General features: G+C 42.3%; 1 protein-coding gene across 1 annotated transcript; it reads right to left on the bottom strand.

The window, feature by feature from the left end:
• Positions 1–6210: 6210 nt before the first annotated feature.
• On the bottom strand, positions 6211–101047 carry LOC126147505 (juvenile hormone esterase-like). Its single transcript, XM_049915699.1, has 10 exons — positions 100891–101047; positions 66005–66142; positions 59766–59925; positions 53038–53223; positions 52175–52371; positions 37577–37745; positions 29518–29690; positions 24211–24364; positions 9692–9827; positions 6211–6851 (listed from the first exon to the last, which is right to left on the bottom strand). Exons 1-10 carry the CDS (start codon positions 101038–101040, stop codon positions 6623–6625), a joined length of 1692 nt encoding a protein of 563 aa, XP_049771656.1. The 5' UTR covers positions 101041–101047; the 3' UTR covers positions 6211–6622.
• Between the last annotated feature and the right edge of the window lie 43132 nt (positions 101048–144179).

The following is a 144179-nucleotide window of genomic DNA, read 5'->3' on the forward strand; positions in this document are numbered from 1 at the left end:
TCTGTAAGTTTGAAGATCCGTTCTTTTACCCTTTTGGATAGAGAAGTCATCTGAACTTTTCTTCAGTCGTTTGGGACTCTGCGCTGGATGAGAGATTGGCGATAATTACAAGCTAGATAAGGGAGCAGTGCCTTCGAGCCTTTTTGTGAAACCGAATTGGGTTTAAATCCGGACCTGGTGAATTATTTTCTTTCTGATCTTTTATTTGTTTCTCCACGCCATGGATGTCTATTAGTATGTCATCCATGTGGGAGTCTGTTCGATGGTCAAACGATGGTTTGTTTGTACGATACTCATGCATGAACGATTTCTTGAAAGTAAAATTTAAAACTTCGGCTTTCGTTTTGCTGTCTTCAACTGCCACACCAGAATGGTCAACAGGTGATTGGATGGAAGCCTTGGACCCTGCAATTTCTGAACCATGTATGTTATTTACTGGTATAGAACAATTTAGTTACACCAGCAATCCTATATGTGCGTCTTGAGCTCGGAGTATTATGTATTTTGATAAATAATGAAGACAGTTTTTATATTTGGACGCAATGTTGTTTTTTTTTGTTCTTGTTCGGAGGTCTGTAATCATACTCACACATTACAACAAGTAACAGATATTTGTGTTTTGTATGTAAAGCGATACTCTGTACTCCAAAACACCTACATATGGAGGAAATTTAGTGGTGTATATTTGTTAAAGTATTAGCGTTGTTGTTTTTTCATGTAAGATGGCACTCCCAAAATGCGTGTGTTTTGTAGTAGTACTCTTAAGCTTCAGCCCAGAAAAAACACCTTGTTAAGGAGAAATGTAACATAGTTTACTTCTTATAGTAACGTTAAAAATTTATATATTTTAAAAATATGCTGTATGTAACAAAGTTTTTATTGCCTGGAACTAGGGGCAGCATACAACTGACTTCTAAATTTAGGAATAAAGGGAAGTGACGTTACGATCTTGTGATCATTACTCCCCAACATCTTGGATCTTTGGAATATATAAGGAGGCTTGTAAACTGGAACTGATCAGTAATCTGCAGTAGCGGAAAGTGTTAGTATGTCTTGCTCCAAACTACTGAACATCCCTCGGCAATTAGGGAGGAACAAGAGACTAGCCAAAGAACATATGCGATTGCAGTCTTTTAGGGTTATCATCCGAGTGGTGGCGTCGTCTTGTCGCCACGTTTCACTGACTTTCGTACCTATCATCTTCTGGCGAAGTGTCTACATCTACATCTACATCTACATCTACATTTATACTCCGCAAGCCACCCAACGGTGTGTGGCGGAGGGCACTTTACGTGTCACTGTCATTATCTCCCTTTCCTGTTCCAGTCGCGTATGGTTCGCGGGAAGAACGACTGTCTGAAAGCCTCTGTGCGCGCTCTAATCTCTCTAATTTTACATTCGTGATCTCCTCGGGAGGTATAAGTAGGGGGAAGCAATATATTCGATACCTCATCCAGAAACGCACCCTCTCGAAACCTGGCGAGCAAGCTACACCGCGATGCAGAGCGCCTCTCTTGCAGAGTCTGCTACTTCAGTTTGTTAAACATCTCCGTAACGCTATCACGGTTACCAAATAACCCTGTGACGAAACGCGCCGCTCTTCTTTGGATCTTCTCTATCTCCTCCGTCAACCCGATCTGGTACGGATCCCACACTGATGAGCAATACTCAAGTATAGGTCGAACGAGTGTTTTGTAAGCCACCTCCTTTGTTGATGGACTACATTTTCTAAGGACTCTCCCAATGAATCTCAACCTGGTACCCGCCTTACCAACAATTAATTTTATATGATCATTCCACTTCAAATCGTTCCGCACGCATACTCCCAGATATTTTACAGAAGTAACTGCTACCAGTGTTTGTTCCGCTATCATATAATCATACAATAAAGGATCCTTCTTTCTATGTATTCTTCAAGTATCAAGTTCGTGGTGTTGGAGGAACGTCAAAAATTTTTTTTTATCGGTAAACCATTGTGTGTTCAGAGCTCGTCGGTCTTGTATACTTGGTCACGATGATAATATATCTGTCTTTGTGCGTGGTTAGGGTGTTGATATGAAATGTAAAATTGTTGGCGACATGACTGTATATAACAGTAAGTAATAAAGTATTGTACATACATTGAACCTTTGGTATAGACCTGTATCCTTTATAAAAACTCTACACATTCATATTACCAAAAGCCGAGAAGCCTTCTGCTTAGTGGTTTAGCTCTCTGGGCAGCCTGGGATGCTCTCAGTGTAGCACATCGTCAGTGGCTAAAAATAGAGCGGCAATAGAATGGTCAGATGAATACAGGTCTATAAATACAAAGTCACATAGGAGTAATGCAGGAGTGAGTTTAATAATGAATAAGAAAATAGGAATGCTAGTAAGCTAATATGAAGAGCGTACTGAACGCTTTATCGTAGCCAAGATAAAGACGAAGGACCCACCTGTCACAGTACTGAAAAATTGTATACCAAGTAGCTCCGCAGGTAATGTAGATTGAAGAAATGTATGACAACATAAAAGGAATTATTCCGATAGTAAACGTAGACGAAAATTTAATATCGATTGGGGTGGGGGTGGGGGGGGGGGACTTGTGGGGACAGGAATTCAACAGTAGGGAAAGGAGGTGAAGGAAATATAGTAGGTGAATACGGACTCGGTAAAAGGAATGAAAGAGAAAGCTGCCTGGTAGAATTTTGGACAGAGCGTAATCTAATCATCCCTAAATCTTGGTATCATCGCTAAATCTTGGTTTGAGAACCAGGAAAGAAAAGACCTGGAGAGACCGAAAGGTTTCAGAATGATTGCATAATGGTAAGGCAGAGATTTGGGAACCAGATTTTAAGTTGTAAGACATTTCAGGGTTAGATGTGGATTCTGACCATAGTTTATTGGTTATGAAGTGTAGATTAAAACTGAATAAACTGCAAAAAATGTAGGAAATTACAGAGATGGGACCTGGATAAGTTGAAAGAACTAGAAAATGAAGCAGGCTAAATGGAATACAAATGTTTGAAAAACGAGAACCGTAAGAAATGCAAAGTGGCTAAGTCGGAATGACTAGATGACAAATGTAAGGACATATATCTCACAGGGTAAAAATAGATACCGTTGCTGTTGGTAATCCTATAAAGGTATAAGGCCGTGATCAAGCCGCGATGTCATCTGACCGTGAAAGCTTTCATTCTGTCGTAAATAGATACCACCTACAGGAAAATGAAAGACACTTTTGGAGAAAAGAGAAGCAAGTGTATGAATATCAGGAGCCCGATTGGAAAACCAGTCCTAAGGAAAGAAGGGCAAGCTGAGAGGTAGAAGGAGTATATATACGGTTCATACGAGGGGGATAAATTTGAAGGTAGTGTTATAGAAGTGGAAGAGAACTTAGATGAAGATTAAATGGGACATATGCTGCGACAAGAATTCGACAGAACACTGAAAGACTTAAGTCGAAACAAGGCCCCTGGTGTAGGCAACATTCTATCACAACTACTGACAGTAAAGCCAGCCAAGACAAAACTCTTGCGTCTGGTGTGCAAGATGTATGAATAAGGCAAAATACCATCAGACTTCAAGAAAAATGTAATATTCCAATTTAAAAGAAAGCAGTTGCTGACAGGTGTGAAAATTACCGTACTACCTGTTTAATAAGTCATGGTTACGAAATACTGAAAAAAATGGTTCAAAAGGCTCTGAGCACTATGGGACTTAACATTTAAGGTCATCAGTCCCCTAGAACTTAGAACTACTTAAACCTAACTAACCTAAGGACATCACACAGATCCATGCCCGAGGAAGGATTCGAACTTGCGACCGTAGCGGTCACGCAGTTCCAGACTGAAGCGCCTAGAACCCCACGGCCACACAGGCCGGCTACGAAATACTGACATGAATTCATTGCAGAAGAGTGGAAAGACTGTTAGAAGCCGACCTCGGGGAAGATCAGTTTGGATTTCGGAGAAATATAGGAACACGCGAGGTAATACTGATCCTATGGCTTATGTTAGAAGATAGGTTAAGGAACGGAAAAGCTACGGTTATAGCAATTGTAGACTTAGAGGAAACTTTTGACAAACTTGATTGGAATATGCTCTTTGAAATTCGCAAGGGAGCAGTGATAAAATACAGGGAACGAAATGCTATTTAGAATTTATGTAGAAATCGGACGGCAGTTAGAATAGAGGGGTATGAAAGGGAAGCAGTGGTTGTGAAAGGAGTGAGAGAGGGTAGTAGCCTATCCTCGAGTTTAGTCCCCTCCCCCAAACCAACCAACCAACCAACCTATCCTCGATGTTATTCAATCTGTACACTGAGCAATCTGTAAAGAAAAACGAAGAAAAATATGGAGAAGGAATTAAAGTTCAGGGAGAAGAAACAAAAAGTTTTTGATTTACCAGTGACTTCGTAATTCTGTTAGAGACAGCATAAGCCATAGAAGAGGAACTGAACAGAATGGACAATGTCTTGAAAAGAGAACAATCAACAATACCAAGACAAGGATTACGGAATGAGTCCAATTAAATTAGGTGATGCTGAGGAAGCTAGGTTACGAAACGAGACACTTAAAGTTGCGGATGAGTATTCCTATTTTGGTATAAAAATAGCTTGATGGCCGAGCTAGAGACGATACAAAATGTATAATGGCAATGGCAAGAAAAGCGTTTCTGAAGAAGAGAAATTTATTATCATCGAATAAAAAAGTTAATTATTAGGAAGTCTTCTGAAGGTATTTTCTGGAATGTAGCCGTGTATTCAAGTGAAACATGGAAGCTAAACCATTTAGACAAGAAAAGAATAGGCACTTCCAAAATACAGCGTTACGGAAGAATGCTGAAGATTGGATGGCTAAATCAAGCGACTAATGAGGAGGTACTGAATATAATTGGGGAGATAAGAAATTTGTGGCTCAACTTGATTAGAAGAAGGCATTGGTTGAAAGGACACATACGTGTACATCAAGAAAGCACCAATTTAGTAGTTGATGGATGTTCGGGAGGGGGGGGGGAGGGGGGACGGAACTTGCAGAGAAAGGAGGGAGACAGAGAGATGAAGCAGAAGAATGTAGGTTGCCGTAGTTATTCGTAAATGATTAGGCTGGCACAGGACAGAGTAGCACGGAGAGCTGCATAAAGAAAGGTTTTGGACTGAATATTGCAACAACAACAACAACCTCCTTGTTCGGCAAATGTTTCTGCTAAGCTCTATTCTGCTGAAGACAGTCGACTGTGGATAGACCTGTCCAGTAATATCAAGTCCGTAAGGTGTATGTTGTAGATACTATGAAATGTGGAAAGTGGCCCAGATGCAGTGGCAAAACTGCAGCATTGAGGGCAGTTCGTGAGACGTACCACGAGAGATTATTGGATTAAGGGTATTGCTCGCAAAGGGCGCGTTTCTGCATACAACACAAATATCAGTACAAAGATTCTGTCCTTAACAGTGGCTAAGACACTCTTTTCTTCCAGGAATGCTAATCCAGAATGGCATGCAGGAGACCTGGTGACAAGCTGAAGAGAGGTATATCGGTCAGGATGGCAGCTGCCATGACGGTCGTGAGTCTAGCCTGAACAATTCAGTCTGTTAACGGTACCATCCATGAAATGTTCTAAGACCGCGTCCCAGGCTACGTATCACGGCAGCATACACTCAGATGAAGAGAGAAAGATTAATTCTGGGAGTAGATAAGTTACACTTATTTCTTGAAATAATGGTGGCGTTCACATTACTCCTAACTGACTTCCTAAGTACACAGCAATCTATACTTTCAACCTCGTTGTCCGAAGTCTTGGTTTCTTACCTTCTTTCCTCGCGTTTTTCCTTGTCCTTTTTTCTGTTCCTCTTTCATCTTGTCTTCTTTGTAAGTTTTGCTATTTTTTCAGGTTTTATAAAATAAATATTACACTTTAGATTGCAATTCCAGTGTAAACAGGTTACACAGTTTCATATATTTTCTTTAATTGGCACGTAAAATACCAAACTCTGCATTTTAAGCCGTAAGGTGTGAGTAGATGTAAGAGAATGTGTGAATATTTTTATGTTTACACCCCTAAGAAGCGAATAAGCAAAGAAATGGAATCCCGAAATTCTACGATTAACGCTGTGTGCATTTGTCAACGACCATCTGTAGTTTTATATGTATTATGCTAGTACTTGCTCACCATTGTACCCATAAAAGATTTCAATAGCGTAAACTCCTTTCTAAAACTGTATGTAAGTTCTTTAATGTCTCTTTTTACACAGAAAATTCTTCGTTTTTTCACCATTTTGTGAGTGAATGAGAAACAGTGAGTGAGTGCTTGTCCTAACTCTGCGACACTTGCGGAAATCGTAGCATGACACAAAATGTTAATTCTCAATCGCCTTTGTAGTGTCTGAAGAGATGCAAATTTTATGTGACTCATGTATTGGATTACCGGTATAAAGCGGGTGGGATGGATTGGAGCTTTAGAAACAGCTGAAGATTGTGCTTTTCGTTCTATTTTCTGTCATTCCACCATTAGGACAAGTTATCATGAGAATGTGCACAGGTATTATGAGCGTATAAAGTTTGTGAACTTGAGTAAACTTCGGCCACATGAAGAAAATACAGTACTACAATGGTGATACCCGCTCCAAATTATCAGGCTTACTCTTAAAATATTGTGGCTTTTTTAATTTTATTGTACAACTCTTGGTGTAAGACTGGCGATGTGGTGACTGAGGATCCGTATATTTTATCCCAGAAAAGCATCCGGTCCTTCATTAGGTCCTTCTTCACTCTCAGGCCGTCGTTGGCGATGTCCAAGTAGCTGCGGTCCTCGCTGCTGAAGGGAGGCCACGTCACGGCGAAGAGCGGATCGTGATGGTCGGGTGTGGGATTCCTGCAGAAGAATTACACAATGAGTTTGGGACTTAAGCGTTTGTCGTTACCATGCTTCAGTCTCGACGAATTTCTGGGTTACAAAGACGGTTTACATAATCCAATGTTTCTATCCACCGTAGGTTGCTAAATTCTTTATTCAACAAGACCTTTACTGCATCATGTAATATATTATATTACAGGTCATTTTCGGACCGTAGGCAATTTACAGTGTGATTGTGTCGGTAAGGTGTGAATCGTATTTACAAATTTCAAACGCCATCAGGCCGAAACTGGCTATAACTTAACGTATTGCGTGATGCACTAAAGGTCACCTTGTGTAAGGAATTTGACACCCTAAGGTGATATTTAGAATTGTTTTATCATTTAGAAATTACGTCGAGTCTCTGTACCCAACAATGATGCAACGAAATAACAACATAGCTGGTACAGAAATGTTTTTATCGAGATTTTGAAAAGAAAATATTACTTCGTAGCAACTGTGAGGTCATAATCAGCATAGCTATCGATTAAAGGAACGTGATGCAATTCATTACAAAGATACCTCACTAAAAAGCGCTGTATTTGGTAAGGATGTGACCATTTAACACTAATGACTGAATGATGTTTCCGCCGTTTGATTATGCAAACTTTTTAATTTCATGTAACTATCATGAGTTCGGCCTTGAGCCATTAAAAAATTAAACTAAACTCTGTCCGAACAGGCCTTGGAAGGCCCAACGTTACCGACCGGCCGCCGTGTCATCCTTGGGCCCCACTGTATCCGGATAATTAGATGCATGTGGTTAGCATACCGCTATCCCGACCGTATGTCAGTTTACGAGACCGGAGCCGCTACTTCTCAATCAAGTAGCTCCTCAGTTTGCATCACAAGGGCTGAGTGCACTCCCGCTTGCCAACAGCGCCCGGCAGACAGGATGGTCACCCATCCAAATGCTAGCCCAGCCAGACAGCGCTTAACTTGGGTGATCTGTGGGGAACCGGTGTCACCACTGCGGCCAGGCCGTTGGCTCTCTTGAGCGATTATCAAGTACAATAGCATTGGGTATAATTCGTCAAGAAGTGAACTCATCTTCTAGTTCTACTGAACTGCGTGCCCCAGCGTGTAGATAAGTGCAAAATCACGCGGAGACACCCGGTTAAATAGAACTGAGCGATGACTTCACTGGTCACAGAGTTATAGCCAGCATTGCTGTACCTGATAATGGCTAAATGCCTAATTCTTGATATTAATATAGAACAAAAAAGTTTGTACAGGCGGAAATGTGAAAAGATTAATTAAGAATAAATTTTTGAATCTGTGAATTGACGATTTAAATAAATTCATTGTATCAAGTTAATGCCTCAGACTGGTGGAAAGTACTGTCAGAGTGGGGCTCCACTCCTGTTGTCCAGGCTTTATATGATTCACTTTTAACGATTAGACTTTCAGAGAATGCTCCAGACCTGAAAAAATTTAATTGCCAGTGATATTCTAGCTCATTACTTCGTAACAAACAAACGTACGTTCTTCATCCCGAATTAGATGTGATGTAGGGCCATGGAACATGCAGCCAGTGGATATACATTAAACGAATTAAATCTTCTAGTATCGACGAGGTTTAAATCAATTACGAGTAAATGCAATGACTTTCATTTCAGTGGCTTTAATTAAATTAAGGCATATACCTATGGCAGAATAATGTGACATTCATCTCGTTATCCGCTTCTCCGGTTGTCCTGTTGTTAGAATTAGAACCTGAGGTTCGGAAGTAGTAGTAATAGGCGGAAATATCAGCGACAGTGAATGTTTGAGTCATATCTGTAGGCGTGCTCAGACAGTTAAAGGCGAAGCCACAGGAAAGACAGAAAATCTACGTGTCATAGGCTGGCCCTAACTTTCATTACATTGTCGATTCAGCATTTCCGACCCCTTTTCTCTGATATTTCTTTTACTTCATCTACGTCATTTACACGCTTCATTGAGTGTAACGCAACTGACTTTGCATGAAAGATATAGCAAAAATGAAATAAAATTTACAGTAGTAGGAAAAAAGCGACCAGTTGCTCAAGCATAGTAATGAGACAGTGATATTAAAGAAGGAAAACGCGGAATGGAAGTTTGTGCTGTCTGCATTGCAACATCCCGCAAGAGGAGGAAGTAGGGAAACACACACAGACGAAGAATTCTGCAGATGAATAATTCTTTTGGAGTCATAAATTGATTCGGAATTAGATACAAAGTCACTTAATAATACCGTTATTCATAGCAATAGGTAGTATTTAAATTATTACTACTGAAACGAAACAATTAGAAACATTTTAAATATTGCATTACCACAGTACATTAAACATTTAGTTTACAGACAGGCTTAAAACAAGAAGAACCATATTTTAGAACACTTGTCGCAAGGGAGGAGTCTGAAACGTACGCATTTGTTTCCTTGCCTCACTGTACACGGCCCTCATATCGTGTCGTGAGAGACGGCATTGGGTTCATACCATTATCTGTGTTCATCCTTCTTCCGTTCATCAATGAGTTGCTGAGACACCTCGTTTAGTACGCAAGTAGCTCTCAGCACTTAAGTTCCAGTTTTGTGGCTACATTTCAACTGTTTATATTGTTTACAGTGGATGTGAGATATAGCTCTTTTGTTAGGAAGTGGGTAGTAGCTTATTACTTACTACAGCACAGAATGATATTTGTAAATAATTACACATAAGGCTTCACATTTCTGTTCCCACAAAAAAGATGCACAAAGAGTTGTATGACTCTATTAATGAAGTGGCATCTACTGATCTTCCCGCCATCTGTTCGCGCAAGCGTTTATTAACTTGTGGTGGATATATCCGCGTACTTACCCTGTTTTAGCGAAGTTTGTCCATAATCGGGTCAGTCGTGCGATGGTCTTCGCCTCGACAGAATCTGATGGTATCTCGTCTTTCTTACCGGCCTCAGAAGTGAATAGGTACGGTAATTCATCTGCGTGGGCAACGCCTGCGTCAGACAGTGAACATGTTACATCCATAAATTAGTGAATAATACCAATAAGTAAAATTTTCAATTACAGTGTTACAAAATAGCCATTCATGCTTAAATGGAGACTGTAACTGAGAGCAAGCATCCTGTGTGCATCTGATCACTGCCTAAAGCTGCCCCGATTCTAAAATTGCACCTCTTTGTGTCTCCAGTGTTTCAGGACATAATTGTCGGAAAAGTTTTTATTTTGTATGCTCGAATTACAAATTTCGAAACAGTTTGTTGGCTTATGGTTTATTTATCACAAAATAGTCAATATCGACTTTCAGCTACTATGAGTAAATAAGCTTATTTAAATTAGTTTTGCAATCATAAGATACGGTATGTACTTACAAGGGAGTGTTGAAAAGTAATGCTGCCGAATTTTTAATGCGAAATCTCTTAAAACTGTTTAAATAAAAAAAAACAGTATTATCATTTCTGATCTTTATTCTCCATGCTTACATATTTGGAGCACTCTGCCGCTAGAGTACTCCGAATGGTAGAGTGTAACAAAGCGCTGTGCCTCTGAGTGACAAACAGCGTGCTGTAATCGAGTTTTGATTTTGGAAAGGCCGTCCACATGTGGAACACCATCTCCTTCAGCGTTACAATGCCAGACCACACACGAACGCTGTTACATCTGCAACAATCCGACGCCATCAACCACACACGTGACTTGGCCCAATGAGAACTTCATCTGTTTCCGAAACTTAAAGTACACCATCGAGGACTTCACCTTGACAGTGATGGAACGGTGCGAGCAGAGGTGAGGTTGTGACTCCATCAACAAAGTAAAACATTTTATAGTGACGCTATCAACAAACTGGTCTCTCGTTGGGAGATATGTGTTCTTCGGCAGGGTGACTATATTGAAAAATAAATATGTAGACGTGAGGAATAAAGGAGCAGAAGGGAAATACTATTTGTTTTATTTAAAGAGATCTGAGAGTTTTCATAACATAAATTCAGAGGCATTACTTTTCAGCGTGGTCTGTTTAAGACGTTAGTTCAATCAAGAAGTACACCCAAATCCCTCCTTAAACATAGTTTTTCAAGATACTCCAATTGTGTGCAACCTTTTCATTCAGGTATGTTAAGTTGAATTACCTTCAGGTAGCCGACATGCATCATCGGATATGCACCTCCTGTAAAGTTTTACACGCTTTTTAGTTTTCAGCCGAAGATGTTCTTATTGACTCTGCATACCTCTTAACATCATTTCTCGACATCTATTAGCTCGCCCCTGATTTTTCTTATCTCTTGGAATACATCAGAGGACTTCCCTGATGGACCTAACATGCAGTCAAATTGTTGAACGTCAAATCTAACGCATTTTCATTTGCATTACAACCTTAATTAACTCTATTTGCCCCCCATGAACCATGGACCTTGCCGTTGGTGGGGAGGCTTGCGTGCTTCAGCGAAACAGATAGCCGTACCGTAGGTGCAACCACAACGGAGGGGTATCTGTTGAGAGCCCAGACAAACGTGTGGTTCCTGAAGAGGGGCAGCAGCCTTTTCAGTAATTGCAGGGGCAACAGTCTGGATGACTGACTGATCAGGCCTTTTAACACTAACCAAAACGGCCTTGCTGTGCTGGTACTGCGAATGGCTGAAAGCAAGGGGAAACTACAGCCGTAATTTTTCCCGAGAGCATGCAGCTTTACTGTATGGTTAAATGATGACGGTGTCCTCTTGGGTAAAATATTCCGGACGTAAAATAGTCCCCCATTCGGATCTCCGGACTACTCAAGAGGATATCGTTATCAGGAGAAAGAAAACTGGCGTTCTACGGATCGGAGCGTGGAATGTCAGATCCCTTAATAGGGCAGGTAGGTTAGAAAATTTTAAAAGGGAAATGGACAGGTTAAAGTTAGATATAGTGGGAATTAGTGAAGTTCGGTGGCAAACTACAAACAGTGAACTACAAATAGTGAACGCATTATTGTGGCCAAGATAGATACGAAGCCCACGCCTACCACAGTAGTACAAGTTTATATGCCAACTAGCTCTGCAGATGACAAAGAAATTGAAGACATGTATGATGAAATAAAAGAAATTATTCAGATAGTGAAGGGAGCCGAAAATTTAATAGTCATGAGTGACTGGAATTCGTCAGTAGGAAAAGGGAGAGAAGGAAACGTAGTAGGTGAATATGGATTGGATGTAAGAAACGAAAGAGGAAGCCGTCTGTAGAATTTTGCACAGAGTACAACTTAATCATAGCTAACACTTGGCTCAAGAATCATCAAAGAAGACTGTATACATGGAAGAAGCCTGGAGATACTGACAGGTTTCAGATAGATTATATAATGGTAAGACAGAGATTTAGGAACCAGGTTTTAAATTGTAAGACATTTCCAGCTGCAGAAGTGGACTCTGACCACAATCTATTGGTTATGAACTGTAGATTAAAACTGAAGAAACTGCAAAACGGTGGGAATTTAAAGAGATGGGACCTGGATAAACGGACAGAACCAGAAGTTGTAGATAGTTTCAGGGAGAGCGTAAGGGAACAATTGACAAGAATGGGGGAAAGAAATACAGTAGAAGAAGAATGGGTCACTTTGAGGGATGAAGTAGTGAAGGCAGCAGAGGATCATGTAGGAAAAAAGACGAGGGCTAGTAGAAATCCTTCGGTAACAGAAGAAATAATGAATTTAATTGATGAAAGGAGAAAATATAAAAATGCAGTAAATGAAGCAGTCAAAAAGGAATACAAACGTCTCAGAAATGAGATCGACAGGAACTGCAAAATGGCTAAGCAGGGATGGCTAGAGGACAAACGTAAGTATGTAGAGGCTTATCTCACTAGGGGTCAGATAGATACTGCCTAAAGGAAAATTAAAGAGATCTTTGGAGAAAAGAGAACCACTTGTATGAATATGAAGTGATCAGATGGAAACCCAGTTCTAAGCAAAGAATGGAAAGCAGAAAGGTGGAAGGAGTGTATAGAGGGTCTACACAAATGCGTTGTACATGAGGACAATATTATGGAAATGGGAGAGAATGTAGATGAAGTTGAAATGGGAGACATAGTACTGCGTGAAGAGTTTGACAGAGCACAGAGACCTGAGCCGAAACTAAGCCCCGGGAATAGACAACATTCCATTGGAAGATGTATGAGACAGGCGAAATACCCTCAGACTTTAAGAAGAATATAATTCCGATCCCAAAGAAAGCAGGTGCTGACAGATGTGAAAATTACCGAACTATCAGTTTAATAAGTCACGGCTGCAAAATACTAACGCGAATTCTTTATAGACGAATGGAAAAACAAGTAGAAGCCGACCTCGGGGAAAATCAGTTTGGATTCCGTAGAAATATCGGAACACGTGAGGCAATACTGACCTTACGACTTATCTTAGAAGCTAGATTAAGGAAAGGCAAAGGTACGTTTCTAGCATTTGTAGACTTAGAGAAAGCTTTTGACAATGTTGACTGGAATACTCTCTTTCAAATTCTGAAGGTGGCAGGTGTAAAATACATGGAGCGTAAAGCTATTTACAATTTGTACAGAAACCAGATGTCGAGGGGCATGAAAGTGAAGCAGTGATTGGGAAGGGAGTGAGTCAGGGTTGTAGCCTATCCCCGATGTTATTCAATCCGTATATTGTGCAAGCAGTAAAGGAAACAAAAGAAAAATTCGGAGTATGTATTGAAAACCATGGAGAAGAAATACAAACTTTGAGGTTCGCCGATGACATTGTAATTCCATCAGAGACAGCAAAGGACTTGGAAGAGCAGTTGAACGGGATGGACAGTATCTGGAAAGGAGGATATAAGATGAACATCAACAAAAGCAAAACGAGGATAATGGAATGTAGTCGAATAAAGTCGGGTGATGCTGAGGGAATTAGATTAGGAAATGAGACACTTAAAGTAGTAAAGGAGTTTTGCTATTTGGGGAGCAAAATAACTGATGATGGTCGAAGTAGAGAGGATATAAAATGTAGACTCGCTATGGCAAGGAAAGCATTTCTGAAGAAGAGAAACTTGTTAACATCGAGTATAAATTTAAGTGTCAGGAAGTCATTTCTGAAATTATTTGTATGGAATGTAGCCATGTATGGAAGTGAAACACGGACGATAAATGTTTTGGACAAGGAGAGAATAGAATCTTTCGAAATGCGGTGCTACAGAAGAATGCTGAAGATTGGATGGGTAGGTCACATAACTAATGAGGAAGTGTTAAATAGGATTGGGGAGAATAGAAGTTTGTGGCTCGACTAGAAGAAGGGATCGGTTGGTAGGACATGTTCTGAGGCATCAAGGGATCACCAGTTTAGTATTGGAGGGCAGTGTGGAGGGTAAAAATCGTAGAGGGAGATCAAGAGACGAATACACTAAGAAGATTCAGAAGGATGTAGGTTGCATTAGGTACTGGGAGAGGAAGAAGCTTGCACAGGATAGAGTAGCATGGAGAGCTGCATCAAACCAGTCTCAGGACTGAAGACCACAACAACACCACAACAACAGCCTCATGTACTTCTTATCCTGTCTCCACTAGTGATTCTTTACATACATACATCCGTTCCTCAGTCAGCAGACTTCAACTTTTGAATGGTCTCACATGACGTTAACAAGTCATTGAAACGTCCCCTAGCTGGTGACCTCTGATACTAGCTCACCAGTGAAAATATTAGTCAATCCCTTAAAAGAGCACACTGGTTGCGTGGGGCGCTGTTGCTAGTGTCGAACTGGTACCAGGCTCATCTGTGACCCACAACTTCAAGTCATCTTAGTGAAGTGGCATATACAGAGTGTGGGAGTACAGGTACGGATACTATGATAACTGGTACCTTAATATGTACCCCTACTCAGTGATTTGTTTCTCAGCATCTAACAAGCTTCACCGGCCGGAGTGGCCGAGCGGTTCTAGACGTTACAGTCTGGAACCGCGCGACTGCTGCGGTCTCAGGTTCGAATCCTGCTTCGGGCATGGAAGTGTGTGATGTCCTTAGGTTAGTTAGGTTTAAGTAGTTCTAGGTTCTATGGGATTGATAACCATAGAAGGTAGGTCCCATAGTGCTCAGAGCCATTTGAACCATTTTTTTTTTCAAACAGGCTTCCTACGAAAACATCACTGCCTGAGGTTTTCTGCACTGTCTTAACTGCCTTGCAAAGTTGCAAAGTGATTGCATCTGTCAGTATAGATACGACGTTTTATGTCCATGCATCCAAACTTCAGTACCTAACCTTGTGCCCAACGGATAATAAACATTAATGGCTTGCTTAAGCTATATATATTTGGAGGCACTAATCAGCCTAGAAACAGGCTACTCATAACAGCTGTATCTACTTTTCTGTTTATGAAGTAACTACTGACGTAATGTTGTTCAGTACGCTCGCTGTCCTCGCTCATCAACAGAAACACCTCCACTTGTACCCTTAACACCCTTTATGGGTCAGTCGGTTAGGTAAGACAGGTCGACGTCTCCACATCATTAAATGAGAGAAAGGAGCTATCGTGTTTGAATGTGCCCCTGACGACACCGTCAACCATATTGCCTGATTCGATGATATATAAACGCATACTATCCAACGAATTACAGAAAATAGTTTTCATTTGCTGCTGAGTCACACTACGATATTGAAAAATATCCTAACTGACAAGGACTGCGGAAGGCTGCAACGCCTTTTCTATGACAGTCATTTAAAAATCCGGTAGGAATTGGAGCTGTCGGTGAACTCAGGCCCGTTCAAGCTACTTCTGAGTGAAAATTGCGAAATTAAATGCAGGCAATAGATATAAGGCGTCTGGTACCTCGCAAATGGGCCATTGATTGCAGCGGCATAAATAATTGCACGACTTCAGCGGGCCAAAATACAAAACTATATAGCAACTCAATGGAGGAATATAATGTGGTCCAACTATAAGCGTTGTTACCTGTTTTCAATCGATACGTAAGGCAAGTGCACCAGCGGCCTAATGAGTCGCTTAACACGCACTGTGTGCAAACTGTAGTTCAAGCCGGAGGTAACTCTGCGGTTGTAAGGGCTTGTTTTTCGTGCCGTGATTTCGATCCACTCAAATGGTTCAAATGGCTCTAAGCACTATGGGACTTAACATTTGAGGTCATCAGATCCCTAGACTTAGACCTACTTAAACCTAACTAATCTAAGGACATGACACACATCCATGCCCGAGGCAGGATTCGAACTTGCGACCGTAGGAGCCGCTTGGTCCCGGACTGAAGCGCCTAGAACCGCTCGGACACACGGCCGGCGTATCCTCTCACTCAGGCTGTCTTGAACATAAGTCGGGATGTACACTGATCAGGCGGAACATTATGACGTCCGACATACTGGTGATATAAATCCGTCCAGGTGATAGGAGCATTACCTGAAGAGGAAGGACTGTTAGTCAGACACACACGGTGCTTGCGACATCAGTGAGCATGCCAACCGTGTGCAGAAATGGGAGGGCGTGCAATCTATCTGAGTTTGACCATGGCAAATTGTGATGACCTGGAAGCTCGGGTGTTCGATAAGTGCTGGGGTGAGTGCCTTAAACACGTGGCGAAACCAAGGTGAAACCACGTCCTGACACCTTGGGATTGAATGGCTACTCCTCATTACAGATGTCGAACGTTGTAGACTGGTCAGGAGGGTAAAACAAGATCATCACCGAAATGAAGCTGAACTAATACCAGGCTTTAATGCTGGGCAAAACACACGTGTGTCTGAACACACAGTGCACCGAAAACTCCTAACGATGGCCCTCTGCAGCCGAATATATATGCATGTGCAATTGTTAACACCACGGCATCGGCAACTACGACTGAAATGGCTACGTGACTATTAACATTGGACCTTGGCACTGTGGCAGACCGTTGCGTGGTCTGATGAATTCCGAGGGAAGATCTGCTTGACAGCTGTACTACGGGACGAAGACAAGCTGGCGGCTTCTACGTTATGCCCCGAAGAACTCTGACGTAGATATCCATGGATCCAGTGGAGTTCGTGCAAGATACCATGATGGCCTAGGAGTGTCGTATACTGGTTGCAGACAACGTACCCCCCTTCATGAAGATCATGTTTCCTGACAGCAGCGGGACTTTTCAACAGGATAATGTGCCATGTTACAAGGCCAGGAGTGTGATGGAGCTCAGTTGATGTGCTCGCCCCGCAGCTCACCAGTTCTGAACCCGATAGAACACTGAACGTGACTGAACTTTCCACGGAATTTACGGAAATAGGTGACTTGTTTGATTCCAGCTCCCTCCAGCGATCAGCCAAGGTCTCATTGCTTCCATAATATGACCTAACGCCGCCATTATCCTTGGTAAAGTTGGACTCAGTGGCTGTTCGCTTCCGAGAACATTTGTTTTGAATTTTTGTGCGCAACTATAACGTTAGTAACATTTCAACAAAGCGAGCCTATCGCAGCGGCAGCTGGCAGTATAGGTACAAATTATGTCTGTGTACTATATCTGCAAACTAATTGTAAAGAAAATCATTAAATAGTATACGTTACGCAGAGTTATTCAAATAATTATTTTCAGCGTAGTAATTTCATTAATAAATCAATCATTACAGATCACTTTCTTCGAATGCGTTTTCCTTTCCAAATATTTGTACAGCTGTAAGGAGTTTACAACTACGGAGGAAATATTAGCAGCTGCGCGGGCGATTCCAAATAGGGAAGAAAGAACTGATACCTAATTTTGACTTCAGTTATGTAACTGATACCGATGAAACCAGCTGCCAGTAGCAACCGATGCAAATTAGATCTCTTGCGGAACAAGGAGCGAAAACCGTCCCTGCGCAGAAAAAGGATTTCAACAAATTTAGCTATTCGCTCACTGCATCAGGAATGATACTGCCTGACGTTCTTCCACTTAAGCAAGAACCATCAAAAAAATTTGTCTCATTGTTCAATACAGGGTTTGCCAGGTGACTAATAAATTTAAAGAATGTAACTGTCACCTGCACGAAATCAGGGAACTTTACGAAAGTGCTGTACGAAGTCTATCATTCCACCGTACGTGAGAAAAGAAAAAATTCCTCACAGCGGTGATTCGTGGGAAGGACACATACGTTAGAGTCACATCTTTGTAGACGACAGAAAATCATACACTCCCACTGTAAAAATTATCCCACCAAAATGTATTCCACATGGTCAAATCTGCGAATTTTCACGAGAAGCATTCAAAATTGCTAAGGACTAATAGAAAAACAGCTCCGAGGGAAGAGCCCACAAAAAAATACATACTTTAATTCTGCATAATTTTTTATATCCGATTTCACAGGACTGATCAAATACGCGTGGTTCGTATCGAATTTGATCTAAAATAGAACAATCTTTTTCGAATTCATGCGAACTATCTTTACCGATATCGCTTCAGAAAAATCTGTGTGTCGGCAGGCAGTAGCTCTCATTAATTGTGCGTGATGTTCTACGAATTTGTGTATCGGTTGCTTCAGCGAAAAATAGCATCGGGAATTCTGTTCTAGGAGAACAAGCTATATAAGAGATGACCACCTAGACGATTCTTTAATCTGTTCTGTAACAAACGGAATACACATATGAATAAAGTTTTCTATAATGACTGATCTTTTAGGGATATTAGAATAATTTGGATGACGTATACTATTTAGTCATATCCGTACGAAGAAACTGAATCAAGGTTCACAGGCAGGATATGAATCAGTACCGCCAGAATGGAAGCCGTGAATCTTAGCCTCTGCGCAACGATCGACTGGTCGAAACACGACTATCGTTACAGGTACAGGAGACCTCTTCAGTCCCGAAGATGAGCGAAGAATGGAAAAAAAAGTATTTCAGTCACTTTTTTTGGTGCAGTTGATCTCAAAGTAGCACAAAAAAACTAATTTTGAAATTTTATTTTTAATAATGTTTGAATAATTGAGTGTACACATATGTGTATATTAGGTCTTAACAGAGAAAAAATGAAGATCTCGTAGTACTTTCATACTTTTTTTTTGTACAACGAAAATTATTGACATTACTTGTCGTTTTTATGTACACATTACAGTTTATGAACACACTACTTCTCATGTTTATGGAATTCAGCAAAACAATGGTTTTTAATACGCACAAATAAACTTTGCACTTTTCACACATTATGAGTGAACGTGACTTGCACCCTGGTAGCCGACACTTTGAGGCAAAGATACTCTCAATATATACAGGAAGGTGGCCATCCCTGTCACATGTGCTTTCTCTAGTTAGCTTTGGCACAATTCATCTTCGTTTTGTGTGGTTTGATGCCCCTCATCATCATCAGAACAGCTGACATTCTCCTGTGTTACACTTGGAGAAATTTATTTCGATAGTTCCAGTGAGTCTACAATTTTTTAAGACTTCACCTAGTAGTGGGCCAAGTGAATTCTGAAGTTAATGAGAGGCATCCACTTTTGTTTTGGTATCCCTTCTTTTTGACAACACCTTTTGTACATAATCCATGAATTAATAGTGGCACACCAATACTTTCAGATGGAGTTGGAAGTTCATCAACAGAATCCTCGTCTTCATCTGAGAAGATACTCAAGTCGCTCGTCTCGAGTAGTTTCATAATTTCATCGTCTGTCAGAATTGAGAAGTGAAAATCAAATAAAGTGAAGGTAACTGTTGAAGTAATTGATAAAGAAATGAAAGAGAACCTAATAACAAAATTAAAAATTGTAGAGCTTTTACTGAGATTAGTACCCAGGACCTGTAGATTACATGTCCATCATGCTACCCGTAACACCCGTAACGACTTTACTCCTACTCTACCGTATTAGTAGCTAAACTTTCAGATTTTAATTTAGATTACGTTTCAAATTACGATTTCGCAGTGAGATCAGTCTTAGCGTTAGTTCCACTACATTCTGCGAGCTAAGACCTGATGTACACAAATGTATACTTCAAATTCAACAGTCAATGTTTGTAAAACTAAAAACTGTCGTTTTAATTGCATGCACATATCACTTCCTTGATGTCTTGTTTGGAGTAAGATATGATAAAAACAGGTATACAATTAAAAAACTGATATTGAAACCAAATTTACATTTCTCACGTGTCGCAGATGACACTATCCTTAAGACCGGAAGTTTCAGGATGCGTGAAAACTAGCCAAAACCGATTTGCGCGCGACACAGTCGTGCACATCAGTTGTCAATTCGGTAAAAGGACACTTGGCAGGATGACACTACAAAGACCTGATGTGCATATGTGTGTACGTCGGGACTGACATTTCTGGTGATTCCCCTGTCAGCCACCGTATGGCATCGTTACAGATACAGGAGACACTCACATGACGCTCATGAAAGCATTTCTGGTGGTTTCCTTGTCAGCCACCGTATGGCATCTCGACTAGCACGCTACATCCCCCGAAAGTAATTACCTCAGGAATTTTGTACATCTACGGGAATTCATAATAAATGAGTAGCTTCATTTGGATATGGCATACTCGAAGAAACTTTTTGACTCTATGCCTCTCAGAAATGAGGCCTTTTTTAGTGGCGCCACCTGGTAGCCTCGCAGTCAGGGGAACCTTATCATGGGTCGCGTGGGTCCCCCTGTCAGAGGTTCGTGTCCTCGCTTGGGTATTCGTGTGAGCGTTGTCGCTAGTTTAAGTTAGATTAAATAGTGTTTAAGCCTAGGGAACGATGACCTCCGCAGTTTGGTCATATGGGAACTTACCACCACCACTGTTAATGCTAGAGGCAGTATTAGACGGCACCTGTGCTATACCTTATGTATCAAATTTTTGTTCTATGCTTTTAATTACTTGAATAGCGTCCATCATAGATGCCACGAAGGATACTATGATGTCACTGCGTCCAGCTCTGACTGATCCCCAAGCTGCGGTTACTTGAAGAGCGGTCATGTCAGGATGGCTGTAATATGTTTTCTACATGTGCGTATATACTGCACCATTCGGTGCGTGTCTACGTAGTCTTCTGAAATAACATTTCTCCATTACATTAGCGGAAGCCACAGGAGATGTAAGATGGCCGCCTTTGTGAGCCTGACATTCTCTAGTTTTAGCTTGGGGTCACTGCGAGAGATGATAATGTAGCATTTTGTTCGTAAAACGGGCACGAAAGAACATGTGCCGTCCTCTCTTTGAAAAATTTTAGCTTCAATATCAAAAGTAATCGGTCAATTAAATATATTAATTTGAAACTGTCAGAGCAGCTAGCCACCCCACAATACCCTCCTCCACTGATACTATCGTCACATGAAGAGCGACGTTGATGGCACATCTACATGAGTAAACGGTAAAGTTGTGACAAGGGAGGGGGGGGGGGGTCAGTTCTGCAAAGGAATCGGCAGACGTGTAAAAAAGGGCGCCAGTTCATCACATTTGGCTAAGGAACACTCTACAGTCCCAAATGGGATTATACCTTTCTTAAAGTGGGTGACCAGCTGCAGTAAAGCAATGGGCTTTAACTTAGGTTTCTCTGTAATGTATATGTATGTGTGCGCTCATTTGTATCGGTTCAATCAAATCCAGAGCATCCTTTCCCCACAGCTATATGCTAAAGTAAATATAATGAATATGGTTCTCGTAGTCCACCGACGTATTCTTTCGTAAATTCCGTACCAAAATTCTGGTACTTGTGTTTCAATAACATTATTTACCTTACCAGTGTGTTCTGTAACGATGCTAGCGTGGAATTGCCTTATTCCTTGCAGGTTACAACCACTATAATTGAAAATGTAGAAGTCGACGCTCGCCTACAAGCTGGAAAAGAAATCTGCATAGGGATAAATTATTCAATGATATTAATTGCTTGTCAATAAATTTCACTTGCATGACAGTATCTTCACCAGTCACCTGACACATAAATCGATTCCTCCTCCTGCTACCTCCCCTGCTCTACTGCAGTGGTTTGATTCGTTGTGGTATGCTGGCTCTCGGAGTTTTGTGGGTATGGCTCTAAGTAGCTCTCAGGGTCTCAACCTGTGCTGATCATATGAACAGGAAACTCACATTTACCCGTGTGCCACAGAAGTTACACTATAGCAGAGACACTATAACAGTCTTCGCAAGGAATACACGATTTATTTACTAATAAAACTGCGAGCTTACACCTCTCAGCAGGGACATACCAGGTGAACAACAACATGCAGCCTGTTAATAAACTCATCCATAAATTAATATTTCTACGTAAGTTTACGTGGGGTACAAGACTTGTGTATGGTCTTGTGTAAGCGATGTATCGTCACAAAAGTCAAAAGTGGGAGGACTGACACATCTTCGTACAAAATTAATAGAAATTTTGACCCCAATTTAACGCGGAACCCATACCACAAAGCAATAGTCCCGCGTAGTGCGTGGAGCGTGTTTAGTAGCCCTGTTGCATTTTCTGAATGTTCTGCCAATAAATCTGTGTTTTGGTTTACAATACACACAGTATTGTCTATGAGAGCGTTCCCCTTGAAGTCATTCGTTATTATATTGCCTGAATATTTAGTTGAATTTACAGGCTTTAGATTTGTATGGATTATCGTGTAACAACAACAGGTACACGACTGGCCATTAAAATTGCTACACCACGAAGATGACGTGCTACAGACGCGAAATTTAACCGGCAGGAAGAAGATGCTGTGATATGCAAATGATTAGCTTTTCAGGGCCTTCTACAAGGTTGGCGTCGGTGGCGACACCTACAACGTGCTGACATGAGGAAAGTTTCCGACCGATTTCTCATACACAAACAGCAGTTGACCGGCGTTGCCTGCCGAAACGTTGTTGTGATGCCTCGTGTAAGGAGGAGAAATGCGTACCATGACGTTTCTAACTTTGATAAAGGTCGGATTGTAGCCTATCGCGACTGCGGTTTATCGTATGGCGACATTGCTGCTCGCGTTGGTCGAGATCCAATGACTGTTAGCAGAATATGGAATCGGTGGGTTCAGGAGGGTAACACGGAACGCCGTGCTAAACCCCGACGGCCTCGCATCACTAGCAGTTGAGATGACAGGCATCTTATCCCCATGGCTGTAACGGATAGTGCAACCACGTCTCGATCCCTGAGTCAACACATGGGGACGTTTGCAAGATAACAACCATCTGCACGAACAGTTCGACGACGTTTGCAACAGCATGGACTATCAGCTCGGAGGCCATGGCTACCGTTTCCCTTGACGCTGCATCACAGACAGGAGCGCCTGCGATGGTGTACCAAACAACGAATCTGGGTGCACGAATGGCAAAACGTCATTTTTTCGCATGAATCCAGGTTCTGTTTACAGCGTCATGATGGTCGCATCCGTGTTTGGCGACATCGCGGTGAACACATATTGGAAGCGTGTATTCGTCATCGCCATACTGGCGTATCACCCGGCGTGATGGTTGGGGTGCCATTGGTTACACGTCTCGGTCACCTCTTGTTCGCATTGACAGCACTTTGAACAGTGGAGGTTAGATTTCTGATGTGTTACGACCCGTGGTTCTACCTTTCATTCGATCCCTGCTCATCCCTACATTTCAGCAGGATAATGCACGACCGCATGTTGCAGGTTCTGTACGGGCCTTTCTGGATACAGTACATGTTCGACTGCTGCCTGATCAGCACATTCTCCAGACCTCTCACCAACTGAAAACGTCTGGTCAATGGTGGCCTGGCAACTGACTCGTCACAATACGCCAGTCACTACTCTTGATGAACTGTGGTATGGTGTTGAAGCTGCATGGGCAGCTGTACCTGTACATGCCATCCAAGCTCTGTTTGACTCAATGCCCAGCCGTATTGAGGCCATTATTATGGCCAGGGTTGGTTGTTCTGGATACTGATTTCTCAGGATATATGCACCCAAATTGCGTGAAAATGTAATTACATGTCAGTTCTAGTATAATATATTTGTCCAATGAATACCAGTTTATCATCTACATTTCTTCTTTGTGTAGCAATTTTAATGGCCAGTAGTGTAGCTGCCGACGGTAATCACTCTGGTGCCACGTCGAGGTAGTCACACGTGAAAAGCAGGATGGCTGCACGAGGCATCAAATAGGGGTGTGTCATGCAGCGGGCACCATATGTTCGTCATCAAATTCAGTGATATCTTGCGTCTTGCTTACTCTGCGCTCTACAGGTGCGGCTACAGCGCTTAGAAGGACCGCCGGTACCGCAGTCACCTGACAGAAGGGACTGCTCCATTCACCATGGCGAAAGGAGTGTTCACTCTGTTTCTCCGAAAATACTGCTACTTCAACTGCTGAGGAGCGTATATCTTTCAGTAGTTTGAAAATTTTCTGATTCTGATACTGCTGTTGTAGCGAGTGATGACCACTCTTCAATAATAAATTCTTAATGACTTGAAAATATAATGGCAGTTAGACATATTCTGTATGTTAGTTAAGATCGTTGCAAGTTTTGGGAGTGACACAGTACTTACCTGTGACGTTTTCCGCAACTACCATTTTTCTGGCTCGGTTGAGTGTTGTTACGACATCGAAGTGGTAGAAGTATACGGGCTGAGCGGCTGGTACAGACGAGTGAATTCTGGCTGCTGTCAATGCTGGGTATCCAAACATCAGATCTCCTCGAAGCTGAAGAAAAGGAAATTTCTCGTGTAGGTGTGTCGTACTGTCGTATTCCATCTGTTTTCTAGAAATAAATAAACTTTACAATACATTTGAAGGAAAGAAGATGCGCTAGAGTATAGTGTACCGTCGGCAGCAAGGGCATTATAGAAGGGGGACTAGCTTGGACAAGGACTGTTTGAAATACAGTCTGCACCTTGGGAAATGGACAGTCTTAGTATTCCATAGGAGAAATCGAAGTGAAGCAGTTGAAACGTAAGCTCAAAGGACAAATTATTAGTGCTCAAATTTCCCGGTTTGTAACGCTGTAGATGGCATGGAGACCGTAGCATGTGGCCATGTGACAGCTTACGAACATCATGTTATTGAAGTTGTGTGTATGTGCTGTTTAGTTGTATGGGATGGAGGCGTGACAGAATGGCAGAAACGAGCTATCGTGTTTGGACGCGCCCATGGTAACATTGCACAAAGTTACTTTTTGTCGGTTCATCAGCATGGATTGTATAACGAGTCTACCACTGGCAGCCAGGTAGGGGTGGCGTGACGCCAGCTGCCGTGATGAGGTTCGTAACGGATTGGGTTTGGTGACGATTACCAATTCTGCTCACTGACACTGTCTTTCAGACTGACAGCAGCTGATGATGCCAGTGATTGTAGGTCAAACTGAACCATTTTTCTAACGAACATTGTGAAAGAACTCCATGCAGTGTACGTGAATATGGCGTCTCACAAAAGGCTTACAGAGGCACACGAAGCAGCGCGTCTTCAGTGGACCAAACAAAACAGGAATTGGGCAGCCCTGACTGGTTTCTCGTTGTGTTCGGACGAGTCGCGATCAGGGCTCATCAAAGCACTCAAAGCGTCAGCTGCACTGACTGCTCCAAGAGGAGTTTGGCACGGCGCTTCTTGAAGACAATGTGAAAACGAACCTGCAACATTCTCGGTGAACAAATGTTGTTGCCTCCTCCACATCCTCATGTTCAGTGTACTGTGGAGATTCTCGTCTTCTAAGGTGACATCAGGCCGTGTTCACAGGGCTGCATGGAAATGTATTATAAAAAAATCTAGGCGCCCTATCGCACTTTTACTGTGTAAGACGGCAAGATTTTGCCACGTTACGTGAATACTTTTGATACATCGTATTTAATTTTCTTAGTATGGGATCGCATTTTAGATGGGCTTACCAAATTATTAAGCATTTATTAGTTGAAGCTGGGTGCACAAGATCGTTGAGATAGCATCTTACAAGCACAACCACCAGCACTGAGGAATGCACGAGGAATGGCTGTCGCTTGCTGCAGAGGCTGCCGCCAAGATATTCTCCCGGTGAGAGACACAGCAACGGATCTGGTTGGCTGAACTGTAGACGGAGGAGGGGCCACAGGTTGTTTGAGTATGAGCTGAAGGCGGCTGACTCAAAGCTTCGTGACTCACAGAGAGGGAGCTATTCGGTTTGTAATGAACGTGGTGATTGGCCACAAGGAGAGTTCACGCTCACTGGTTCGGCGAAAAGACTCCGGTAGGTGTCGATAGGACACACTCCGCTGGACCGCGTTTTGAGAAACTGCTGGCAAGGCGTTAGTCCACAGTCTCACTATTTGATACGAAAGTACTAGTTTCACCACTAGGAATGTCATCATTCGTTTATCTGTGAGCATAGAAATGAACCTGTGCTTCTTTGTGAAGACTGATGCATTAGAAGTGCTTCAATACCACCTCACACTTGAGTCAAGTCTCTGCTCCTAGCTTACGTGCAAGTGCGATTCTTCACTCGTGCCCGGCATTGTACGGAACCTAGGACTCTGTGGACGCTGTTAAGCATCCTCAGTGCAGTCACAATTTTCGGTTACGCAACGCGCTTCTTCTGCAAGACCACAGGCAACACCGAGCAAATCAGCTACACCGGCCGTCTGTCCAATAACAACACAACAGCAGAAACCAACTGCAGTATTTGGCACGCCACTTTTAGAGCCAGTTTTTATCATACAGCCAAAGACTAGAGACTTTTGCCGAAAGCGTGCTGAAGAAGTAAAACAGCCCATCAGAATTACATTCTCGTAGTGTTAATGCGAAGTTAAGACGGTTTCCTGAAGTGGTCAGTGGAGCACCGCCAAAGATGTGTTCAAATGACCTGAAAGTGCTATGAATAATGACAACGATAGACAACACATTCATATTTAGAATGTCATGTTCACGCAATGCACCTACACTTTGTCAGAGGAATATGTGCTGTCTGCCTTCCGGCCTTGGACTAAATACACTCCTGGAAATGGAAAAAAGAACACATTGACACCGGTGTGTCAGACCCACCATACTTGCTCCGGACACTGCGAGAGGGCTGTACAAGCAATGATCACACGCACGGCACGGCGGACGCACCAGGAACCGCGGTGTTGGCCGTCGAATGGCGCTAGCTGCGCAGCATTTGTGCACCGCCGCCGTCAGTGTCAGCCAGTTTGCCGTGGCATACGGAGCTCCATCGCAGTCTTTAACACTGGTAGCATGCCGCGACAGCGTGGACGTGAACCGTATGTGCAGTTGACGGACTTTGAGCGAGGGCGTATAGTGGGCATGCGGGAGGCCGGGTGGACGTACCGCCGAATTGCTCAACACGTGGAGCGTGAGGTCTCCACAGTACATCGATGTTGTCGCCAGTGGTCGGCGGAAGGTGCACGTGCCCGTCGACCTGGGACCGGACCGCAGCGACGCACGGATGCACGCCAAGACCGTAGGATCCTACGCAGTGCCGTAGGAGACCGCACCGCCACTTCCCAGCAAATTAGGGACACTGTTGCTCCTGGGATATCGGCGAGGACCATTCGCAACCGTCTCCATGAAGCTGGGCTACGGTCCCGCACACCGTTAGGCCGTCTTCCGCTCACGCCCCAACATCGTGCAGCCCGCCTCCAGTGGTGTCGCGACAGGCGTGAATGGAGGGACGAATGGAGACGTGTCGTCTTCAGCGATGAGAGTCACTTCTGCCTTGGTGCCAATGATGGTCGTATGCGTGTTTGGCGCCGTGCAGGTGAGCGCCACAATCAGGACTGCATACGACCGAGGCACACAGGGCCAACACCCGGCATCATGGTGTGGGGAGCGATCTCCTACACTGGCCGTACACCACTGGTGATCGTCGAGGGGACACTGAATAGTGCACGGTACATCCAAACCGTCATCGAACCCATCGTTCTACCATTCCTAGACCGGCAAGGGAACTTGCTGTTCCAACAGGACAATGCACTTCCGCATGTATCCCGTGCCACCCAACGAGCTCTAGAAGGTGTAAGTCAACTACCCTGGCCAGCAAGATCTCCGGATCTGTCCCCCATTGAGCATGTTTGGAACTGGATGAAGCGTCGCCTCACGCGCTCTGCACGTCCAGCACGAACGCTGGTCCAACTGAGGCGCCAGGTGGAAATGGCATGCAAGCCGTTCCACAGGACTACATCCAGCATCTCTACGATCGTCTCCATGGGAGAATAGCAGCCTGCATTGCTGCGAAAGGTGGATATACACTGTACTAGTGCCGACATTGTGCATGCTCTGTTGCCTGTGTCTATGTGCCTGTGGCTCTGTCAGTGTGATCATGTGATGTATCTGACCCCAGGAATGTATCAATAAAGTTTCCCCTTCCTGGGACAATGAATTCACAGTGTTCTTATTTCAATTTCCAGGAGTGTATGATTTCACTATTTATGAACATTTTTTTACGGATGCCTACCTAATACACAGTCTTCGAAACGTATCAGAGATCTCTATGGAATCCAGTGTACAGTAGAAGCGATATATTCCTATCTGGCCGCCAGATTCACATCTTCCTCGATTTCCCTCCGTCACTTCAGGAGAGTTGTAGGCGGTTCCATTGAACATGGCCATGACTGATAGCCTTCTACAGCCTTCTGTAATTGAGTAAGCGCCCCAAATTCAAAAGCTTTTCACGTCTGTGGCGTGTATAACTGAAGCGAACCGTTCTGCTTTGCCTGTTGAGTTCATGTGTGATTGCTTGAGAAAGTGGGAACAACAGATACAGGAAGTACCAGGTCGTCAATAGCTTTTGAGCTGAGTTGACAAACGTATCTAAACTGGTGTCGTGAAGACGATATCCACGATGTAGCTGCTATTGTGATTATATCTGCATCTTATCATTTACCAACAGCAGCGATTGTGAAACATCACATAGGTTTAACAACATACTTCCATTTTAAATCAAATCTATTGCGGTAGCAAAAAGAAGTATTCCTGTTTACAGACATTATTTATTTCTGCTACTTTTAAAATATGAATGACTCTGGAACAAAATGTACGGAAACTTCATTTGTTGTAGAGGTCATTTCATATCGAAGAATGTCCAGGAGTACCAGGAGTATGTGAGAAGTATAAGTATCCCGCAGCTACTATAAAATCTTTACAAATAAAGAGAGAAAACTGAAGTTATAGGTCACGTATTGGAAGATTCTGGATGATCTTAATAGCATCAAGTCGTGGTACGATAGTTCAGATATACCAGATTAATAGCTGCCTACAACGAAGACTCTCCGGAAAAGAATTCAAAAAATTATTCACCAAATACGCTCGAGATAGTACGAGTAGTTCCAAACTATACTTTCACCATTCCACATACAGAGGAAACTTGGTTGTGTTACGGGTCGCATATTTAATATATACTGGGCTTCCTATTTGTATTGAGGCACTTACTCGATGAAAATTGTATAATGTCGAATACATTTTATGTCAAAACCTTACTTACAATAATTATTAGAGAAACTGAAAGAATAAAATAACATAAAATGTTTACTTAAATGGGTACACTCAAATGTTCGGCTACCTTGCTGCTTGTAGCTGCCATGTGAACTTACCGCTAAATATACAGTTGTAGATAAGCTGGCCGCAAAGTTAACTCAAACAAGGAAAAAATGCGTTACCTAAGTGCGCAATACACAGTGATGCAAATTTCTTCATGTATTTGGTTTGAACTACGATGTTTTTACGGATTCCAGTGTTCTTGTGCATTTTTTATGACTTGGATTTTTTAAGGACGCTTTATGTTATAATAGAATATTTTAAACAAATGACTCACTAAGTATGAAATTCAGTGTATATGAAAGTGTCGGTTTTCGCTTGCACGAAACGGAGAGCGGTAACTCTACAAAAATACTTACGTCTCCGTAGAGCTCGATAGTAGATCCATCTAGCCGCTTGTCACCGAAATACAAGCGCCTGATTTCTCTAGCTGTTGTTACACGGTCGTCTTTCTTCACAGGCAGGTTGCAGGGGAGCGCTTTATGGAAATTTGTGTTGATTTCACGCATCGCAGATTCGTTGTTGCTGATTGCTGCGCAGAAAAATGGACGGATTAAAATTATTTCATTTCTAAGAAAACACAGACTCAGTTTCATATTTCTGTACTATATTTACAATTCACTTTGTTGCGACAACTACTTTCCTTGGGTGTTTTAAAGGAGAAGATGAAGTTGCCTGCTTGAGTTGCTAATACTAATTGTAAACGCTGTGCCCTCTCTGGGAGTGTGTTACACTGAGAAGGTGTTGGAGAAAAATTATGGCTCAGGCGGGAAGATGCTACACTATTTGTATCTAATATATACTGTTATATTAACGTGACCACCTTTAAAAGCCTGAAAAACCATCTTTTGCAGCCCAGACCACCGACAGACGCATAGGAAGAGAGTGAATGGAGTTCTGGAAGATATCGATAGGAATTTGTAGCCATACCGTCCTCAGCACCGTGGGTAGCTGCGGTAGGTTTCTCGGTTGAGGATCCACTGCACGAACAGCCCAGTAGAGGTGGTCTCGTAGGTTCTCGATTGGATTTATACCCAGAGAGTTTGGTGTCCAGGGGAATACGATAAACTCATCCTGGTGCTAGCTATGTGAAGCCGGTACGCGACTTGCTGGCAGATGCCGTCGTGCCAAGGATGAATAAGCTACATTTAGTGGTGGACATGGTCCACAAGGATAGGTACACACTTGTGTTGGTCCATTGTGCCTTCCAGAATAAAGAGATCACCCACGGAATGGCACCATAACATTCCTCAGACCATTGTTGCATGGTATTTTCTACCAGACTTTGCACGCCATAACGCCAAAGGCCTTGTTTCCGATGGCGCACAAAACCTGGAAAGCGCACCTATTGTCACTCAGCGGAAGTCCAGTTGTGGTATTTGCGTGTAAATTCCTGTCTTCGTCGGCGATTAACCGCAGTTAGTAAGGGTGCATGAACCACGTACCTGCCACAGAGGCCCATACACAGTAAAGTTCGCCGAACGTCGTTGAGCAGGTGCTGTTAATATTCCCTTGGCTCATCTATGGTTACTTCACGTTGACCTCGAACGTGGGAAATAGTTACATAAATGTGAATGAATCGTATCCTACAGTCTTGTGAAACACGGAGTCCACAACAGAAATTCGTTCTCCGAGCATGAGAGGCAAATCTGATTTATTTTCTGCTGAATTTCCGCTTTCAAAAATGTGATACTAGTTTGGAGGAGGTAGACGAGATAAAGGGTAATGAACTCAGTGATAAAATGAAAGTGGCGTAAATGGTATCTCAAGTAAAACAAATTTCATGAGATACGTAACGATATGGGTGAAACGTAACAAACGTGTGAATGTGCACTGTTGTATAATTTACCTCTTGCACATTTACTGCATTCACTTTTGAAGCAATGGATTGTGTCTGTTTCCTATAATAGTATTATCGATGTTAAAATGTAAACAGAATCTCACATTAATTATCTGTAGCTGTTGTTACTTAATTTTTTTGACAGCATGTGAAGTACATGTGCATAAATTTCAGCCACAAGAAACTTGTGAAAATTCACTCAATTCAATGATAGCTAACGCTGTGGATCTCACTGCCGGGATAGTCTTGTACTGTATTTCACGAATGAACTTCTCGAAAAACCGCAAAATCTAAAAGGGGTTATGCTACCCTTACAAGTGTAACCAGGAAGAATTACGTTTGCATGAAAAGCGCAGCACCTCTGTTTGAATCTGAAATTAACTACAGCAGCAGGTCACCACAAGTTCATCCAGAATTTCTGTGTCAATGGGAAGCCTGAATTTGATGTCAACAACAACAGCAGCAAAAACTTACCACAATTCAAAATCCCTGTGGTGTAACAAGACCATAAGTACAGTATTTATGCTTATTATTTTAACCACCGAAGTGTTTTCTGCATGTTATTGTTTCTTGAGTACTTATACATTTATGAAATAATGTCTAACTCAGAAGTGACGAGAGAACATCAAACTGACAAAAGTGAAGTGGGTAAACATTGTGTCGGATTTTAATGGTAAGTCTTAAGGAGATGAAAGGAACATTTTTGATCCAATTAGACTTTTAATAAATTCAGTAGATCAAACGAAGTAAAGTATTATAAAAGGAAATTCAGATATGATCTCAAGGGGGAGAATGTTGGCAAGAGAAATTAATTATAGAATGAATGATTTAGTTTAAATATCAAAGTGAATTACTTGTCACAAACAATACCTTACATAGAAAAATTGTTGAGATCCGAAACAGATACTAAGAAGGTACAGTTTTTCAAAGAAAAAGAGGAAAATGATAAAAGGTTCAAAAATGTAAATGGAAAGATATTAGCGGGGGAAAGGGAAATAAAAAACAAATTACATACTTGAATGAAGTGTTTCAAAAACAAGTAACAGCACTCAGTAACAGTACAGAGACCCAGATAGATGCAGTGTCCAGTAAAGCACAGGGTGACTATGAATAAGGCTAAACTTTCAAATCACTGTAGAAATAACACCACTGGTCAGAATGACGTCAAATTGCAACGGAATGTTATCGGAGAAGGGGGAAAACGTATGGCAGAAGAAAAATAAATAGTTACGAAATGTAGCAACAGATGGCGCTGTAAGCACCATCACGTAACAGTGGTCGACAACAAATGATAAACGACTCATACAACAATGCCTAAGATGCACCTTTGACGTTAAACAAACTGTACTACTCAGTGTGCATGGATGTATAGGTATGATACTGTTAGTTACGTAATTCCATCAACCACGGTAAGGTCATATCACATCGGATGGGAAAAATCTGTTTTTAATTGTCCTGAAGCCAAAAACCGCTTAAAAAGCATCAGTCCAAATCAACCAAATCAAATCGGAGTATTAATTTCCGAGTGACTGGCGCAAAACATGTTCAATTTGCTGTCCATAGTTTTCTGCAACAAGTTGAAATCGAGAAATAGCATGCTCCACAAATGATCGAAGTTTTTCCGGGGTCATGTTCAGAACGTGTTGCGCAATGCGTGCCTTCAATGCAGCTAAGTTTGCAATCGGAACACTGAACACAACATCTTTCAGATATACCCACAGCCAGAAGTCACACGGATTAAGATACGGTTATCGGGACGGCCAGACTGTCGGGAAATGGCGGCTGATAATTCTAGCACTTCCGAAACGGCGATTCAGCAGCTGCTTAACTCGATTTACAACGTGCGGAGTTGCACCATCTTGCATAAAAATGATCCCATACACATATCCACGCTGTTGGAGACCTGGAATGACGTGGTTGAGCAAAAGACACTCACAGCACTGACCAGTGACGGTAGAGGTAACAGGACCGGAAGCACCTGTCTCTTCAAAAAAATATGGCCCAATAATGGTGCCATAAACCCGCACTACACACTGACCTTTTCAGGATGAATTGGTAGTGGTTGATTTACATGTGGATTTTTTAATGCCCATATTCGACAATTCTGTGTATTGACATATCCTGTCAGATGGAAGTGGGCTTCGTCTGTCCAAAAATTCTTCCCCGGCCAATCATTGTCCATTTCCATGCGAGCAAGAAATTCTAAAGCAAAGGTCTCTCTTGCTGGCAGATCAACAGGAAGCAACTCATGCACATGGGTAACTTAGAATGGATAACAAAGAAGCATGTTTAGTAGGATTTTACGCACCGTGCTACCGGGTATGTCCGATGTTCGGGCAATTCTCCGTGCACTATACGTTTACACACAGCCACTCGTCTCCTCCTGCATTGCTGTGGCCACTGCTTCCACTGACGTCGAATCAATTAGTTTCCTCCCTCTACCAGGTTCCACACCACTAGAACCCAACTTTTCGGATTTCCGACTCATTTCCTCAAACCCACTGCAGTCATTGGACAAACGCCTTTTCTTCAAATCATTTAGTGTCCGGAACTTCGCAGAGCGACACGTGCAGTCATCGTTCTCGCAAAACAGCTTTACAAGCAGAGCGCGAACCTGCATTGAGACAGTCATAGCGAATGTCGCAGACACGAAAGGAGGAAAAGCCTTGTAACCGGAGTGTTTATACCAACTTAGTGGGTTGTGTGCATGACAGGTGTTTTGATTTACGTATTCTGACATATACAGAGTCATCTGTTGATCAATTTTCACACTATTTTTTTTCTTCTGCCACACGTGTTCCCCCTTCTGTGACAATATTTCGTTGCAACTAGATGTCATTTGACCAGTGGTGTTGTGTCTACAGCGTTTCCAAAGGTTAACTTGAATTATAACCACCCTGTAGGTAAGATTAACAAAACTGTTACTCATAGCAATGTCTTGCCAACTGAAGATCTTGCTGATGTTACAAAATAATTGAATATTCTGCGGTAAACTGTTGGGCCATATTACTTAAGTAGTTGTGGTGATAATAGCTTGTGGGCAAACATACTCGTACTTATAAAATATTTTTCAGGAGAGGGATAAATACCATCGTGCGGATTTCATTCAGCACTTTAGAGATAACTTTTCTCCTGGCGTATTAGATGACCAGAAAATCTAGTTCTGCAAAAGACTGATATACGTAGAATCTCTTGCACTGGGGAACCAAATTAGTTTGATGGAAATTACTCATGTTAAATCTGAAAAGCGTTTTCTTAAAAAGTTATGGTCTGAGGGCTAAGTAACCAAGGATTCGAAATGAATTCTTGGATGATCCTTGCTATAGAGGAAACAAGAGAATCGTGAAGAAAATGTGTAACAGTCTGCTGAGAAAACTGGCTCATTTATTATGACCTTTAGGTTTCCTAATCGTGTTTCTCTGCAAAGTGTTTTATGCCATTTCTTATCAGGGAGACAGTTGATATTTGCATAAAGAAATGTATAGTTGTTTGAAAGAAATTATTACTACTAAGTGATAGAATTTTACACCCAACTTTAACACGTGGGTAAAATTCTGGGGGTACTGACGTATAATCTATGTAACTTTTTATCGATTATCGAAGCAAAGTCAATCACAGCACGTTGGAAAGAACTGTTTGATCCTAAACTAACATGATATTTCTTAAATTATATTTTTGTTATATGTAATACATGTTTTTAACAACACATTATTGCTGATGTTTCTAACAACAACACGAAGTTGCAGTTTGGTTGCTGAATCTGTATATGCCAAGCAAAAATTCAGAAATTTTATTTTGAGGTCTCTAATAGTAATCCATATTTCGAATGTTGAAACCTGATAATTCCATTACCTCATATTATGCTACCATACATTGAGGGTCTATAACAAGTAAAGATCACAAAAAGATAATATTTTTTGCAGGGGAACTATTTTTTTGCAAATTAAATTGTATCAGATGGGGACAAAGAAGCGTGCTACGCTACATCAGCAGTCCAATTAAAATGTGTTTTCAAACATATAGGTCATTCAATTAACGTTATGGGATGTAAGATAATGTTTTCATCTATAATGAATCCCAACTACATCAAGTGAATCAACACTAACAAAATATTTTCACATATTTGTCTCAATATTAAATTATCCATAACATTGGAAATGTGGCAGTCACGCAAAGTCTTAAACCAGTTTTGGATCAACACACCAAATGCTTTAAAATAACGCACTGGAAACCACATTTGACAGCGGTTTAAATTTCGTAAATATTAATTAGTTTCATTTTGCTAAGATGGCATAACTATTTGTGGAAGGAATAAGTTACTCACATATTATTTACACCACATTTTGATACATTTCGACTCATTTAATATGCAAAAGAGCAGTCTTTTCTGTATTAGAAGTATTATAACTTAAGATATTGCTTGCCATGAGGCAGCCTAGTTCTATTATAAGGTAAATTGTAGACTTTTAGGAGATCCTACGGGCACTTCAAGGTGAGGTGACATTAGGGCAGGAGGAGGAGGAGGAGGAGATTAGAGTTTAATGTCCCATCGACACTGGGTCACCAGAGACGGAGCACTCGGACTAGGGGAGAATGGAAAAGGAAAGCAGTCTCGTCCTTTCGAAGGAACCATCTCAGCATTTGCCTTAAACGATTTAGGGAAATCACGGAAAACCTAAATCAGGATGGCTTGATGTGGATTTGAACCGTCATCTTCCCGAACGCGACTCCAGCGTGGTAACCACTGCGCTATCCCGATCGAAAACATTGGGGCAGGTTGTGTGATCAACAGATAGCCTATTTTTTGTGACTGTCTGCCAAAATTAAGTTGAAAACACTGAAATAACATGGCTGATATTTCTTATTGTGGCTCCTGTGATTGTGATTTCTGTTAACTGTTTCTGCGATAAACCACGTATTCTGAACTAATGTGTCTACTTGTTTATTAATACAGCTAACATAGCACATTTATCAAAGGAACTGCAATCACCTGGAATGTTCTACAGTAAAAATAACTCATCCGTTATATGGATTTCTGATAATTTAATTCATGGTGACTCAGATTTTAACTGATGTCAGACATACGATTGTAGGTAAATGTTACAAGCAGTATAATCTATTACGGAACAGAGACATCAAGTATTTTAGTGGCCATCCATAAGCTAAAAGTTTTAGGGAATAAAAACACGTACCTCTACAACTGTAACAATTTGTTCGTTAACATATTATCTGTAAATGACAGCTGATTCTCCCTTTGCCATACGATTGCTCCGCCGCCATCTGGTATAACAATTACTGATCACTCCATTGTTTCCTTGCACATCTCTGACTTTTCTTATCGTGGTCACTTTTAAGAACACTTTTTTTATCCTCCACTGGGGCGAATGGGTGTTTCCATTAGTCTCCAGACATCGAGAACTTCTCATTTATTAAAAATATATTTAATTTCCGCCGAAAGGTCTTCATTCTGGACACCCATAAAGCATTTTTTCAGAAATCACATCTGGGATTGGATGCTGGACTAATCCTTTGCTGAGAAAGTCCAGGTCTCAATTCCGCTGCATACAGCAGGCAATGACATTTCCTTGTAAAGTTTAATGCTAGTCTCTTAGAGTGCTTTTTTCAGATAATTATGAGTTGTGCTGGACATATTAAATTTGAGCCTTAACGCATTTTCACGTTGATAACTGATATCAAATTCGTGATATTTACGAAGACGGATGTGGTCATTTCTTCTGTTTTTATGTGTAACTAGTTCTTTCCCATTGACAGCCAAGATTTTCTTCTATATTCTATCAGTACGTATTTGCTTTACAATTCATGTAATATGTACATCACTTAGTCAGTCCAGTTTTATAGTTGTGGATGATCATCTCTTCAGTGAAGAATAATCGGTTATAATACGTCTTTACCTGACGGCAGTTGTTGGAGCAGCTTCTCGATCTTTTTATCAGTAGACAGGAAAAGATGTTCATCTGACTAGACTCTAGAAATTCTCGGCCCCTGTTTACTCTCATAACTGTGGTGCTGTAGGGAGTATGTTCTGCTCTGATGAGATCATGAGATTAACTGACAAACTTCAAAGCATTCGGTGGGAATTGGTGTCAACAGTTCTAATTTCTTCTTTAATCTACAAAGGTCTTTTTACTTAAATCTCTGTGTTCCTTTCTCATTTTCTCAAGATTAACGATATGGTAAGCTACAGTGTCCTTTCCCGTCATTTCCTATAAGTGCTTGTATCTCCAGAGAGGTTTCCTTTCTCTTAGAATCGCTTTCTTACCTTGCTGTATATCTTATAATTTGAATCAAGTATATTAACACAGTGGTAATTCCTGGAATGATTTCTTTTTTCTTTCCTTCTATGTTAGTTGTTGAGCCATCTGTCCAATTTTTACAGTAGATGCATGTGTGTTTGCTCCCCAGGGAGACCATCACAATTTGTTACAGAGAAATAACTTAAGGAGAAGCAAGGAAATGATTTATCCTCTCGCTATTGGTTACTCTTCTAATGGGACTTATATTTCGTTATTAGCTTTGGCACTACAGTTTACAGACCAGTAGCTGTTTCCTATACATACCTAGCAGAAACAAGATTCCCTCGCGTGAGTTGATACCAAAAATTATCGGAATTCTGTGGAACTTCCCGCTCTTGAGGAGCTCCAGTGGATCCTCAGTAAGGACAGCGCCTGGTGTACTCTCCGGCTCGATGGTGGGCAAGAACGCCAAGAGGTCCAGTTTCAGCTTGTCCTGCGATTTTAAGGAATCAGATTAATACAGCTGACATTTACAAAAAATTTCTACAAGCCATTTCACTGATTAGTTTTGTACGAAAACTAAGTTTTTGCTGCGAATGATGTACAAATAATTTAAAAGAAAATCTCTATGTTAGAGAAACTGACTTCGTCCTTCTTTCACTTTCATCACATAGTTTTGTCCACCTTTCCAAATTTGCTTTTATTCTAATTTTATATAACTACTTCAGATTTTAAAAATCACTAGGGATGCCTGATGGGAAGAACTGTCACATCCAATATATAGAGCTTCAGCTACACTAGGCGATGTATGAAAAAAATAACTTTGTAAATTTGGAGCCAAATTTTGGCACAAATGGTTTAATACCTTGTTCAGAAAGAATAAAATAGGTTGTTATTCATAAGTATTTCAGAGAATTTGATGTAGAAGGATAGGTAGCACTTTTTTCTTAAAATTTTATTGTCATCTTTCCAGCGATTTTTCTTCGGGTGTGGCTAGATTCTTTACAGTGTGTATGACATAATGGTAACAAAAGGTATGATGGTGTGCTCCAGAAATATAGCTGACTGTGCAGAAAGTCATAATGTATTAAAAATATTAATATTGTCTTTTCCTGCGCTACCGCTTATGCTACTTAACTTAATTGAAAAATCTAACAAACACATAAAGAGTGAAAAGTAATTCACTTCCATGTCAGCAGCACAAGTGGGCGCCGCGGTTGCCGGTCCAACGCTCCGATGCGTTTGTTTGAGGCCTGTGTGAACCCGGAAGGCTAACTGGACTGACTGCCATAGCTTTATGCTTCCATAATTATTTGATGGCAACTGAAGATGAAGCTGTAGCCTTCGAAACTTGTCGAGTCTTAGGAAAGAAATTTCTGGCAAGCGAAGAGAATTTTTAGTCTGTTAATATGTTCCTCAGTTCTCCAGGTCACATATTTGGTAGATAGCTGTAGATGGAATATCGTTTTAATTTATTGACTTCCGGAAGGTGCCCATATAGCTGTCTCAACACTGGAAACGTTATAATTCGTTTAAAACTACTTGATATTCAACACTTCACGGGCTGGAGCCGCTTTCCTCTAATCAGAGCGCTCATCGTCACGCCCGAACCGTTCACCATTGCCAAACTGCCAACACCATTGGTGTTCACCACGTCTCGCCCTCTTTCTTGTTGTGTTTGGATCTCGACTCCTGGATCCGGCATTTTAATTTCGTATTTCATCAGCGCATGATAACCACTAAACACACACACACACACACACGATGCTAACGATATACACACGTTTCTTCCGCAGCACTAATCAAACACTGCTCCATCCTTCCGCACTAGACGCGAGTCAGCGTCACATGCACATCTATTGTAATCAGAGAGGTCGGATTACATTAGAAAAGTTTCGCGCGACATTACGTGAAGTCAAATTTTTGAAAGCTGCAATTCTTCTTTGCTGCTTGGAATACCTGAGTCATAGTCATAAGAACCGTATGTATTGCAGTGACGTAGCGCATTAACCTCTCGTGTAGAAGATTGCAGTTTCGAAACTCGTGATGGAGAGCACAGTGCTTTTAATTTTTAAATCTTATCAAAAGACTTTCGTTATTATTGTCATTGAGTTTCAATTAATTGATTCAAATTATTTTTTTAAAATTTTTAGTTCTTTACCATGTCATTTTCACTATTGTATTGACTTTTTTATTTGCCCCTTATTTTTCTTCCTATCATTCTTTTTTCGTCGTTTTGAATCTGTCAGTATGGCCTATAATCTACAACCAGGCACCAACCGGGACTACTCAGCGGTTGACAAAGCGACAGTTCTGTGTAGCCATTGTGAGGACAGTTTCTGGTAACCAATGATAGCTCTTAGAGGTCACCTTTAATCGCTGTGAACAAAGCGATCGTGATTGAGGGGACAGTGGTTAGGTTATGGCACGAGTTTAAATTTAGGGCTACAATTAAGTCATTTTTCACTTAAAATCAGCTGTGAACAGAGCATCTCGCATACTTCTCGGCGTCCGCTCACAACACTGCTTTGCGTAGCACATTAACAGCATTTATGAAGTGACACGCCCTGTGACCTGTAACCGAGCGGTAACCTGCGTCCGATGTGGCAACACTCTAGGGGCAAGTGACAGACGTCAACTAGCAAGTAATTTTCATAGGACTGTAGGTTACAGATTACAGATTCCACTTTGTGACGTCGATAGATTGTAGACATTAGTTTAACTATTATGGTGGTCGAAGTTACGTACGCTTCACAACGGACTAATGCTGAGATAAAACAAGTTCTATAATCACAGTATATTGAAACGAGTAGATAAGACAAAACTACAACACAGGATACAAACAGGTAGTATGCTACACAATGTAAAATTGCCAAAGCTAGAAAACTGTCTCTGTTAATAATGAGAGGAGTAAGGGAATTAAAAGAAAAACGAATTACAAGATATTACAGAAATACACAAAACTACACTAACTTAACAGACTTCAAGAAGGGTAAAATGACTTAAAGGATCGGAAGGAAATTATTTTTCGGCCGTCTTATTGAGATAGAGAGAATACTGTTTCTTATACAGCTATTTCAGTTATTTTTAAATGAACACACCGCCATTTGAGTTAATTTTTGTTCATTTAATTCATACTTCGCATCGTCCGCTTCCAACTTCGCTCTGCGTTACCTGTTAACAGCATTTGTGAAGTGATCCACCGTGTGACCCATAAGCGAAAGCTAAATAACACAGAGGTAAATAAACAAAGGGAGGTGTGTTCATTCAAAAATTACTCTATGACTATTGCTCAGCAACATCAAAAATTGTTTCAGTTATTATTCTACTATAAAAAATATAAGCCGCAAAGACAACGTACAATAACTACGTGTGCGGTACTACGAAGCATTCATATATCCTGTATCCCTCTATCAAAAAAGAATTGAACAAGGTATGTGTCTTCACTTTTGTCCTGATACACACAAATTTTTCCTATCGATGAAGGCTCATACAGGGCGAAAAGTATTTAAACCGACAAACTCTGGGAGGTTATAGGGGACATGAAAACAAATTTGTTTCCCTAATGTCATTTTTCCCTATGAGGAGTATTTAAACCGGTAGAGGAAGATTTCTCTTGCGGCAAATTAATTAAACCAACAAACATTTTTCCATTTTTTTATGACCAAGACACATCACATTAACATAACCCAATTTCAGTTACAGTAGATTCTAAAAAATGCCTCCATTGACACGTAAACAAAGGTTACACCGTCGGATCATGTTCTGTATGACACGGGCAAAAACCCCAGGAGTATCCTGAATTGTTCCTGCTGCTGCTACTATTCGGGAAACCAGGTCCTCTTCTGATGCAACAAGAGTTGCGTAAACAAGGTAGCGCATCTCTCCCCACACAAAAAAGTCCAGAGGGAACATATCTGAGGATCGAGCAGGCCATGGTACAGGACCACGTCTGCCAGTCCACGTTTCTGGAAACCGTCGGTCCATAAATCGACGCACACGACGACTGAAATGTGCCGGCGCCCCGTCATATTGGATCAACATGTGTTGTCTTCTAGGGAGCGGCACGTCTTCCAGCAATTCTGGAAATGCTGTGGCGATAAAATTGTAATAGCGCCTACCATTTAATGGCCTAGGTAGCAGATACGGCCCAATTAAACAGTCCCCAACAACACCGACCCACACATTAACGAAGAACCGCACTTGATGAGCGCTAGTAACTGTGGCATGTGGGTTATCCTCACTCCAAACATACGAATTGTGCATGTTGAAGACTCCATCACGCCCGAACGTTGCGTCACCGGTAAAAAACACAGAGGATGGAAATGTAGGATGCATTCCACACTGTTCCAGGTACCACTGCGAAAATTGTGATGGCGGGCCGCGGTGGCCAAGCGGTTCTCGAAATTTCAGTTCGGAACCACGCGGCTGCTGCGGTCGCAGGTTCGAATCCTTCCTCGGGCATGGATGTGTGTGCTGTCCTTAGGTTAGTTAGATTTAAGTAGTTCTAAGCCTAGGGGACTGATGACAAGAGATGTTAAGTCCCATAGTGCTTAGGGCCATTTGAACCAAAACTGTGATCAGGGTGGATAATCAACTGGTTCCAGGTTGTGGACACGCTGTAATGAAATGGACGTAACAACTGCTCTCGAAGGACTGTTCTTAAATTCATCTGATTCATCCGCGTGTCACATGCAATTGCACGAGTGCTGATTGAAGGATCCTCCTCCACATGCTGCAAGACAGCTTCCTCAAATTGCACCGTTCTTACCGTGCGCCGGCGTCCTTGTCCAGGTAATCTGCTAAATGACTCAATCTCACGTAGACATTGGTACACAGCACAGCAGCAAAGGTCGTATGATGCGGGATTCGGCAATTAGGATATTGTTGTTGATAAACTCGCTGTGCAGCTCGTCCGTTGTGGTGCGCTACGTAGTACGCACCAACCATATCAGTGTACTCACTCCAGATGTATCGCTACATTAGTAAACTGAGGCAATGCACTACTACACTGGTGGACAGCAGTTGCCTACAACTGAAGAGCGTAATACGGCCTCCACCGATTTCAATAATCCTCATAGGAAAAAATGACATTAGAGAAAAATATTTGTTTTGATGTCCCCTGCAACCTCCCAGAGTTTGTCGGTTTAAATACTTTTCATCCTGTATAAATGGTTTACATCTTCATGAGTAAAGTCTCTTTATAACAGGTATCTAATCCTGCTGGACAAAAAGCTACCCTTGCGAAGTATAACTGTAATACTGTTTAACGCCGCTTCTGACCTTGGTAACAGCGTCAGATCGTTGAGGATCCCCGACGCCATATGCCACTCACTTCACTCATATTGATTCTCATATTTCAGTCGCTGTTCTAGCTAGTGCCAACCCCTTGCTACGTTATTAACATGGGATGGTCGAGAAGCGATAGAGTGTTCGAGTGTTCAACAATCCAGGAGTCCCGTGAACGAGGCAGTCACGGTACTATATTCATTACATAGAAAGGCAACACTTGAGTACAAAAATGATGGTATTATCGTCCTGGTTCGTGTAACTGCAATGAATGGAACCAAGTCATTGGTCAGAAAACATCACTGAACCACCTGCAGTCTCAACTACACCTTCTACAAAATGCAGGGTGAGCACTTCATTGGATCTTCAGTGCTCACGGCGTCTTGGACCATTTGGAAAGTGACTTATTCACAAATAGGCGGACTGAACTATAGCTTTATGTGCCACTGTGAGAAGTTCCCTTTTTGCGAGATAACACCCAGTTTTAGATGTCGATCCACGCAGTCTTCTTTGAAATATTTGCTCAGAAACTGGTTTTGACTGCCAGCAACAGTGTCCTTTGAGTTTGAAACCGATTACCACTGACAATCGTGATATTCAGTTCAGAATGCAGGCTGGTTAGATATTTTTACCTCTACTGTTCTTACGCCCTGTTACATGGCTGCGTGTGGTACTCCGTTCTTGCTAGACACATTACATACACTGCACTGATGCACTGATATGCCAACAAACTGCGCAAATTCGTTTACGGTGTACTCGTAGGTGCGTCCTACAGAACAGCTACATCTACATCTACATCTATGTACATCACCCGCACGCCAACGTACGGTGCATGGTGTTTGCTCTTACTTGTTCCACTCGGAAACGGAGCGGAAGAAAAACGACTATCTATATGCCTCAGGATGAGTCCTAATTTCTCGAACCCTTTCTTCGTGGTTCTTTCGCAAAATATGTGTTTGCGACTGTAGAATAGCCAGTTCTCTAAATTTTCCTCATAGTGATCGTCGTAAAGAACGTCGCCTTCCCTCCAGGGGTTCCCATTTCTGTTCCGTGATAAGTCAAGTAAAATGACTAGCCGACACACAACCAGTCCCAGCAGTAGTCACTTCAAGGCTCTAAGATAGCAAATACTGTGATCTACAAGTGCGTCAGACCGATTGTCGACAGGCCACCAGGGAATAACTTCATGCATGGGCAAGCAGGTAATGAACTGGCGGTAACCAACTTTTTTTTATTTGAGTCGTCAGTCTTCTGACTGGTTTGATGCAGCCCACCAAAAATCCCTCTACCCTGCCAACCTATTCATCTCAGTTTGCTGGGTGTATCTGTCTCTGTCTTCCTCTACAGTTTTTTCCCTTTAAAGCTCCCTTTAGTATGTCCTTTTAACCACTAAAAAAATTTTATTGAAGATATAATTGCAAACTTTCGACTTCAAAAGTCAACAAAAACACATTCCGAAGGTAGGATTTCATTCGATCGAAAATCAGGTATCTCCGATGCAGTTTCACATGTAAGTGTTGTACAATACACGGAAAGACTACAGAAGAGAAAAACATGATACATACAGATAACAAACTGTTCCAAACCTGACCAATAATAAATTATGTTATCCGCTCCTTGGGAGAGAAATATTGAAATTAAATAAGAGTAGATAATTGTAGAAAGTCATACACCTACATCAACTTACGTTGTATTCCTTTTAGAAAGTTGCAGCGTGACTCGCTAGGGTAGCCGCGAGCGCTAATGCGCTGCTCCCTGGAGTCGGGTAGGCGCGCCGGCACTGGTTCGAATCCGCTCGGCGGATTAACGACGAAGGGCCGGTATGCCGGCCAGCTTGGATGTGGTTTTTAGGCGGTTTACCACATCCCGCTAGGTATATACCGTCCCCGCGTTCTGCCTCAGTTACACAACTCGCAGACATTTGAATACGTTCGCACTATTCCATAGCTTACACTAGACGCAGACAGCTGGGGTACACTAATTCCGTCCCAGGGGGTTCGAGGTGTAGGCAGGAAGGGCATCCAGCCACCCTCTGCAGCTAACACTGCCAAATCCATAGTAACACGGCCGACCCCGCGTTGAAGCGGGACCCAGGCCCCAAGAAAGAACGAAAGAAAGTTACAGTGTGGAATTACGAAATCGCAACTGGACCATTCATGATCATGATGATGGTAACACCTAATTTCGAAAAAAACCGTATTAATTAACCTATGCAAGTCCAGTAAGACGGCTATTACGATTTGAGAATCAGATAAAAACGTCTCGGGCTGGCAGCTATAAAACTTTAACTTCAGTAAATTTGATTTTATGTACAGTAACGTGAAAAACGTGCCCATTTGGCGTGCGGGAGTTTTATGTATCTACCATTCTCAAAATGTTTTATTTGGTTCGTTCGTATTTAGACAGTGCCATCAAAAAGAATCTTTGTTATGCTTCATGACCACAATAAATTCATGAAAGGGTAGCGAACGTTTATAAGGCACCTGCTCTTCTATATTCTATCATCTTTAAGAAATGAGATGCTAATTGCAAATCTGGATGCATTTTTCTTGAAGGTCATCCACAAGAAGACAGCACAAAACTGCAACTTAAGACGGCAAAACTGAGAACATTTTAAACGACCGTTAATTAAAGGTATATGAAATATCTTAAGCTTAAGAAGATCAAGACAAATATTGAAGATAACTTAGTCTTTCTCAGCTGGATTTTTTTTCTGCCGAAGTGACAAACGGCGATTTATGCATACAACAATTCACTAACGTTTCGATTCCGGCAGTAGAGGAATGTAGCTTATGGTGTGGAATCCGTGAAATAAAAACCATGAGGCTAGTCAAAAAACAGGAAGCCGATACAAAATTGTAAACGCCACAGTAATTTTGGCGAGGGGGCAAAGAGAGTTAAAACAGAAATGTCGGACTTTCCAGAACGGTTAACGTGCAATAACCACTCACAAATGGCAGATGGCAGCACTAGCAGTGGAGGATATAGTAAGTTTGTCGGAGGAGGCTGGAAACAGTGTGGTCGCTGTCGTAATGCGGAAACGGAGAGATTTGTCTGACGTCTAAAAAGGCATGATCATGGGATTTCGGGCCAAGGGTTGGATCACTTCCGAAAAGGCAAAGTTTGTAAAATGTTCACAAGCAGCCGTGGTTGAAGTATACAAGGCAAAATGACGCTATACAAAACCGGCGCCGAGTCAGTTGTGGTGCATCGTGTGCCATGGATGACAGGGTTGGACGACGGCTGCGTAGATGAGTACGTGCGAGTGGACGTGCAACTGCTGACCAACTGATCGCCCAGATGAATCAAGGTGCTACCAACAGTATCTCTGCAACGACCGTTCAGTGAACTTTGCTGCGTATGGGCCTCTACAGAAAGCACCAGGTTCTTGCACCCACACTGAGTGCTGTGCATGGCTACCGGAGGCAGCAATTTGCACGCCAGTACGGCCACTGGACGTCCACTGAGCGGCGACAGGTGGCGTTGTCAGACGAATCACGTTTTACGCTCGGTGGCGTGAAACGTGCAAACACTGTGCAACAATCGTGGCAAGTGCATGTAAATTGAAGGAGGGTCACTGCTGTCCATTGCAGCGGGACATTAAGCGGGATTAGCGTCGACGAGCGAAAATGTGTACCGGACTGGGATTCGAACCCGAGATCTTCTGCTTACTAGCAAGTGTGGTAACCGCTGCGTCATTCGCGACAAAACGTTATCGCAGCTGCACGGACTATTTCGGTACGCCTCACGGCGGATCCACACTCCCATCGACCGCCACCTATCCGCAGTCACTGTGAGTTATACTCCAGTTCGCTACTTCGAGATTCCCACAGGAGGTCGAACCTATTTGTGTATTTGCACCTTCTGGTAAGTTTCAGCAGGCCGGAATGGGGGGGGGGGTGTAATGCTGTGGCCTGTGGAATGTTTTCGTGCCATTCCCTGTGAGACTAGCCTGGCTCTTGTTCGTGCCATCTCTTATTTAACATTCTCTTTTTACCGTACTGTCACCTCGTTATGCCAATTTCAATTACTGGTGTCACTCAGTTGCTGCCTTGCCTGTCCGTGAGCGGCAGCAGCAGCGCTCATCGATATAGGCCCTCCCGTATTATCTCTGATGCACTGCTGTTACTTCCCGGTCGTGCAATGAGTTGGAACGTGCCAGCAGTGGAGTTCGGACCTGGCAGTCGGACAGTTGTAACGTGGCAGAAGTTCGGTCGCGTTGGAACGGCGGTGAGGTTCGGACAGCTGTGACTCGCCCCACCATTGCCGGTACATATGGCTTAACTAGGGACGGATTTTGTTGATCGTTGGTGCTCGTCTTTCCGGACGACGTGTATTTGCTTGCCGATCGTTTATGGGTTGGCGGTGTGTGTCTCAACTCGTGGTTCGTCCTGGTGATTGCACAGTCACTGCTCTTAGCATTGGTCGTGTTCTTCGTCCACGTGTTTGTGAAATTGTATGTAGCCTGTGATGTCGACTGCCCAGTTGTTCTAGTGCTGTCTCCGTGCTGATCGGATGGCGCAGTCGCGTCCTAGCACCAGTGGGGCATGCAGAGCCAGGGAGGTGCGGATAGCCATCACTCGCCGATGATTACAAACACACATGATTGGAGTACGGACGACTCTGGTTGATCGTCGGTCGGTCGTCTTGTCGGACGTCGTGTATTTGGCCGGCGATCGCTTATGGGTTGCCAGAGTGTGCCGACTCGTGATTCGTCCTTGTTATTGCACAGTCACTGCAGTTATCATCGTCTAGTTCTTCGTGCAAGTGTTCCCGAAACTGTGCGCAATTTATGTGATTTGACTGACAAGTTAATCTAAATGTTGTCGGTTTACTGACTCTGAGTTGGTCGGTTGGCGTGGAGGAAGGACAGGATAACCTTCACTCGCCCGACGATTGCCGACACACACGTTTGAGTGGCCGTTCGGTCGGTCGTCTGATTAGACGACGTGTACTTGGGTCGTCCATCGCTTATGGACTGTCTGTGATCCTTTCTTGTTGTTGTTCCACGGTCTGTGCTGTTAGCATCGTTTGAGTTTTGGTGAAAGTGTGGAGCGGAACTGATTTTGATTATTGGTCTGTTGACTGTCTGTCGGTTGGGTTGCCGTCGGATTCAAAATGGTTGGGCCGACTGCCTGTCTCTCCTAACCGAGGGTTAGTGTTTGAATTCCAGGCCGACTATCGAACATCTGAGCGCCCTGGCCCTGCCTTTTGTTCTTGTTGTTTGTACATATATGGCTTCTAGCAGATTTTTAAATTAAGGTTGTTTTGCCCTTAAGGCATAATATTCTTTAGGCCTTCAGCTTAATTTAAAGAACTTTTTCACCTAAGGCCTTTGGTATTTTAAAGAAATTTAATGTTATAGAGGTTTAAGTGTTGGGCCTTCAGCCGATTTTGAATTTAAGTTGCTTGCTCTTAAAGTGTCTCATTCTTTGGGTCTTGAGCATAACTAAAGAACTGTTTTAAGATAAGGCTTGTCTTTTGTTTCTGATTATGCTTTAATTTTAATTTATTATTGGCCTTCGACCGTTTTTAAATTAAAGTGGCTTTCAGCCGGTAATTAAGTCTCAAAATTAAAACTGTGTGTTTAAAAATTTTTTGGGCTGTTCTAATGTTGATCAAATAATAAAGTTGTATGTTCGAGTGTAACTGACAGCCGCTTATTTTGGCCCCTTTCCAGAAATTAAAATTACCTGTCCTGCGGGTTTAGGAGGGCGTATCACCCTGGGTTATGTCAGTCTAGAAGGCACTGCGGATCAACGGATGCATGCATCCATCCTTGGGATCCATGTACATTCCTAAACACAGTTAGCTTTGGGTCAGCACGACGGGATCTACCAGCCGGATAATCAACGTGTCACAGCTCGCAGTGCGCATGCGTGGTTCGAAGAGCACCAGGATGAGTTTACCTTACTCCCCTGGCCACCAAATTCCCTGCATTTAAACTCAATCGAAAATCTGTGGGACCCTCGCGATCGAGTTTTCCGTGTTTTAGATCTTCAGCCGAGATACCTAGGGCAGCTAGCCACGGCACGACAGACGTCATGGTCCACATTCCAGTCTATACCTTCTAGAACCTCACTGATTCTCTTCCTGTACGTCTCCTAGCAGTCCGAGCTGTTAAAGTTGGTTATTCAGACTTCTGACAGGTGGTCACATTAATGTGATTGAACTGTGTTATTTATAGAATTTTTTTTTAAAATATGGGTGCGCATTTGCTAAATGTTAACCGAGATTAACTGCGAAAACAATATTTTGACCGTTTTAAACGGAGTTTGATTGTATCTTATGTGCTGATTTGCAGCTGGGCATGAGATGTATGTCGACCACTTCAAATAACAAACGAAGAAGTCATAAAAACAGTGAATGGGAGCTAGTGCCTCTGTATCACTAAAAAGGGAGGTCCTTGTTACGTGTTTCAGTATTTCCAACATTTGGAAAAGTAATTCTTTTCTTTGATTCCCTTGCAAATGTTGAAGCAACAACTAGAAAAAGACGTAAAAAATTAGAATCTGTTTGAAAACCAATATCTGAAATTTACTAGTGCTGATACTGTGTTTCGGTTAGCAAATATTCTTTAGTACCGTTATATAATCTTGTTAATATCTCCCCTCTAGGGAGAAAAAAAGCTCGTTTATGGGTTAAGGAGCTGTAGAAAATTTAATGTTCGGCAATAATATTTATAGTGACACTGAACCAGAGATCCCGCTTCTTATCGAGACCGCTGTTCTTGACAAGACGCATCTACCCACCAATGAAGCTACTGCTGAACCAACAGCAAACACCACGTAAGTTAGACTATGATTCTCGCTCGGGAATTTAAGGCCAGTAAGACATTAGGGAATCACTTCCATGCTGCTAAAGTTAGCTGTAAAGGGCTAAAACTGTAGAGGAAGACAGAGATTAGGATACTCCCAGAAAACTGAGATGATGCAATTCTGCTACAATTACCTGGTTGTCGGTTAATAAGACGGTATTCACGACGGTATGACGACGTAACTGATTCCCAGCAAATACTTCGCCTTTGATGCTCGAACCGTATCGTCAATGTACTAAATTAATAAGGTTTAGGATTAAGTTGTCTATTTCTGTTCGAAGTTATTAATTTGTGGTACTCCGAAATAATCGACATCTCATATTCAACATTTCTTGACGTATGGGATCACTTCTAACACAATGAAGGTGCTGCAGGAAGTCGTGTCGTAGTGGTTTCGATACTGAAATTTTGTTTGGAGAACTCAGGCTGAAATTATCGTCCGATCTTTCCCACACTTGTTTATAGTTTTCACCGGCTGATCAGTTGGGTTACAAAAATACCAATCCACATTTCCTTCTTTCTACTTCGGCCATACGAGTTTCTGCTAGAATGACGTTTCCGTCTACAGGAGGTTAAAACCTATTCCTGTTTTGGTCAAATGAACCAAACGAAAGCATTACTCCCTCGAAATTATACAAAGATTTTAGTCCGAATCTTGATAACTCAATGAAGATTTTCATTAGAACAGATGGAATTTCACTTTGACCAGCGTGTGGTTAATATATAAATACGAGAGAAGCAAGTGTGTGTTCGAGTGTGTGTGAAATCTTGTGGGACTTAAATGCTAAGGTCATGAGTCCGTAAGCTTACACACTACTTAACCTAAATTATCCTAAGGACTAACACACACACCCATGCCCGAGGGAGGACTCGAACCTCCACCGGGACCAGCCGCACAATTCAATGACTGCAGCGCCTCAGACCGCTCGGCTAATCCCGCACGGCTACGAGAGAAGCCCAATAAACATTGCAACAGACTTTTTTTCTGAAAGTATGTTGATTTTATTCCAGATTCCAATACAGCACTCTTTTGACTACAGAACCCTATTTCCCAACATAATTTCCGTTCAATTTGCCGGCATTTCACCACCTTACTGGGAGGATATGTATTCCCGGATGACACCACTGCACTGATCAGCATCAAATCCAGCGTTTTGCAGCATCAATAACCCCCATCACTTTCACGTACGGCTGCCCACGAAGTGCATCCTTTATTGGGAAAAACAAACGGAAGTGGCAGTTATGACATACACACCTTCGAGCACCCCGAGAGGACGAGGATATCAGCGCTTCCAACACAGATCTCCAGTTGTGCAGTGAGGTGTTTAATTGTGATCCATCGATCACCTCGGATGAGAGTGCCCGTACGTTCTAACATCGCAGGAGTCACAGCTTTATGCGACCGTACCGCACGTGGTAGAAAGGACACATTTGCGTGATATTGGTGTGACATACTATGCATTTCTTCACTGTCAGATGTATGTAGACATCTGCAAGCGCCCACGAATATCTGCGATGTTCTGGTTTTCCACCAAAAGAAACTAAGCGACAGTTATCCGCTTGGAACGCCCCTCCTCTATAGACCTCATTTCCAAGGCTATGTATAGCACCGCCACCTACCGTAACTTCATGAAACTAAAGGGGCTGAAGCGGGAATATTCCACGATGTCCCACAACCATTTTTTCCAACTCAACTACCCGAGAAAAAATTTTGTTGTGTGACTTATTGAATGGCCATCTTATATTTAAATTCTGAAAATAATCAAGGTAGGTGAGAAAATTACAGAGAACTGATTAATGTTTAAATATCGACTTCCTCTGAAGAAAATTTAAAAATTAAAAAAAAGCAAAGAAGTCAAATTTTTTATGAAATGATTTTCGTAAAAATAAGAGATAAAACCGACTACAGGAACATTTTATGCATCTTTGAATTATGCTGGAAATCATATACATAAATTATCCTCTAGTATTCTGTAAAATTCTAAGATTCTAAGGGAACATTGGATTTAAAATCTTCGATTGGCACACCTCCTTTGGAGTAGGTGATTTAGAGGACCATTCAGTATCAATCAAATGTGCGTCAAATATTTTCTCTAATCTATTCCATTTCTTAATTTTAGAGAATTTGTTCCACAAAACCTTTGACCATTGTTTTACAAAAAAGTTATTTATTTTGTACTTAAACATTCATTGTAATTTGTATAGCACGTGTTTTCAATATAACCTTAAAGATAATGGTCTTGTAGTGATACCCGAACTGGGAAACTTACACTTTCGTCGCTAGACGATTTGTCATATGGGTGGTATTATCAGATGCCTTCAGCTCAATTTGTCAACAACAGACAGATAAAATATTGTGCTGAATTTTTCTAACAGCCGTCAGAAATGAAAACGGGCTTTTGAAACTTAAGTACCATTTAGCTCCGAGGAAAGGTATTTCAATGCAGCAGTATCACTTTCAGTGTTACACTTTATCCTCATGTGCTGCTGTGTGGTTATTTGTGATAGGAGCTATTGGGAGCGTCGAAGAATACCTGGACACAGACTTAAAATCCCATTCCTAAAGGATACGGAAATGCAGATGTTTTCAATTAGAAACATGACAATAGCCCCAACTTTCCAACGGACGGTTCGGAGACGGTTTGTTTTTCGTGTATTCGTGGACTTGCAATGATCAACATTTTGTTCATACTGTTAAACGAGAGTAGCATGAGAATGTCACAGAAATACTTTTCTCCTTTACATTAACACACAGTAGACCGCTTCTACATTCCCATACCTCTGTCTGATTCGTCACGTTTCCTCCTTCTCCTCACCTCTTGTGTAAAAGCCTCCTCCAGGTTCTCTACAAGCTTCCTGGGTGGCTGATCCCTCATGAATGCTAGGAGATCCTCAGAACTGTCTCCAGTGAAGCCAAGGAACTTGGCGAGCCGGAAGGTCCTGTCTCTCAGCGACGAACGCACAGACTCTCGAGACGTAGCTCCGCTCTGTAGGATGGCCCTGTGGAACAGACCTGTGGAAAGGAATCCGTCATTAGTGTCGCAACTGTCACCCAAAACCGACCACTACTAAAACCTAACACTATGCTTACAGGCCCGAAGAGACACGTGTCTTGAACTGTTGAAACATTTCTCATACAATATTCGTTAAAAACCAACTCAAGGGTTCGTGACATGCTCTAATTAGTACCAAATCTCAGGGAACGCCTCAATCAGAATCTTAAAATTCTTCGGTCCGAAGTTTTCGGACGTGCAGGTGGGTCCTCGTTAATTCTGATTCCTATTGCTTGTAATATCACCCTTCTCGAGCGAAATTTTGTCTCTTCACTGTCTGGGATTCCGACTCCCATAAATCACTAGTGGAAGCTGAGATACAGCAGAGAAATAGCTTAACCAAAGCTTGAGGGTCATTTTTTTCATTATGAATTTTCGACCCGGCAGTGCAGCATGCGCTTTTATGCAACTTTCTGGCATGTGAAAGTGGGCATCGGACTCTGATTCTTATCTGTACCTTTCCCATTCGCTGATAATTAAGAGACTGTGCAATCAATGTGCAACTCAAGGCCCGTATACACAACTGCGCTGAGCTGTATATTTCACAATCACTTGAAAAGGCGGGGTCATCTTTCGTATGGTCGTAAATAATTTAGATGAGTTGATATAGGTAAACAGTTTCTTACCTTTGGTTGCTGGAGACAAGATGAGCAGGTGGCAAGAAAAAGCACCGGCACTCTCACCAAATATCGTCACATTCTCAGGATCGCCTCCGAAGTGGGATATGTGGCTCCTGACCCACTTGAGCGCCATCACTTGGTCCTTAAGGCCTGCGTTTCCGGGAATCACCTCGTCTCCAGTCGACAAGAAACCTGTGGCACAATTTATTCGTAAACATACTTATTTCAGTAAATTCTCCTCATACACGTCTAGTGTCTAGAGTTACTTGTAAGAAATGAAAAAAACAGCTTGCTCCAAATTTCCTCTATACTTAGATTGTTAAGGGACAAACAGGACGATGTATGTAAACCATCATTTTCCTATGAGTGTAAAGAATATTCATAACGCTGTTCACAGATTGTATTGCATAAGTAAGATCTTTTAATTTAGGTCTGTTCACGGCACGGAGGAATTACGTCCTTCGACACTTTCTGTCACCAGGTGCACTATTGAAATATTTTATTGCAGTTGATGAATAAAATAAATCAGAAATACTTGCAAGCCACTGAACAATTCATGGGGGAAAATTCCATTCAAGTATGGCCCTCTAACGGCCCCGTGACTCTTTCGCGTCACCTAGAGAGACATTTTACGAATAACTGTCCGTCAACTTGCTATGTCTGGTTTTTTCATGCTTTTATTTCGGAGCGAAAGCTTTATGGTCAGTGTTTTCAAACTTCACTAGAGGCTTTCCATTTTAAGCATGGTGATGCAGCCACACCGATGAATTGCAGAACTGCCACCAGCATCAAATGATAACAATTCGAGAGCGACTTTTAACGTACGTATTGCGGCATTTCGTCTCCAACAACGAAATAAACCAGCAGTAGCTGCTCATTTCTTCGAAACTGTACACACTTTCTACAGTTTTGAAAACGACTTAAAGACACTAAAAGCTAAGCTGAAAAATGTATGTCCTAGAATATTTAGAAATTATCATTCTCAGTATTACGCAACAAAATTACACACGTAGCGTAATCGAAGGATAACGAGTACACCGGAGATCTCAGTATTTTGAAAAAAATTCGCCTTAAAGTATCGCACTCATTGAAAGCTCTTGTTTCATACAATCTTCATGTCTTCCTTCAAGACTCAACTCGTCACAAAAAATTTGTACAACTACTCCGTACTTTTTATATTCTGACTTATTTCTCGTAGCAGTAAGAAAGTTATAGTCCTTAACAACAGTCTAGTTTTTTCCCAATGTATCCCATCTATAAAGTGGAACTACCTTAAGCGAATGTACTCGTATTTGCCCATACATAATTTTTATTTTCAGCGATTTTATAATAATGCTATTTGGCGGCAAATGTAATGAAAACAAAAATAACTTAAAGGAATTTCGTCATGGACAAAAAGTGAAACATATTCTCGAAATATGAAGGTATCTTATAGCGCTGTAATTTGTTTCTATTAACGATCATAATTTTTACGTTTATATAACAATGTCCCCTCAGGTACGATTGCTACACTAGTTAATGACGGAAAGCCTGATCGGAATCTTGGAAACACTGACGACAGAGCTTTCCCTTGAAAATATGGGTCGGAAATCAAAACCAGAAAACTCGAAATTCAGAAGCTAGTCTCTCTTATCTTATTTTTAGGTTTTCAGCACGAGACTTACGGTGGAGGTAGTAGATTTGTTGATGAATGTATCTCTCGAACATGGAGTGTTCAAATTGTTACAGCAGTGTTTCGCGGGATAAAACAGTTTTTCTTCCATGTTTGTTTAAGTTGCTAGTGCACCTCGGACAAATCTCTGTGTACGGAGTAGTGCCCTCGTACCACCCTAACAGCTCGTTTAATCATTCGGTATTCCCATCAGGTTCATCAGACCTGTTATTATCCCTCAAGCAGTCTGACAACCTGTTTGTTTACGTAAAGAACCTACTCCGTCTCATTTGGATCCACACGACTGTAACGCCGTTTCCCTTTAACATTTACTCTGTGTTGACAGATGTGAAAATTACCGAACTATCAGTTTAATAAGTCACAGCTGCAAAATACTAACGCGAATTATTTACAAACGAATGGAAAAACTGGTAGAAGCCGACCTCGGGGAAGATCAGTTTGGATTCCGTAGAAATGTTGGAACACGTGAGGCAATACTGACCTTACGACTTATCTTAGAAGAAAGATTAAGAAAAGGCAAACCTACGTTTCTAGCATTTGTAGACTTAGAGAAAGCTTTTGACAATGTTAACTGGAATACTCTCTTTCAAATTCTGAAGATGGCAGGGGTAAAATACAGGGAACGAAAGGCTATTTACAGTTTGTACAGAAACCAGATGGCAGTTATAAGAGTCGAGGGGCATGAAAGGGAAGCAGTGGTTGGGAAAGGAGTAAGACAGGGTTGTAGCCTCTCCCCGATGTTATTCAATCTGTATATTGAGCAAGCAGTAAAGGAAACAAAAGAAAAATTCGGAGTAGGTATTAAAATTCATGGAGAAGAAGTAAAAACTTTGAGATTCGCCGATGACATTATAATTCTGTCAGAGACAGCAAAGGACTTGGAAGAGCAGTTGAACGGAATGGACAGTGTCTTGAAAGGAGGATATAAGATGAACATCAACAAAAGCAAAACGAGGATAATGGAATGTAGTCAAATTGAGTCGGGTGATGCTGAGGAAATTAGATTAGGAAATGAGACACTTAAAGTAGTAAAGGAGTTTTGCTATTTAGGGAGTAAAATAACCGATGATGGTCGAAGTAGAGAGGATATAAAATGTAGACTGGCAATGGCAAGGAAAGCGTTTCTCAAGAAGAGGAATTTGTTAACATCGAGTATAGATTTAAGTGTCAGGAAGTCGTTTCTGAAAGTATTTGTATGGAGTGTAGCCATGTATGGAAGTGAAACATGGACGATAACTAGTTTGGACAAGAAGAGAATAGAAGCTTTCGAAATGTGGTGCTACAGAAGAATGCTGAAGATAAGGTGGGTAGATCACGTAACTAATGAGGAGGTATTGAATAGGATTGGGGAGAAGAGAAGTTTGTGGCACAACTTGACTAGAAGAAGGGATCGGTTGGTAGGACATGTTTTGAGGCATCAAGGGATCACAAATTTAGCATTGGAGGGCAGTGTGGAGGGTAAAAATCGTAGAGGGAGACCAAGAGATGAATACACTAAGCAGATTCAGAAGGATGTAGGTTGCAGTAGGTACTGGGAGATGAAGAAGCTTGCACAGGATAGAGTAGCATGGAGAGCTGCATCAAACCAGTCTCAGGACTGAAGACCACAACAACAACAACAACTGCACTACGGCTTACAGCGTTCTATGAATAAAAAGTTACTCTAATGTATTAGGTATTTAAACTACATTTTGTAGTTTTGTAGCTCGTTTGGAAACTCGTAGCATGGTACATTGTTAAATGCCTTTCAAATATCTAGGAAGTGGTATGGACCAAATCACTTCCACATCCAAGTTGGAACTTATAATCGGTAGCCTTCTATGAAAAAGCGAGCTGTGTTTCACATGGGTAGCGTTTTTTGAAACTGTTGGATCTATGAGACACTCTTAAGATCTTCAAAGAATGTCATAATGAAAGACCTTGGGGTACGCGGTACGGTCCTTGAAGAAAATGTCTGAAATTCATTTTGGAACTGTATGCAGCCGTCTATTACCATTTCTATAATCGAGAGTAATTGGCATTCTTTTCCAGTCACAGATGACTATTAAAAGATTCTCGATAAATATTTATCACAGAATGTACTAGTTCTTCAGCATTTTAAATAGAAATAGGTAATGGCAATCCTACCGTTGGTTTCGACCTATCTCATTGGGTGTTACCTACCAAAGTAGACGTGAAATATTTCATTTAAAATTTCGAGATTGTGATTACATAATCGAATATTATATAGTAATCAGACACTTTTGTATATTTACAAAGCATGGTGAGCTTTTGTTTTGCCAAATTTCTTTGTGACGTCCATGATTCACTGCTTCTTCAAAATACACACAGCGTAAGTTGTAGAACGTGGAGCCACTCCACAGTTTGTACTGACAGCAGTACTCCCTGAACGAGATGACGAATCAATAGACTTTGCTGTTATCCATTGTATTTACCCGAATACACATTTGTGATGAAATTATAGTCCACATAACCAACAAAATTTGTTTTGAGGTCTAAAACATGGGTAATAATTATGAATGACAAAGAAAATGAAATTATCTGCAGAAAACGGTGTTAAAATACTGTATGTTAGTAATATAGAAGAAAAATTAAAAAGTATTATCTAGAGACCTTATACAAACTTTCTTCTACTGTTAAAACAAAGTATAAAATATAAATTATGGTTCATATTGTCGATTCTCCAGGTGCGAGGAGCTCGGTAGAAAAATCGAGCTTGTATTACCTGAAGTAGCATACAAAATTCTGTGTTCTTGTACTACTAAAGGAAATACACTGATCAGCCAGAACATTATGACCACCAACCTAATAGCCTTTCGCAGGTATAAAAGCGGTGACGCGTCCTAGCATGGAATCAATGAGGCCTTGGTAGGTCGTTGGAGGTTTGTCAACACATAAGCACGCAGAAGTCACGTCATTCCCGTAGATTCCATGGAGTGTTGGTAGGGGGGAGGGAGGAGAGGGGGGAAGGGTGGACTATGAGCTCCGTCGCCGCTTTCAGTCACATCCCACTGTGTTCGATCGGTTCCGATCTGGCTGGTTGGGTGGCCACCACATCAATTGGAACTCACCACTGTGTTCCTCGAACCACTCCATCACACTGATCGCTCATTATCTTGTTGAAAAATGCCACTACCGTCGGGAGGACGACGGTTCAATCCTGCGCCCAGCCATCCTGATTTAGATTTTCCGTGATTTCCCTAAATCTCTCCAGGCAAATGCCGGGATGGTTCCTTTGAAAGGTGATGGCCGACTTCCTTCCCCGTCGTTTCCTAATCCGATGAGACCGATGACCTCGCTGTCTGGTCTTCTCCCCCAAACAACCCCAACCCACACCGTCGAGAAACATCATCGTCATGATACGGTGTACGTGGTCTGAAACCAGTGTACGATACTCCTTGGCCGTCGCGGACACTTCCACGAGCTCCGCTGGACTCATGGATACGTACAAGAATGTTCTCCGGAGCAAAATGGAGCCAGCTTGTCCCCGTCCCGCAATATAGGTGTCAAGGAGCTGATCCCCTGGAAGAAGACGGATTGGCGCCCTCCCACTGGCATGGTGAAGAAGGTATCGGGATTCATTACACCATGCAACGCTCTGTCACTGAGCCAACGTACAGTGATGATTGTCACGTGCCCATTTCAGTCGTAGTTGCCAATGTCGTGGTGATAATATTGGCACACCCAAAGCTCGTCGGCTGCGTAGGCCCATCGCTAGATCTGCTCCGCCTAACGTGTGTCCAGACACGCTTATAGTCTGCCCATCACTACAGTCTGATCTTCTTAGTTCCGTTAAAGTTCGTCACCTGCCCTGTTTTACCAGTCTCCGACTGCTGTGTCCAAGGCGGCCGTCCAACCCTATGACGTCTGGACGTGGTTTCACCACATGTTCAAGACGCTCACCACAGCATTCGTCGAACACCCGACAAATGGTGCAGTTTCCGAAACGCTCTTGCCGAGCCTCGGTGAAACTCAGTCTCACGCATTCCTCGTTCTACATGCGGACAGCACTCTCACTGCACCGTGCGTGTGTCTGACTGGCAGTCATTCTTCGCCAGATGACGCTGCTATCGCCTGGACGGGTTTATAGCGATAGTAGGTCGGTGATCATAATATTCCGGCTGAACAGCGTACATCATGAGTGAGTCCGTGTGTTTTTAATTCTACTGTCTATGAAATGGTACTAATCATTACATCTTGTACGAACTTACGTAGGGAAAATCCCTTGCACCATTTGTGTTGCTATATCTTGACGCAATTGTATGTGATGTATGTGTATTGTAACTTTGTATGTTTCGGAGAATGACGTTTTCTGTAACCAGGACCTTAGGCAGGTGGGGAGCCTCAGAACTTAAAACTTCGAGGTTCATCTCCCTATATCGCGTATTCGTTAAATATAAGGATTGGCTCGTTGCCCATACTAGTCATTCTCCCTTATATTGTTTAGTCATCATATTTAAAGTGCAGTCTAGATACGTCTGATTTTCTAATAATTGCCTCATTTGTCCGTTTTAGGTGCCATATTCCTTATGTTATTTCTCTGATGTATTATAATCACTAAGATGTCTCATTGTAAATGTCACGGAAGTGGAAACATAAGTTAAAGGTGACTGAAGTAAAGAAAGATAAATTAAAAAAATTGCCAGCCAGAATTGTGATTTCCTCGGTTTCTTATATAATTGCAAGCTAATGATATAACTTTTCCAAACTACCAACCATGGGCAAAACTTTACCATTATCGACATTTGTGAAATTCGTGTGCACTATTCTTGTCATTGTTAATACTGCTTGGGAGCTACATATCATTCTAACATGTAATTTTTCCACGTTTCGTTATTGTGTTTAGCTTTCGTTCGGTAAGACCTATGTTTTGTGACTTACTGAGTGTCAGTGCAACACCAACAGAAATATTTAGTTGAGAAATAAATAAAATAGATTTTATCAAAAAAGCTCCATGTTATCGTCAATGTTACTGTAAATAAATATTCCGCTAAAGTAATTTTCAGCTGAACGCATGAATCGAATGGTACGTTGTACATGTCCTCGGCACTGTACCACTTACCTAGGACACCAAGGCGGTAATTGAAAGTGACAATTACGACATCATTCTCAAGCAAGTACTCAGGTCCGTGGAGATCAGAGTTCCCACTGCCCACAGAATATCCTCCCCCGTGAATCCACACCATAACAGGAACCAGTTGTTTATCGACATTTGTAGGAATCTGAAAGAAAGCGCCAGAATATAGTACCTTTTTATATCACACACAAGAATACTGAAACTGCGAATTATTCCCAAAGAACAAGACCTATAAACGTTTCTTGTTCTAGCAGACGCTATGTATTCCAAAATCATTCCCGTGAATAATACATTAATTTAAATTTTAATGAGTGACATTGGCTGCAAATACAATTTCCTGAAAACAAGAAGATAGTTTACCACATAGACATATAAAAAAGAATATGTATACTGGCTTCTCCTCGTAGCCTCATACCGAGCATCATGGCACCGTGTTAAGTCAATGGGCCCTCAATCGGAATGACAGCTGTTTGCCAAAATGATTTACGTTTTCTGACGTTTACCTAATCGCTTAAGAGGAACTGTGTCCTTCCCTCCCGAATAAGCGTGTGTGCTCTTACTCTGAGGACATCGTTAATCTGTAACAGTCCTTTTTTTCACAACCTCAGTCCTCTGTGATATCTTAGACTGTTTGAAATTTTACGGAAGAGAAGGAAAAAGCTCGGCAGCTATACCCTCGTGACTTTAATAAAAATTTATGTGATATTATAATTAACTTCGAGTAATAATTTCCGAACGCTATTCGAAAGTTTATTTTTTCCAAACGACGCTCCGTGTTGTTAATAGTATTTAGAACATTTGGAGCCATTCTGCCCAGTTACTAGATCACTGCACTTATCTTACGAATACGAATAGGTGTTACTTTTCTCTTGCAAAATTATTTTAGTTTGTTCCTTAACGAAAAATATTCCATTTTATAGTTTTAGTTATCTCTAATGATCTATCAAGAAATATGGGTTAGTCTGCCAGATAAACTGCCATAATAATATACATACCGCTGAAGAGAGAGAGAGAGAGAGAGAAAGATGTTCTTCAGACTTTTAAAACAACAGCCAGTGGATGTCTCAGCATTGTTAAGATAAACAGAAACCACCAAGCAACAGCTACATGATTAAAATGACATTAAACAATTAAAGGACAACATAACCCCAGGTGAAGATGATCTCATAGCAGAAACGTAGAAGCCAGTGGAGATAGTTAAAGTGGTATTTCATTACTACTTTTAGAATTCAAAATCTCATGGAAAACTGTTCTGTCATAAAATTAATTCTAAATTAGATAAACAAATTGAAGTGCATAATCCTGGATTTAGTAGTATCAGATTCCCTTCGGAGTAAATCCTAAACCTTAATTATAAAATAAAAGACAGTGCTAAATATCTGTTGATTTTTAAAAAGGTTTCCGAATCGATAGACCGTCTCCATTTTTAAAACTACGAAAGAACTTTTACAGAAACAGTAGCTAAATTTCTTGGGGCAACTTCTAGTCCCATTCAGATTGTGTCAGGCGTTAGACGAGAAGACTGTCTCCGAACCCTTTCTTCAATTGAATGTCCTAAGAGAATGGAAAACATGAAGAACAATGAAAAATTAATACCAACGTAAAACTGGATGGATCGCAAGAAGGAATAAATGCTTTGGACTTCGCAACCGATCTCTTAATAATAGGTGGAAACTTACAGAGTGCAAACAAAAGGCTAGAACTCTTGATGAAGGCAGCTGAAACGGCAGGTATACAAATATCTTTTGAAAAGACTGGCCATGTGACCAATGAAAGAAACACCAAGAATTTTAAAAACGTTGTATGGTAACAACAATGAAGTATAAAACTTTAAGTATGTAGGTAAAAACATAGGTAAAAAATGAAAAAAACACTGTTAAAACCAGAAGTGAAAAAATGAAAAGAGCATAGACGAACGTGAGAAATCGTTACAATAAAAATGTTTTTCTAAATTTGTTAAATGTAACCACTGTAACATAATTGAAAAATCTGAAGTCGTCTATGGGTCGGAAGCACTACTACCATCTAGATGCAAATGGCGTTACGAGATACTAAAAAGAAAATGAACCGTGAATAAAGGTTAGGTCCAATCAAGAACGTAGAGGGCATTTGGGTTTTGACACCAAATATAGAAATGCACACATTCTGCTCCTGCTAAACTGCTGAGATCAAGAAATGGCTGTGTTAAATTCTTTGAACATCCATGGAGAAGGAAGGACGACAAATTAACAAAGAACACTTACATATGAAACTTCGTGGAAAATTAAACCTTTGTGGTGGGCGAGGAACAGTACTGTGGACGTTTGCCTTTTGTTGGCAAGTAGTCAGCCGACAGAACTAGATGGAAGTAAAGCTGTGATGAAGGGGCATGGGTCGTGCTTGAGTAGCTCACTTGGTAAAGCATTTGCCTGCGAAAGGCCAGGATCACAAGTTCGATTCCTGACCTGCACACGGGTTTTATCTGCCACCGTTTTAATCAACGAACACCCCGCGGCAGAGTGAAAATTCGTTCTAGAAAGAAACCTTTAGACTGCGGTTTACTCATGTCTCCACAGTATCCGTTCTTCCAGCAGTGCAAGTCCCGTAAGACATCTACGAAGTTTTAGAATTTAGGAGTTGATGTACGGGAAGAACTAAAAAGGCTTGAATGGATCATAAGTCGAGCTTGGGTGGTTCAATTGGAACAACTGTCCGCGAATGGTGAAGGTCCATTTTCGATTTCTGGCCTGGCACACAGATTTAAACTGCCACGAAATTTTTTATCAACTCACACTCCCAAGCAGGACAGCAGACAAAAAAGGACAAAAGAAGACTTAGAAGAAATGAAGATTGGACAGGAAAACGTACTCAATAGAGGCATATTCAGACTGCGAGCAAATAAATGTAAGGGTTTTTGGGAAGATAAAACTAACACAGAAACTGGCAGAGTCAAAAGATCAGGAGAGAGTAAGCTAGTTGTGCGAAAATGTAAGATTTTAGGAGGAGGATGAAAGAAAAGGGAAATAAATAGCTACCTTGATATGGTTCATAGTTAGCCTGAAGCAAAATAAGGATGTGGTTGATCAAAGTCTAAGAGAGAAATTAGATAAACAAACTTACTGATTTGCAGTTTCCAATGGTGAATCATCAGTTGATAAAAACTTCAAAATAATAATGTGGTCCTTGCATCTTTTCGGATGTTCGTAAATAGAAAGGACGTTATTATTTCTTTCAGCTTGACACTTGTTTGTTTTCTGCAAATCTGACGTTTTGAAAGTTTTCTACCTTGAGGGACTGAATCAATAACAGCATATAATCAGAATTTTTTATAGTTATTAACTCCGTCTATTTTCAAAATTGTATACAATATCACATGGCTAAACGACATCACGAGTGGAGTACTCTCCAGTTCTCGCGCGCATTACGGTTGTTGTGTTGGTCAAAAATGTTACATTAACTCTATGCCATAAAAAAAAGAGAAATCGTCGAACTGAACAAAGTCTGCTACTACAGGATAAGTAGGTTATCTTTGCCTCCTCAGGTACAGAAATTCTAATCGTTAGTAGCGAACAAAGGAGTTTTCAGTTCGGACACTTTTGAAGGACCCGCGGCCTTGGATGGTCGCGCTGCCACTACTCCGCAGTAACTAGATGATATTCGCTACGCCCAGCTAAATCTGCGCGACAGAGGTGAATTAACTTCTCACTACTTTTACCATTACAGACCTCTTCTCAGAAAAGTTATTTAAATCACGTTATGATAACCGATTCATAAAATTAATAACTAGAATCTTTTCTTAGGTGGTTCAAGTTCTCAGCCATGTAGCCATCAGCTGTCTAGTTAATTATTTTTTTACCTTTCTTATTCATTATATAAATGCTTAGCACTGCATTATTTCATAACTGGTGATTTCATCACATTTAGTGAACTAGCGTTTCAACCAAACGACGGGACCTACTTACATTGTTGTCTTATGTGATTTCCAGTGCCATCAGTTGGCCGTAAAACGACCATATACCTCGAAAATGATTAACAGATTGTATCACTGAAATATTTAATGTACTCGAACATTTTTAGAGTAATTTATCACTGTAAATCTGATGTTTTACGTGCCGTGTGGCACTAAGTAGTCCGTTTCACCGAGTTGTAGTTAATGAGGTCCAGTTTTTAGGGAAAGGGTTGTTCTTTCATACTGCATACGAATTTCCAATTCCGTGAGGGAGTTTCATATGATTTCAGTTGATTAACGCTAAGAAAGTGAAAACTTTTCTCACTTGTTTAATAGGAAGGCTTCTCTGATTAAATCGTTACTTGTATTTTACGTCACTTAAATAATTTTTCAATTTATATACTTCATGAAACGAAAATAGACTTCATGAGTTTGGTTTCATCAAGAAATGACCTTTTTTGACAAATGATTTTACGCTGATGTGCAGTACATGCGATGTGTGATAAAAATGTGTCCACTGATCTAAGCGGAATTTGATTTTAGCCTGGACTGTAAAAACAAAACCGTCGTTGGTACGTTTCTTTGATCTAGTAATCACTACTAAATTCAATATGTCAAGCAGTTGTTTATCACATGCTGTACTAGTGCGTGCATACTGCTTCAAAATTAAGTCACTATTTCCACAGGAAAATCCGAAAATACAGAGAATCTTCGGACTGAAAGAAGAGAATCTTTGAATCCACGGGGCTAGGTTCAAGCTAGTCCATCTCACGATCACTTGTTTCAGGCTACATCACAGCATTTGTATTCCTTCAGCATAGGAGCAAGATTAATGGTAACCAGCAAATTGCCCTCTTATTACCTGTACTGCTTATAGAACTTTCAATTGAAGCTAGATCCAAAATATTGGGACATTGTATGTGTTGTTTCTATGCAGCCAGAATCATTTATAGGGTTTACGCTTTAGGTTAAAGAATAGTAAGGTATTTCGGTAGCGATTCATGTTATTGATTTTTGTGCATTTTAGGGTGCCTTATTGATATATATTTTGATGGCTACATTTTTTCCGTCGCTTAGAAACATTCCAGTCTTAGTTACAATATTCAGTCTGAGATACAATATTCAGTCTTAGTCAGATGCAGTAGAAGATATTAGACAGATACGCTTGAAGAAGTTTAAATTTTTGTGGCATTATAAACGAAAAACACAACGGTCCACTCACCGGCATTCTACTCAGTGTCACATAACTGACACAGAGAGCAAAGAGAGAGCTTTCCAGTTTGCATAAAGATGTATTAATTTCACGCGCACATTATGGCTGTCGTGTTGCTCAAAGATTTCAAGTTAACTGTGTGCCAGTAAGACAAGAGATAGTCGAACTTAGAAAATTCTGTTACCCCAGGAACCAGTGCGTCCTTTGAATGGACAAACATTTTAACTGGAATGTGAGTGACATGAGAAAGAGTGTTTCCATACATGAAGACTTCAGCTGATACAAAATGATAGTTTTTCGAGTGTGACGCAGATCAACAGAACCACTCGAGTGTGACGCAGGTCTACCGAACCACGGACCTCAGGTATCATCAAAACCGGTACTAGATCCCTGTATCAATGGGACTTTTCCGATGTATTTGCGAGGCAAAGTTCTAAACCTCCAGTGGAACTCAAGTAGCAGTTCAGAGGTAACCGGTACATTCAGAATATAGTCAAGCAGTTAGCTTCCATCTAACAGCATATGATCGATGAAAATTCCATGGTAGCAATGCTCCACTACTGGAGGAAGAGGGAAAAGATGGAAAACGGTTTGGCGTCCTACTTACAACGCGGTCGCTACAGACGGAGCACAACTTCGAACTGCGGGAAAATGGGGAAGGGAATCGGCCGTGCCTTTACAAGAACATTTTAGCGATTTCCGTAAAAAGCGGAAACCTGAAATCTACATTGCCGGACGGGGATGTAAGCTTTGAAGAAAAGTGTGTGGCATTCTACGAGTGACTTGTGGCGTTAATTGTCTCCACCTGAAACTGAGTTAACATTTTACGAGTACGATCAGAGAATCCGAGACGACATATCAGAATACACCTGCTGGCGACTTATTCTCGGTAATAACGTCCTGATCACTTCCAGTATCTCTATTCACTATAGCGATTTGGATGCATCTATGTCCCAAATGTACTTTTAATCAACGTAGATTCTCTCATTTAAGGGAAAGGAAATTGGTAATATCACACAACGTACAGTTCTGCCTAGCATAGTCTAATTTGGAACATTGGCGTGTGAGAAACACAAGACTTACCTTTGGGGTGTACACATTTACATATAAGCAATCTTCATCTCCCGCATACTGCTTCGTGATGAAATCACGTTGCGGAGCTATGTGACCTTCTTTCATTGCATTAAGAATGCCAGACCATTGCTCTGCTGGTTCTGGAGCCTGGAAAAAAGAAAAGGACAGGCTCAATACCAATGAAAAAAATTGTACAATTGAAAAGCTGATGACTGGGTGACATACAACTCTAAGTTTCGTAGCTCCATTTTGATAAATATGTCAGGTGAGTAGTTCCTAAAAATTTCTCCGTTTGGTAGCTCCGTTTTGCAGTAAAGAGACTAGAGAAAGATACGACTGTTATTAGCACCAACAGCCTCACAACATAACATAGGGCACTCAAAAAGATGAGTTCTTGTGCCCGTATGAAAGAAAAAAATTGCTATGGAATAATGTGCATTAACGGCTGTAAGCAGTTCCAGCGACTGAAATACAGAGGAAATGGACACATAGCAGCGGAAACCGAATAACACAAAAATGTAATTATACACCGATATACGTACTCCGCGAGACACTGAGCAGTGAAGGTCGGCGAGTACTTCGTACCATTTGTGTCTTTTCCTGTTCCCCTAAGAAATGTAATAAAGATATATTAATAGAATGTATACTTTTGTATGAGCCCTAATCTTTCTTATTTTACCGTTACTGTCCTTGTGCGAGATGAAAGTAGGTGACAGTAGGCTTGTTTTGCAGTCTGTCGCAAAGACTGTTTCTCCATTCTTCCTCAACAGCGTTTCTCAAAAAGACTGTCTTCTGAACTCCACAGTTTTGTGTCTGAAGTCATGGAGCGGTTTCCTTACGTTCTCGCTCCGAAATTCGATAACATGCCTCTGAATGCCTTGGATGCCTTCTTAACCCATTCAGGCCCGACTCTGCGAATTATGGTACCAGCAATACACTAACGCATAACGTATTACCTATCATCCAGGCGCAACTAACAGCTGCGAATACGGTTTTGCTTCGCGGAGGACGACAGTCATATAGAATGTTTTGAAAGAAATTACCACCATTTCACTGAAAAAAGTTCGTTTGTTTTACACTATCACGATTTTGGCTTTATAACCAGTGTTAAGTACATTTTGAAATGATATAATGTATCTGACATGTCTGTGACAATTCACTGCCGGAAAAAAGAAGACCAGAAATGAGTCAGACTTATTTCAAACAGATATTTTTAAACATAAAAAAACTGTGAATACAATTTTGAATGACCTTTCAACAAGAGATCTTTCTGAACAAATTAGAGTCACATATTCGTGATCAATTTAATGTATAATTGTTTTATAAATACTGTCCTTATTTTAAGAGAATGGAATTTAAAAATAGAAGGGAAATACACTAAAAGAGTAGCTCAGAGCGTTTCACTACGACCGCTATCCCACCTCGAAAAGCAGGAAAGTAAACATGAAAGTAAACATGAATACGCTCGTCGCCCCACAGCGAGAGACAAAGTTTTCGGCCCAGGCGTGTACGTGTTAAATCCAATCGCTGGGAGGAGCGATAGATGTGAGAAAATCCCAGACACTCCACACGGCCGTATTCAACAATCTCATGTAGTAAAGGGTACAATATTCAGTCGCAAATAATATTTATTAGATATCTTGATTTGGGTCACTGTGTAGCCATCTTCAATGTAGTAAATGTACGTTATAACATTAAAACCATATATATGCACATATTCCCAACGTTGCTACTAGCATCAAATGTTGAACTCAGACGGAAAACTTTGGAACTAAGAAGGCAGTCTTTTTACGAAACACTTTTGAAGAAGTTTGGATGAACAGCATTTGCAACAGAGTGTAAATTCAGCATTCCACAGGAACAGCCCAGTTGGGTCTATGCGCGTGTATGTGGTTTTAATGTTTCAACTTACGGCTACTGCATTGAAGACGGTTACACAGTGACCGAAATTTAGGTAAGCAGTGAACAGTATCTGATACTGAAAGCTCTGTTCTTTACTACTTGAAATAAATACAGTTGCTGGGCACAGCTACTTCCCACTGGAATCAAACTTGATTCAATAAACAGTTACACCATCGTTTTGTTCGCTGTCTGCTCCAAAATTCAGCTGTATCTTTCCAGAAGTCTCATAGTAACCCGAGGTCGGGCAGTGTCCTTGATTAAAACAGACCTTATGCGCTCATTTCATTTTATGTTGTTTCGCATTGTTGCACCCAGCGTTTTAGTGGACGTGATTGAGTCCATACTATCAATTCTGTATTCGAACGTCACGGAAATTTCTCTCCTGCCAAACGATATTAATATACATTTAAACAAATGTCAAGTACTAGACAAGACGGTCGTTGATGAATGTTGACCCAAACGCAGACTGACTCTCTTTCTGTATTCTTTTTATGTTATACAGAATGAAATGAATAAGCTATAGAGTTTGAACGCTAGGACTGACAATTCTCGTTATACATTTCAGCTGACAGCGTGTTGGCTGCAAAAGGAACCCAGAAATCAATTCACAACTTCCTGTATTATGGTTATTCAACGTTTATTGTAGTACAAATTGTTTTCCTGTACGATGCTCACTGAGTAATCACTACATTTTTCCCCAAGTCATTCCATCTTACTAGCCACAAATAATATCAAATTTAATATTATAGCAGTAACTTCTTTAAAAGAATTGAGGTGAAAATTATACACAGACTGAAACTTGAGTTTCTTCCGGTGGTGTATAAGACGTACAAATAACTTACGGGAATGCAGGCGATATTTCGACTGGTGGACACACTGTAATTCTCGAGGCATAAATGCAACGACAGAGTGCGGTGCAATGGAACTTCAAACCTCGATACGCAATGCACAGGCTGAAAGACAATGCACACATACAGTAAACACTAGAACCACGACAGAAAAAATAAACGATCAACGTCAGCGTCACCGATAATGAGAGTTGACTGTCAACAGGTGAGGTAGCATTGGTCTGTCTTCCTGTTGTATAGTGAGGGAGAGCAGGATACCAAGCAGAATTTCATCAAAAATAACCATTTCTATCTACAGGTTCACTTACAATTTAATCTCAATCGAGCCTTTAATAATACTAATCCAACAGCAGGATGTGGATCTCCATAATCGTGATATCTGATCCGGCGTACAGTGCTCACCCGACGCAAAGTATTGAGTGGAATATTTTCAGTCTTCTGACGAAAAGCTCCTCGTCACAATACGCAATCAGGAGCCTTCATTCTTATTGTAAACGCAGATTATATGGCCGCTCGAAGGTCCACAAAGAGGGAGTACCACTTGGACTCACTATCAGTAACATTAGTGCTCCGACATACTGTGTAGCGAAACACCTCGCTACTCTGTAGAGCACAGTGATAAAGCTTTGTGTGGAGCACATTCACAACTTAGTGGATTTCTTACGCCGATTAGAGGGATTACATTTGAATGGCTGATATTTTAATGTTTTGATGTGGTCTCTGTCTTGACTGGCCTTTCTTTGTCTGATTCCTTACGGTTAATTAATGTTGGTGCTGAATTAACGTATCTGTTTCAACATGTGATCACTGCCGCTTGAGCTTTACTGAATGACCAGTTTTATGAACAGACAGATGTAGTTGCCCTGGTGTCGGCTGCATTGAAACCTGCTCGTTTTCTCGTAGATATTTCAGCTATTCGGCCTCATAATTCTCAGCTTTTCTGCCTTGGAAATTACTGGATTTGCGACGCTCGAAATACAGGCGGCTAGATTCCTATAAGTTGTTTGAATGTACACACATCAAAAAAAGTTTTGCATCACCTCGGTTCCAAGAGTTTAGGAACCTGTACAGAAAACTGAAATGAAGAATAACATAAACATCATTTCCACCCTTTTTTATTTGTTATGGAAACAACACATTGCATATTGTACTACCATACAGCGAGACCTTCAGAGGGGTTGTTGGTCTAGATTGCTGTATACACTGGTACCTTCTAATACCAAGCAGCACGTCCTCTTGCATAGATGCATGCCTGTATTCATCGTGGCATATTATCCACGAGTTGATCAAAGCACAGGTGGTCCAGATTTACCACTCCTCAACGGCGATTGGGTGTAGACCTCTCAGAGTGGTTGGCGGGCCACGTCGTCACAAACAGCCCTTTTCAATCTGCCCCAGGCATGTTCGATAGGTTTCATGTTTGGAGAACATGCTGGTCACTCTAGTCGAGCGATGTCGTTACCCTGAAGGAAGTCATTAACAAGATGTTCACGATGGGGACGCCAACTGTGGTCCATGAAGACGAATGCCTCGCCAATATGCTGCCGATATGGTTGCACTATTTGTTGGAGGATGGCATTCACGTATTTTACAGCCGTTACGGCGCCTTTTATCACTACCAGCGGCGAACGTCAGCCACGTCGTCAACAAACAGCCCTTTTCAATCTGCCCCAGGCATGTTCGATAGGTTTCATGTTTGGAGAACATGCTGGTCACTCCAGTCGAGCGATGTCGTTACCCTGAAGGAAGCCATTAACAAGATGTTCACGATGGGGACGCGAACTGTGGTCCATGAAGACGAATGCCTCGCCAATATGCTGCCGATATGGTTGCAATATCTGTTGGAGAATGGCATTCACGTATTTTACAGCCGTTACGGCGCCTTCCATCACTACCAGCGGCGAACGTCGGACCCACATAATGCCAAACCAAAACAGCAGGGAACCTCCACCTTAATGCATCCGCTGGACAGTGTGTCTAAGGTATTCAACCTGACCGGGTTTCCTCCAAACACGTCTCCGACGATTGTCTGGTTGAAGGCATATTATCGATGAAGAGAACGTGATTCCAGTCCTGAGCGATCCATTTGGAACGTTGATGGGCCCATCTGTACCGCGCTGCTTGGCGTCGTGGCGCCAAAGACGGGCCTCGCCGTGGACGTCGGGAATTAAGTTGCGCATCATGCAGCCAAGTGAGCACAGTCTGAGTCGTAACACGACGTGTTGTGGCTGCACAAAAAGCATTATTCAACATGGTGGGTTGGCTCTCAGGGTTTCTCCTAGCCGTGATCCGTAGGTAGGGTCATCCACTGCAGTACTACACTTTGGGCGGCCTGAGCGAGGCTTGTCATCGACAGTTCTTGTCTCTCTGTATCTCCTCCATGTCAGAACAACATCGCTTTGGTTCGCTCCGAGACGTCTGGACACTTCCCTTGTTGAAAGCCCTTCCTGGCAATAAGTAACAATGCGGTCGCGATCGAACAGCGGTATTGACCGTCTAGGCATGATTGAACTAGAGACCAAACGAGCCGTGTACCTCCTTCGTGGTGGAATGACTGGAATTGATCGGCTGTCAGACCCCCTACGTCTAATAAGCGCTGCTCATGCATGGTTGTTTACATCTTTGGGTGTGTTTGGTGACATTTCTGAACAGTCAAAGTGGCTGTGTCTGTGATACAATGTCCACAGTCAACGTCTATCATCGGAGTTCTGGGAAACGGGGTGATGGAAAATGTTTTTTGATGTGTGTATGTAAATTTATTATAACTTCAATTTTTTTTATTTAAACAAGAACAGCCTCAATCAAAATGCCATGGCCACGTTTTGGCACAGTTTCACTCCCTTCCATCTAGTTTCTATAGTATACATTAAAGTAACTCATAAGGGAACAGCACAGTTACCGAAATGTATTTTACAGAACAACGATGACTAAAATTTACTTGCTACACTACACCGATGATTGTGTGCAGAGCTTTTCATCGAAATGGTTGTAGACAATTTATTGTAAATAGCATAAATATGACATTTTATGAAATTCTTACTTTATTTATTTTCGAAATCGAAGATAAATTAGTTACCGTCACAGTTATTATAGATATGCTATTAATGTCGCTTCATGAAGAGAATCCTTAACCTGACTATTTACTGCTCAGAGCGCTACATCCCTAAGACATTTACTACTGATTTTTTTTTTTGAGGTGTCAGTCTTGGGACTGGCTTGATGCAGCCGTCCACGAATTCCTCTCCTGTGACAATCTCTTCATCTCAGAGTAGCACTTGCAACCGACGTCCCCAATTACTTGCTGGATGTATTCCAGACTATGTCGTCCACTCCAGTTTTTGCCCTTACAGCTCCCTCTAGTTACATAGAAGTCATTCCCCGATGTCTTAACAGCTGTCTATTAATTCTATCCCTTCTCCTTCTCCCTGTTTTCCACATATTCCCTTCCTCTCCGATTCTGCACAGAACCTCCTCATTCCTTATCAGTCCACCTAATTTTCAACATTAATCTGCTTCGATTCTCTTCTGTTCCGTTTTTCCCACAGTCCATGTTTCGCTGCCATACAATGCTGTGCTCCATACTTACATTTCCACAAATTACTTTCTCAAATTAAGCCCTATGTTTGATACCTGTAGACTTCTCTTCACCGGGATTGCCCTTTTGGCCAGTGTTAACCTGCTTTTGATGATCCGTCATTGGTTACTTTGCTGCCTACGCTGCAGAAATCCTGAACTGTATATACTTCTTGATCATCATTCCTGATGTTAAATTTCTCTTTGTTTTCATTTATGCTATTTCTCATTACTTTCGTCTTTCTTAGATTTACTCTCAGTCCATATTTTGTACTCATTAGACTGTTCATTCCATTCAGCGGATCGTGTTATTCTTCTTCACATTCACTGTGGATGCAATGTCATCACCGAGTCGTATCATTGATATCCTTTCACCTTCAATTTTGTTCCACTCCCGAATCTTTCTTTTATTTCAGTTATTTGCTTCTTCGATGTACAGATTGAACAGTAGGGGCGAAACACATCCTTGTCTTACACCCTTTGTAATCGGAGCACTTTGTTGTTGGTCGTCCACTCTTATTATTCCCTCTTGGCTCTTGTACACATTGTATAGTACCCGTCTCTTCCTATAACTTACTCCTATTTTTCTCAGTGTTTCGAAAATCTCGCACCATTTCACATTGCCGACGCTTTTTCCAAGTCGACAAATCCTATGAACGAGTCTTGATTTTTTTTAGTCTTCCTTATATTGTCAACCGCAACGTCAGAATTGCTTCTCTGGTGCCTTTACCTTTCCTAAAGCCAAATTGATAGTCATCTAACACGTCCTCAGTTCTCATTTTCATTCTTCTGTATATTGTTCTTGTCAGCAAATTGGATGCATGAGCTTTTAAGCTGATTGTACGATAATTCTCGCGCTTGTCAGTTCTTGCATTCTCGGAATTGTGTGGATGATATTTTTCTAAAAGTCAGAAGGTATGTCGCCCGACTGATACATTCTACACACCATAGTGAATACTCGATTTGTTGCCACTCCCCCCAACGATTTTAGAAATTCTGATGGTATGGTATCTATCTCTTCTGCCTTATTTCATCTTACGTCTTCCAAAGCTCTTTTAAATTCAGTTTCTAGTACTGATCTCCAATTTCTTCCAAAACGATTCCTGCTCTCCTTTCGTTCTACTCTTTCCCCTACAACTGAATTCTAGTTTTCCCATGCCTATTAGATTTTAATCTCCCTTTATGCACCGTATTACCCTTTCAATATCCTCATATACTTCTTCTGTCTCTTCATCTTTAGCTTATGGTGTTGGTATGTATTCCTGAGCTGTCGCTGTTGTTGTTGGTTTGCTGTTCACAGTAAGACACTCTTTTCCCTACTTTCCTATTCATAACGAATCCTACTCTCCTTATATCATTTTCTGCTGCTGTTGAAGTTACCCTAATCTGAGCAGAGATATTGTCCTTTTTCCGTTTGATTTCAGTGACACCTACTATATCTAGGTTGAATCTTTACCTTTTCCTTCTCAGATTTTCTAGCTTCCCTACCACTATTCCGGCAATTTTTGCCAATAGAGAGATAATCATGACACTTTTTTTAATTTATAGGCCTTATGTCCTGTGGATACACATTACTTGTCTTTAATGCATCGGTTTCCATTGCCTTCTGCATCCTCATGCCGTTGATCATCGCTGATTCTTCCACTTTTAGGTGTAATCTCCCACCCTACGGATAAGAGAGTGACCTGAACCTCTGCCCGCTCTTCCGCCCTCTTCTACAAGGCGGTTTCGCCGGAAGCTTCCGACCGCCAATGCTGATTATTAATCGAAATTTAAACGGTCTCGGGTTTAGAACCCAGGACTAAGGACATTTTTATTACTTGTCGAAGACGTTACCCTTTTCTTTTTTCCTTTTGGTTGATCTGATTTTCCTCGTTATTGTTCGTTGCATTTGTTCGGACGGACGACCCATGAAATTTACTCGAGTTAATGGTCGACTCATTCACTCAGTTTTTTATTACAGAGGGCAGACAACTCTGTGACCGAACACGCTGAGCTACCATGTCGGCGCCGCTAGACCACGAGTACTGCCGTAGATCAACATTTCATCTGGTATAGAAGTACTTGGTCATAAACTGCTGTTAAGCTTGGATTGTCTCACAGGAGTTGATGTAGAGCCATAAATAAACATCACACAAGTGATTTACTCTGATCAACAAGTACATTATGATCACCGACCTACTATCGATATTAACCCGTCTAGGCGATAGTGCGCCTTCTGGCGAGGAATGACTGCTAGTCAACGCATGTACGATGCCTGTAGTATCAGTGAGCGTGCTGTCCGTGTGTGGAATGGGGAAAGCACGCGATTTATCTGAACTTGACCAAGGGTAGATTGTGATGGTCCAGATACTCGACGCGAGCATTTCGGAAACTGCACGTCTTGTTTGGGTTTCGAGGAGTCCTGTGGTGGTTGTCTTCAACACGTGGTGCAACCAATGCGGCATTCACTCCCAGACGTCGTAGTGTCGGGCGGCCACTCTCCATTGCAGATATCGGATGTCGTAGGATGTCCAGACGTTTAAACGAGGACTGGTGGCGAGTTGTGGCGTAAGTAACGTCAGATTTTAGAGCTGGGTAAAGTGCAAGTGTGTCTGAGCACACAGTGAGCCGAACATTCTTAATGATGGGACTCCGCAGCCGACGAACCTCGCATGAGCCAATGTTAACACCACGACATCGGCAACTACGACTGCAGTGGCCACGGGGCCATAGGCACTGCACGTTGGTGCAGTGGCAAAGCGTTGAAAGGTCTGAAGAATCTGGATACTTCTGCAACATGCCTATGGGATGAAGCGAATCCGTCATCTTCCAGGGCAACAGTTTCTTGACACTTTTACTGCGGGACGGAGACCAGCTGTCGGCAGCTTCATTATGCTCTGGGGAACATTCACGTGGGCATCTGTGGGTCCAGTGGAGCTCGTGCAAGGCGATACTGCAACCAGTATCGTACACTCGTTGCCGATCATGTACACCCCTTCATGTCTATCAAGTTTTCCGACGGCAATGGTATTTTTTAACAACATTATGGGCCATGTCGCAAGGCCAGAAGAGTGGTGGAATGATTCGAGGTTCACAGTGGTGGTGAATTCCAACGGATGTATTGGAACCCCAGCTCACCAGATCTGAACTCTATCGAAGACATGTAGAATGTGGCTGTACGTGACGCTAGAGCTCATCGCCTTGTGCCCTGGAATTTGCAGCAATTAGGTGACCTGTGTGTGCATTTGTGGTGCTAACTCTCTACAGCAACGTACCAAGTCGTCATTGCTGTTATCCATGCCAAAGCTAGTCGTACCGGCGATTAGGTAGGTGGTCATAATGTTCTAGCTGATCAGCGTATATTCATGAACGTAGTTGCTGAACAGACGTTTAGAACAGGACAGGTGGCGAGTTGCGGCGTAACTAACGTCAGATTTTAGTGCTGGGCAGAGTCCAAGCGTGTCTGGGCACACAGTACGCCGAACACTCTTAATGATGGGACTCCGCAGCCGACAGAACCTCGCATGTGCCAATGTTAACACCACGGAATTCACATAAAGTTATAAAAAGCTAAAGGCGCGTCTACGGGCCCTGTTGCTCCATTCAGTATCGAGCGGTCGTCGTTTTATTCGATGGCGTCATTAACCCTTTAAATGGGCATGACGGTTATGTCAGCCCACGCTTTGCTAATTCACAGTGGGCTCGACACATATATCCGTCCACCGCGTCCTGTGGCTAGTAGCTAGTGGGAATGACGAGTTATCGGCCTGCCGTTGACACTGTGGTATTAGCTCAGCTTCCTCCACTAGATAGCAGCTCTCGTGAGGTAACACAGCGTGTTCTAGGATAGTTATAACATTGTCCACTCGAGAGCGCGTTGACAGTATGCGCCCAGTGAAGCAGCCGCAAAAGTGCGGCTTTTTCGTCTGTGTTTACCGCCGCGTTAGTGAGTGATCTTTTGCAATTGCGAGATGAAGTTGTTTATCAGATTTTGAAAGTGACAATAATTTCAGTGACATTTCGGAAAGTTCTCACGATACGTATGCTGAGGCTAGTGAAAGTGACTTCGATTCAGAAACATCTGACGACGAGACACTACTGCAGCAGATGGTATCTAGTGCATTTGTGCGTGCTAGTTCAGTTCGTAATCAATATTTGTTCAGTGGTCGTAGTGGTACAGTTGTGCCTCTAAAACAATGTGATGTGATGAGTTGTTTCATGCGTTTTGTGGATGATGCTTTGTGAATAATAATAGCTAAACAGACGAACTTATATGCAGAACAGTTAATAGCTTCTTATCCCATGTTGGCATCACGCTCCAGTGTTCACAATTGGCAGGATACTACACGTGACGAGGTAAAAACACTTATTGGAATGCTAATACTTCAAGGAATTCTTCGCAAACCAGACCACAAGATGCACTTTTCAAAGAGAGAATCAGTTGGCACACCTTTCTTCAGGAAACCGATGAGTGAAAAGCGGTTTCATCTTTTTTTGAAATTCCTTCACTTTGCTGACACTTCGCATGACCAACTAGGCGCTATCAGCAGAAAACTATTCAAAATCACCCCATTATGGAGCGTCTGCGGCGTAAATTCAGATCGGTATACGTGCCAGAAAGGAACATCACCGTTGACGAATCGTTGTTGCTCTGGAAAGGACGGCTTGGAGGCAATATATTCCATCAAAGCGTAGCAGATTTTGTATCAATTTGTACGAACTCTGTGAAAGCAGCTCCGGGTATGTATGATAGTTTACTGCTTATCCTGTAAAGAACACTAACGATGGTAGTCACTATCCAGACGAAAACATAACCTCTCCAATTGTTTTGGAGCTTGCACGCGATATACTCGGGAAAGACCACTGCATTTATCTTGACAACTGGTACAACAGTCCAGATTTGGTGGACAAACCAACCTTTAATAGCCGGCCGGAGTGGCCGAGCGGTTCTAGGTGCTTCAGTCCGGAACCGCGTGACTGCTAAGGTCGCAGGTTCGAATCCTGCCTCGGGCATGGATGTGTGTGATGTCCTTAGGTTATTAGGGGGACTGATGACCTCAGAAGTTAAGTCCCATAGTGCTCAGAGCCATTTGAACCATTTTTTAACCATTAATACCACCGACGTTGTCGGCACGATGAGGCAAGACAGGAAGGGGTTCACTGACTTCATGAAAAAGGAAAACCTGTAGAAAGGGAAGTAAATAACATGGCACATAGGCAAGCAGATGGTAATGAAATAGAAGGACAAAAGAGACGTGGTTATGGTCAGCACCTTCCATGACGATACATTTTTAAATGTAAACTCGAAGAAGAGAATCTTTCAAAAGCTACATGTTGCCGTTGACTACAACAATCATATGTGGGGCGTGAATAGGAGCGAATCTCAGTTACAAAGCTACCAGATGGCCAGAAGCAGGCTGAAAAAGTATTATCAGAAGCGTTTCCGCCACTTGTTGGATACTGAATGCTTCAATGCATACGTTCTGTACAAGAAGCATGGTGGCGAACAAAGTAGAATGGGCTTCATGATTAGTCTTGGCGAACAGTTGGCCATATCTTCATCACAAAAAGGGACATCAGTAGGACGCCCACCCCGATCACCGAAAGCAACACGTCTTGCAGCCAGGCATTTTCCAGACATTCTGCCGCCCACAACGACGAAAAGGCCTACAAGGATTTGTGTAGTGTGCACGAGAAAAGGCCTTCGCAAAGAGACTTCATACTGGTGCACAGAGTGCGAAGTTTCCTTGTTTACAGCACCTTGGTTTAAAATGTTTCACACTGAAAACGACTTGTAATATCGTGAAAATACACTTTTGTACATCTCTGCCGCTGTGCCAACTGCTGCCCAAACTGTACCACATCAAGCGGCCCGTCGCTCACCCAGTAGGGAGTGGCAAGAGCACAGCTCACAGCTCTCCCGGCAGTTTTCAGTTTCTCAGAACTCGGAGATGCAAATTTTCAGTCGTGTAACAACTCATTTGGCGTCACGAGGCTGAATGGACCGAATTCCACTTCGATCTCCTCCCCCTCCCCCTCCCCCCTCCCCCCTCCCCACTCCCACAAGGTAAATACCTGTCAGTACTGGGAATCGAGCGCTCGTTCTCCTATAGCAGTCAGACCTTCTGATCACTTACAAATCATGCAATATTGTATGACTGTACAAAGAGAGTGACGAAAATGGCTCCCCCAAAGTGTAAATTAGTGAGACGGGCCATAGAATCTGTGGTGTCCGTTCGTAGATGTTGTGCTGACCAGTGGAAGTCAATGACGTCACTGCCACCCACTAGTGAGCTTTGTAGCATTCATGGCGGCCGACAGGCCGTATGGATTGTAAGAACAGTTTCATTACTTTTTCATAAACTTTCGGCAAAGCGTTTCGTACGTAATTATGGTTACATGCTTTAATTTGCTGTAACTCCATTTTATAAATTTTCTAAAGTAAAGATACTTCTATACTTCATAAATCACCATTACTCTGAAACTGGTAGTCAGTCATAAAATTTTACTAACAGAGATACAAAAGTGGGCGGTAAATGAAGAAAGGTTGGTTACCCCTGGTGTTGACCATTGTTAAGATATCTCCTAAGTCCAGCTCTGCCATCCCTGTACATACACTATGTGATCAAAAGTATCTGGACACCCCAAAAAGATAGATTTTTCATATTAGGTGCATTGTGTTGCCACCTACAGCCAGGTACTACATATCAGCAACATCCTGACAGAGCAGAATGGTGCGTTCCTTTGAACACATGGACATCGAACGTAGTCAGGTGAATGCATGTCACTTGTGTCATACGTCTGTACGTGAGTTTTCCACACTCCGAAACATCCCTTAGGTCCGCTATTTCCGATGTGATGGTGAAGTGGAAACGTGAAGAAGGGACACGTACAGCACAAAAGCGTACAGGCCGATCTCGTCTGTTGACTGACAGAGACCGCCGAAAGGTGAAGAGAGTCTATCCAGACCATCACACAGGTATTCCAGACTGCATCAGGAGCCATTGCAGTTACTGTGACAGTTAGGGGAGGTGACAAAACTTGGATTTCATGGTCGAGCAGCTTCTCATAAGCCACACATCACGCCTGTTAATGCCAAACGACGCCTCGTTTGGTGTAAGGAGCGTAAACATTGGACGATTAAAAAGTGGAAAAACGTTGTGTGGAGTGACGAATCACAGAACACAATGTGGCGGTCCGATGGTATGGTGTGGGTATGGCGAATTCCAGGTGAACGTCGTCTACCAGCGTGTGTAGTGCTAACAGCAAAATTCGGAGGTGGTTTTCTTATGGTGTGGTCTTGTTTTTCATGGAGGGGGCTTACACCCCTTCTTGTTTTACGTGGCACTATCACAGCACAGATCTACATTGATGTTTTAAGCGCCTTCTTGCTTAACGCTATTGAAGAGCAATCCGGGCATGGAGATTCCATCTTTCAACACGATCGAACACCTGTTCATAAAGCACGGCATGTAGCAGAGTGGTTACACGACAGTAACATCCCTGTAATGGACTGGCCTGCACAGAGTCACCTCTGTGATGTTTTGGAACGCCGATTTCGTGACAGGTCTCACCGACCGACATCGATACCTCTCCTCAATGTAGCACTCCGTCAAGAATGGGCTGCCATTCCCCAAGAAACCTTCCAGCACCTGATTGTACGAATGACGAATGCCTGCGAGAGTTGAAGCTGTCATTAACGCTAAGGGTGGGCCAACACCATATTGAATTCCAGAATTAATGATGGAGGACGCCATGAACATGAAAATCATTTCTAGCCAGGTGCCCGGATACTTTATCACATGGTATATGCTCGATTACGGGATTTGTTCTAGACATTAGCGATTCAGTCAGAAGAAACTGCAACATTCATCTGGTGAAAAGTAGATAATTTGCACTTGGGTTACGCTCCCTTACGCATCGTACAGGATTTTCTCCGGGTTTCACTTTTAATTTTGTTCCGGCATGACAGAAAATAAAAAATAATAGAGTGATAAACCACAACTCTTCAAATCTAGGTTCAAAGGTTTCCTTGAAGCACATTATTCTTGGGTACAAGGGGGGTGCAGGAAATGGCCAGAAATGAAAGTGACAGAAGTAGGAGTTCCAGATGGCCGAATGTTTAGAAAAAAAGGCATTTAGACGTGAGTCGGGTGAGCGAGGGGGCCGTTTGTTGCGGTAGAGTTTGGCAGCGGTTGTCGCAGCGGAAGGCATAGAGGCGGCTATCCGAGGGCCAATGCGATCGAGTCCCTACGAGGAAAATCTTTTTATTTTCAACTCTCATTTTATTTATACTGCAAATAAATCGAAATATGCTCAGCATATTGTGTTTATTAATATTTTCGTATGAGGCATGGAAAGGAAAATATAGGATTGCAAATACCTTTCCAGGAAGGGTTTGTAAGGCGTACCCGAGAACTTCGTGTATAAAATTACTTACTTTTATTATTTCAGAGTTGATTATTTTCACTTTCTGGTGGGTAACATTCACCGTAAAAACAGGGGGAGCAGTAATTTCCTTCCCATCTTCACCGGCAACCAATTGTTCTCGTGTAGCTGCCAAAGACGATACGACTGTCAAAATTAAACTAACGTAATACGCTTCAGTTAGAATCTCTTCTTCGGAAGTTATCCCTCGTGGGCGCTGGAAATTTTTCTAGGTAATTTATTTGCAATCCCTAATTTCCCTTTGCTTTTGCTTTCAGTGCCTTCAATTATTAAACAATTAATAAGTGTATCATGTTGAACATTACTTAGATTTGTGTGATGTGTAAGTAACGTAAAAGTAGAAAATAAAGAAAGAGTAACTTGACCCCACGACCTTTGAATCACTTTCTGTAGTGCTATCTGTGCACTAACAGCTGCCTGAAAATTCTGCTAACATAAATGGCTCATGCTCTGCGCGGCCAGCCGACTGAAAATTTAATTTTTCTAAACGTTTGCCCACCTAGAGCTCCCACTCCTTTCACTTTGATTTCTGCCAAGGCCTGCGTATACCATCGATTTGGAAGAAATGTGTGGTTACTAGTAAGAGCGGTTCCCTTGTTAGCACTTAATAACTTTCCTCTCTAATGTGCTATTCAATCCTACACTGTTTCATTTCTTTTAAATTCTTTCTTAATCTTTTGGCTTCTTTTGTATATTAACTTTTTAATCAACATTTTGTAAACTGTGTACTGACCCGTTGCATCACCAAGTACCTCTGGTTCGCATTGTCCCACGGAACCCGATAAATGAGTTAAATATAATAAAAAAAATTAATGTTACAAAAATGGAAAGTGATTGGCAGTCTGCAGTCTCAAAGTTGACAGATGAACAGCACAGAAACATTTTACTATAGAGGCGTGTTAACTGTGATGTAGAATATCACTTTTTAAAACATATTTAGGAGCGTGGTTCAAACTCAGTTCCCGGGATCCAGATCTTCAGATTTAAAATTTTCATGGTTTCCCTAAATCTGTAACGCCGAAAGCCAGAACGCTTCCTATTATAAGAACATAGCTCAATTATTTTCCCATCTTCATTCAGTGAGAGACTGCGCTCCGTATCAGCCTCGTTTACGGGACGTTCAACAGTAATCTTCCTCAAATTAGAAGGAAAATGAAGCATTGGTGTAGATGCACGTTTTAGAACTTACTGTTAGAGGAATAGCGTTGCATCCGTTATCTCAGTACTAGTATTATAATTGACAAATTGTATTGTAATATTAATAAGAGCTAATCATTCATTTTTGACGTTAATGACGTTATTAACTTGCGGATAAAGGTACTGTTCGTAGCAGCTATGTCATCATCAAGCTATCAATCTACATTAGAGGATTATGAAGACAGCTAGCAGATAATTCCTATTAGACAGGCATATTAAGATTCTATCAATCTACGTTAGAGGATTATGAAAACAGCTAACAGGTAATGCCTATTAGACAGGCATATTAAGAGAGCTCTGTATGATGAGTCCGTTAACAACTTTACTATACTTGGCTGATACTATTCAGTATATATAAATTCTTCCCAGTTCAGTCTGTGTTTTTGGTCCACTGTTGGTTGTGTACTCAATTAATGAATGGTGACTCCAGTTGCTATTATGTTCTGCATTTAAGTATACATCCACCCCATTTACAGAAACACTTGAAAACGGCAGAATATTATAGCAACTGGAGTGACTACTCGTTATCATTCAATATTTGTCTCTTAAGCACTAGCAAAGAACAGAACATCTCATTACCCATGGCAACGAGCTGCGATTATACAGACCTGAGCAACCTGCCTACGTCAAATGCTACTGATCACTATGTACATTGATTCCTGATATTTCGTTAACAAATGACATAGGCTCAAATTAGCTCACGCACCCTAGGCACATGTCGGCACTGCATGTTCGGTCCTCCATACTTTGCATAAGAATCGTGACACTCTGCTGTTCCAGTGTAGGGTAAAGTAGCACCATTCCATGGACAGATAAATTTGTAGCCTGACATAGTGAAAATCATTACTAAGCTGCAGTACCTTCAGAAAATATACAGGAATTAATTTGAAAAGTTCATTATTTTTAGAGCTGTGTTACAAAAAAGAATCAATGCGCTCTATTTGTGGCACGTATACGCGTCAAGTAAATACCGTAGAACTCCCCAACTTTGTACAATTTTTCAGGTTTTTTCAAACGAACTGCCTTAGTATTTCATGTGGAAGCCTGAGGTTTTTACTAGACGTAGCAACGCAACTGACTTTTCGATTCCGTCTTCTTAAAAAATCTGTCTCTTGCAGGAGGGAATGGGGAATTTCTTTTGTGTGACACATTGTTGGGGGCGCAAGTTGCCCAGTTAAGTGACACTCCTCATTTTACATAGAAAACTCATCCATAGTGGACTTATTTTATTGTTGTAGTACCTTTATTGGCATCCACACATTATACTTGCTACAAATTGTCAGTTTTAACCGTCAACATTTCTGAATAAATTTTTCGATATAAAACGTATAAACAAATCAAACTGTTTTTGTAAAAATAGAAACCCCCTCCTCACACACTTTGAAGGGGAACTGAACATGGAAATTCACTGCTTTAGGTAGGCAGCATATACACCTGGTGTGACTAAGGAGGATTGGACCACGTCCAGAATTTCCTTGCTTTGTTGTGGCTGACACATGTACCTCCCCCTGTCCCGTCGGGAGCGCAAAGCATGAGCCCATGGCAAAATTTCCCACAGTATGTCAGAACTACTTAGAGACAATTCTCTTGCGTGACATTAGGTATTTCACACCCGCCATTGTTTGTAGTAGCTGGTTCAGATGCAATGATTGGTGGATGGGATAAACAACGCAAGAAAATCTGTTATCTTCAACATTTATGTCATTGATATCATCATACAAGTGACGAACCCCGAAAGACTGGTTGCTGTGCTTACGTTGAGCGTATGTGATGTCACCTTCAATCAAAAAGTTTTCACTGTCAGGCGACTCTTTCTCCCGCCTCATTTGCCTCCCCTTTCTTTGGCGGTTGGCTACTCGTTTTGTGCATTTTTCTGGAACGTTTTGTTTTGCTTCGGCGATACACGCAGCCTCCTAGTGCTAAATGATGGTACTTCATCTAAATGTAGTACAATAAAAAGAGACTACTGGTACATGGTTGGGCACATAACTTCTAGTTTTTCATAAAAACGGCCTGTAACCCCAAATGAAAAACCAACTGAAATTGCCAAAACTCACATTTTGTAGCTGATATTGTTGAGATGAACTACCAGCTTACCTGATTTCTCAGAACACTGAATATAGTGAAGTCAGATGAGACTATATCAATCACAATAACACACGAAACCTTCAGTCTGAATTTTGTAAACGTGCAGGCACCTGTAGTTCAGGCAGAAACAATGTGGAACTTGTTCCACTTCTTCCAGACACATGTCACAATCTCCCGGATATCAGAAACTTTAGCTCAACAGCCACAGCCGCGTAAGAGCTCTGCTTGTCAAAAACATTGAGTTTCACATAGCGTCAAATTAATCGACTTTCTGAGATGCTTCGTTTACTGGATGGAATACGGGAAGGGCTGTTGCTAGACAACGGGTGGCTGAAACATAGGTAGAGGTGGTAGAGTGCAGAGAAGTTAACCTTTCTGCCCCTACAGAATGTAGCTACAACTTTTAACACTTCTTTGCCTTCAGAAGGTGCAGTGCAAGACAGACAAGGTGAGACGGCCCTTCCTTCCGTTTCTCGGAGCTTCCATGGCGTCGCGGGAAGAAACACTTGCGCTCGTCGCCTGAATCCCTGCACCCTTGTTAACGTGCCACATGCATGAGCAATTAAGTGACGCACTGCGCCACAGATTTAATCAGAAATTTTTATTAGTGGACTTGGATTACTTCTCTGCACTTCCAACTATCTAAAAAGAATTTAACTAATCACCAATGTGGCTTTGACCCGCGAGATAGAATTAAACTTTTCACATCAGTGACAATTACCAAAAGACCTTTCTGTAAATATTACGAGGTAAGGCGACTGGACTGGAACGTTTTTATCGCTTGCAGTTCGTACAGTGCCTCCAGGTGCCTCCTGATACCTCCAGTCAATGATCTCCACACAACAAAACAATAATACAATTCAGGGTCCATAAATTATCCCTGGTGAAGAACTGAACCGGTACTTCACATTACCTACAACAACAACTAAACCACAAACGAAACAGAGATTCACTGATTATTTCATGGAGGTAAACGATTGTAGCCAAGAAAAATTGAACTGTCAAAAAAGCCATCATGCGTATCAGATCAGCATCTACTGGACACGATCGCATGATAGATAAAATAGTGAGGCTTGTTATTCACCCTGTGCTTCCCACTATTACAGATACCTCCAACAACTCCTTAATCACAGGTGCTTTCCCTGAGACCTAGAGATAGGAGCTACGCAATCCACTACCACTAAAGAACGTAGCCACAGCGTCCTTTGGTAACCGACCTACACTCCTGGAAATTGAAATAAGAACACCGTGAATTCATTGTCCCAGGAAGGGGAAACTTTATTGACACATTCCTGGGGTCAGATACATCACATGATCACACTGACAGAACCACAGGCACATAGACACAGGCAACAGAGCATGCACAATGTCGGCACTAGTACAGTGTATATCCACCTTTCGCAGCAATGCAGGCTGCTATTCTCCCATGGAGACGATCGTAGAGATGCTGGATGTAGTCCTGTGGAACGGCTTGCCACGCCATTTCCACCTGGCGCCTCAGTTGGACCAGCGTTCGTGCTGGACGTGCAGACCGCGTGAGACGACGCTTCATCCAGTCCCAAACATGCTCAATGGGGGACAGATCCGGAGATCTTGCTGGCCAGGGTAGTTGACTTACACCTTCTAGAGCACGTTGGGTGGCACGGGATACATGCGGACGTGCATTGTCCTGTTGGAACAGCAAGTTCCCTTGCCGGTCTAGGAATGGTAGAACGATGGGTTCGATGACGGTTTGGATGTACCGTGCACTATTCAGTGTCCCCTCGACGATCACCAGTGGTGTACGGCCAGTGTAGGAGATCGCTCCCCACACCATGATGCTGGGTGTTGGCCCTGTGTGCCTCGGTCGTATGCAGTCCTGATTGTGGCGCTCACCTGCACGGCGCCAAACACGCATACGACCATCATTGGCACCAAGGCAGAAGCGACTCTCATCGCTGAAGACGACACGTCTCCATTCGTCCCTCCATTCACGCCTGTCGCGACACCACTGGAGGCGGGCTGCACGATGTTGGGGTGTGAGCGGAAGACGGCCTAACGGTGTGCGGGACCGTAGCCCAGCTTCATTGAGACGGTTGCGAATGGTCCTCGCCGATACCCCAGGAGCAACAGTGTCCCTAATTTGCTGGGAAGTGGCGGTGCGGTCCCCTACGGCACTGCGTAGGATCCTACGGTCTTGGCGTGCATCCGTGCGTCGCTGCGGTCCGGTCCCAGGTCGACGGGCACGTGCACCTTCCGCCGACCACTGGTGACAACATCGATGTACTGTGGAGACCTCACGCCCCACGTGTTGAGCAATTCGGCGGTACGTCCACCCGGCCTCCCGCATGCCCACTATACGGCCTCGCTCAAAGTCCGTCAACTGCACATACGGTTCACGTCCACGCTGTCGCGGCATGCTACCAGTGTTAAAGACTGCGATGGAGCTCCGTATGCCACGGCAAACTGGCTGACACTGACGGCGGCGGTGCACAAATGCTGCGCAGCTAGCGCCATTCGACGGCCAACACCGCGGTTCCTGGTGTGTCCGCTGTGCCGTGCGTGTGATCATTGCTTGTACAGCCCTCTCGCAGTGTCCGGAGCAAGTATGGTGGGTCTGACACATCGGTGTCAATGTGTTCTTTTTTCCATTTCCAGGAGTGTATTTACACTAACACTACCAGCCAACAAATTACCTAGCCACAAACAACCTACTAGATGAATACCAATCAGGTTTCCATAAGTATCGCAGCACAATTCCCTTATGAAAGGTAACAGATGACCTAAAATTTGGCATGGACGCACAACAGGCGACTACCATGTGCTTCTTAGACTTTAGAAAAGCTTCTGAAACTGTCTACTTTAATGTTTTACTTGCCAAACTTAGAAGCCAAATTTTCTTGCTAAGTTCAGTGCACTGGTTTCGCTCTGGCGTCTCGCCAGCACATAATGCCACAATGAAGGCAAGTAGTATCAAGCGTCTCCCAGGGTTCGATATTAGGTCCTGTACTGTTTACCCTATACGTCAATCATGCGTTATCAGTTTTGTCCTACTGCAAATACCAGTAGTACGCTGATTACGTCAAGTTGTATTAATTGCAAAATCAATAAACGTGAAGACAGCAATCGGGGATCTCAGTTCCGACCTGTGTGCACTACTAAAATGGGAGCAAAATATAACATCAAAGGTCAACCCATACAAAACCAAAGCGATTCTGGTTGGCCATTCTAGCCTCATTAATGGTAATTATGGAAATCCCAACCATAGGGTAGCAGAAAAATATCCGCTACCACTCACAATAAAGGTTATTTATATAAATGGTTCAAATGGCTCTGAGCACTATGGGACTTAACAGCTATGGTCATCAGTCCCATAGAACTTAGAACTACTTAAACCTAACTAACCTGAGGACATCACACACATCCATGCCCGAGGCAGGATTCGAACCTACGATCGTAGCGGTCACGCGGTTCCGGACTGAAGCGCCTAGAACCGCACGGCCACATCGGCCGGCTATTTATATAAATAACCTTTATTGTAACTGGTAGCGGATATTTTTCTACACCCTATAAAGGAACAGTCACGGAGTTCGACAGCATCCACTATGGATAAAATTTATTTAATCCGAACCATCTTTAAATCTAAATGGGACAAATATCAACTTTTCTCCTTTAGCAAAGAATATAGGAGTAATAATATATGAAAATCTGAATCGGACTGGGTACGTAACTTCAATGTGCAGGAATACATGACAATCTGCACATGCCCTGCAAAAATAGAAAAACTCTCCGCATTTTACCTAAAACAGAAACTTGTACAAATGCTTATACTTCCAATTATTAATCACAGCGATGTTATTCTGCAAGGGCTTTCTCAGGAAAGCTCATGGAGCGTGGATCTGGTTAAGAATGCGTGTGTTCATTATATGTGTAACGTTCGACATTTTTTAATCATATTTGACCATCATATGCACAGGTACCTTGGCTGCGTGCAGACAATCGCAGACATTTCCATGCCCTCTGGCTTCCCTACTGTCTCATCAACGAATAGTGCCCTGACATTTCTCCTCGACCTTAACGTTCTTATCTGAACAATATGGCAGACACATCCGTTCCCATCAGAGCAAGATCCTTTCTGTTCCACTCCACCCTTCAGCCGCTTCCTCGAAGTCATTCCTAGTAGCGGAAACCCGACTGTGGAATAATCTCCCGCATTATGTTACAGAACTGAAAAACATCCCCAGCTTCAGATAACAGTTAATGATATATCTAGCAAATCAGTAGTAATGATTACCACTTCCCTGTACGCTCTCGTTATCCTTGAACACCCTTCTTTCCAGCACGATCTTCCTCATTTCCCAGTATTCCTAGCTTGTGCAGTCACCTTTATTTTCCTTAGAACTCACTATAACATAAAACAACCGTTTTTACACCATAAATTCTTTTTATATCTGCGCTGTCATTACTGTTATTTTGTTATTATTATTATTATTGTCGTTATTACTACTATTACTACTATCAATATTAATGATAGTTGCAGCAGCAGTAGCAGAATTACGGTCAATATTGTATACTTATATTGTTACTACAGAGACTCAAACAATTTTAATCCTATTTGCAAATTATAGCTGTTATTCATTAGGTAACTGTGAAGTAAAAGTGGTACAGTTTCTTTGAAACCCTTGTCCGATGTAAGAGAGGGGCCGATTGCCATAATGACATCAGATTAAATAAATAAAATAAAGGACAGGGTCTCACAAAACCAGAACACTCAAGTTTCCAAGGAAACGAATGGAAATTGTATGTTTTTATTAAATCTCGCCAAGTCCTTCTCGTTAATTAAAACACCATCTCTAGCTAGCTAATGGATCCGTCCTCTACTCTCCAGTCTCGCCCTTTGACGAGCTATTCCACGTTCAGTAGTCCAGAAAACTGGTCGCGAAAAACAGGAATGTGCCTGAGTAGAATTCCATGTCCGAGCCCGGGAAGGTACTTGGAATTATCTCGCTCTCTCGCACTTACAATCTTGCTTGAGTTCTCCCAATCACGGTCTTCGTCCCAAAGGGTTCGGGAATACTAAGGCCCACGAGGGCAGGAAGAACCATCGATTTAGCGAGCTACAAACCGCACAACAAAATTCCTTAATCTATAGGGCTTTCAGCCATTAAGGTTGACCGGTCCCTGACGATAACCAACGGTTGAGCCTTGTATGCATAATGACCCAAATTGAAAACGCAATAATTCACGGAATACTGTAGGAAGAGAAATGAAATTGAGTTTTATTGAAACAAAAAATGAGTACGAAAACCGACTGACAGATGGCGCTGGACAGCAACTTGTCAGTAACGCCGCATGAGAATCGTTTATAAAATGAGCTGTAGTGAGAAAGGGAACTAGATGCGCCAGCAATCGCGTCTTGTTAACTTTGTCATTGTTAGTGAATCTTCACTATCAGAATGGAGAATCCATCACAATACCTATACGGTCCTATCGCCATAAGAAAAGAATTAAAACGAGTGAAGGTCTTATGAAAAATTTGTTGTGAAGAAAATGATCAGGAAGTTCTATAACACCTGCTGGAAGGTATGATTTTTATACAGGATGGCACTCCACCCCATATTGCTACACGTGTGAAAGATCTCCTTTCGGTGATGATCGCATACTGAGCCACCGCTTCCGTCATGGTTGGCTTCCCAGGTTCACACTGTTACTCTTGAAATACTTGAAATGTGAAACAGTGAAGATGCCACTAGACCTTACATTTGATAATAATGTAGTGTCGTAGAAAGGGCTGCGATAAATGTGCAACAGTAAAATAACTATTGCAACAAAATATGTAAAAAAAAAACCAAAGGACTTACGGTCAGACTAGATAAGAGAATGTAGTCTGGTGTCCAGTAGTGTTGCAAATTCCAAAAGTTTTCGATCAAGTACTGCACTGCTAAATCTGTCATCTCAGACTTCCACACTACACAGAAACCGGGCTTCACTGATGTAGTTCACCCATGAATATTCGTTTTCAAATTATCACTTTCAAGTGGTTAGGTAGAGTGGGTAAGGTAGACGTCAACACAGACTGATTTAATGATGGCTTAGAACAGTCCCTAAACCGTTTTATAACGAGTAACATATATTATAAGGGGTCCGGAAACGCACTCCGTGAACTAAGCTTCGTCGCATATGGGAATGCGTTGGATGACGCAGATAGGATCACAATCACTGCTCACATGTATGTTGTTTCAAGGTAGTACGAAATGGATTCGCATATCGCTATTCCAGACTGGCGTGAGCTATTTGTGACACATGAAAATTTGTGCCAGACCGGAAGTAAAACTCGAATTTCTCACTTGTTGCGAGCGGTTGTTAGCCGCTTTGGCCGCCAAAACAGATCCAAACGTTGATATGTCACGGAGTCCACAACCAGTGGCACGCACATTTCGTGACTCCTGCACAGGCAGAGACGGATATTTTATCGCCATCGAGGCGTGGTTACATCCTGGAAGGACACTGTAACGTGAAGATACAGGCACAATATAACCTCACACATTTTATCCATTCATTTGTTTGAAGATAGGCTTGAAGGTTTAGGATTCAAGCATACAAGTGAGAAAAACCCGTCGCATACTTTCCAAAGAGCCTTTCATAAATTTTCCCTAAGCGATGTAGCGACCCATAGAATAACTAAATGTGTGTGTCAGGACGGGGATTTGAAACCCGGCCCTTTCGTGTGCGAGTACAATGTCTTAACCAACTCGCCATCTCACGCTGTGTGCCTATGGGCTGTTTGAACAAAACGGATGTATCATTACGTAACTTATATCGACTATCAATCATCTGTCAAAGATTTACGAATCGTGCCCCGTCCTTCACGCAGGTGTTACGAGAAGTCGTTATTGAACCATTCGATCAAAACTAATGAAGAGGCTAAATTGTAGACAGGTGTCACTGTGGTATTATTGCCAAAAACGCTTCTGCACTTTTAATTTCGTTTCTTTAATGCTGGCTGTTATGTATTTGGAGTCAGAGTGGGAAAGAACAGCTTATTGCTTAACTTACTCATAAATCTATCGAGGATGTCTGAGTGGTAAACCGACAACTGAGTTGAGTTCTAACAATGCTGTGAAGCGAGAATTCTGATTGCGTTACTTGCCGACGATTTCGCTTAAATGGTTTAAATGGCTCTGAGCACTATGGGACTTAACATCTGAGGTCAAAAGTCCCCTAGACTTAGAACTACGTAAACCTAACTAGCCTAAGGACATCACAAACATCCATGCCCGAGGCAGGATTCGAACCTGCGACCGTAGCGGTCACGTGGTTCCAGACTGAAGCGCCTAGAACCGCTCGGTCACAGAGGGCGGTAACGATTTCGTGGCCAGTTCTGAAGGGAGATCGAATATTTGTTGCTAATAACTCCAAGCCAACTTTTTCTACCGTACTTTCGTTGCGCTTCGTCTCACTTCCTTACTCTTAACAAAGAATTTGTAGAAACAAATAAAATAAAGTAGTATAATCTGATTACTAATAAGTAGTTGTACATGAGTATTTCTATATAATCTGAAGAGTTTGTGATATATGAAAAATATATAAATTATTTGCAAAATGTTTTTCACTATTAAAATCACTTACGCAATGATTGTTATTTAAAAACATGGACGCTTTAGGTGGAAACAATACATATGTTTAGAGAGGAAGGACAATGACTTTGAAACAACCTTTGTAATGAAATTATTCTACAAATAGCATCTTCTGACTGTTACGATTGTTGAAAAGAACAAAGGTAATTGGTTTTGAATGAGGTACAGTACGAACAATATTCAAAAATAAGCGCGCACGAATGAGTAAAATAAGCATCTTTGTTAAATTTTACCAGTTTAGTTCTTCGCTATTAATGTAGAAGAATTATTTTAAATGTGTTGAAATTTCTGGTAAACGACTTTTAAGTCTGAAAACGTCGCAAAACTACTTTCCTTAGTCTCTGTTCAAACTCCTACTCTCGTTAAGTAACTTATCTTCTCGAATTTTTTATGTAGCACTCCCAACTGTAATATTATTTCCAGCTATTCTTTTGCTTCACACAGAATTTCCGGCTACGTTAATATTCGTTTAGTGCGCTTCTGTATTGCATGTATCACAGAGAAGAAATGTTAAAATACTGTGTTAGTACACGACCTTAAGCTGTGGGGCCTAAACATTATGCAAGCTAGAGGTCAAATAATTGCATGCAAAAATATCTATCGCACTCTACCATTTAGCCTGCAGGTATTGTTAGTTAAAATTTGGAATCAACATCTCTTCTGTTTAATCCGTAGGTCGTTTGAATCACTATAGTTGACCTTCTCTTCTTGTTTGGGTTTTCAAACATCTCCATCGTGTACTGTGGTATCTTTTAAAACTGAATTTCCTAGATAGGATACACATTATTGGTGACGCGTTTCTGATTTTGGATCTACTGTGTCCAAAACACGCTGCTATGTTTTTGCAGAGGAAGTGTATCGTTTTAATCCTTGTAACCCAAGCCTAATGGTCTATTACACGGAGTTCCTTGAAAAAAACAAAGTCGCGAAATAAAATCCCCATCGCATCCCAGAATTTTCTGCCTGTATTTAACTTAACCTTCACGTCTCAGTTATGAGAAGACGGGTGCAACACGTGGTTCGAATTTTACGTTAAAGAGCAGCGCTCCTTTCAGCGGGTACGGTGCAAAGGACGGGCTAGAGCCTCGTAAGCCTCCGAGGCGTGTGTGTGTATGTGTGTGTTTGAGGTTTACGGGCGCTAAACAGCGTGGTCATCAGCGCCCAAACGCATAAAAACAGGAACATATGCAGTGAAGGGTCTAAGACGGACAGCGAACAAGGAGAATGGCTAAAAGACACAGACCTGACGCAGTTCCAAATCCTCACATACAGAGGCAAAACAAGAGGAGAAGAAACGCACTAAAAAGGAACGGAAACACAAGGAAAGGAGGACAGAAACCGAAGGGAAACAAGGAGGTATTCGTGACTGGCGGACCTCTTACCTAAAACCTGGGTGAGCCAGTCACCCAGCAGCACATTAAAACCCTCCCCTAAAATCCGAGGCAACAAATTGGACAGGATACAAAACCGTAAGATCTTAACCACAGTCCTTGCGTCGTCTTGCAAAATAGAGGGCAAATCCGGTGGCACAGAAACCACTGCCCTCTGGTCAGAGAATAAAAGACAGTCAAGTAAAATGTGGCGGACAGTAATTTGGACGCCACAAGCACTGCAGATTTGGGGGTCCTCCCGCCGGAGTAAAAAACCATGTGTTAAGGGACTGTGCCCGATGCGGAGGCGAGTGAAGTGAACCTCATCCCGCCTGCATGACTGGTAGGACGTACGCCATGGCCGCGTGGTGGCCTTGACCAGACGCAGCTTATTGTCACCGACTGCCAGCCACTCCTCTTCCGGTTGACGCATAACACGAAAACGCAGGAGCGAGGTAACAGCATGGACGGGGACGGCACATTCAATAACGTGAGGGAGGGAACATGCATCTTTGGCAGCCACATCCGCCCGTTCGTTTCCCCTAATACCCACGTGGCCCGGCACCCAGCAGGAAGAAACCTCCTTCCCCTGCCGTTGCAGGTGGAGTAGGGCATCATGGATGTTCTGCACGACCGTATCCGCTGGGTACAAGTGTTGCATGGTCTGAAGGGCACTCAGGGAGTCAGAACAGATGAGGAACTTAAGACTGGGAACACATCTAAACTGCTCCAATGCCCGCAAGATCGCAAACAAATCGGTATCAAAGATGGTAAACGCCGCAGGAAGCCGTAACTTGACGACTCGATCAGGGAAACCAACAGCACAACCAACAGCGTCCCCCTGTGTAGAGCCATCCATAAATACTGGTACATGGTCGGGATGCTGGTGTGAAATATCGGAAAATAAGGAGGTAAAAACAAACGCAGGAGTGCAGCTCCTCCGGTACTCCGACAAATCTAAAAGGACGCTGGGCCTCTGGAGCAACCAGGGAGGCAGGCGGGTAAAACCTTGGCGTTGGGGGGCCACACGCTCCACACCAATGGACTCAAGCAAATGCTGGGCACGAATCCCAAATGGTCTCGTTGCCCTGGGACGACTGGAAAAGAGACGTTCCATAGGATGTCGGGCAACGGTAGGGTACGCAGGGGAGGTAGGACAGGCAAGGAATTGACACACCCGTCGCACCATGAGGAGTTGCCGCCGAATGGCGAGCGGCGGTTCTCCTGCCTCAGCACACAGTCTGGGTATGGGACTGGTACGGAAGGCACCAGTGGCCAGCCGGATACCCTCATGGTGTACTGCGTCAAGAATCTTCAGATACGAAGGCCTTGCTGACCCATACATGGTGCAACCATTGTCAAGACGCGATCGGACGAAAGCCCTATAAAACTGCAGCAGACGCGCCCGATCTGCTCCCCAGGACCGATGGCTCAGAGGCTTCAAAATATTCAGTGCCTTCCGGGCCCGCACCTTTAGGTTTTTAAGGTGAGGCAACCACGACAACTTGGAATCAAAAGTGAGGCCCAGGAACCTCACAGTGTCTCTAAAAGGAAGAACGGTGTCCCTCAGACGCAATTCAAAGGAGGTAAAAAGATGTCGAGAACGATTAAAATGAACACACACACATTTGTCTGCAGAAAAGGTAAAACCCGTCTTCGCAGTCCATGCCTCTAAGCGCTTTATCGTAAGCTGCAACTGCCGACTAGCAGTGACAAGAGTGGAGGAAGAACAGAAAACAGCAAAATCGTCCACAAACAAGGAGCACTGGGCAGGACTCCGGATAGTGGACGTGATACTGTTAATGGCGACGGCAAAGAGGGTGCCACTTAAAACGCTTCCCTGAGGAGCACCATTCTCCTGCACGTACAAATCAGATAGCACATTACCAACCCGATATCGAAAGAGCCGGTGGGAAAGAAAGGACCGAATGAAGATGGGGAGACAGCCACGAAAGCCCCACTTACGGAGTTGATTGAGGATAAGGCGGCGCCGTAGGAAGGTCTGCTGGATGGCCGTCTCAAGCACGGTCAAGTTGTCTATAGTGGAACGACATCTCCGAAAGCCACACTGAGAGGGGCTAAGGAGCTGCCTGGTCTCGAGCAGCCAAACCAGGCGACGGTTGACCATGCGTTCCAACGTCTTCCCGACACAGCTCGTCAAAGCAATACTTCGATAACTACTAGGATGCGTTCGGTCCTTCCCCGGTTTGAGGAGGGGAATCAAAATCGCTTCCCTCCACGAGTCAGGGTACGTGCCGGATGACCATATCATATTAAAACAATTCAGGAGAACTTCCTTGGATGGCAGCAACAAGTGCTGCAGCATGCTGTACCGGATGTGATCATGACCAGACGCAGTATCATGAGCCACAGACAGCGCTGAATCCAGTTCCCACATTGTGAACGGGCAGTTGTAGGGTTCAAAATTTGGAGACCGGAAGTCCAAGTGACCCCTCTCGATGGCAGTGCGGTAGCGGCAGAAATCTGGATCACAGTTAATAGTGGCGGTAGATTCCGCAAAATGCATGGCCAGTGTCTGGGCAATGTCTCTCGGCGTGAGGTGACATTCTTGATGCAGCAATGCCGTGACAGGTAGTTGGCTGAGTTTCCCGGAAATCCTCCTGATGGCTTCCCATACTTTCGTAGAAATAGTGGAGCAGGAGATGGAGTTCAAGCAAGATTGCCATGACCGTCGTTTGCTCTCTTTAATCACTCGCCGCGCTTTGGCCCTTGCCACCCGAAAGGCCGCAAGATTGTCAGCTGAGGGACGGCACTTGAAGCGGCGCAGAGCTGCACGGCGGGCTCGGATGGCTGAGCGGCACTCGGTGGTCCACCCAGGGACAGGACGCCTCTCGGGATGACCGGAGGACCGTGGGATTGACAATTCAGCAGCATGGGAGATCACGGCTGTAACATGGTCTACCCATTCGTGGACGCTGGCACGGTGTTCCAAAACAGCCAGTTGGCTGAAAAGTGTCCAGTCAGCTCTGCAGAGGTGCCACCGGGGCGGCACTGGTAATGCCACAACCTCATCCAGGAGGCGAATGCAAACGGGGAAGTGGTCACTAGAATGGAGGTCAGCAGCAACCTCCCACAGAGCAGAATCCGCGAGTGCTGGAGAGCAAAAGGAAAGGTCAATAGCCGATGACGACCCGGAAGCAGTACAGAAATGAGTGGGAGCACCAGAGTTGAGGATGCACAGTTCTTCAGACATTATGAGGCTTTCCAGAATGCGACCCCTGGGGCAAGTAGTCGGAGAACCCCATAAGACATTATGAGCATTGAAGTCCCCCAGAAGAAGAAATGGGCGGGGGAGTTGGCTAATAAGGTCTGTGAGAGCCGCAGAGTCTATCGCATTCTGAGGTGGTGAGTAAACTGAACAGACTGTGAGCCTCCGACCCACAAGAAGGTAACTGCAACAGCTTGCAAGTCTGTAACGAGAGGGAGCTCAGATGAGGGGTGCATGTCACGGACAAAAACCGCAACACCACCCTTTGCCCTTTCCCCCGTCAGATCATCTTTTCGATATACGGTATAGCCCCGTAAAGAAGGAGCATCAGTGGCCCGAAAATGTGTCTCTTGGAGACATAAACACAAAGGGCACTCTCGTACAAGGAGTTGAAATTCGGCCACATACGTCCTGAACCCATTCAGGTTCCACTGTAATATGGGAGCTAGTGATGAAGGTGGCTGAACTTTCACCCTGCCTCCGTGCTTTGGAGGAGAGCCCGTACTGGTCGGAGATTTATTCCTGGGGCGAGAAGATCGCCCCCGGTCGACATCAATATCCATCAGATCAGATGACGACCCACGGGAGATGTCAGACAGTACGATGGCCTCGTCATCGGACCGACCCTGACTAGTCTCCTGAGGTGGAAAAACGTTCACCTTCGGCGTCTTTGTCTTGGGGGGGCTTTGAATGCAGAGCCTTGTCAACAGCTGGAGCTGTACTCGCCTGGGCAGAAGGCGCCATATGGGGAGAGGCAGGAAGTATCCCAATGTCAGCAACCACGGCCTTGTCCGACGTTGCGGGGAGAGCTGCAGGTGGCAAAACCATCGCAGCAGCACAAGTGCACTAGCAAACGCAGGTATTAGTGCTAACACTAGCAACCTCCGTTTGCGTAGCAACAGTGGCCATTTGTACCGGTTTTTTCAGAGCGGAAGCGAAAGATGTTGAAAACACAGGAGGCTGCATGGCCTTAAAGAGCTTCTTGGCCTCTCCATAGGAAATGCGCTTAGATGTTTTAATCTCCTGTATCTTCCATTCTTCGAGATACATGGGGCAGACCCGACTCCAGACAGGGTGACTCCCAGAGCAATTCATGCACTTCACAGGCGATGAACAATCGGCTCCTTCATGGGCAGGCTGACCACATTTACCATTGCACCCCAAAGTAGTATGCCCAAAACGCTGACATTTAAAGCATCACATTGGGTTAGGGATATATGGCCGTACTGGCAAACGTAAGAACCCCGCTTTAACATGCTATGGGAGTCTCGGGCAACTGAACGTGAGAATAAACGAGACGTATTTGACGAGGTCCCCATCGACTCGTTTCATAATATGCTGCACGTCAACAATACCTTTGTCAGCCCACTCAGATTTTAACTAGTCTGTGGGGGTATCCAACAAGTCCCTACATGTCACAACACCCTTACTATAATTCAAAGTGGAGTGGAGCTCGGTCTCGATAGCGTACTCTCCGAGACAGGTTGTTTTCCGAAGGGAAGCGAAAGGTTGCTTTCCGAAGGGAAGCGACTTGACGGGAACTAGAAGTCTCAACTAATAGAGTCCCATTGCTCAGTCGCTTCACAGATTTCAGTGTTCCTGCAGTTCCCTCAAGACCCTTGTGGATATAAAAGGGAGAAACCCTCTCAAAGCTACCCTCCTTCCGTTTAATAATCAAAAACACATTCTGATTATCAGCATGTGCTCTGTTACGACAATCTGATAAATCTCTACCAACACCAGTCGCTGGAGGACTCGTAGCACGAAGTCGCTTTTTCGGTGGGGTGTCTTTTCCTACAAGTGGCCCACCCAATCCACTGGTAGGGGGAAATGTAGAGGTCGAAGGGTCCATTGTGGTCCCACAAGCAGCTAGGGAACTAAAGGTCCGCTCAGACAGAGCCCCGCGTGCCTGAGTAAGCCTTATACAACTGGGGTGCGGCAGGTGCCCCAGAGGTTGCTCGCTTGCGACTGTTCCACCCCAACAGCCATGCATCTTATAGGCGCGGAGCACACCGTAAGATTGAGGGATTTTTATAGAGGTTGGCCTTCCTCGCAATCCAGGCGATCAAGCCAAGATTACCATTCCCCGCAGCACACAACATTCCACCGCCATGCCGTACGGTGGTCGCTGAAGCATGTCCGGGGGTTACGGTGACAGGAGACTGGCGGCGCTGACCAGTCGCCAGCTCAGGACCCCGAGGTCGCCAAGCCCGTACTCAGCAAATGAATGCTGAGCCCCTGGGGGCCTCCGAGGCGACGTTCAACTAAAAGACTTGCAGCAGGCCGTTGAACCACACCGAATTATTATTTATCGTTTTGTTAGTGTGGAAATCGTTGCCTAATGGTTCATTTATGCCGAACGCTGACGGTGTAATTACTATTGGAATCCCCCTCATTTCGAAGCTTGACCGCCACCCAACCTTTGTTTAATTTACTTTTTTAGTAATCTTTGCTGGACTTTCAGTTTTTCCGTATTACTCTATTGTTTTTGAGCGTTAATCAATTTAACGTCGTTATTAAGAATCCGTTAGAACTCTGCGAAAATACATTTTACGCGATCACTTTTCATAACCACATTGCGAGATAGTAATGAGATATTGAAAGTATGTTCCTGCTATAAGCGACGCATTGTTGAGTAATGTAAGCCTTAATGCTGCCACTTTAGCTGAGGACTACGATAAATTGAATTATTAGCACAGTCAATTTAAACTGTTGTTCAGTTGCGAAAAGCTTTCTATAAGGGCAGTAACTGAATTCCCTTTACAGACTGTATGGGCAGTTTCCTTATATCAGAACAAGAAAAGAAATCCCGGTCAACATGGACTATAAAGGGCATACCTTAAGAGCTACTTACGATTGTCCATCTCCATTGCTGTGATGCACATCTGTTCTACTGCAAATTCCTAGCTTTCCATGTTTTGGGAGGTGCTCGGTAGACCAAAACAAGAAAAAATTGTCAAATGTACATACGTTCTATAAGAGTTCTGCTCGGCATCACTGCTGTGATACACATCTCTGCTACATGGACTCTCATATTTCTTAAGATATGCATTTTAGAATTCATGCTTACTGGCCGCTTTTTCTTGTTTTGGTCACCTCCAAAAATATGGAAAGCAAAGAGCTTGCCGTTGAAGAGATGTAGTTGACTGTGTCGAAGATAAACTGATGTTTATGGCTCTTACGGGATGCTTTTTAGAGCCCATGTTGACTGGAAATTTTTTCTCCTTTAGATGTAGAAAACCCATCCTCGAAGTCCGTAACGGTAATTTAGTGGCACCCTGTATATAACGGAGCCGTTATCATCGAGTAAAACAGAAGCGATACCCGGCGTCCCCCAGGGAAGTGTTATAAGCCCTCTGCTGTGTCAAATCTACCCAATCGGATTACGAGACAATGTCAGCAGCCTTCTTAGATTGTTTAAAGATGAGGGTGGTCGAATTCAAATGGCTCCAAACACTATGGGACTTAACATCTGAGGTCATCAGTTCCTTAGACTTAGAACTACTTGAACCTAACTAACCTAAAGGCATCACACACATCCATGACCGAGGCAGAATTCGAACCTGCGACCTTAGCAGCAGCGCGGTTCCGGACTGAAGCACCTAGAACCACTAGGCCACGGCGGGTAAGAGTGTCACTAACAGCCTAACAGAGTCATCCGAAGATCGGAACCAATTGCAAAATGATTTGGACATGATATCTGCATGGTGCGAAAAGTGGAAATAGTTCCTCAGTAAGGAAAAGTGTGAGGTCATCCATACGAGTACTAAAAGAAATCCGTTAAATTTCAATTACACAATAAATCATACCAATGTAATGAATGTCAGTTCAACTAAACACCTGAGAATTACAATTAAAATGTAGGTTGGAACGGTCACATTGATGGTGTGGAAGCCGGCCGGAGTGGCCGTGCGGTTCTAGGCGCTACAGTCTGGAGCCAAGCGACCGCTACGGTCGCAGTTTCGAATCTTGCCTCGGGCATGCATGTGTGTGATGTCCTTAGGTTAGTTAGGTTTAATTAGTTCTAAGTTCTAGGCGACTGATGACCTCAGAAGTTAAGTCGCATAGTGATCAGAGCCATTTGAACCATTTGATGGTGTGGAAGGCAAACCAAAGACCACGTTCTATTGGCAGAATTCTTAGAAGATGCCACGTTTCTACTACAGAGATTTCCTACACTATGCTTGTTCGTCCTCTGCTTGAGTACGGATGTTCTGTTTGGGACTCTTAATAGATAGGCTTGACGGAGGACATCGAAAAAGTTCAAGGGAGGGCGGCTCGTTTTGTATTACTGCTACATAGGGAGAAGACTACCACACATACGATACACGAATCGGGGTGGCAATCGTTAGAACCAAGGCGCTCTTCGTTGGTGTAAGTTATTTTTCACGGAATTTCAGTGTCCAACTTTCTACTCCGAATGCGAAAATATTTTCCTACCGCCTACCTACAGAAGGAGAAAGATCATCATGACAAAATAAGAGAAATCAAAGCTTGTGTACAAAGATTTAAGTGTTCACTCTTCCCATGAACTGTTAGGGAGAGGAACGGTAGAGGAATAGTCTGAAGGTGTGTCGAAGATGGCACTGCAAGGCAGTTAATGCACAGTAGTCATGCAGATATAAATGTAGTTTCACCTTACCATAAACCTCAGAGGGCCAACAGGTGGCTTGGCGTAGGGAATGCCCTGGAAGCTGCAGTAGGGGCGGCCGGAAGGAGTCCTCAGCTTGCGCCCCCTCAGCGCCCCCTGAGGGAAGCTGATGGTGATGGCTCCGTTTGCTGGTGTCGCCATGTCGCTCCGTGTCGCGCAAGAGACTGGTACAGCTAGCGGCGTCGCGCCGAGCGGCTGATAGTGGCTACCTGCTGGCGGGTTGTACGAGACTGCTGATAACAAACCGAACTGGATATGGAATACTCGTTGCCCTTGTGTGTCACCTTTGCGCACATCGGCCCTATGTAGCATGTACGTCACTGAAGTTGAAGTACACTTGAGTAAAGGGTTTAGAACATCGCAGCTACTAGTTAACATCAAGGTAAACTGTGATCACGATCAGAAAGGTGCACGTTAATGTTCACGTTCCATGAAATAATAAGTGGAGATATAATCCAGATCCGCTTTTCGGTTGTTACAAGTGATGTTTCGAGTTACTAGAATAAATTACGGGTGAAGTGACTGTCAGATTACTGTGCCAATGAAATCAGGACATTCCTCCCTTTCCTGGTAACGATGATTCATAGGGAGCATCTTAGAAGATTCATCTGCGGTGACGTCACGATATTTGACTTATGTCATTGCTGGATTCCAGTTCTGTCGTGAGTGATGGACTGTCCCTTGTAGTTGTGCTGTGTGATTTTACTTTATTTTTATAGTCTAGTAATCATCAAACACCTAACATGACATACAACATTTCTGGAGACATCTACTGTAATTACAAGATAATGTGCTCGGAGTCGGGGTATGAAATATCCGAGGATTGAATGACATATCCTTTCCTACATGAGCATGGTAAAAGTATGTTATAATCAGACTGTCCTGCTTGAATGCTATAATTAGGTTTGCATTATCCCTCACCAGCTGTTTAGGGAGTGTGGAATAGTCTGACTCAGGTAAATTACATCAACAACCATATGGCTACCAAAACAGAAATATCGTCGAATTTGATCTTGGTTTTCCACAGCAACGTCGTCAAATATGAACGCATTGTTTGGCATTACTTTTCTGGTGGAGGGATATCACTGCTCTCACTGAATGTCGTGTATGTCAAAACATATAATCCTGAAACGTGTGCTGTAACAGCTGGTATTTGGGCTGAAAGAGATTTTTTGAAAATACACATACACTGTGTGATCAAAAGTATCCGGACACCTCCAAAAAATACGTTTTTCATATTAGGTGAATTGTGCTGACATCTACTGCCAGGTACTCCATACCAGCGACCTCAGTAGTCGTGTTTCATGGAGGGGGCTTGCACTCCTCGTTGTTTTGCGTGGCACTGTAACAGCACGGGCCTACACTGATGCTTTAAGCACCTTCTTGCTTCCCACCGTTGAAGAGCAATTCGGGGATGGCGACTCCATCTTTCAACACAATCGAACAGCATATCGTAATACAAGGCCTGTGGCGGAGTGGTTAGACGACAATAATATTCCTGTAATGGACTGGCCTACACAGAGTCCTTGACCTGAATCCTATAGAACACCTCTGGGATATTTTGGAACGACGACTTCGTGCCAGGACTCACGACCGACATCGATAGCTCTCCTCAGTGCAGCACTCCGTGAAGAATGGGCTGCCATTCCCAAAGTAACCTTCCAGCACCTAACTGAACGTATGCCTGAGAGAGTGGAAACTGTCATCAAGGCAAAGGGTGGGCCAACACCATATTGAATTCCAGCATTAGCGATGGAGGCGCCACGAACTTGTAAATCATTTTCAGTCTGGTGTCAGGATACTTTTGATCACGTGGTGTATATGCTCAAAGCGGACTCCATCTGGATGTGTTAGAAGTGACCTGAGATAATTTTCCTTGCTGCAGTTGGATAGATCTACAGTTATTGCCCGTATGTTGTCGTGAAGGATCATGTCACTGTCCTTCCAGTCTTCTTGCATAGTGTCACAGCTGCAGTCACTTAAAACAAAAACTAGAGGCTTCATCCACCTTGACATGATACCTACTACGTCAGGTATTGGCGTGCAATGGGTTTTTAAAGAATATAGTGAAAAATATGCCCCTACCATGATACTATGTCAGGTACTGGCGTGCAGCCGGCCGGTGTGGCCGTGCGGTTCTAGGCGATTCAGTCTGGAACCGCGTGACCGCTACGGTCGCAGGTTCGAATCCTGCCTTGGGAATGGATGTGTGTGATTTCCTTGGGTTAGTTAGGTTTAAGTAGTTCTAAGTTCTAGGGGACGACCACAGATGTTAAGTCCCAGAGTGCTCAGAGCCATTTGAACTATTTTGAACTGGCGTGCAATGGGGCATCTACAGAATATTTAGTTAAACGACTTAATTTTCTGCTGTTGTATGGTTGCAGGGAAAATACTGGTAACAATAGATTTAGGACATGCATTATAATGAAAGGTATGAAATAAAACATATTCTGGTTTACTTTTATTCAGTAATCATACACAGGATGCACGACAGGTTTTTTCTTTATGTTAACACCAGTACAAAATATAGAAAATAAAGCCTTCCTGTAAGCATAGAGTTCAACATGTATTTCTCTCAAACTTATTGGCAGTACATTAGTTTCCGTTGTCACCATCCTGATCCACAGTTCGGAATCGTCTATGTGTACATTTATCTTATGGAGATACCCTGCAATGTCCCTATAGACAGCTGTAACACAAGACAGCCATCTGTTCAGTCTGTCCAACACAGTGGATAGCGCCATCTGTACAGCGAACAAGTTTATAATGGTGGAGTGCTGTAGGTGAATGAATGTGTCACCAGATTTCACACAGAGTGCAGAATCTTCGTTAGAGCTTGGATTTTTGCATATTTGCATCATAGTGCATATAACTGCATATTTAAGGGGTTATTGCATTTATAAATAACTTTTGCAAATTTATGGATATATTTTACTTCTGCAGCAATGATTCTTAAAATACGAGTATTTCATCAAAATAGTTTAAGAAGAAGAGTAAGACCTGATCAAATTTCTCTTTTATTGCTCTGTTTGTGTAGAAATTACTTCTCGGTCATATTTACAAATCCATAAAAGGGCGCCTAAAAATGAGGCGAACATAGCAATCAGCAATGAGCGGTTCGTGTACTATAAAAATATTTCTCTCGGCAGCTTAAGAAAAACTAAATAGCGATCAACCATCATGCGGCAAACCTATAAATTTCGGTCGACCATCACGTCATAAGAGTCTGTACGGTTTGCATTGTGTAACAAACGAAGCCGCTGCCGGCAACAATGACATTTCCAAGGATGAAAAAGTTCCATTGTCAGCTACCGATAATTCAGTAACTATATTCCATTCACCGAAACAAGAGACGTACTGTAAACACGGTAAGGCGAGTGTCCACAGCGGTGCCGTCGAGGGGTGTACAAGGCAGGGGCGTCAGAAATTTAAAGTCGTGTTTTTTTTTTATAATTTGGCGCCTGAACTTGGTAAAGTGATCCGAGAACTACCTTCCGACACATTTTTTTACATTACATTAAAAATTATTGTCACTGAAAAAGATAAATATTTAAGCTTTCAGGAAAAGTTGTTTTTCGCGTTACTCTATATTTATCACGCAATATCTCCTAAACTGTGTGTCGCACAGCAAAATAATTTTATAATTTCCTTCATTACTATATGTTGATGACGTCTGCAAATTTTCTGCCCAATAGAGTCAGTAATAGTGAAGTAATAAATTAAAATCTCACGTCTGATGCAGAACTTTTACCAAATCATCATCCGAAATATAGTAAGCGACAAACTTTTCCCCTTTGAATTTTTTTGTGGTGGTGTAAGCGAGAAAAGTTTCATAAAGGTTTGAATTTAATTTGGTAGTTTGTTCGAATGCGATGGGTGGAACCGTTTGTCCTTTATGGGCGATGCATTGTGCGGTTCGCAGGCGCGGCGCTCAGTCAGTGTGGTCGTCTCAGTTGCAGGTGTGAGCTCGTTAGTGGGTGTTGTGCAGCGACCATTTTAGGATATCTTAAGTTCTTCTGCAAAGACGCTTGAAAGACTAGTTGTTGATTATTAGAGTAAGTATATCTGATTGTAGTCACACTGAGCATTCACTGTTTATGTGTGAATCCAATAGCATGGTTTCTTATTTTATATATTCACTTATTTCATTAGCATCACATACGGCTGTCCTCATTACGTCATCCACGGATTCAGCGAGCGAGGTCGACGCGTCAGTTCTGAGTCTACCAAAAAAGCGAGCAAAGAAGAAATCATTAAGTTCTCCTGAGAAGCACATGGTACTTAATGTGTATAAAACGGAACTGTTACATCCAGAGCAGTCGATGAGTGACATTGTTTCGAAAACAGCTGCAGCTACAGGTGTTGGACATTCTTCAATGTATCGTGTGATGAGTGAGTACAAGGCCACACACTCTTTGAAATCTCCCAAGAAAGGAAAATTACGACAGAAACTTTCTGAAAGTGTTGATGACTTCGATAGAAATGCGATACGAAGGAAAGTACACGATTTTTTTGTTTTCGTAACGAATTGCCAACAATTGACGAAGTGCACTTACAGTCGTGAACGTAGATGCAGATCTGGGCAAATTTTCGGAGAACTACATTTTATAAGTTATTGAGAGAAATGAATTTCAAATATGTCCGGCGTGGGCGCGATAGCATGCTTATAGACAGGGATGACATTTTATGGAGGCGGCGTTATCTTCGAACCATTAAACGATTGAGAGATGAAGGCAGACCCATTTACTATTTGGACGAAACGTGGGTGAACGCAGGACATACCCGAAGTCACGTCTGGGTAGATGACACTATAAATTCCTCAAAACAAGCGTTTCTGTCCGCATTATCCACCGGAAGCAAGGGACCATTAGGTATAGGGAAACGTCTGATTATCGCACACATTGGCAGCAAAGCAGGGTTCGTTGAAGTATGTGTGTGGACTTTCGAATCCAAGAAAAGTGGAGATTAGCATGAGGAGATGTGCGCCGAAACCTTCGAGAAGTGGTTTCAAGATGTTCTTCCTCGGCTTCAGGTAAAATGCGGTTATTGTTCTCGATAACGCGCCGTACCATTCTCGGAGAAAAGAAAAAGTTCCCAGTGCGAATTCCAATAACCACGAAATATCAGAGTGGCTAAAATCTAAAAACATCGATTTCGAAGACGGTATGTTGAAGAAAGAACTTTTAGATATAGTTAAAAATCACAGAACAGCGCACAACGAATATGCAATAGATGAAATGGCGAAGAATGCAGGGAAAACTGTTCTCAGCATTCCTCCGTACCACTGTGAATTAAGCGCCATCGAGTTAGTGTGGACAGAATCAAAGGCTATGTTGCAGCGAAAAACAAAACATGCAAAACGCCGGAAGTTAAAGTACTGCTAGAAGAAGCAGTAAGAACTGTGACTGCACAGGATTGGAGCAAGTGCGACCTCTATGTCGTAGAAAAAGTGGAAACTCAAATGTGGAAATTAGACTGCATTATAGAAGAGAGAGAGGAGCGGTTTGTTATAAACCTCAATGAAAATAGTTCGACAGAGTGAACCTTGTTTCGTCCTTTGTCATTATTATTGCTGGTATTGTTATTAAAATTAACAATTAATTGTGTTTGAATGGAGCGTTTTGTTAGCAACCTGAATGACAACAAAACTGCTTCGACATAATGAACTCAGTTTAACATTATTTTAACATTATTGTTAAATTTATTTCGTACGTTGTTGCTCAGGTTTCTCACGGTCCGCTGTGACAGCTCGGCAGCCAGCCGAACGCCGCCAGCTGCAAAGCGTGCGCCAAGGATTTTCCACACCCCTACGTATCACGTGAACACCGAATGCTTTCTCTGGAAATGAGCGTAGTCACTCACGTGACACAGTTTATGTTTCGTCCCAGCTCTCGGTGAATAGACTGTAGTGTACAGTTCTTCGTGATTTCTGAAGTCTGCGCAGGAGGAGACCATATTACCACAGTGCCGAAGGAGAAGAACAGTAAAGCTTATTTACTTCGACAGTGGATTGATGGATGATGATGATGATGATGATGTTTGGTTTGTGGGGCGCTCAACTGCGTGGTTATCAGCGCCCGCACAATTTCTCAACCTTTGCTCAGTCCAATTTCGCCACTTTCCTGGATGATGATGAAATGATGAGGACAACACAAACACCCAGTCATCTCGAGGCAGGGGAAAATCCCTGACCCCGCCGGGAATCGAACCCGGGACCCCGGATTGATGGAAATCCTACTCTAAGAACAGAGGGAAATGTATCGTACCAAGTGTGTGAGAAGCACGTAAGTTCTATTTTTGCTTTCTGAAAGCTAAAAATCAATATGATTTTGGAGTTCGTTTTTTACTTAACCCTTAACTACTATCGACCGTCCCACAGACCGCTACTAATTATTGTGTCGAGATATTTCCAACACCCCTGCGAAGCCAGATGGACTCTTCCACGTACCTTCCTTTTGGGTGTCAAGCTACACGTGCCAGCATTCTTGCATTGTTGCTGCTCTTTGTTTCGTGACTATTAGCCTTAAGAGGTCTCACAGACGTACCATAGTGTTTGCGTGCCGCGTTATTATTGCATGCTACTTTTTCTCCGTGGCGGGGAAAGATGGGCCTTCTGTGCAACGTGTGTTACGTGAGACAGATGTCTTCACTTGCGAGATGAGCTTCAGACACCGAAAGAAGAATTCGAAAATCGAAAAACGTGCACCTTTTGCCCTCCTCGTCTGAAGAGGAAAACAAGTATCCATGTCAACTGCATGGTGTTCCGATTTGTTTGGAGTGTTCCAGGAAGGTCTGCGTGAAGTGTTTGCAGGTGGAAATTGACTAAAGTATGATTCAATGGCACATGAGAACAAGTATTTAGTTTTTACTTGTAATTTTAGAAGTAAAATGGTGGCAAAGTTTCTCCATTCATAGACTTACAGACTGAAATATTCGCTCTACACTGCACAGTGAGTCGCAAACTGAAAGCTGACTTCGCACACAATTTATCGTAAGTCATGTCGGATTTTTCCACCTAGTTATATTGCCAATTTGTAACATAATCCCTCTGATGAAAATCTGTGTGTGAGTAGAGAGCTAACTATTTGCTGTTATTTTCGTAACTCATAAAATTGGATGTTTTCAGCCGACAATAAGAGCTCACTGTCTTGCTCCAATAACCTGACCAGGAGCGCGTCTGGATGCCAGGGTGCTGCCTCTGCTGCGAGTCCTGATGGGTTGGGTCACGTCGCTGCAGTGCACCTTGACAGGTTGGAGGACGTCACATCCATTGAAGAACAACAAGCGATAATACCAGCACAAAGATTGCATTTGACTCACACGACGATAAGCAGAGACAATGAGCGGTGGATACTTACTCTCCAAATGCGCGTGTCGTCTAGGGGCTGTAATAAAAGAAAAGAAACACACTTAAAGGATCAACGACGTGTCTTGCGAACGTCCATACCAGAGCATATGCAACGAACAAAAGCGAGCAAAATGAGATTAAGAAAACTGATTAATAATCAAAAGCTCTCGGTCACGGATTCGAAACCCGCCACCGTATAAATTTAGACTAATAATCATCATTGGCGGACGAAGACTTCCGGCATAAGAAGTCAGCCTCAATCTTTGTCAAGAATGTAGAAGGCAAAGGAAACCACTACATTAAAGACGCATAACTTGTATCCATAGGACATGTGACCTGTAATTGAAAAAATGTTGTAATGATCTCTCCATTGGCGAAAGATTCTGGAATAACTCCCATTCTGAGTCAGAGAAGAAACTGTCAAGGGGAAGATGACTATGAGAAAAAGACTGGATAGAAGCACCAGCGCGGCAATTCGGACTTTGCGGTTATTGATGGAGGCAAAACTCAAGAAAAATCAAGACACACTCATAGATTTTGTCAACCTCGAAAAAGCGTTCGACAATATAAAATGTTGCAAGACGTTCTAAATCCTAATAAAAATTGGGGTAAGCTGTAGGAAGAGACGGGTAATGTGCAACATGCCCATGTGCCAAGAGGGAATAATCTTAGTGGTCGACCAATAACGGAGTGCTCAGATCAGAAAGGGTGTAAGACAGAGGTATAGTCTTTCGCTCCTACTGTTCTATCTGTACATCGACGAAGCACTGATAGAAATAAAGGAAAGTTTCAGCAATGGAATGAAAATACAAGGTGAAAGTATATCAATGATACGATTTGTTGATGCCATTGCTATCCTGAGTGAAAGTTAAGGAGAATTACGTGATCTACTGAATAGAATGCAAAGTCTAATGAGTATAGAATATGAATTGAGAGTAAATCTAAGAAAGACAAAAATAATGAGAAGTAGAGAAATGAGAACAATGAGAAACTTATCATCGGGATTGATGGTCACAAAGTAGAAGAATTTAAGGAATTCTTCCACTTACGCAACAAAATAACTCGTGACGGATGAAGAAATTAGGATGTGAAAAGCAGAATAGCAGTGGCAAACACGGCATTGCTGCCCAAGAGAATGCTGCTAGTATCAAACATAGGTCTTAATATGAGGAAGAAATTTATGAAAATGTAAGTATGGAGCACATCATTGTACGGCAGTGAAACACCGACTGTGGGAAATCCGGGACAGAAGGGAATCGAAGCATTTGAGACGTGCTATAACGAAATTTGAAAATTAGGTGCACTGATAAGGTAAGAACTGAGAAATTTCTGCACAGAATCGGAGTGGAAATGAGTATGTGAAGAATTCTGAGAAGGAGAAGGGGCAGAATGATAGGACATCTTTTAAGACATCAGGGAATGACTTACATGCTTCTGGAGGAAGGCGTAGAGGGTAAAATCTGTACAGGAAAAAAAAAAACAATATGACCAAGTTCTTGGACTGCAGATGTGCTGAGTTGCTATCAGGTCTTCGAATGAAGCACTAGTTAAACGGTTGAAATCACAACATCGAGAGATATATGGCACTATGTGACACTGTCGTTTGTTTGGAGAGATGCATATGGGTCATGATGATGGCACAGTGGAATGCCGAAACTATTAGATGCCAAACTAAAATAAAATAACATCTCAGTTACACGGCTGTTTGAATTTCATTGATATTGACAATTACATAACCAGACGATGTCCCCAGTCCATGACGGATCAACAGATTAGAGGCCACGGCTGCGCTTCGTAGAAATAGGACTGTAATGCTTGCGCATATAATCATACAAACAGGCAGCTGTGTAAGCCAACTGTCTCCAGAATGAATGGTTCTAACAGCGATTGGCAAGCAGCACAGATGCCAGAGCACAAGCAGTCTTAACAAATTCCCTACATCACAAATAAATTCCAATAAGTGAAAGCTCAAGTCACAGACAAGATTATAATAATAATGATGACGCTTACAAAATGCAATTTCATACTAAGGCGGAATGAGGCTTGCTGTGTCAAGACCAGCTATAGAACCAAGCACCGTCGCTTATTTTAATGGAAGCCAGTAAGAATGCAGGAACGGTGATCAACAAGTTGGAGCAAGTCTGCGGATGAATACTGGACCACAGACACATTGTAGGTCTTTGTCCTACAGGCAGGAACTTGCTGTCGTTCCCCTTTGTCTTTGACAGACAGAGTCCCGCCGACTTCTTATAGGTGACGTTTTGTGAGCATACGTCTTCTTCGACGTAAATTGTTGTGTTTCACAGCGAGTTACCACGCAGATTGTCACTGCAGACTTTTAGACTCTTCATAGAAGGAGTCTGACAACAAGGTAGACAAGAGTTCCAGGAGTGCCTTTCTCGGCATACTGCACCCGGCCAGGGGGAGTCTGTTGCCATCTACATCAAAGCCACAGACTGTTTTGATGCATGAGTTGTAGGAAAGCGTTCTTCGCTCCTTCCAGGAGAGTCTTTGGTTGTCTACAAGAAAGCAGCCAGCATAACAATTTTTCTCCGATTCATGAATGTCTTTGAAGAATACAACACTTTATGGAATCATCATTCTTTGTCAATGACACCAGTTGTTCAGCATCATTTTATAGGAAGATATCTGAAACCATCGCCATAAGGTAGAGTGTTTTTTGCTTGCATCTCCCCACATCTCATCCTATCTGCGAGGATGTCACTGAAACAGTTCTGAACGATGAGGTGGTTCCACTGGTTAGCTTCTTTGTCTGTCTTCGCTTATCTTTCTAGAACCTCGCCGTCGCCTTAGAATGAAGTGGTTCTGAAGGCTAACACCGCAGAGTATTCAGGTATTCTGTTAGAATCATTTATAGATATGGTATTGTACAACCATCAAAGGAAACCCCTTCGTTAGCCCATAAAGCACGCTACCACCGAAGGAACAGTAGTGACCTCCTAGCCTAGAGAATACAGCTACCGGATAAACTCAACCGACGCAGCCACTACTTCATGTCACCACTAGGTTCTCCTCGTCCCCAGGATAGGCATACCATATGTAAATGATATGAGAAGAAAGAACATCAGCTGATCGCATTCTGCATTGTCACACGGACCCACCATCTAATACAATGATGTGGGGTGACATTGGTTATACAACATGATCCATCTAGTACCTAAGGCCGGTAATTAGGAAAGCAGCAGTTACATTTTTGACTGTGCCCTATAATCCAAGTCTCCATGACATTACCTTTCAATAAGATTGTGTCAGAATGTGCCCTTGCTGTACTTACGCGTCTCAATACAGGGGACATTCAATAGTTGACCTGATCAGCATGTTCTCCTTTCTTCTCATTCACTGTTTATACCTCGTCCTGCATTGCCAAGAGAGAGATACGCCACGAGTAGCAAGACACTCCGATTGATAAACTCCGACTTAGAGTTGTAGCACAATGGAATGACGACCTCCGAATTGAGTTTCTCTAGTTGTTCAGTCGAGAAAAGCCACTGTTACTGCCAGAGGTGATACCTCTTTGTACTATATTTCGCAACCTTCATATCCTCATATTATCTACAAACAATCACATTTACTTTCTGTTATTCTGTATATGCACAACGATAAAGATACCGTTAACTGCTTCCCTTCCTACTATCGGTATCATAGGTCATCATTGTACTAATAGGTGCTTCTGTCAGCAAGAGGTAGAGGAGAATTCCCATTCTTCGCATGGGCAGTTTCTGGTTGCCTGCCTCAGGGAAGACTTCCACCGTGTTCATCCACTAATCTGACACCATAACCCGAGATGGTGGAATTAATGTACACGTGCTATGTTGAAAAATGTATCCCATGTTTATTGTTTAATTGATATACAATGCTGAATGTTTAAATAGCTACCTCGTCACTCGGTCCTATCATTTGTGCGTGACTTGAACCTGTTTAACGATTATGATGTTCAAACAGTTACCGCTGTCTTGTTATTAGTAGGCTACATGGAAGGAGGGACTCTTTATTTAAGAAACTGACGCTGACTGAAGGTCATAGTACCTCATGCACCATGCCTTTGGCATGCAGGCCACAGGAGCCAACGCGAGTTGGGTAACGTATCGCTCATGGTTCATCGTTAATGTTTTAAATAATTGAATCTTGTGTGTGAGCTGGAGCATAAGGGAAGCATTCAAAATTTTTATTTAGAGAATCGGAGACAGCAACAGCGCACATTGTGGCTCACGTCACATTGCTGCCACCACATTTTTTTCAGGTGGACCACCAAGTACAGCTGCCTTGAGTATCTTGAGAGAAGTGACAGTAGCTGCCCCACGGTGAATAGGTGTGACATCAGGGAGAATAACGCTGTATCACTCCTGTGGGCGCACAGCGGTCATGCTGATGTTTGACAACTAACAGCTGCAAGGCATAGCTTTCACAAATGAGTCAGCCATTAGAGATGTGAGAGTCCAGAGACTGCTGTCTCTACAACGAAGTGACCTACACAAAGCTCAGCATCACCTTCTCTGTAAGATGGTTTTAATCGCTCTGAGCACTATGGGACTTACGGTGTGGCCGAGCGGTTCTAGGCGCTTCAGTCTAGAACCGCACGACCTCTACGGTCGCAGGTTCGAATCCTGCCTCGGGCATGGATGTGTGTGATGTCCTTCGGTTAGTTAGGTTTAAGTAGTTCTAGGTTCTAGGGAACTGATGACCTCAGATGTTAAATCCCATAGTGGCTCAAATGGCTTTGAGCACCATGGGACCGTAGCAGTCGCGTGGTACCATACTGTAGCGCCTAGCCCCGCTCGGTCACTCCGGCTGGCGCGGCAGGTTATGTAAAAGTTATGCCGACGGGCACTGCGGGACGGTACGTTGGTTGCCGTAAGCAGAATGCAGGTTTCCAGCGCAGTTGCTTGTTATCTAAAGCCTACCCTGGACAGAGCGGTTACGGCTCGCACGGTGTGTGTGAGAGAGACAGTGGCTTGCAACACGCAGCCTTCACGTAACTTGCTTCTGGAGGACAGACACGTGTAGCTGTTGTGTTGATGGAATAATTGCTGTAGGTACTGTCTTTCGACAATATTACTGTCGTTCGACGTTATTTTTGAGAGAGAACATTATTGCTAAGTGCTATTGTGTAATGCCGGCCGTTGTAGCCGAGCGGTTCTAGGCGCTTCAGTCGGGAGCCGCGCTGCTGATACGGTCGCAGGTTCGAATCCTGCCTCGGGCATGGATGTGTGTGATGTCCTTAGGTTAGTTAGGTTTAAGTAGCTCTAAGTCTAGGGGCCTCATGACCTCATATGTTAAGTCCTATAGTGCTCAGAGCCAGAGCCTATTGTGTAATGAGGATCGTAGGATATAAGCAAGTAGTTCAGGTCCATTTGTTGAAAGAGTTATTAATACGCTTGTCTTAGACCACGACAGTGGATAGAATGAATGAAGTTGAAACAATAACTGTGTTAGTCAGATCAAGGAGACTCTTTATGCAAATGTCTAATACTGAGCTGCTTGGGGCGGAAAAAACAATAGCCTAACGTATTTCTGTGGGCTTACATAGACTGACGCAAATTCCAGTGGACTTGGTAACGATGAAGCAGAGACCAGGACACCACCAGCTGTTTATAAAAAAAAGGAAGTTACATTTTTACAGTTTGTTCCATTCCATTACGAAGTCTGGCACACCAAGCGTGTGAAGAATATTTGAATTAAAAACTTGCTTGCAACTTGTTCTTTTATTAACAACACGTTTCCCATTTGCGGGGAATTTTCAGATTATCTCAAAACATCCTTTGTCCAACATTTAAGAAAACTATAAAACGGGTCTATGCTAGACTGAAGTGCGTATCAAATCAGATGAGCCAAAAGGTTGAATACGGCACGAGCCATATTTGATTTTTTAAATGTTAGATAAGGGAAACGTCTCGGTAAGTCCATCTGATTTGACGCGTACTTCAGTCTGGAACTCATTCGTTTTATTGTTTTTTAGCATTTTGTAAAAGGAAAATTTTAAGTTATCCTGAAGATGCCACAGAAAGGCGAAATGCGATGTTAATAAATAATAGAACAAGTTGCAATCAAGACTGTTTAATTAAAAAAGAAGCTACGTTCTATCTCAGATTATGTACTCCTGAATGGTCATTAAAATTTAGTGCTATCGATTCTTTTCTAAAGTGTGAAACTGTCCATTGATTACAGACTTGTACTGGTATCACTTGCTATGTTTTGTGGTCTTCGTAAGTTAATGTGACACAGGTAGTCTTTTACGGTGTGCTTAAAGCAAAAATCGTTGAAACTTACTGTAGCATAAAGTTTAAGTTGCTTTATTAAATTGTAGAGTTTTGATTGGAAAGGTTATTGGTTCCTTTCAAAAGTTTTATTTCAAAACTAAAGTATCGTTTTCTAATATTCACTTTTGAAAGTAATTGTTTAAAGTTTTAATGTGTAATACAGTTACAATAATTGTGTACCAGTCTAAAAGGACATAAAGTGCGATCATCAGCGACCGAAGTTTTATGCACATTTGGTCCACAATAACATGTTTTAAGAAAGTTAATGTAATTCAGACTCAGCCAATCGCTCTACCCCTACCAACGCTCGGGATTTAAAGCGGAAGCGGAATATTGCAGGCAACGGTCACAGATATTAATGCTTGAATATTGTTGGTGCGGTTTCAGTAACTGAAGTTGAATGATGTCTCACTTTAAGGAAATGTAACTTGGAACCGACGTAATGTTACTAAATGCAGATGAAGACGAGCTTTCTTTTCTTTTTCTCTTTTTAAAGGGACGAGTATTTGGTGTCAGGTAATACGGAATAAGCTGTAAATGTTTTGCAGTATGCCAAAGGAAACAGAGAATGAGCAGCATAGAGCGACAGAGTAAACTGATGTGAAGAAATGATAGTATGTCATGCTTGTGCTAAATTCTGAACTGAGACACGCTGAAGGTCAGAATAGCATTGTGTTTTTGGATGGTCGTACTGGTAGGGTTATTGGTAGGAAGCAAAGACTGAGCATCCAAGAGCTCCGAAAAAGGTGGAGAATTGCTTGTACGTACTAATAGAAGTCTAGAGACAAAGTAAAAGAAGTGTCTCAGACCATGAAGTTATAATATTCAGTCAGTCATGACGGGACAGTGCCGAAATTTGAGGAAAAACGTCGATGGAGGCTACATATGGTTCCAGTGACGGACCTGCAGTCGGTAAAAGGAACCAGGTTGTGGGCAAAGCAATTTGAGGCCAAAATTCTGAGGTTTGTGAACTTAGCCCACAGTTGAGAAACACAGATACAGAGGAGGGACTGGAGTGGATAACGGCAGTAAGGGGAGGGGAGGTGATATCATCACAATGAGGCAACATGCAGTGGAACCTTTCCCTGTCAGTTGACGCTTGCTGGACCTCGAAGTGGAGAACCACAGTCACTCCCCATATGTCTTTCCAGTCACACTGTTGACACTAGCGAGTGAGACCGTCTGTTGAAGTAGGGATAGAAAGATTTTTTTTGAGTCATTTGTCTTCAGACTATTTTGATGCTACCCGCCATGAATTTGTCTTCTGTGTCAACCTTTTCATCTCAGAGTAGCAATTGCAACTTACGTCGTTATTCGTTGGATGTATTCCAATGTCTGTCTTCCTCTACAGTTTTTACCGTCTACAGCTCCCTGTAAAACAACGGCAGTCATTCCCTGATGCCTTAACATATGTCCTATCATTCTGTCCCTTCTTCTAGCCAGTGTTTTCCACATATTCAATTCCCTGTGATCCTCCACAGATCCTCCTCATTCCTTACCTTATCAGTCCACCTAATTTTCAACATTCGTCTGTAGGACTACATCTCAAATGCATCGATTCTCTTCTGTTCTGGTTTCCAACAGTCCATGTCTCACTACCGTACAATGCTGTGCTCCAAACGTACATTCTCAAAAATTTCTTACTCAGATTAAGGCCTACTTTTGAAGCTAGTAGATCTGTCTTGGCCAGAAATGCCCTTTTTGCCGCTTCTAGTCTGCTTGTACGTTACATTACCTTAATACTTGATGCATAGATCATGAATACGACATTTCGTAATAATGTGAATCGTTTCAGTTTAACATAAGTTTTCTATACACAAAATAATTATTTTCTGCAGTTATTTCTTCGTATTTATTCTTCATATCTACAAATTCATCTATTGAGTAGAAGAACTTGTCATTCATAAATTCTTTTAATGTGTTTTTAAATGTTGGTTGGCTATCTGTCAGACTTTTTATGCTATTTGACAAATGACCAAAGATTTTTGTGGCAGCGTAATTCACCGCTTTCTGTGACAGACTCAGATTTAGAATAGTGGAGGTCATCCTTTCTTCTAGTCTTGCAGCAATGCACATCGCTATCATTTTTTAAAATTTGGATGGGTTATTGGTAACAAATTTCATAAGTGAATATATGTATTGCGAAGGTAATGCGAATATCCCGAGTTCCTTAAATAAATGTCTGCAAGGAGGTTTTGTGTGGGCTCTAGGTATTATTCTGATTACATGATTTTGTGCGATGAATACTTTTTCTCTTAATGATGAAATCCCCCCAAAATTTTACACCATATGGAAGCGGTGAATCAAAATAGGCCTAGTAGGCTAGTTTACTGAGATGTTTATCACCAAAATTCACAATAACCCTAATAGCAAAAGTAGCTGCACCTAACCATTTCAACCGATCATCAATGCGTCTCTTCCAATTCAGTTTCATATCACTGCTCACATGCAGAAATATTGAATATTCTGCCTCTACAACACACTTTTGTTCTAAGTGTATATTTATCTTTTTCTTCAGCTGTACTAGCTACTGAGCTATTCCTCATTGCTGTATCTACAGCCTTAGAGAACTTCAAGCGTTTCTTGCCATTCCTTAGTACTTCCGTATCCCACTTCTTTGAATATTGATTCTACCTGACAAATCTCTTGTATTCAGCCTACTCTTCACCAGTACTACATTGTGATCTGAGTCTGTATCTGCTACTGGGTACGCCTTACAATCCAGTATTTGACTTCGGAGGCTCTGTCTTGCCATGGTGTAATCTAACTGAAATATCATAGTATGAAGGCTTTCACGACCGGATGACATAACTTCTGGTAAACCTTCCGGGATGTAAGGTCGTGGTCCATGAAACGTTAGGAGCTGAAGAGTTTCATGGACCACGACCTTACATCCCGGAAGGTTTACCAGAAAATAACTGAAATATACCCGTATCACCCGGCCTCATCCAAGTATACCTCCTCCGCATGTGATTTTTGAACAGAGTATTCGCTGTTACTAGATGAAATTTGTTACAGAATTTAATTAGTCTTTCTCCTCTCTCATTCTTTGTCCAAGGCTCACACTCTCTTGTAACCATTTCTTTTACTGCTTTCCCCAAACAGCATTCCAGTCCGCCCATGACTATCAAATTTTCGTCTCCTTTTACAGTCTGTGTTACCCTTTCACCATCCTCATGTACTGTCTCTTTCTCTTCATCTTCAGCTTGCGACGTAAGCATGCATACCTTAACTACTGTTGTCGTTGTTGGTTTGCTGTGGATTCTGATATGAACAACCCTACCACTGAACTGTGCACAGTAACACACTCTCCGCCCTACTTTCCTATTCATAATGAATTCTACTTCCGTTATACTATTTTCTGCTGCTGTTGATATGACTCTACACTCATCTGACCAGAAATCATTGTCTTCTTTCTATTTCACTTCACTGAGCCCTACTATAGCTATGTTGCATTTCCCTTTTCAGATTTTCTAGCTTCCCTTCCAAGTTCAAGCTTCTGTCATTCCACACCCCGACTCGTAGAACTTTATCCTTCCGATGGTTATTCAATCTTTTTTTCATGGTCACCTCCACCTTACCAGTCCCTCGCCGGAGATCCGGATGGGGGACTATTCCAGAATCTTTCGCCAATGGAGAGATCGACTTGACACTTTTTTAGTTACAGGCTACATGTCCTGTGGATACACGTTATGCGTCTTTTATGTAGTGGTTTCCATTGCGTTCTGTGTCTTTCCGTTGATCGCTGCTGATTCTGTCGCCTTTGGGGTCAGTATACCACACCAAGGACAAGAGAGTGCACTGAACCTCTGTCTGTTCCTCCGCCCTCTTCGACAATTCCCTTGGAAAAATGCGGGTGTCTTCTTATTCCGGAAGTCTTCGGTCGTCAGTGCTGATTATCAATCAAAATTTAAGTAGTAGCGTTTTGAACCCAGGACGGAGGACGTTTTGATTACTGATCAAAGACGTTACCCCTACCAAAAATAACAGTGAAAACAGCAAATACGTTGCGTAAAGGGGGTTTCTCACTACAGTTTCCTGTGCTACAATTACGTTTGAGTTTACGCCTGCTTATAAAGGTGGTAATTGAAACTTATGATTATATGTTAATGTTTGGCTTGTTGATATAACTTAGAAGAAATTGGCAAGATGTATAAATGTAGTGACCTACACAGAGTCAATGAAGTACAAAAAAATTTTGTGTTAAACGAATGTGGGTGGAAGTAAAGAATACCTTCATTTTTAAGTAGTGTAAGTTGTGATATTGTTATTAAAGCTACTTGAAGTTTTAAAAACAATAAGGGCAGAGTGAGATCTGACAGTGATATATCATATAGGTGTCTGATATTTATGAGGCAATAGCTTGCCTTCTTAACTATTCCAGCCAGAAATTTAACGTTCTGGTAGTATAGACACAACACAAAAACTATATTTTCAATACGTTACTCGCTCATTTCATGATTGAACGTCATAACGTTTCCGTGAAACCAACCTCCACTCATTATAATTGTTTAATTGTCCATCTAAAGGATGCAGTAATTTCAAGATATTATTTTCTGGTAACGGGTGAGTTTGGAATATCGTGAAGGGAATAGCAAATACTCACCTAGCAGATGTTAGTGTGACCCATTTAGAACAAACATTTTCTCTAACAAAAACCGTGAACTTCGATTTCATATCTACAGAAAACCAGTAGCCAAAAATGCCTGCTTCTACAGCTTACTATTGCCGTTAAGTCCAGCGCAAGGTGGCATATTTCAGGTCCACACGGAATCACCAACATAAAATTCTACTTGAACCAGTTGAACAACGAAAAAATCAACATTTTTAGAATCCTAGGTTCAAAGAACGATAGATATACTATGATAAAAAGTCAGAACATCAGATAATAAATCTTCATACCTGATACCCATGCAGCTAACTCCAAAGGAAGTGGAAAGCAGAGGAAAAAAAAGTTGCATTTCTCTTTTTAGAGAGCATTTCCTACAAAATAAGCAGTCAGTTTTACAAAACAAACTCAAAAATTTTCCTCCTCACTGATGACTTACTTCAGCAGCTAGGTATTCATAACTTACTGAAAAATAACCACGTCTTACAAAAGGTCAGGAATATATACAATGTGAGATACCTCAGTAGCCCTCCGACTGTTGGGGTCAAGCCGAGAGAACGAAGGCGGGAGACGAGGTACTGGCGAAACTGAATGGTCCAAATGGCTCTGAGCACTATGGGACTCAACTGCTGTGGTCATAAGTCCCCTAGAGCTTAGAACTACTTAAACCTAACTAACCTAAGGACAGCACACAACACCCAGCCATCACGAGGCAGAGAAAATCCCTGACCCCGCCGGGAATCGAACCCGGGAACCCGGGCGTGGGAAGCGAGAACGCTACCGCACGACCACGAGATGCGGGCGGCGAAACTGAAGATGTGAGGACTGATCGTGAGTCGCGCTTGGGTAGTTCTACTGGTAGAGCACCAGCCTGCGAAAGGCAAATGTTCTGAGTTCGAATTTCGGTCGAGCTCACAGTTTCAATCTGCCAGGAAGTTTCGAACTCGAAGAAGTTTCGACAACCAGTTCCAAGAGCACGTAGCTGCCATAAGCTTGAACAACGTATCAAAATCCACATTAAAAAAAAACATAACTGTTTACAGACTTGGCGTAAAAAAGCATCGAAAGTCATATCCAGATATTAGACGATGCCGAGAATGATAGTCACATTAAACGAAGTGGTAGTACGGCATTGTTAGCCGGGAGGCCCCGTCCGGGGAAGTTTGGCCGCCATGTTGCAAATCTTATTTCATGTGACAGCACATTGGGCGAAGCTGCGTGTCTATGAGGATGAGGACAACACAACACCCAGTCCACGAGCGGAGAAAATCCCCAACGCGGCCGGGAATCGAACCCGGGCCAGCTGCTAGGTAGACGTATACATGGTGTACAGACATGTCCAACAGAACAGACAGTGACACATATAATAATGTATGTGCGTCTTGACAGTAATGATAACTTCAGTGAAGATGCAAACTGCATCCGAATTCCTGTGGGAATCAGGTAATGTAGCGAGCAATGAGTATAATTCACAGTGATCATCACGTGTGTATTGTGTTGCTGCCTCAAAAATGGTGTCTGTTCCGACACAACAGGCACCACAAATTTAATAATATATTTGCGCGTTGAAAGTAATGATAACTTCAGTGCGGATGGACAATATGTCCGAACTCTTGTGTAAATTTGATACGGCTGCGGGCAGTGGGGATAATGGACGCTACACGTTAGTGACAAGGTGAGAATTTGTTTCGGAAGGAAAGCAAATCCGAACAGCCGATGTAATGAAAGCAACCGCTTGCTTAAAGTGGGGAAGCCCGATGCGAGTCCCAAATCTTCACTTATTGCCACTGAATTTAATACAATGACCAATTGCGGCTGATATCTGTACTTCTGTTAAATCATGTAATCTAATAGTGGGTTAGATTCCCGACGGGGTCAGGGATTTTCTCTGCCTCCTTCGGTTAGTTAGGTTTAAGTAGTTCTAAGTTCTAGGGGACTGATGACCATAGATGTTAAGTCCCATAGTGCTCAGAGCCATTTCAACCATTCTAATAGTGTAACAGGTCTGCCTTAGATATTTGTTTACATTGCTTTCATTTGTTATTAGGTACAGACCAGGCAAATAGCCCATTTCTCACATTGTTTATTGCTACAGGGCATCATCATCCCAAGGAACTTTAGCTGCAAGTGGGGATAAACAGTCGACAACTAACGTAAACAACAACAAATCTGATCCAAACGTAAACGGCCGTCTGAGGATGAACTTGTCGTTTCTAAACCGGGAAGAACGACATTTTTGTCATAAAATAGCATCGTTAATAATGGCTGGTTGCTGTTTTCTTCTTTGAAATAAATTACGGTTTTAGTGGAACCCTGCCATTAGGAATGTTTTATTGCTTAAAGTATGGTGTACAAATGTCACTTTAACGGTACATAGTGTTTATGAAACATTCCATCGTCTCATACTCCCATTTACAAATATGATTTAAAAATTTTCAAGTAGGAGGTTGTACCTTGTGATGTTAAAATGCATTTAATCTCAAGCAAATGTTAACGGACGTGGTTAAAACGGGAATGAAGCATTTAGCTGCATAACACTGAGGCAATTGGATCTTAGTTGAGATGTGGGGATTGGAGCGAGGGTGGGTGGATGACAGGAGACAAGGGGTTTGGAGCTGCTGTCACTAGGTTGGTCATGAAGGGAAGAAAATGATAGGAAGGTAACGAATCAGGAATTCCCTATGTGTTAAATGATAGGGATAAATGGATTAAATCTCATAATAAGAATTAATTGTAAGGATAGGTATCATTCTCCTGGAGGAAGGGGTTGCAGAAGTTGCGTTATGAGAGGATTTTTAAGCTGTATTTGAATCGGGTTAGTGAGATATATTGGTAATAGGACCGCAGCAAAACTGCATTTGTAACTGAATGTGAAGTAGAAATGATGAAGTCTCTCGTCGCTGTCGCGTCCATTCAGATAAAAAAGTTTTAAAAATATAGGGATAGATTTAAAACATTTAAAGAAAAACATGAGTCTTACGATGGTTAATTCCTACGAAATATATTTCAAAAATGGCAGTCAACCAGCTATCACATTATGCCAGTCACGACTCTTCGACCACGTTTGCAGAAAAATCGTATCACTGTCGTTATTGCGAAATCTAATCATTCGATTAAACGTTATCTTCCTTGTAACTCTGGCAAGTAGTTCGAGCCTGTCACGAAAGATGGCGCAACTGTAATCACTAACATGTACTCCATCTGACGACTTATCTTGGAAACACCTTCACTCAAATGACACTTCTGTTTACGCAGCTACAGTTTTAATTTACGTGCGTTAACGCAGCACAATGCAACGGATCGAGTGTTAGCTCAGACGGCGTAAGAAATCTTAAATGCGTTAGGTAATGTAGAGGACTAATGGGTAAGAAATTCAACGCTCAATGCTTCTCTGTTCGACGCAATAAGTGTGACCACTATTCTCCCTCATCATGCTATCGAAAAATTCTACGCCTCCACTCGTGTAGATCCTTAAAACTATAGTTGTAATCAGGACTCTTTCATACGAAAAGAAACCTCTCTAGCAACGTGCACATTAATATCTGAAGATGCGGAGACTTGCACATTTCTTGTACTGATCAGAATACGAATAAATTTCAATCATTACTGGAAATCATTCCAACGATTTTCAGGTTCAAGCCCCTCCAACATGTATCAACCCGTACACTGTTACCAGCTACGCCATAACATTTATTTTAATTTTTTTACTAGAAGATTTTTACCATTGCTCTTAGTACTAAATTTCGATTTGCCTACTGCAAGGATCCTATGCCCATAAACGTACGAATGTAAGCAACCACCGCTAGCAACTTTCTATTACGAATTTGCATCTTACTAAATCAGGTAAGCACACTAACAACATTTAAAAGAGATCGCACGAATACCTGCGTGATAGAAAAACTCTCGGCTTGATCCCTATTCCATGACACACCATCATTTTAACGAATCCGAAAATTTCCTCAGAATACAACACTACCTTATGCGCCGACCATTGTATACATATCTGATCAAGAATATCCGACAACTCCATGTGATACGGAAACGTCCACTAGACCTCACGAGAGGCTGACCCGACAGAATACAAAGGAGGCCGGGAGTACTATGTTGTCAGCAGAGAAGCAGTAACAGCGGAAAGAGTCCGTCAGGTGAGCTGAGTGGATTCAAAGTAGAGTAGTCATTGGATGGCGCCTGAGTAGCAGATGCGTCGTGGGCATTCCCACCCTTCCAAGGCTGCCGAAGTGGACTGCTGGTGATGAGATTGTGAAATGGAAACGCGAAGGGCCAACGGCAGCCAGAGAAAGACAGCGCAGAACACACGTAATGACGGAAAGGCACGGTTGAGCATTGCGGAGGGTTGTTGAGTACCAAAGTGCTACAAGCAATCGATGTAGCACAATGACCGCGCGTACGGAATTACAAATAATGGTGTACAATGGTCGCCCAGCTCATCATAAAGCACATATTTCTGCAGTCAGTGATAAGCCATGCTTAGAGTGGTGTAGAGATCGACACGAGTGGACAGTAGACCCCTGAAAACGAGTTACTCGAGAAGAGAAATACACTGTGCCATGTGGCTATCCAGTTGAATGGTTTGTGTTTGTCGAATGCATGGGGAAAGATACGTGCCACCACATGTAGTGCCAACAGTGAAGTACCGAGGAGGTGGTGTTACGGTATGGGGATGCGCTCCCCTTACTGTGGAAGTATACGAGTACTTTATAAAGCATTATGTACTCAGTACGGTATATTCACAGATCATCAACGAAGATCGTATCAACCTGACAATGCACTCCGTCGTAAGGCATCATCTGTGAGGTATTGATTTGTGTACATTACCGTTCACGAACTTGACTGACCTTTACATAGTCCCGACCTGAACGCAATCGAAAACCTTCAGGATGAGTTAGAGCGTCGACTCCACTCCAGAGCCTTGTGTCCAACTTCCCTGGTTTGTGAGGGTTGCCATTCCTTCACAGACATTTCGACACCTTACTGAAAATGTCCCCAGCCGAGTTAAGGTCCGATGTGTCCGGATACATTTGATCAGATGATCTATAAATAAATAAAAATCCACCAAGTCCTTCTCACTGCAACCTCTCTTCCCCTATACTTTGCGGCAATCAGACATAAGGTACGAGAGATTAACAGACAGTGTACACTTAGTTGCTGAATGCATCCGACCGTGTTGCCCAATAAGAAAACATATCTACCCGCTTTCCAAAGTATTCAGAATGTAAGAGACAAAAATGTTGTTTCGATAGAATAATAGTACAGATGATTTTACTTCGTTTATTGACTTTTTGATCGTAACAATCACTCGAACAATGTCTACGCCAAACAATGCTAGCATTAACAATTATATTCATTGTACTTTCACGTTGAAGTTTGCCAGTGCTGTTTTCCTTTGTCAAATTAATCTTTCACTTTATATTTTTCCACGGTAGTTTTTCTTTAAAACTGTTGAGATAATATATTCTGCCATTGGAACCTTTGGACTAACATTGCCAACACAGATTCGTCCGCTGATTTCATATGTAATTAGGCGGACCTTCTGCGAATTACCCGAACCGTTACTACCCTAAAAACTGACGTAATACTTTCAGACTCATAACTTATCACTTTATGAAGATGTTAAAATAACATACGTACTGCATAACTACGTGCGATCTTCTCTCGCGAAACCCTTAACAACGACTCACCAGTCGCACACTGCTGGGTGACCGCTAACGTTTGGGCATTGTTGGATGCAGAACATGAAGAAAAATTCCCCTCACGAACTAAAGGCGCACTCCTTTAAAAGTTCTAGAGAACAAGTACTGCTTACTTGATATCACTTTATACCCATAAATCGTTCTAAAGCTCGATAAACTTTGTTCTCTGTTGCACCCAACTGACGAATGTCACTTCCACAAAGCCTTTGAAAGCACACTAATCCAATGAAACCAACAAAACAAAGAAACATATATCCCCATTCTCAACTTTGGTTCTAGAATACCATAAAAAAAAATTTTTTTTTTCAGTCGTCAGTCGTCTGACTGGTTTGATGCGTTCTGCCGTGAATTACTCTCTTGTGTCAACCTCTTCATCTCAACGTAGCACTGTGCGGCTGGTCCCGGCGGAGATTCGAGTCCTCCCTCGGGCGTGGGTGGGTGTGTTTGTCCTTAGGATAATTAAAGTTAAGTAATGTGTAAGCATAGGGACTGATGACCTTCGCAGTTAAGTCCCATAAGATTTCACACACGTTTGATTTTTTTTTCAACGTAGCATTTTCTGGTATGATTTTTTTTTTAGTAATTTAATTGAAAGATTTGTTGCTTTGGTAAAAATAAAATTGGTTCTTTTTGTCGTGACAGAATAAATTACTATTAATCACACCAGATTTGTCGGAGAACAGCAGCAACATGTGTAATTGATCCAGCTTTAAGAAATTCTATTACCTTTTAGCGGACGTAAGAAAAGTCGTGGTGTTCCGTTCGGAGCAGGAGGCGGCTGTCTTTTCTCATTCGCGATATCGAAAATTGCTACAAAATGAACAGAAATTATTTTTTCGGAGGAAGATCGCGCGGAGAAAACAGAAGTTACATGAAAGAAACCTAAGGGACCAACTAATTGGATTTGTACGAACATATAAACGGAACTGAAAGAACTTGGAATAAATACTATAACGATGTCGTCACGACAGCCTCCTGTTCCGACAGAACACACGCTGGATCATAAGCTGCATAAATCTTTTAAACAGAAAAGATTATCACAAGTATAATTAATGAAAATAAGGTTGAGAGATTTTCTTTGAAACTAAATAAACTTCAAGGCTTCAAGTATTATATTATGAAACGGAAACTTACATTAACATGGCCACCCATTGTGGCGGTGGAGCGAATTTTCATGATACACATTCTCGCTTGTTTGTGGCTACATATATTTTTAATCACTTAAACTCTTAAATTTACAATAAAATGATTATATCAGTATGGAGCACAATACTTTTGCGTCCGACTCGCAACACATTCACAGAAGAACAGCTAGAGAGCGGCGCGGCTCCCTGCAGAAGTAAAAATTGGCAATTGTTATTTTGAAACATAGGTGCATCGTTTTTTTACTGATCGATAGCAGCGTATAACAGTTTATAGCTATCGTGATATTCTGCGCTTTTCAGGAGCGCGGCAAAGATATCTGGTTACAACATTCATTGGTATATGTTAAAAGTTCGCACATACTGACGCGAATACAGAAAAAAAACTTTTACATGTTAAAAATCGCAGTGATAAAGGCTGTAATGTCACAATGCCTCCCATGTGAGGCATGATGATTCCGGAAGGATCATCAGGACTCACATGTAGTTTCAAGACATTACTGTGTTTTATCATCTGTTTACTTTCGTTCTAACATAAAATTGGAATGAGTTTGTCATCTAGTTATTTTATGCTTCCAGTACAGTTATGAAAACAAATAAAATCTTTCAGTGTCTTTTGTGCACTTTGGCACTTCTCTCAGTTCATTGTAAGGTGTCCTTGCATTGTTATCTTAATTGCTGTTACTGTGAAACAAAATATGACAAAAAACAATCTTAAGTCTAACACACACAAAGATAAATGAATAATACTCTATATAGAAAACAAAACATGTCAGTAGACAAACATACACAGATACATTGAAATAATTACTTAAACAGTCCTCTAAAATTGTCTGTGACCTGTTTGGTCTCGTAATGTTTTTTATCCGTTTCATTAGATTCTTTTAGAATGTCGTTGTTAATCAGGACGTTTCTCTTGACACTACACTGTACACTTTTATTTGTCACGCGCTCACTTAACCGGAGTCTGCAACGTCTATTCTCGTTCGGTGAGCGGCGTCGTCCGAGAGGTCACGACCCTGGGTAGCGTCTTTTTTGTGTTCGCTCGTGTTGCCTCTCTAGTGTCTCGCATCAAGCGTCATGTCGTTTACGTGCAAATAAACAGAAAGAAACCTGTGTTAGGTTCGTGCTATAATGTAGACTTACAGGTAAAGGTTTTATAGGATTCTGGACAGGATTGATAACCTTCCCCTCCAGTTAACGTTTCAGTGCTCAATAATGCCTTGTCTTTATTTAACTATCTATCGCAAAACATCCGACGTGACTGATTAAATGGAAATTAATTTGAAACTAAGACTTCTCTTTTTACAGAATAATAAAGTTCATAATTTTCACTGTGATAGCTTTAGCAATGTCTCTTGCGTAGTTGTGAGACAGAAAACATTCTACGGTCAATGACACGACTCCACAGCGCGCCCCTCGGTTGTGTTTCAAATGTTAATTGTTGAGTCCAACTGCAAGCAGCTGCGCGCTGTTGCCGGTTACTAGTCCAGTGCAACACGCGCTCGTGTATGCTCGTATGAAGTTTAACGTGTGTCACTCGCGCTCTGCTAAAATGAGAACACGCGGAAAACACACGTCTAGTGTCCTTTCTCCATCGTCGATCGGCGTATCGAAAACTTGGGTAGAAAATACCACCGTCTGTTTCGAGGATTTCACACGACAGTCCCTGCGACCTGCCATGCTGCTTACACACAGGTAAGTGAAGCCAACGTTTTACATATAGTTTGCAAAATGTTTTGCTGTGATCGCTGTCACTACCTGCACTTGCGTGTACACACGTCGCTGCACACGTATTTTGTACACTTTATCACTCGCATTTTGTTTAGAACGTCTTAGGGTGTCTGCAAATTCACATCTCCCATCTCACATTGCGATTTCAAAGTTCACAGTTCAAGTTACTCACAGGTAAATACATTACATGATTAAACAATGTCCATAAATTACATACATACATACATACATTTCTTAAGTTTGCTTACAGTCACAAAATTCTGTTAACCTTTTCAGTCACGCCACGCCGGATTAGCGTATTGAATACCACTACTTGTGCATCAAGGCACGATTATTTCGGTTATTCTCTCTCCCATTTACAAAGGTAAAATTTTTCTTAAAACAAATCTTTTAAGCAGCTTGTTATTTCGTTTCTCTTCAAAATTTAGTGTCACTGTTTATGTAGAGCACAGATTGAACTAATTCTGTCTTTACTGGTCGAGCATACTCATGCATTTCTCTCCGGAAGATTCATGCTTCATAAAGTTACAGGCTGCAAGTACTACTCGCGGAATGTATTATAATCTCTCAACATTGCTACTCGCGATACGCGATTAGAACAAAAATTTCGCTAACGGATCTCTCCCACAAATTTCGTTTCCACTTCAACCGTCTAAAGAGCACTCAGATGAGCCTGTCAAATTCTAATCCTCACTTTTTTTTTACTGGGATAGGATGGGGAAGTGGAAGAGGAGAGGATCAAATATGAACATAAATACACTATATACATATACAAATTCTAGCACAACTACACTAGGATATTTTTGTGACCTTAGATGCATGACCTGCGTCACGTGTGCCTTCAAGTGGCTATTCTTTAATCTAATATCAGATCTTAGTTTTATTATTATAATGCGAGTCACATCTGGTGACAGCTTTCTAGTTTCTCACGCTTCCTTCTGGGCGATTGTCGGGCTTGGCTGTGAAATAGCTAATTACTTTAGGTGCATCTTACATGTTTAAAGAAGAAACGTTTACCATCAGGAATACTTCAGACTTGTCAGTACGACGTATATGTTTCCATGTAGTGGCACTCTCGACTACATGACCTAACAGCTGTTGTAAAACAGAATAAAGGAAATGCTTTGTTGCTTAGCTATTAAATCTTTATGAGGCTTACTGTTCGTAGATGATACTTTGAATCTGAGATTGAATCTCCTGAAAACTATCAAATACTACGTGATACTCTCTCTCTCTGTTATTTACTGCTTTTGACAGTTCAAACACTTGGCTACACAAATCTGTTTAATTCTAAAGATCGCGCTAGCAAAAGGTATAGTTCATGGCGGTGTTACAATAACGCACAGTTTACACGCAATAGGCTGTACTCTGTACACTTAAAGACTAACATTCCATCTTGAGGGCTGAAAAAGAAATTGCTTAACCTAATATTTCACATACATATATATTCATTGGAGTTGGAAGGTGGCAATCTGCTCCTTCCTTCCGTTATCTCCTTTCACCAATAACGGCATTCCTCAATGCCAACAGCCAACTTGGACTGCTTACACCTATGACTAACTTAAAACTAACTGAGAATCTGTCCTCTCAAATGGAATGTGCTTTCCTTTTCGTACGCCATAATAAATCAAATCTTCAATTACCTCCATAGTTCTTCGCCAAAGTGTGAGTACTCGTATTGGTGTGTTTGAATACCGAAGTGTTTCACAGGTTAAACCTTAGGCTAATGTTCCTTTGCTTGTTACTTTGCCTCGTTATACTTCTTGAGATCCTGGTGGTGATACAATCCTTTAATTCTGCCAGATGCTGGATCTGCTATTAGATAACATCCTGTATGTGGTTTTCTAATTACTACAAATGGTCCGTCGTACAATAGCCCCCATTTCCGATTTCTTTTCAACAACCTCTATGGCTTAAAATGTGTCCGTAAAAACACCTTTTCATTAATATCATATGTAAGAGCCTTAGATACCTTTTTGTCATAAGACGTCTTGCGTAGATTCGCCTGTACAGCTAAGGATACCAATGCTTGCCTAAGTTTTGCATCTAAATCTAATTCTGGTTCTACAATTTTAGGTATGGGATCTAACCATTTATTTCTTTCCCGATGACTCGTCATTAATTCCGCAGGTGTAAATCCAGTTGAGAAGTGTGGAAGATTGTTGACAATCTGCTCGAATAAAGATACAAAGTCAATCCAACGGGTTTGTCGATTAGGTATGTAGGTTCGAATGAATCTATTGAACTCTTTGAAGATACGTTCGGTGGGATTAGATTGCGGTCTGAAACGAGATATAAGTATTTGTTTGATGCCATGTCTGGCAAGAAAATTGCGCCATTGTCTGCCAGTGAAATTCGATGCATTATCTGATAGAATGGCCTCCGGCTTGCCAAATCGAGGAAAATAGACTTGTTCGATTCGACGGATGATCGGAAGTGCACTGGATGATTTCACTGCATAAAGTCTCATATGTTTTGTGAAAAGATCCAACAATGCGACTAGGTATTTCACCCCTCCCCTCCCTTGCGGCAGGGGGCCGGCGAGATCAAGGGCCAGAACTTGATTTGGTCTCTCAGTAATAATTGGATTCAGAGGAATTAGGTTCGAATGGTTGAAGGGTTTTGCCTTCTGGCATGCACTTAACAACTTGTGGATTCGATGGTGCAAGTTTGGTACATAGCAATACGCAGAAATCTTTCGTTTGCATTTTTCAGGTCCATAATGACCCCAGGAAAGATGTGTGTACCAGATAAGGTGTTCAACGTATGCGTGTGGTATACACACACACCATCTACCAGAGAGGAGAGAAGTTCGATGGAATAAAACATCGTTGTGTAGTTTATAAAATTTGGACAAGTGGTGATCGGGTTTTGTTAGAAGAAGTTGTTTGACCATACGCCATTTGGGATCTGTTTCTTGGAGTATACGCATCTGCTTGCAGAGCTGAAGGAAATACTTTCTATGTAGTGGGTCTTTCATTAGAAGAATTCGGTAGTTAGACCACTAGACTCGGGAAGTCCTTGCGGCATGCGTGACAAAGCATCAGCGATAATGTTGTTTTTACCCTTGATGTATACTATTTCGAAATCATACTCTTGCAAGAAGAGACTCCATCGTGTAAGACGAGGATGAAGAAGTTTACACGAGAGCAAGAAATTAAGAGCTTGGTGATCAGAAAAGATCTTAATTTTCCGACCATGGATGTAGTAATTGAACCTTTTAAAGGACCATACAACGGCCAGAGCCTCCAACTCTGTCACCGAGTATGACCTCTCACATTCTGTGAGAACCCTACTTGCAAAGCTGATAACTCTTATCTCTTCTTTTCCATCAATTACTTCTATTTGAAACAAACAAGAACCAAGCCACTGAAATGAAGCATCTGACGAAATACAGAATTCTTTATCCATGTCTGGATGGAACAAAATATTGCTGTTAAGAAGTGCTTGTTTAATGCAATCAAAATCTGTCTGACACTCTGGCGTCCAATGCCAGTGAGTATTTTTCTTTAGAAGATCATGCAATGCTTGACTGTTCATCGACTGGTCCGAAATAAACTTTCTGAAAAAGGAAGTCATTCCGAGGAAGCCTTTCAACTGGCGTTTAGAAGAGGGCAGAGGAAAGTTTTTAATAGCTGCTAGTTTGTCTGGATCTGGGGTAATTCCCTGTGATGATACCAGATGTCCTAAAAATTTAATCTCGCTTTTACCCAATTTAGACTTATGTAGATTAGCTGTGACTCCATAGTCAACAAACCTCTGGAAAACTTTGCTTATTATGTCTAAATGTTCTTCCCAAGATTTCGTAGCAATCAGTAAGTCATCAACATACACTGTTACTCGATCCAACAGTTCAGGTCCTAATACATGATCAAGTGCAGCTATGAATATGCCTGAACTCACATTCAAACCAAATGGAACTACTTTGAATTGGTATGATCTACCTGCAAATATAAACGCTGTATATTTTCGAGACTGTGATGTCATCTTGACCTGCCAGCAGCTCGATCTCAAGTCTACCGATGTGAGGAATTTTACTCCATGAAACCTTTGTAATTGTTCATCCATAGCCTCAGGTCGAGTTCTTACTGGAATAATTATTTTATTTAAGTTTCTTGCATCCAAAACTATACGTACACTACCATCCTGCTTCAAAACTGGCAATAACGGACTACTGTAAGGTGTGCCTGACGGTTCAATGATCTCCCACTTAAGCATTTTACGTATTTCATTTTTCACAGCCTCGCGCCTTGCATACGGGACAGAGTACGTTGTCTTGCAAAAAGTAGAATGGGGAGCGACCTTCATGTCATATTCGTAGTCACGTATTACTCCAGGTTTCGAAGAAAAGACATGAAGATACCTCATAAGTAAGTGCAGTAAATCTTGCCTTTGTATGTAATCAAGTTCACTTGATTCGCTTACTTTATTCAAAATCTCTTCTCTAGTCGGAAGTCCGTCATCAGTATCAAAATCCGTCCAACTGTTACCCTGTCTTGTCATGTGTGCTTGGTTCAAAAACATTCGCTGTACCAGTCTGCGTACCTTAACTTCGTGCTCAGTGTTGACTCTTTTGACCTTGCCGCGCAACAATTGCAGCGTTACCTCCTGTTCACCTACTCGGATTTGTACAGATACCCTTTTCTATATCAGTCACTGCCTTATTCTTCCTCAGGAACTCCATTCCTAATAAGCATGACACTGACAAATTCTTAACTACTAGAAATACACACATGAAAGAAGTAGAATTAATCCTTATCGGCACCTGAGCTAGCAAATTGACTCGCTGTGATAAAGATCCTACCGCTCCTGTTACTGAACAACCTTGTACTGGTAACGTTAAAATTTTCATCCCTGCTGAAACTTTCTTAAACATTCATAGTGATAAAGCATTTACGTTTGCACCAGTATCAATAATAGCATCTATTGGTGTATTGGTTATGTAAACTTTAGTCATTGCTTGTACTTCGTCTTCCCATACGTCATTCAAGTCTGTCTCAATATTTTCCTGCAACAAATCGTCTCTCAAGTCAGTGTCGCGATCATAACGTATTACGTTAAGTCGTTCAAGGTCGAGTTTGCCCCCATTATGTCCCGCAGCATCCCCAAGGAGGCGAAAAGGTGCTGCCTTTAGTTTTCCGCTTTCTTGAGATGCGACTGATTTGATTCTTCTGTCACATCACTTGACCATTCTCGCTGGTTTTTTACCCATTGTGTGTGTTGATTTGTATCAAACCCTTGTTGGTACTGCACTTGGTTACCAGGCTGAAAAATTGGTACATTACTTGCCTGCGTAAAATATACCGGTGGATTGTATTGTTTTCTTGGTTTATTGTTATTGTATCTAAAGTCCTGTTGTGGTTGCGTGTACTGTTGTTGTTGCATGAATGGTTGTTGCTGAGGCGTGTATTGCTGTTGTTGCTGGTGTTGTGGCTGCCCATAGGGTTGTGGTGGAGGTAGCTGACCTCCGCAATTTTGATTGTTGCAACGTTTACCCTTGTATTTGTTCCCATTCTGGTAGAAGTTACTACCGTTATTGTTTGATTGGTATGGGGCATTCCCGTAATACTGTTGTTGCGTGTTGTATATTGGATTGTACCGTTGGTTGCCGTAATGCTTGTTTTTGTGTTTACCATTACGGTAACCATTGTTTCGGCCTCTGTTGCGGTTATTGTACTGTTTGTTTCCGTATTGTGTTTCGTGTGAACCATTTCCATTACTACCGTTTCCATTCGAATACGTGCCTGCGTTGTTGTTCTTACGGTTAGCATTCGCACGCGCGTCTTCGTGTATAAGATCGAGCGAAACAAGGACGGATAAAAATGCGTCCTGATCTTCCTCTGACACGTTCACTAATTTTTCGCGTATGGAAATGGGTAGTTTTGACTTAAGAATCATAATAACATCTTTTGTTGTTATGGGAGTGTCCCAATATTGTATCTTTCTCAAGTACTTTTCAAAGTACCGGCGAAGTCCGCCACTGTTCGAATGGAAAGGTTCGGCGTTGTAGACCTCTTTGCGGAGGCGTTGCTGAACACCTGCGCTCCAAAATTTGCTTAAAAAGTTCTTCTCAAACTCGCTAAATGTTTTGCACTTATCAACCATCTCGGTTCCCCATATAGCACTTTCTCCTTGTATGTATCCCAAAAGTTCTTTAGGAAAACGACTGGATGAATATTTCGCTTTTCCGGTTGCAATGGTTGAAATGTGTTTCAATACACTCTCCTCTTTCATGAGGGTTGTGAGTGTCAATTGTTCAGTGTTGTTGTGTGAATCGTTAAATTCATTTTTCGGTCGCGGAATGTACTGTGGTGTGTTGTGTTGTTGTGTTGTCTGGTATTGATGTTCATCTGGCTCAGAAGGTAGTGAGTGTTTCCCGTCACTCTGGTTATCATACCGTAGTGTTTGAATTTGCTGTTTCAGGTCGGATATCTCATCTGTTACTTGCTTCCGCCATTCCGGCAAATCCCGGGTAAACACTCGTCTAATTTGGCCTAGTTCAGTACAAACAGTGTCCCCTGAACTGCCGGGTGGAGATAATATGTCTAAGGTTGAGGATTTAACAACACGTTTCAAGTCACGTGTAACCTTCTCCTCAACAAGCTTCTCTTGTACATCAATCCATTCTTTGTAATGTTCGGTAAGTGCTTTAGTGTGCGAAGCAACACTACTGTTAACTCTTTCCTCAATAGTTCGGTCCGAAATGTCATTCGCCATTGCACTTACTTCTGATTCTACAGTGTCTACCGCTGTCGCTAACTCGTCTACCTGTCGTGCAACTGTTTTATACGCAAGTTTTACCGAATCGGTTTCTTTGCGACACGCTTCGATTTGAGTTGTGAGATTCTGACCAATTTAACAATTTTGTTATTCAGAGTGCTTATCTGTGTTGTCAAAGTGGTTACTTGCGCCGTGACGTCACCCTTAACCGAATCTATCAGTGCTGTGAGAGAGACTACTTGCGTAGTGAGGGTACCTACTTTCGCATCAATGGTGGTATTTACGTCATTCCTAACTGAGTCAATCTGTGTTGTCATATCCGTTTTCAACTCTGATGAAAACTTGTCTCTGTCTTTCTCACGTTGTTCGCGATCATGTTCGCGCTGTTCCCTCTCCTGTCTGTCTAGTATCAATTCCTGTAACATTTTGACAATGTCAATTGATACCGTTACCGGGGAGGTGGGTGTTTCCTGCTGAGTGTCGTCCACATTAGCTATCTCTTGTCTGTCGTCTGTCCTGGCCGTCGTTCCGCGTGAGCGGAGTCGGTAATGTTTGTTAACAGTGCCGTCGCTTTCGTCTGCAGAGTTCGCGCTCGATTGTCCGTCCGCCATAATGAAATTCAACTATTGCCAACTTAAAATGGGTACTGCCAACTGAAATTCAGATTGTCAATTATTCTTGCCGCACAAGTTAAAGTCGCGGCACGTTCGTCAAATGTCTAATGTTACGTGGGTAATAACTGACACACGTCTGTATCAAAAAGACAAGATGGAGTCAACACCGTTGAAACAATTGATTGCCAACGCTGTTACACAGAAAATACTGAAATGGCATCCATCTTGAACTTACCCGAGAATACTAACTACAGTATAAAATAAATAGTCCAAGCAAAAGGTTACAGAAAATGTTCAAATATTTACGTAGAAAAAAAAGTGGTTTTTTACGTTAAGCTACAGAAAGGATAGAGTGAGGTCGAATTTGAAGGTCAAATGAGCTACTCTTTAGACAGAACTATGGCAAACGAAAATTTGGTACTCACTCGGCGTTGTCTTCAAAACTGTAAATCTGCGTCTTATTAAATTCCAAGATATTTGTGTAAATACCGCGTCCTTCAATATTGCGTATATTTATTGCTCACCCGTAATTTTATGCAGCATTGAGTTCCAAAGAGCGATACATGAAATAAGACAATCATATATTAGTACCGTGACACTTGACACTTCCAATATTTTAGTCAAGTCCCTGTTCGGGCGCCAGATCTGGTATGGTTTTTTTTTTTTAGTAATTTAATTGAAAGCTTTGTTGCTTTGATAAAAATAAAATTGGTTCTTTTTGTCGTGACAGAATAAATTACTATTAATCACACCAGATTTGTCGGAGAACGGCAGCAACATGTGTAATTGATCCAGCTTTAAGAAATTCTATTCCCTTTTAGCGGAAAATTCGTGCGGTACTCTCCGACGTTAGAAAAGTCGTGGTGTTCCGTTCGGAGCAGGAGGCGGCTGTCTTTTCTCATTCGCGATATCGAAAATTACTAAAAAATGAACAGAAATTTTATTTTCGGAGGAAGATCGCGCGGAGAAAACAGACAGAAGTTACATGAAAGAAACCTAAGGGACCAACTAATTGGATTTGTACGAACATATAAACGGAACTGAAAGAACTTGGAATAAATACTATAACGATGTCGTCACGATAGCCTCCTGTTCCGACAGAACACACGCTGGATCATAAGCTGCATAAATCTTTTAAACAGAAAAGATTATCACAAGTATAATTAATGAAAATAAGGTTGAGAGATTTTCTTTGAAACTAAATAAACTTCAAGGCTTCAAGTATTATATTATGAAACGGAAACTTACATTAACATGGCCACCCATTGTGGCGGTGGAGCGAATTTTCATGATACACATTCTCGCTTGTTTGTGGCTACATATATTTTTAATCACTTAAACTCTTAAATTTACAATAAAATGATTATATCAGTATGGAGCACAATACTTTTGCGTCCGACTCGCAACACATTCACAGAAGAACAGCTAGAGAGCGGCGCGGCTCCCTGCAGAAGTAAAAATTGGCAATTGTTATTTTGAAACATAGGTGCATCGTTTTTTTACTGATCGATAGCAGCGTATAACAGTTTATAGCTATCGTGATATTCTGCGCTTTTCAGGAGCGCGGCAAAGATATCTGGTTACAACATTCATTGGTATATGTTGAAAGTTCGCACATACTGACGCGAATACAGAAAAAAAACTTTTACATGTTAAAAATCGCAGTGATAAAGGCTGTAATGTCACTTTTTACATCCTACGTTCTCAATTATTTGTTTGATATACACTCCTGGAAATTGAAATAAGAACACCGTGAATTCATTGTCCCAGGAGGGGGAAACTTTATTGACACATTCCTGGGGTCAGATACATCACATGATCACACTGACAGAACCACAGGCACATAGACACAGGCAACAGAGCATGCACAATGTCGGCACTAGTACAGTGTATATCCACCTTTCGCAGCAATGCAGGCTGCTATTCTCCCATGGAGACGATCGTAGAGATGCTGGATGTAGTCCTGTGGAACGGCTTGCCATGCCATTTCCACCTGGCGCCTCAGTTGGACCAGCGTTCGTGCTGGACGTGCAGACCACGTGAGACGACGCTTCATCCAGTCCCAAACATGCTCAATGGGGGACAGATCCGGAGATCTTGCTGGCCAGGGTAGTTGACTTACACCTTCTAGAGCACGTTGGGTGGCACGGGATACATGCGGACGTGCATTGTCCTGTTGGAACAGCAAGTTCCCTTGCCGGTCTAGGAATGGTAGAACGATGGGTTCGATGACGGTTTGGATGTACCGTGCACTATTCAGTGTCCCCTCGACGATCACCAGTGGTGTACGGCCAGTGTAGGAGATCGCTCCCCACACCATGATGCCAGGTGTTGGCCCTGTGTGCCTCGGTCGTATGCAGTCCTGATTGTGGCGCTCACCTGCACGGCGCCAAACACGCATACGACCATCATTGGCACCAAGGCAGAAGCGACTCTCATCGCTGAAGACGACACGTCTCCATTCGTCCCTCCATTCACGCCTGTCGCGATACCACTGGAGGCGGGCTGCACGATGTTGGGGCGTGAGCGGAAGACGGCCTAACGGTGTGCGGGACCGTAGCCCAGCTTCATGGAGACGGTTGCGAATGGTCCTCGCCGATACCCCAGGAGCAACAGTCTCCCTAATTTGCTGGGAAGTGGCGGTGCGGTCCCCTACGGCACTGCGTAGGATCCTACGGTCTTGGCGTGCATCCGTGCGTCGCTGCGGTCCGGTCCCAGGTCGACGGGCACGTGCACCTTCCGTCGACCACTGGCGACAACATCGATGTACTGTGGAGTCCTCACGCCCCACGTGTTGAGCAGTTCGGCGGTACGTCCACCCGGCCTCCCGCATGCCCACTATACGCCCTCGCTCAAAGTCTGTCAACTGCACATACGGTTCACGTCCACGCTGTCGCGGCATGCTACCAGTGTTAAAGACTGCGATGGAGCTCCGTATGCCACGGCAAACTGGCTGACACTGACGGCGGCGGTGCACAAATGCTGCGCAGCTAGCGCCATTCGACGGCCAACACCGCGGTTCCTGGTGTGTCTGCTGTGCCGTGCGTGTGATCATTGCTTGTACAGCCCTCTCGCAGTGTCCGGAGCAAGTATGGTGGGTCTGACACACCGGTGTCAATGTGTTCTTTTTTCCATTTCCAGGAGTGTATCTTAATCTCTTTCTTCCCCAACATTTCATACCATCGTTTGACAAAGCCAACCAGTAATACCTCCCCTGCGTTACCATCTTCATCTCAAAGTAGTACATACACCCTACATCCCCAACTATTTGTTGGTTGTATCTCAGCCTTCAACTACAGTCATTACCCTCTACAGTTTCCATTAGTATCATGCGCCTACATATCCCATCATCCTGTCCCTTCCTCTTGACAGTGTTTTCCACATGTTCCTCCGTTCACCGATTCTGCGTAGAACCTGCTCATTCTTTACCTTACCAAGCCACCTGATTTTCAATAGTCTTTTGTAACACCACATATCAAACGTTTCGACTCTCGTCTGTACCGGTTTTCCCACGGTCCATATATCACTATGTGTCCTCGAAACGTACATTTTCAGAAATTTCATCCGCGATGTAAGGCCTGTGTGTGATACCAGTAAACTTCTGCCCGCTTTGCCTGTGCTTACCTGTTTTTCATGTCCTTTCTATTCCGACATGGGTGATTTTGATTCCAAGGTATCAGAATTCCTTAACTTCGTCTACTTCCTGATCAGCAGTTTTGATGTTCTTGCTATTCTCATTTATGCAAAATCTCATTACTTTTGTCATTTTTTCCGATATACTCTCAGGCTATATACTTTATTCAGTAGACTGTTTATTCCATTCGACAAATAATATAATTCCTCTTCACTTTCACTGCGGACAGCAATGTTATCAGCATATCTCACCACTGATATCCTTTAGCCCTCAACTGTAATCCTACTCTTCAATCGTTCTTTTATTCCATCATTACTTCTTCGATGTAGATATTGAACAATAGGTTCGAAATACTGCATCTCTGTCTTACAACTTTTATAATCTGGTCCTATTGTTCCCTCTTGGTTCCTGTACATATTATACATTGTGTTTTAACTTGAAACAACTAAATATCTCGAAAACGATGCATCGTACGAAGAAAGTGTTTTAGGTGAAAAGTTTATAGTAGCAAAGAGGACAGTGTCTGTGCTACAACTAGCCATCGCCAAAGCACCGTTCCTGCGTGAGTGAGGACAAGCCGCTCCCCTGCCCCAATTTTTATTCCATATTCCAATTCTAAGCCAAAAAATACGTAAAATTTACTCAAACAATTGTTCTTCTTTTGTGGTATATGGCCTGTAATCGACAAATATCAAGTGCACCGATTTTCGCCATTAAGACTCGATGCATTTGATTTTACATTTCATATACGATCAAAATACTTGTGCTCGAAATTTACTTTAGTGTTACAAGTATGACTGTGCAGTACAATATGTTAAGCCGTTTCAATGTCTGGTTTGAAACTACATTTATCGTGATCAACGAACAACGATGTGGATGTAATAGATTTCTGTTACCTTCGGGATGCTTGATTTCGGTGCGTCCCCTTTGCCTCTCACCATTGGGGAGCTTGATTTCGCTCAGTATCAACGGCAGGTGCACCTGTTACTATAACTTAATTGACATGTTTGTGGTTTGTATTTCGCCGGTAGCCGCGCTGCATTCTGCGCGGGAGTTTCGGCGGTTGGTACGGAAACACACACCGAATTGAGTCACCCTGACGGCGGCGGTCGAGGACCACCACCGATGGTGTGCAGACTCACTACAATCAGTCCCTAAGAAACAGAGAACTACATTACCATACAAGTAGTTTATTTTCCAGAAATGTCAATACTTATCCGTATTATTCGTACTGTACAATCATGCCTACAAAACTCTAGTAATGTTGAACATCAGTATCAACCGTTATACCACAATAGCTTACATTTAGCTCGCAAGTGAATTGTAGAATCATGTGCGTCGGTTCTTAATTGCACAGATAGGTGCACTTGATATTTGGCGTGTACAGTGCCCTCTACCACGAATGGAAAACTATAGTCTCAATAAACTAAATGGAATTTTTTGCGTAGAATTCGAGTATGCAATAAAATGCGGGGTTCTCATTTGAAAATAATATGAATCTGACCCCCACCCCCAAGCAGGTGGGGTGACCAGGAGGCGGTTAGTTGTAGCACACATAGATGTCCCCTTTACTGATCTTAACTTTTAACCTCGAACTTTCCTTCCGTACAGTGCACTATTTTGGAGATATTCACTCGCTTCAAGTTGAAACAAACACCCCTTCTTTCCCTGTAGCTTACTCCCATTTTTCTCAGAAATAGTAACATCTTGCATGATTTTACATTCCGACAAATCCCATGAACAAGTCTTTATTTTTCTTCTCTCTTCCATCAGTTATCAGATGCAACGTCAGAACAGTTTCAGAGATTGGATGAATCAGCTATTAAGCTCATTGTGCGACAGTACTCGTACTTATCGGCCCATACTGTCTTTGGAACTGTGTAGACGGTATTTTTCCAAAGGTCGTATTGTGTGCCTATAGCCTCGTAGATTCTACAAATCAACACGTATATTAGTTTGGTTGTGCTACGTGGCAGCTTTTCTCCAAAACCGTCATGCAACGTATTTCGTGGTATTGTTTGCTCATCCCGTTTCTGTATGTAGTCGATCTCTTAAGCGGTACCATAACTGCAGACAGTATTCGGTACTATCTATAGCTGCCCAGCTAATTACTTCTTCTTTTCACTTCTTTTATTACAGTGAGGGATTTGACGTTTTTGTAGTGTTGAAACCTTCCACTCTGGACGGGTCGACATACAAGCTTACTTAAAGAACCAAGAGAAGTCACAAAGGTGTTCACAGTTCAGCGCAGGCAGTCGAAGATGGAATTCGCTTCGCCCAATTCAGCATTCCGGGCAGTACAGGAGGCCAGTTTCGTGCCAAAAAAGACAGACATGGAGACGAATACTTCTCGAAAAGATAAAAATGTAAGCCAAGTGCAGACTTAAAGAGATGGTAGAACATGAGAAACAGTTTGCCTTGTAGCCACGCCATGGAAGAACTTTGGTTCAGCCCTTCTCATTGGTTTGTTGTTTCTCTAGACCGTCAATTTCTCATGGTGTCTGCCTGCAAGCCTTCTACATTTCACTCTCAGAAGCGTACCGTGGTGTGGCAGGGGTTTTATGGCTTCCTCCGCATGCCACAACACTACTGGTTAATCATAGCAAAATCCACTGGAGTTTATCTGCTACTCTTAGCTGGCTAGATTCCTACTCTGGCAGAAATAGTCAGGTTTGAGGGCATTAACACACAGAACAGTTGCTGCTAGGAGACCGATCCGACGAGCCAAGTGCAAACACTTGCTGCCAGATGAGAGTTGGTGTCGAATACAAGGTTGTCTCCGTTTCAGTACTGACTACAGAGGCCGAACTGGACTCAGATGCTCCAGATGTCACTGCTGCCCGCTTCCTCAATGATGTGGTTAGGAAGGGTCCAGCGCTACAAACATCGATTCGGTAGGGAAGCAATGTAAGTTGACTCCGTTCAGGAGCTAACTGAACCGTTTTAACTTTTCACCACCTGCTAGTTGGTTCTCTTGTGCACTCTGGCAATCTCACTGGTATTCATATTTCTCTGTATTCTTTAATCCACTAACCACTCTTGCAGCATAAGCCATATCCGCGAATTATTCTGATTATTATGTTTTTACCGCGCTATCTCTTCCATAACAGTTCCAATTTCTTCGTCTACTACGTCATCAGATAGCTCCTCGCCTCATAGAGGTCTTCAATTTGCCCTTTCCACCTATCGGCTCTCTCCTCTGCGAATACCATTGGAATTCTCACGATTACCATTGGAATTCTCATTGCTTATAGTGTCACCGACGATTGTTTTGACTTTTCTATACGCTGAATCAGGCCTCCCGACGTCTGTGATTACTATTTTTAGAGATGTCCATTCCTTTTGAACTGAAATGTATACTTCGCATTCCTTATAGAAGTAACCACATCTTTAGGGCACTTCAACCGCGTCTCATCATTCCTCAATACTTCAGTGTCCCACATAATCCTATCACTGTTCACAATGGTTCACGCTTATGCGCATTTTTCTTGTTCATAACGAATCCTACTCCAGTTAAACTACTTTTTGTTGCTGTTAATATTACCCTACATTCGTCTCACCAGGAATCCTCATCTCTCATCTTTGTTCCATTTCACTTCAATGACGCACGTTGCATTTATATTGAGCCTTTGCATTTTCTAGCTTTCCTACTACGTTAAACTTCTGATATTCCAATCTCCTACTCGTACGATGTTATCCCGTCACTGATTATTCGATGTTTCTCTGTCACCTCCCTCCCCATTGGCAAGCCCCATCCGAAAATTCGAAAGGAGGACTACTCCAGAATCTTTTACCAAGCAGAGATCGTCATGACACTTTCTGAATTACAGGTAACGTGTCCTGTGGATACGCATTAAGTCCCTTCTGAATCCTCATGTCGTTGTTCATTGCTGATTCTTCCAGATTTAGGGGCAGTTTCCCTACCCAAGGAAGAGAGTGCCCTGAATCTCTGTCTGCTCCTTCGCAGCTCTTATGAAGACCGTTGCCAGAACGAAGGTGATATCGTAAGCCAGAAGCGTTCGGCTGCCATTGCTAGTGATATCCATTTAAAATTGAAGCAGTGTGTCCCGGATCCTATTCCAGGAATTGCTTAAATTTTGAATGAAAACCATCAGGAGTGGCTTTCGCCATAACAAGTTACCATAACTCTTCCAATACACTCGTCAGAAACGGTGGAGAAGCGGACAGAGGTTCACGGCACTCTCCTACCCTTCCAGAGGGAAACTGGGCCTAAAAGGTGGAAAAATCAGCAATCATCAACGGCATGATGACGTGGAAGGCAACAGCAGCCACTAAATTTTTTCCTTTTTTTCTCTCCTCTGGTTACTGGTTGAATGCGGTCGACCATGAATTAATCTCCGATGCCAACCTCTTCGTCTCAGAGTAGCCATTAACTATTTGTTGAATATATTTCAGTCTGTCTTCCTCTACAGTTTTTGCCCTCTACAGCTCCCTCTAGTACAATGGAAGTTATTCCCTGATGACTTAACAGATGTCGTCGCATCCTGTCCCCTCTCCTTGTCAGTGTTTTCCACATTTTCTTTTCCTCTCCAGTTCTGCACAGAATCACCTCATTCCTTACCCTATCAATCGACCTAATTTTCAACACTCGTCTGTAGCACCACATCTCAAGTGCTTCGATTCCCTTCCGTTCCGGTTTTCCCACGGTCCATGTTTTACTACCATACAGTCCTGTGCTCCAAAGTACATTCTCCTTCCTCAAATTAAGGCCTACATTTCGTACTAGTTGATTCTTTCGACCAGTAAGGCCCTTTTTGAAAGTGCTTGACTGCTTTTTGTGCCCTCTGTGCTCCGGTCGTCATGGGTAATTTCGCTGTCTAGGTAGTAATATTCCTCAACTTCTACTTCGTGTCAGTCAATCCTGACGTTACGGTTCTCGCTGTTCTCATTTCTGCTACTTCTTATTACTTTCGTCTTTCTTCGATCTACTCACAATCCGTATTCCATATTAGAAAGTTCTTGAATTCAAAGGATCATGTGCTTCATCTTCACTTTCATTCAAGATAGCAATGTCATCAGCGAATCGTATCAATGATATCCTTTCACCTTGAATTTTAATTCCACTCTTAAAACTTTCTGCTTCTTCGATATACAGATTGAGCAGTAGGTTTGAAAGACTACATCGGCGTCATCAACACTTTTTAAACTGAGCACTTCGTTCTTCGTCGCCCACTCTTATTATACCTACTTGGCTCATGCACTTACACGTATTGTATATTACCCGCCCCCTCTCTCTCTCTATAGCGTGCACCTATTTTTCTCAGAATTTCGAACATCTTTTACCATGTTACATTTTCAACCACTTTCTCCAGGTCGACAAATCCTATGAACATTATTTTAAATATTTTTTCTATTATCAACCGCAACGTCAGAATTGCCTCTCTCATGCCTTTACCTTTCCTAAAATCGAACTCATTTTCATCTAACTAACCCTCAATTTTCTGTTCCATTTTTATGTATACTGGTCGT

The sequence above is a fragment of the Schistocerca cancellata genome, chromosome 2 (genome assembly GCF_023864275.1).
Source record: "Schistocerca cancellata isolate TAMUIC-IGC-003103 chromosome 2, iqSchCanc2.1, whole genome shotgun sequence".
Taxonomy (NCBI): domain Eukaryota; kingdom Metazoa; phylum Arthropoda; class Insecta; order Orthoptera; family Acrididae; genus Schistocerca; species Schistocerca cancellata.

Coding starts and splice junctions, on each gene's coding strand:
- LOC126147505 (XM_049915699.1), bottom strand. CDS start 101,040: ATGGCGACACCAGCAAACGGAGCCATCACCATCAGCTTCCCTCAGGGG. Junction 37,746..52,174: donor AGGAGGCTTTTACACAAGAG/GTGAGGAGAAGG, acceptor TTAAAATCGCAG/GACAAGCTGAAACTGGACCT. Junction 24,365..29,517: donor CTATCGAGCTCTACGGAGAC/GTAAGTATTTTT, acceptor CCTTTTCTTCAG/CTTCGAGGAGATCTGATGTT.